This window comes from Pinus tabuliformis, chromosome 2_2, assembly GCF_031772625.1.
Source record: "Pinus tabuliformis cultivar Carrire ecotype Pingquan chromosome 2_2, CPIR1, whole genome shotgun sequence".
Taxonomy (NCBI): domain Eukaryota; kingdom Viridiplantae; phylum Streptophyta; class Pinopsida; order Pinales; family Pinaceae; genus Pinus; species Pinus tabuliformis.
In genome coordinates, this window is record NC_142300.1 from 304816968 (window position 1) to 304961146 (window position 144179).

The following is a 144179-nucleotide window of genomic DNA, read 5'->3' on the forward strand; positions in this document are numbered from 1 at the left end:
AAACTCACATCATAAGATTAAGCAAGGAAACTAGCTACATCAAAAAACAAAACTTTGCATCAAGCTAGTCTAAATTATGATCTAGGAAAGTAAATGCTGAAAAATGCTACATGGAAAGAAAGCATGGAAGGAAATTTATTGCAAAGAAAAAAATGAGCATGGTGAAATAGATCTACAGCAAAGCATTAACCTTCTAACAAACTGCAACACTAGAAATCCTATGGAAAAGGCAAATCTGTGTTTTTTTTGGAAGCAAGAGGGTCTTGGCCTCAGTTCATGGTCCCAAGGGAGGAAAGAAGGCCAAGGTTCTATTGATGGCCTTTCTGTATCTTTTTCCTATCACTGTTCAACCTGCTATAGAAAGCTTAAATGGAAACAACTTCTAAATCACCAAAAGAAACCTATTCTTAACCAAGAAAGAAATTTATCTAACAACAACTAATTCATAAACTGAAACAAAGAATATAAATACAAACAAGAGGAACTTGGCTACTTGGATTGGGCCCTAACCCAAGAGCTTCAGCCCTCTGAGGTAACTCAGTGCTAGCTCGAACAAGATCTCATCTTCATTATCAAAATAATAATATGATTACATGAAACTGTCAACAAAAGTAAGCTCGAAGTTGAGTAGAGCAAAGCTGCAACAAAAATTTGAAAATTTGACTAACTTCCAACAACCTAATGAGGCCCTAGGCCTCTCTACTTATACAACTAAAGCTCCCAATAGCTTCCTTAAAATCAGGGAGGCTTGGCTCCCAAAACTTGAGATAAACAGAAGTTATCCTCCACTTGCTCGGCTGCCTCTTTGGTGCATTGATGTGGTTGTTTGTGCTCTGAGCTGCATGATGGAGAATTTGAAGTGGGGAGTCATAAATGAGGGGGATACCTTCCTATAAATCCTCTCCCTTGTCTACTTCGAATTATTGCTACCAATTGTCCATTAAATCTTTGACTTTATCTCCAAAATTGACCAAAAATTTGCATTAAACACACATTAGACTCCATGGCATAATGACCAACCCAACTCACTCTATTAGCATAAATATAATAAAAAAACATGCAATAAACTAATGAGAATGGTGGATTAAGCTAAATTAGGAGGCAAATTGAGCCGATATAATTACCCATTTATGGGGCTCATCAATAATATCATCCAGGGTTCCTTCTAGCTTTATTACGTACCTGTCTTCTTACTCCAGCATTGTTGGGGTTGTTTTTAATGTGTTTATTCCATGGACGGAACATTTTTCAAGTGTTATTATATTTATAGAAGCTCCTAATTCAACTAAACTATTTGGAAAGTTGGGACCGTGAATTTGAACGGTGACCACGAGATTTCCAGAATCATCATACTTGATGGGTATCTTCCTTCCTAAAATAAGGTTAGAAATTTTTCCAAATACATGGATTGTAGGAGGGTCTTTTGCTTTTATTCTATGTTTATTGACAAAAATATCTTTGATAGTTTTAGAATAAATAGGTATGTATATGATATCTTGGAGAAGAGGAATTTTAATACACAAGTTTTGTATTTCCCCTATGAGATCAAATTCAGGATATGTGGATGGTCTTACTGTGGCCAATCTTTCTGGAAATGGAGGAGCAACATATGTAATTTTACTAGGTTCTTTATTCTTAGTCAATTTACTAGGTGATTTTGTTTCAATGATATTCACAGTAGAAGAATATTTTCTAAATGATGTTACTCTTTAGCAGAATTTTCCTCCACCGGTGGATCGCTGGCCCCCGGACCCCCCAGCCGAGGGGGATTAGTCCCCCCGGACCCCCACGGGGGGAAAATTCCCTCCCCCCCTTCACCCCCCCACGTGGAGGGGTGTACAATCTTCCTGGGGTATACATCCGGCTGAAACAAAGACCTCTAAATAATCATGCTCAACACCCAACAATCTCCCACTTGGAGAATGATTGTAGCAACTCCACCACTGCTTCATTTGCTGGACAATGACTCCTCTTTGGACCTGGCTGTTTTTCATCTTCATCCTCATCCTTGAAGACCAATTGAAACTGAGCATATTCTCAGTTTCTCGCTAGTTACAACTTTTATTAGCATATCTGTAGGATTCTGGCTAGTGTGTATCTTTTCTAGCTTCAACTCTCCATCTTCCAACACTGATCGTATGAAATGGTACTTGAGCTATATGTGTTTAGTCCTGGAATGAAATGTTGAGTTCTTTGCAAGATGAATGGCACTTTGGCTATCACTGTATAACGTGCCCATATCATGCTTCTTACCCAATTCATCCATAAACCTTTATAACCAAATCATTTCTTAACTAGCCTCTGTAACAGCAACATACTCTGCTTCTATTATTGAAAGTGAAACAACACTTTGGATTTTTGAAACCCAACTGACAACTGTTCCACCTACAATAAATACATATCCTGTAGTGCTCCTCCTGTTGTATCTATCACCTGCCATATCTACATCAACATATCCTTGTAGAGAGATGTTTGAACCACCAAAGCATAATGCTTGATTTGTGTTACCTCTCAAATATCTGAGAATCTATTTCACTGCCATCCAAGGTTCTTTTCCTGGATTGTTCATGTACTTGCTTACAACTCCCACTGCATGTGCAATATCAGGCCTTGTGTAGACCATTGCATACATTAAGCTTCCAATTGCTGATGCATATGGAACTTTAGACATATAATCCATGTCTTCATGGGTCTTTGGGCACATCTCCTTACTAAGTTTGAAATGGCTAGCAAAAGGTGTACTAACTGGTTTTGCATTGTGCATATTAAATCTTTTCAACACCTTTTGTATGTACTCATTCTTAGACAACGTTAATTTGTGATTTTCCTGTTTCTAGTTATTCTCATACCAAGGATTTGTTTTGTAGCTCCCAAATCCTTCATTGCAAATGAATTTGCCAATTTTCTTTTGAGTACATTTATTTCCTGCATGTTAGGCCCTGCAACAAGCATGTCATTTGCACACAACAATATAATATAGCTACCATCATTTTCCTTTTTCAGATAAACACAATGATGAGAGTGACATCTAGTATAACCTTGTTCAGACATAAATTTGTCAAATTTTAGATACCACTGCCTTGGAGCCTGTTTTAAGCCATACAAGCTCTTCTTCAACCTGCACACTAGTTTCTCCTTCCCTTTTACCTCATATCCTTGTGGTTGCTGCATATATATCTCTTCCTCCAAATCCCCATGGAGAAAGGTTGTCTTTACATCTAACTGCTCAAGATGAAAATCTTCAACTGCTACTAGACTTAAAATAGTTTTGATTGAAGTCATTTTAACAACAGGAGAAAATATTTCATCAAAATCAATACCTTTCTTCTGTGAAAACCCCTTCACCACAAGTCTTGCTTTGTACCTTTGTTTTCCTCCATCTTCTTCCTTCATCCTATAAACCCATTTATTCTGTAATGTAGTTTTACCTATAGGCAACCTGACTAAGTCCCAAGTCTGGTTATGCATTAAGGAGTCCATCTCTTCTTCCATGGATAGCTCCCACTTCTTCCTACTTTCAATCTTCATTGCTTCTTCATAACATTCGGGTTCACTAGAATCAGTCAACAATAAATGATATAATGAAGGACAGTATCATTCAGGGGTTACACTTATCCTGGTAGATCTTCTAACAACAATTTCAGGTGTTTGGGGTGCCTGTTTCTGTTGTGGTGGTTGCTGTTGTTGTGGTTGTTGATTATTATTATTTTCAGACACCTTTACTTTTTTAGTGATCTCATCAAGAACTGTGTATTCCTTGATTTCTTTTTCCTGTTTCTTTTCCTGCAACTGATTCTTATACAAGATCTTTTCATTGAATATTACATCTATGCTCCTAATGATTTTGTGATTTTCATAATCATATAAGCGATAACCAAAATCATTAACACCATATCCAATAAAGGTACATTTCTTTGATTTTGCCTCAAGCTTTGTTCTATTTTCTTTATTAATATGGACAAAGGCCTCACAACCAAAAGGATTTAAAAAAGAGTAGTTTACCTTTTTACCTGTCCATGCTTCCTCTAGAACACCAACATCCAAGGAACTTGAAGGCCCTTTGTTTATTAGATAAACAATAGTATCTATAGCATATGCCCAAAATTGTAAAGGCAATCCTGCATGCAATCTCATGCACCTTGCATGCTCCATGATTGTTCTGTTCATCCTTTCTGACACACCATTTTCTTTTGGTGTTCTTGGAACTGTCTTCTCTTTGTGAATTCCATGCTTTGAACAGTACCTATCAAACTCTTTGCTGCAATATTCACCTCCATTTTCTGATCTGAGACACTTCAATTTCTTTCCTGTCTCAATCTCAACCAAAGCTTTCCATTTCTTGAAAGTATCAAATACATCAGATTTATTCTGAATACAATAAATCCAAGTTTTTATAGTCGCATCATCAATAAAGGTAACATAATAATGAGAGCCACTGAGAGATGATACCTGAGCAGGTCCCCATACATCTGTATGCACAAGCTCTAATTTTTTGCTCTTCTTTTCTTTCCCAACTCTGAGAAATCTGACTCTCCTATGTTTTTCATAAATGCAATTCTCACAGAAGTCTAAATCAACATTCTTCAAACCTGGCAACAAAATAGTATTTCCCTGTAAAGGGCAATAAAATCTCTCTTCCATTGAATAACGCTTATCCCAAGGTATACCTTCCTTGAGTGAAGAATCTTCATCCCCTTCTCACACAACCTTCACCACCTAACTGCCTTTTTGAAATCAGATTTTTCTTCAGATCTGGAACATGCCTTACCTCCTTCAGTAGCCATTAGTTTCCATTCTACTATTTTACAAGAACCTTACCCATTCCAACAATTCTACATGGTTTATCATCACCCAAATAGACTTTTCCAAAATATCCTTTAACATAGTCATGAGAACATTTCTTACCAAGTGTGGCATGGAATGAGGCCCCTTAATCTACCACCCAGGAATTAGTAATATTTTCGAAAGAAAGAATCAAAGAATCTTGTAACACCTCACCTGTCACATTTTCTTCATGATTGTTTTCTTTCTGTGCATCTCCTTCTTTTCCCTTTCGAGATCTACAACCTTTCTTTAGGTGTCATTTCTTTCTGCATTTCCAGCACACTATCCCCGATTTGGACTTGGATCTGCCTTTCCTTGATTTACTGTGATACCCTGAGCTCTTTCTTCTTTCCATTCTTCTTCCTCTAGACTTTGCACTCAAAGCATTACCTGATGTCTCACCAGAGCTTTTCCGTCGCATTTCCTCGCTAAGGATAGCACCGACAACATCATCAAACTTTAAAGTACTAGATATAGAAACAGAGTTACTAATGGCCATTACTAAACCATTCCAACTTTCTAGCAATGAGCACAAGAATAACAGAGCTCTAACTTCATCATCAAAGTTTACCCCTACAGAACTTAACTGACTTGTAATTGTATTAAAATCATTTAAATGGTCTACAACAGATCCACCTTCTGACATCTTCATATTAAATAACTGTTTCATAAGAAATACCTTGTTTGAGGCCGAGGGTTTTTCATATAGTTTCACCAACGCCTGAATCAAACCCTTTGTCATTGTTTCCTTCGAAATGTTGAAGGCGACCGACGCTACGAGGCACAACTATAATATTTCGAGTGCCTTTATATCGAGAATGTTCCATTCTGCATCTGTCATAGCCATCAGCTTCTTTGCTTTTCCGCTTAATGGTAGGTACAAATATTTCTGATACAGATAATCTTCCATCTACATATTCCACAGCGGGAAGTTTTGGCCGTTAAATTTCTCGACCCTAAACTTACCATCTTCCACCATTGCTCCCACTCAAACCAATAACCCTTCTCTCTTGTGAGTTTGTCAGCCAAATAGACCTTCGGCTCTGATACCAATTGTTAGAAAAATTATATATGACAGAGAAATGCAAGACATATAATATGTGGAAAAACACAAACACATAAAACCAGAGAGACACAGATATACGTGGTTCACAGAGTTTGGGCTACGTCAACCCCGAACAGCCAGTGCTTCCATTCTATTATCCATCAAAATGAAGAGACACAACCTACAACAGATCCACTGTAATATCCTCTGTTTTCTCTCACAGTCTCACCTCTCTGTTTCTCGCTCTGAGAATACACATATATTACACAGCCTCAATACAATGCTCTCATACAAAGAGAGGGGTTGCCGTATAGGGAAAAAAAAACCCTAAACTAAACATAAATTCTACCATCAGATCATCCATCTAATGAACGACCTAGATTGACTAGAAATTACTATACTTTTACAAGGCAATTTTACCGCTGGCCCCTGAACCCCCCAGCCGGGGGGGATTAGCCCCCCCAGACCCCCGCAGGGGGAACAAGTCCCCCCGGCACCTCCCTGCATGGAGGGGTGTACAATCTTCCTTGGGTATACATCCAGCTAAAATAAAGACCTCTAAATAATCATGCTCCACACCCAACATTGAATTCCTTTGGTAGGACTTCATGTTTAATAACATCTTTCACCTCCCTAAACACCACATCTTGGCTATACACAACCGTCCTTGTTTCTGGGTTCCAAAGTTTATAACCTTTTAACGCATCCTTATACCCAATAAAGATGCGCCTTTCATATTTACTATCCAACTTGGTTATTTTCTCCTTTGGAACATGCACATATGCATCACAATCAAATACCCTCAGATGTGAAAGAGAGGGTTTCTTATGAGTCCATACCTCAGGTGGAGTCTTATCCTCCAATGTTGATGAAGGTGATCTATTAACTACATAACATGTAGTCTTCACTACCTCTACCCAGAATTCTTGTCCTTACTTGACACCACTGAGCATGCTTCTTGCCTTTTCTAGCAACGTCCTGTTCATTCTTTCTACAACTTTGTTTTGCTGAGGTGTGTATGGAACAGTATTCATCCATGATATACCACACTTATTACAGAACTCTTCAAATTCCTTCTTGCAAAACTCTCCACCATTATCTTTCCTCAACACCTTTATCTTCTTTTCTGTTTGGTTTTCCACTAGAGCCTTAAATTCTTTAAACCTGTCAAATACTTCAGATTTCGTCCTAAGGAAACATATCCATGTATTCCATGAGAAATCATATATAAATTATACATAGTACACAAACTAACCCAATGACGGAACCGACACATGTCCAAAGACATCATTGTGCACAACTATAATATCCCTTTCACCCTCGTCGCACCAGAGGGGAAACTCACTTGATTCTTTCTCCCATATACAGAATGTTCACATAAATCGAAATACAAAGAGAAATTAGACATACCTTCTACCATATTATTACCATCAAGTATTTGAAGTCCCTTCTGTCTAATATGTCCAAGCGTTTGATGTCATAGCATGGCCTTTTCTCCAGAGACCACTAGATTTTATGCTCTACTTTTAGGAACCATAGAACTGTTGCACCCATCAATAAAATTTCTACCCATAAGCTTATACATAGTTCCAATCCAAATGCCTGGCATCAATATGAGTGCTCCCAAAACCATCTTGTAGGCATCTTTCTCGAACATTGTTTTTACACCTGCATCATCCATCTTACTTATATAAATCAGATTTCTAGCTAATGCAGAACTATGCAGAACACCTAGAAGTGTTTTAATCCTTCCACCTTGCAACTTCAGCTTAAATTTTCCACGTCCGATGATTCTATCCTTCCTTTCATCCCCTAAGAATACATCACCACCATCATATTTATCATACTCCTGGAACCACTCCCTATGGGCAGTGAAGTGAAAGGATGCACATGAATCAACCAACCATGCCTCATGATCTACATGTGTACTTGAAGAAGAAGCCAAGTAAAAATCCTCACCTTCATCTAATGTGGTTTTTTCCTCTGTAGAAGGAGAATTATCATATCCCTTTCCTTTCTTAGGAGATTTATATCTATAGCCCTTTTTGAAGTGCTAGCCCTTTCTGCATTTCCAACACACCTTTATAGGTTTTCCTGGAGATTTATATCTCCCTCTAGATTTAGATCTCTCACTTGAGGACTTATTTTTGTTTCTCTTATGGGATCGTCTTCATACATACAAGGCATCTCCATTCTATCCCTCCATATGTTTCGTCTCATCTCATTTGATAGCAAGGATGAGACTATTCCATAAAAAATCAAGGTAGTTGTATTGCTACCAATTGCAACGACCAAACTATCACTCTAATCTGATAGACAACACAACAAATTGATGCACTTATCTTCATATGAAATTTTAATATCAATAGATAACAACTGGCTTACCACATTATTAAATGCGTTTAGATGCTTTGTCACTGATTCTTTGTCCTTCATCCTTAGGTTATATAAATTTTTCTATAGGAACAATTTTTTCACTAGAGACTTATATTGGTACAAAGTCCCTAACTTGTCCCACAAATCCTTCATTGTAGCTTCCCCTGATACATTCAATAATACTGAATTTGGGATACACAACCATATTGTGCTCTTTGCTTTCTGAACCAACTTTGCCTAGTCTTCAGCTAACATTGTCGTTGGTTTAGTACCTGGATCTACTGCGATCCACTAATCTTTATCCACTAACAGATCCTCCATCTTGAGTTTCAACAACCCAAAACTCTAACCATTAAAATTCTCAATCTCTATCTTTCCACTACTCGCCATCTTCTTTCACTGCAAGAATTGATCTCGCAGATCTCCCATTGAACAGGGTCTACCACAGGCCCGAGAAAAACCCCTCAGAAGCAAAGTTGTCTCCTTGAAGCCGAAACAACTCCGATACCAAATGTAGGTTTTAACCCTGTGCAAAAATTATCTGCAAACTAATTCTTAAAACAAAAACAAAAAATATACAATGGTGAGAAACACAAACCAAATATATAGATATTTTCCCCTAGATCCCAAAATCTGGACTACCAGATTGATTTTTTATTATATTCCTTTCAGTGTTACAATACATATATATACATGTCTAAGCATTCATAAACCCCAATCCATTAACCCTGGATTAGAACATAATTGTAGTTCCCTTGATTGGATCTACAAAATACCATGGGCAGAAAACTATCATGCCCAAAACTATGTGCCAAACCCATGCACAAAACTAGTTGTGGAAAGAATATAACACATTCAACATTAGTGCTCCATAATGCATAAGAGAGATTAGGAAAGATACCACAAATTAGTCTCTAATCCCAAGGTCAACACTCCACAATAAGTGTCCAATGAATTTTTCAAAGTGCTCTATGTAATCATCATGTGGGGTTGGACATCCTCTTTGGAGTTCTAGAGAATTTATTGGGTAGTTGGCATTATTCGAAATGTTGGTGGCATCCATTGTGTTGGAATTGATGTCAACCAAGCTAGCATTGATGTCAAGCTTAGGGGGGAGTCCTATGGTTGTTTTAGTTCTTGGTAGAGAACAATCATAGTAGCAAGATGAGGTAATAACCTAAAATATTATACCTATGATGGTTAGGGATTCCCAGGATTTTGAGAAGATTATCCCTCAGGAGATCAACTTAGATGCCACTAGATGTGGCATAGTTGGATAGTGCTTGAAAATACCTTTTCAGTGGTATGCAAAAGTTTTTAAATGGCCTCCTTGAGTGTAAGGTATTTCCAGTCAAAGTCATAACCCTCAAAGTCAAAAGGGTAGAGTTAAAAGTGGTTGGAGGACCCTTTGGAGCAATTTTAAGTTTAGTAGCATTGCCAAATGTGGTAGAATAGTTGGCAGAGGTGACTATTTAAACGACAGGCACGTAGCTAGGTAGATCTTCCACCACGCATTTCCTTTGACGCATTGGGAATATTGTGTCAATCCTAGTCACTTAATGTTAACATGTAGAAAGGGTGTTGCAAAGCAAGTTTTCCACAAATAGCCCAAAAGGGGGACACAAAACCACAAACAATGTTTTCTAACATTCAGGCAGACATGAGCATGATTTCATCTCGGTGGGAGTACCCTGGAAGATTCAAAGGCACACAACATTTGAAGCCATGGATGATGTCAGCATGATGTGGAAATGTTGAAGCCCCGAAAATCGGGTCTACAACAAGGGGGATACCCGCCCGGTCTGGACCTTGGTTGGCAGCTCCTTATCCGTTTGGTATAGCGGGTCCGACTAGGGATATGGGACCAATTTCCCAATCTATGAGTGTGTGTGTGTAGAATTTGATGTTCCTGATCTAACAGTTCCTAATTTAAGATATTCTAATTCTAATTGTAATCTAATGTTATGTTATTGTAATCTAATAAGAAGCAACATCTAAGTCTATACTAACCCGAATGTAATTCTTCTATTATGCGATCTAAAAAGATTTCAAATAACAACTGGTAATAAAAATCATTCAGCTATTATAAGAAAGGAAATTAATAAGGATGAACCACTTTGCATAAAAAGTTAGACGAAACAATTGTGAAAAACATATCGCATAGTGAGCTATTCATACATTAAGCATAAATAAATAGCTATCACCGTACAAAAGTTCCAAATGATAACTCAGGCAATCATGCAATAATACATAAACAACTAAAAACTGTATATCACTTTAACACATAAGCAGAAATGGTCAAGAGATAAAAGTACCATTTATGACTAGTCCTACTCATAAGCTTCAAGTGACAATGATTTATCTCTCCTTGCTCTAACATCCACTAAGAGTACAGAAGTGCAACATCAGTAGCAGACATCAAATGCAAACATCAACAAATCTTGATCCATTCATTCACCAAAACCTTCTCTGAGGGTGCAAAAGTGCAATTTCTGAGGACAAATTTTTGATAAATTTTTGGACACTTCTCTAAATGCATGAGAAGGGTTTAAATACTACTAACTAAATAACTTAATTACACAGATTCAGGATACGGTTTAAATGACCGCCCTTTTTCTAAGCAAAAATAAAACAAAACTATTTCTAAAAATTAAATCTAATATCTAACTATTTCTGCATTTGCTCCTTAATGTTGCAAGCATTCAGTATTTTCCTGGGTAGAGTCGACTGACTGTCTTCCGCTTTTGGTTGAGCTAAGCAAACAGAATTGGTGAGAGTTGGCACCATCTTCTCAGCAAAGTCAATGATATACTCGAGATTCATCCTCTGACTATGTGGATTTATTGCGTATGCCCAGTAATAATCTCAGTTCACTTGGTTAACCCTTTAGATTGCTTCTGCCTTTTCTTTAACTTTCTATTTCCAGTTTTTTTTTTACCATTGCTTTCTTGCACTTCTCGGGCTTACAGGTGACTGAGCAGTTAGAGGCTTTCCTTCTCGAACAATTTTCTCAGCGATGCGCGATTAGCGATCGGAAATTGCCTTCGTTCTTTGATCCAGGCTTCTCTGATGCGTTTTTATCCTTTTGCGCCTCTTCATCTTTATCGGGTATAAAGCTTCAAAATTTGTAAAAATAATGACCTTGTGAGCTCTTGACCCTGAGCATTAAACTGCCTGTTGATATCAACATCCTTCAGTACTCATTTAACCATGGCTGTATATGAAAGGTCTGTAATGGATGGCTCAGCAGCATTCTGTGAATCTGCGACTCTGTTGCATGTGGTATCTGTCTATGAGGGCATCTTTTCTCTGTCTTTGAACATTGGAGCTTTACCCTTTTTCCTCATAGCTTCCTGCACATTGCTTTGTGTAGCTTTTTTTTTTCGTTCCTGCAATTCACAGGTGAGGAGAGAGTAATGATAATGAATAATGACAGGAAAGTTTTAAATGTTACGGATATGAAAAAACACGCCACCTGACGTGAACTAGCTCTTCGAACAACACAAAACCATATTTTATTAACAACTGGCATATAATATATTAATTATCATTAAAGCGCGTAACCAGTTCTTAATTTATGGAAAACTTTTTCTTGAATACTGAGCCAGGAAAATCTGCGATGGAATGTTTCTGCGATCTGCATCACAGTATCGCATTTCGCTGTATCACATTACCGCAATTTCGTCGTGCTATGCTATCGCAAGGTTGCTTGATCGTGCTATCGCAAGATCGTGGATCGTAGTATCGCAAGATCGCATATCGCTTAATCGTTAAATCGTTATGTGTCTTTTATGCAATTTTGTGAGATGCGATATGCGATATCGCATAATCGGCGTTTTTTAAGGTTTTCTAACGTGAGCTTTTCTTAAATGCATGCGATGCGATGGAGTTCGCATCGTGATCTCGCATTTTACCCTTTTGACTCATAAGAAAATACCCTATCATTCTTTGCGCGATGCGATGCTTCTTAAGGAGTAACATATATGAGCACCAATTAATTTTTTTGAATTTTTTGACTAAGGGTCCCCACTTACATAGTCTTATTGCTAATACTAAATAAGGAGGGGGGTTGTTGGTGGCCACAACAATTGGCGATTCACTTGGAAGAACCAGTTATCTCTGTTTTTCTATTGAATTTTCTTAACTTCCAAAATAGAAAAATTTTCAGAAAATTAAACTTTATTATGGAAAGATAAAGTACATTATGCTCTAACCTGTCAATGATATTTTGTTTCAACTATTTTCCACTTTGGTTATTTGCTTCCTTAGGCTAGTCCTTGTATTTACATCAGTCATTACTTGGTCTTGTAAAGATAAAACAAAGTCTTCTCTGTAAACCAGTTTTAAATATGCTCATTTGTCGTAGGTAGAGCCTCTGCTGCTAGCAGACGTTTATAGCCTTGACAGGGTTACCTGTTACCCAGCAATGATCCTGTATCCTACTTACGGCAGCCTACAACTTTCAAAGAAAAATCCATATCCACACTTATTGCTTTGATTTTTCTTTTTCTTTTTTACTCTTAAAGAACAATGTCTTGGTTTGGTAGCCAAATTATGACACAATCATTCACTTGATTTATAACTTTGCTGAACAAGCTGGCTCATGATGAGACACCTTGTATTTTGATTGCAACAATCTTGAGTCATTTCCCTGTTGTGGTGTACAGTATTGGCAAGGTCAACAAGTTATAATATCTATGATTATGATAAGCCAGCTCGTGATGAGACCTCTTATTCTTCAAGCTAAAGTGTATCCTTGGGTTGTTCCTCTGAAAGTTGTGATTTCCTTAGCAGGGAGGAAGTCATTGTTTCCTTAAGATAGCTCTGGACGACAATAATAGAGTTTTTGGAAACAGCTTTTCTACAGAGAATCTTTATTTTGTTATTGATACCTTTCATTGTACTGAGATAAAACAATTTCTTCACTAAAGGTTGTTTTCATCAAACTTTTTTGAAGTTGAAACTAGTATCATATCTAGGCTAGAGTCTTTAACTGCATATATCAATAATAAAGATCAATTTTCCAAAAGATTTGCTATTTATACAAGCGAAAAGTTCAAAATCTGAAAGGGAATTGGTGTCTTTTTCGTAAATGCCTAATGTAACTACTCACAACTGGTTTTATTATGAAAAAGAAAAATAACTACTCTACAAAAATAGAAGAATAATCTTCTATGGAAAATATTTCTTGAGAATTTTTCCGTTAATAGGCAAAGAGTCTCTCTTACCTGCTAAATCCTGTAACACAAATGTTGATGGGCCTATGACTTCTACAATTTGAAAAGGACCAAGCCACATTCTTTGAAATTTTATATGTTTTCCTTTCTCTTCATGAGCCTTGTCCCACTTTAAAACTAAGTCTCCCATCTGAAAATCTTTTCTGGTCATTATGTTTGAATCAAAAGAGGTTTTTACTAGTGCTTGATGATGAGCATGAGTTTTCTTAGCCTGTTCTCGTTGTTCTTCTAATTTGATTATTTCCATTCGTCTTAGTTGTAAGGAGGAAGTGGGTACTTCATCAATGTATTGAACTAGAGACAAAGAGGGAATTGATAAATGAGTCGGAAGAACCACTTCTTTCCCATAAACTAAATTAAAGGGAGAAGTGCCGATAGAAGCTTTTTGCGTTATTCGGTCTTCCCATAAAGCATATATCAAAGTCTTATGCCAATTTTTATGATTTTGGTCAACTGTTCTTTTGATAATCCTGATTAGGTTTTTATTTGTGGACTCAGCTAACCCATTGCCTTGTGGGTAATAATTGGCCGAATATTTAAGTTTGAATCCTCTTTTAAGTGCAAATTCAGTAATTGCATTTCCAAAAAAGTATGATGCATTATCAAACATTAAAGCGGAAGGCAATCCAAACCTATTGATTATAAATTGATCTATGAACTCAATGATATTTTCAGCATTAGCCATCTTGAGTGGAACTGCTTCTACCCACTTAGTAAAATAATCCGTTGCGGTGAGGATGTATCTATGCTGCTTAGAAGAGTGAGGAACGATCTCACCTATTATGTCCAATCTCCACTGACTGAAAGGTTGGTCAATGTTAACCGGCTGTAGTGGCAAGGATGGCTTCTTTTGTCTTTCAGCAGTAGTTTGGCAGACTTGACATTTCCTCACGTAACTGTGCGAGTCTTTAAATAACGTGGGCCAGTAATATCCTGCATGCAAGATATTTTGTGCAGTAGCATCTCTAGCATAGTGTCCGCCTGCTGGCCCATCGTGGATTTCCTACAAAACTTTTTTAGCTTCAGATTTCTCAAGACACCTAAGAGGAACAAAATCATAATTTATTCTAAAAAGAATATCATTTATGAGCTGATATTGTTTGGCTTTCAACCTTAGAGCTCTTTTCTTAGTATGATCGAGGTGTGAAGGAGCATACTTGTTCTTAATATAATAAATGATATTAGCGTATAATGACTCTGCATCGTTTAGGCTTACCTTGCATATTTTTACCTCTGCAGATGGAATTTCAGAAATTTACGATGCTCCAGCCAACATTTTGCAAAAGCCTTGACCTCTTACAATGTTTGTTGTTTTAATCTCAATGTCATATTCCTGTAAGGCAGTAACCCAATTGGCCCTTTTCTCACCCACATCCTTCTATACTAGAAGGTTCCTTACCACTGGAAATGGTACTATAATTTTACTATGGGTTTTGAGTAAGAAAGGTCTAAAGTATTTGACCGCTTTGAAAACAACATAAGCCTGTTTCTCCATGTATGAGTAATTTAATTCAGCACCCTGTAAATTTGAACTGAAAAACGCAATTTGGGCTTCCGCTTTTTCTTGATTTGCTTGAGTGAGTATCGCAATATATGACCTATCTGAGGCAAATGTATATAAAATAAAAGACTCTAAAAAATTCGGAGTTGCTAAAGATGGAGCATTAATAATAGCTTGTTTGATCAGGTTGAATGCTTCATGTTCATCTTGGCCCCATTTAAAATTTGAGTTCTTTTTAATCATGGCTTGCAAAGGAGAGATGATTCGTGAAAAATCTGGAACGAATCTCTTTACAAAGTTGATCTGACCAAGGAAAGATTGCATGGCTTTTTTGTTATGAGGTAAGGATATTTCATAAATCTCTTTGATTCTGTCGAAATCGATGTGAATACCGGATTTTGACACTATGAATCCTAGAAGTTTCCCTTCACTTAATGCGAAAAAATATTTCATTGGATTAAGTGAAATTCCATACCTTAAACATCATTGGAAGATTTGTTTCAAGTCTTTAAGATGGTCGCCTCGTTTCTTTGAATACATTGTTATATCATCCAAATAAATTACTACAGATTTATTGACTAAACCTTTGAATGTGATGTCCATGGCTCTCTGAAATGTGGCACCAGCATTAATCAAACCAAATGGCATCTTTCGATATGCGTATGTGCCCCATTTAATTCTAAATGTGGTTTTCAATTGATCATTAGGATGTACCAACACTTGATTGTATCCTGAAAGTCCATCCAAGAAACACATTAATTCTGAGCCTACCACTGCCTGCAATATATGTTCCATAGGTGGTAAAGGAAAATTATCTTTTTGGCAGGCCTTGTTAAGGTTTTGAAAGTCAATGCAAATCCTAATATCTCTGTTTTTCTTTCTAATAGGTACCATATTGGAGACCCATTTGGAATGTCTAACGGGAAAGATTATTCTGGTTTTCAATAACTTATTAAGCTCAGTTTTTATCTGATTTTCTAATCTCAACTTTTGTTGGATAGGTTTTTCATTATTGATCATGGGAATAGTATGTTGGATGATGGAAGTGTCGTATGTTTTCAGTTCATCATAATTCCAGGCAAAAACATTTTTATATTGTCTCAAAAGGCGAATGTACGCTATTTTTTCTTCAGGGGCTAGGCCGAGACCTAGATTAATGTTTTGTGGTTTGGCATCAGTTCCTAGGTTTACTAATTGGTAGTTCAAGGTTGAACTTTGGAGTTTTGAATTGGTAGACCTTTTAAACCGATCCTTCAAATCGTACAAGTCTTCTAACTTGACTACCGACTTAGGTATAACATTGTTAGTGCTATCTTGTTGCAATTGTCGATCATGTTGGTCTTCGTCAATTATTTGATTGGAGTAGGATCCTTCAGATGTGAGGAAATTTACAATATCAGGATCGTCATTGAATACTCTCCAATTTGTGATGTTATCAGGAATGGATGGTCTAAAGATTAATTCTATTGAGAATCTATCTGGACTAAAATCTTCTGAAGGAATAAGATTAGAAGCTACGTTAGCCAAAAGGTCTGCACTTGCGTTTTGGAGCCTGGGGATTGAAGAGATATTAAACGCTATGAAATGCTCAGTCAGATCTTGAACTAAGGATTGATAATGTTTTAAATGACCTGATAAGCAATGTATAGTGTTACGTACCTGTTTAACCATAATCTCAGAGTCTCCGAAAACTTGAAGATACTTGACATCTAACCTGATTGCTTTGTACAACCCTTGGACCAAAGCCTCATATTCTGTTGTATTGTTGGTGCAATCAAATTTGAGTCTGCATGTGAGCATGATTTTATCTCCTTCTGGACTAATCAGAACGCATCCTGCTCCTGCTCCTTCGTTAGATCTAGAACCATCAAAAAATAATTTCCAAAACAAAGATTTATTTACAGGTTTATCTAAAAAATTGATACATTTCGAACTATCAGTTCGAGAAAAATTTTCGACTTGGGACAAAACAGAGTGTTCTAAATAGGGTGACGCATGAGCATTGAAATTGCCGAGGAAAGAATCTACCGAGTAATTGCCAATAATGCTATTGTTGTATGCTACCGGTTCATTTTCCCCCTCTAGCTCCGTTACTATGTATTTCTGGTGTAGTTCTCGTTCAACTTTTATTTGATTTGGTTTACTGTTGTAGGGTAGCCACATGTACGACCGGTCAGTTGCGAAGTACCCATGAAGTTCTTCTAACCAATCCCTGCTAAGAATTAAGCCATAGAATTCTTGAATATCAGCAACTAGAATGTCAATAACTTGACATACCTTTGGGTTGGATGACAGCCTTATGGTTACTTGATTTAGTTTGCCAATCACTTCAACTTGAGATTGATCTAGCTGAACTATGCGCACAGCGGATTTCTATGGCTGAACGTTTAACTTGGCACATATGGACTTTGGTAAAATATTGGATGAAGCACCATAATCTACCAAACAATTGTGCACATTTTTATTGAAAATTTCATAAGTAAGGAGAAACGGGGGAGTATGAGATCTCGATCTTCCTCCAATTAGAGCGATGTCATTTGGATCAATCTTATTGATCGCGTTAGTTGGAGGTCTTCCCATGTTATGAGAAGCTTGGGAAAGTACAGCGGCAGGCAAAGGTGCAACTGGCACGGCATGTAATTCTTTCATCATTATCTTCTGTTGATGCTTTAACTTGCTTAGTTCGTAAAGGGTGATGTTGGCCCTAGTCTTTTTCATATCTTATATAATATTGTACTCCATTTCATCCGACATGATCAGTGTTTTAGATGGATTTGATTCATTTGTTTGGACTGAGCTGGTTTGAGTCGCTTTTGATATCGTTTTATTTGTTGCGACTTTATCCTTTATTGCAGAGCTTGCGCTCTTTGGCTTAGGGATAGTTTGGGGAGGATCAAGCTGATTTTTGATTCGTGTGCTAACTGGGAATACTTCTTGATCTTATTCTTGTGGGATGATGAAATCCCACATTCCTTGTAATTCCACAACCTCTTCTTCATCAGTTTGCCCTTCGGTGGCAATTTCCTCTTCCTCTTCTTCGGATTCAGCATTTGAAATAGCATTGGGTGGCTTTGAATCCATTGAAGGGCCTCTTTTAAAAGATCTGTTGGGATTTTTTGAAGAAGTTTCTGCTACTTTCTTTTTGATTTCGACCATTTCATTGGACATGGTCTTTAGAACTTTCTACAATCCTTCCAAGTCGAATGGATCTTTTGCTTGTTTCTTCTTGGAATCTTCCTTGAAGGTGACTTTCTTGGATTTACATTCCTCTATCGCGGATTTCTTTTCCAGGGCTATTATACGTTTCTCTACTGCTATTGCTTCTTTCATGTTTTCGGCTAAGGTTGTTTTATTAGCCCTTTCCACGAAGATTCCTATGTTTGATGGTAGAGCGGTGATATACCATTCACTTCGTACTTCTTCGCTGGGCTGGGAAGCAGTAGGAATTTTGTTTAGGATTTTATTGAAACGTAAATTGAAATCTTTGATAGGCTCTCTAGATTCGGCCCTAAGGTTGGATAGGTCGTTGATTAACGTAGCCGTAGACCTGTCATCACCAAACTTGGTCAGGAATTGCTCCTGGAAGATATCCCAACTAGTGATAGATCTAGAGGGTAATGAAAAATACCATGATCCGACTGTTCCTTGCAGAGTATAAGGAAAGAGTCGAACAACAACATCTTCATTAGTAACCCCATTGAGATTAATGGATAGCATAAAGTTGTTTATGTGCTCTTCTACTAGCATGCCTGCCTCGGGATTAAATTTAGGAAGCCATTTCTTAGGATGGGCCGGTATTTGACTCAAGGGTGCAGGCATTAAGATTGCCCCAGGTTATTCCATGGAGACTGGGCCATTTCTGTGCTACTAACAGTAGAAAGTGCAGAAGATGATCCCTGTGGCTGGGAAGATGAGGATACTATGATCGTAGATGATTGAGGAAGAGTTGTGGGGGTTCCAGTGGATGGATGGACAATGATATGAAGTGGTGGAGTGGATGGTTGACTTCGCGATGAAGAAATTGAGATGGATGATGTTGACGAAAGAGTCTCACTGTCAGACTCTTTAGGTGATTTCCTTGCTCTTTTCCTGGTGGGAAGAGGTAATTCGGTTGGCTGAATGCCAAACTTTTCACTCTTTAGCCTGGTCAGGGGATGAGCAGGGTTATAATGCGAAGTCACGCTGCCTTGAGATTTATCAGACCTTTGAGGTGAAATGGAAAATCGCTGAAGTTTGTGAATCAAAGATTCGACTTCAGGAAGTTCAACTGTAGATTCTTCTGAAATGTTAGGGTTTGTAGCAGTGGTTGATACTCGAGCGACTTCTAACTCTAGATTTAAGTGTAATGGAGAAGTGGAGGGAGATGGTGAGGGCGATTTACTCTCAGAATGGTATTCAGATTTAGATTTATTTGCCATTCATAGTTCAGGCCCTCCTTCTAGCGCCAAATATGTTGAAGCCCCGAAAATCGGGTCTACAACAAGGGGGATACCCGCCCAGTCCGGACCTTGGTTGGCAGCTCCTTATCCATTTGGTATAGCGGGTCCGACTGGGGATATGGGACCAGTTTCCCAATCTATGAGTGTGTGTGTGTAGAATTTGATGTTCCTGGTCTAACAGTTCCTAATTTAAGATATTCTAATTCTAATTGTAATCTAATGCTATGTTATTGTAATCTAATAAGCAGCAACATCTATGTCTATACTAACCCGGGATGTAATTCTTCTATTATGCGATCTAAAAATATTTCAAATAACAACTGGTAATAAAGATCATTCAGCTATTATAAGAAAGGAAATTAATAAGGATGAACCACTTCGCATAAAAAGTTAGACAAAACAGTTGTGAAAAACATATCGCATAATGAGCTATTCATACATTAAGCATAAATAAATAGCTATCACCGTACAAAAGTGCCAAATGATAACTCAGGCATTCATGCAATAATACATAAACAACTAAAAACTGTATATCACTTTAACACATAAGCAGAAATGGTCAAGAGATAAAAGTACCATTTATGATTAGTCCTACTCATAAGCTTCAAGCGACAATGATTTATCTCTCCTTGCTCTAACATCCACTAAGAGTACAGAAGTGCAACATCAGTAGCAGACATCAAATGCAAACATCAACAAATCTTGATCCATTCATTCACCAAAACCTCCTCTGAGGGTGCAAAAGTGCATGTTCTGAGGACATTGTTTTGATAAATTTCTGGACCCTTCTCTAAATGCATGAGAAGGGTTTCAATACTACTAACTAAATAACTTAATTACACAGATTCATGATACGGTTTAAATGACCGCCCTTTTTCTAAGAAAAAATAAAACAAAAATATTTCTAAAAATTAAATCTAATATCTAACTATTTCTACATTTGCTCCTTAATGTTGCAAGCATTCAGTATTTGCCTGGGTAGAGTCGGCTGACTGTCTTCCGCTTTTGGTTGAGCTAAGAAAATAGAATTGGTAAGAGTTGGCACCATCTTCTCAACAAAGTCGATGATATACTCGAGAGTCATCCTCTGACTATGTGGATTTACTGCGTATGCCCAGTAATAATCTCAGTTCACTTGGTTAACCTTTTGGATTGCTTCTGCCTTTTCTTTAACTTTCTATGTCCAGTTTGTTTCTTACCATTACTTTCTTGCACTTCTCGGGCTTACAGGTGACTGAGCAGTTAGAGGCTTTCCTTCTCGAACAATTTTCTCAGTGATGCGCGATTAGCGCTAGGCGCTAATCGCGCATCAGAAATTGCCTCCATTCTTTGATCTAGGCTTCTCTGATGCGTTTTTCTCCTTTTGCACCTCTTCATCTTTATCGGGTATAAAGCTTCAAAATTTGTAAAAATAATGACCTTGTGAGCTCTTGACCCTGAGCATTAAACTGCCTGTTGATATCAACATCCTTCAGTACTCATTTAACCATGGCTGTATATGAAAGGTCTGTAATGGATGGCTCATCAGCATTCTGTGAATCTGCGGCTCTGTTGCATGCGGTATCTGTTTATGAGGGCGTCTTTTCTCTGTCTTTGAATGTTGGAGCTTTACCCTTTTTCCTCATAGCTTCCTGCACATTGCTTTGTGTAGCTTTTGTTTTTCGTTCCTGCAGTTCACAAGTGAGGAGAGAGTAATGATAATAAATAATGACAGGAAAGTTTTAAATGTTACGGATATGCAAAAACATGCCACCTGACATGAACTAGCTCTTCGAACAACACAAAACCATATTTTATTAACAACTGGCATATAATATATTAATTATCATTAAAGCGCATAACCAGTTCTTAATTTATGGAAAACTTTTTCTTGAATACTGAGCTAGGAAAATCTGCGATGGAATGTTTCTGCGATCTGCATCGCAGTATCGCATTTCGTTGTATCGCATTGCCGCAATTTTGTCATTTTGTGCTATCGCAAGGTTGCCTGATCATGCTATCACAAGATCGTGGATCGCAGTATCGCAAGATCGTAGATCGCTTAATCGTTAAATCGTTATGTGTCTTTTATGCAATTTTGTGAGATGCGATATGCGATATCGCATAATCGGCATTTTTTAAGGTTTTCTAACGTGAGCTTTTCTTAAATGCATGCGATGCGATGGAGTTTGCATCACGATCTCGCATTTTACCCTTTTGACTCATAAGAAAATACCCTATCATTCTTTGCGTGATGTGATGCTTCTTAAGGAGTAACATATATGAGCATTAATTAATTTTTTTGAATTTTTTGACTAAGGGTCCCCACTTACATAGTCTTATTGCTAATACTAAATAAGGAGGGGGGTTGTTGGTGGCCACAATAGGAAGTACGGAGTAAAAATCACATGCAGTTTCAACATTTTTGGGTACCCAAGTGGCCCAAAAATGTGTGACACTTGGACCAATCTTGTGGTGCCATGTGGCAATAGTGACATAAGCATGATGTCATCCCTAAGGCCTTGCCCTGAAGGAAATCAAAGGGCACAGAAATGGAGTTGTAGGCTAACTGGGCACCACGACATGTCGAGCCAATTACGGCAGAGCACAGGACCAATGAAAAAGGTGTTTGACGGTCCCACAAAACACACCATCCATTAGGCTTAACTTAGGAGGAAATAAAATTGGGAAAGGGAAAAAGTAGCAAGATGATGGTGTTGGTCAGGTAAATCCCCTCTGCGGACAGAGGCGATCCCACTAGCCTATAACAGAACTAGCCACAAACAAACCACGCTGCTACGCAAGTTCCTAGTTATGCATCAAAGGTGAATCAAGAAGACTAACCTGGAGTCCAACGCTATGATTGAAGCAGAGTTGATATCCTCGCTCCCTTGCTCTAACAGATCACAAACGAACACCTGCACATGCAAAGGAAGAGACAGATACCAACATAAAAACTACCAAGGCACAACTATATTTCAGTCAGAAAGGAAATAAATCAACACATCACCATGATAGATAATGAGATTGGAACTATAATAGCAGTCACTCATCAATTAATAAACAGGAAAAGTTACAACCATTGTTCTGACGTCGACCCTTCTCCTGGCTGGGCGAATAACTATATGTGTCTTGCCATGCATCTCCTCTCTGGCAGCATAACCTCTCTAGCACTCACTAGCATTCCTCCAAGAACTCAAGAACTCAACAACTAACACTCCATGACCAATAATCATCACTACTATCACTCAATCACTGAATCACTAGCACTTAACACTAACACTAGCTTGTCCAATGCATAATGACAAGCTTATATAGATGAAGAAAGGAGGAGGATACAATGAACTAGGACACCTTTCGCGGATTAGCAAAAGCCATAAAGATGGATAAAGCTCGACAAAAGACTTTTTTATCCTCAGAAAAGCTCCATGTAATGAAGGAAACAACAGTCGGACATGCGTTAAGGCAAAAAGCACGACTAAATTTGGTTGGCGCGACTGTTGCTCTAAGACAGAGCGCCAATGGTCGCGCCCTCTTTTGAGGATCTCCATCATTGGCGTGGGTAGGATACTGTGGACTTTCGCCAATGGAAAAAGACCACGTTTTAGGGATAATCTGCAGAACATGTCTTCAGGGAACATGGAGTACATACTCAGGGGAACATAATGCAAGTGTTTTTAGACTTTGTCACTTCTTATAACTCTCGGGATGGGTCCTCCAAGGTACGACAAGAGGAGTAACAGGGATGGTGACAAATTACTGTGTAACAGATGCCCCCTAAAGCATGAAGTCCGAGAGGTGGAGAGGGGTGAAATGCTTTACAAGAACACACATAAGAACACATAAGAGCACATATAGTTATTATCGCTGAGGAGCTGTATTAAGAGACATGACTGATAGTTCAATTACATGATGTACGTGGTATGGTCGCAGCCATCCATAAGAGAGCACATAAATAATCTGGATCCATAGTATGGATGCAGCCATCTGGTTAGGATCAATGAACTGACTCAGGTATGGTCGTAGCCATCCAGCGAATGAGTCAAGTACCAAGAATCACGCCTAGATTACAACAGACACAATCCAGGGTCTTGCGCTCCATCTCGACCCGAACAAGAGTACAAGTCCAAGCATGCGAATATATGAGTTGAAGTCGAACATGCATGAACATCGTCTGATTACCAGTCAATAATGGAAACTGTTAACAGACGCGAGAGGTACCACCAATAATGACAATGGCCCTCAAGGTACTATAGGTACAATCTACGGCATGTGAATCAATGTTCTGAAGTCGAACACCCGTAGAATCATTCGATCGGAGGCCAATGATGAAAACCTCACGTCGAACACGAAGAACCTGCCATTGAGGCATGCAGGCTCCAAGGCACCGGAAAGGAGTCTCTAGATCAATTCCCTGGATAATGAGTTGAAGTCGACAGGGAGTGACCTTGATCAAAGGTGGGCCATAATTTTTCCCACATCATCGACACGAGACAGAGAGATGAAGTTGTGAATCAAGATTGTGCGAACTATCAGAGGGAGGTTGTTTTACAGAGGTCAACTTCTCTTGAACATATCGGCGGCACATTAACGGAATTGGCAGTATTTGACATCAATGTATCAAAGGTCATGATGACGAGGCAATGAGTGAATGAGAGGTCAAATAGGGTACCGAAGTCCATGGAAGCAAGTGAAAGATATGAGATGAAATATCCCCACCTCGGACACGAAAGCAAAAAGTGCCATGTTCAAGAGCGACATACTGCCGTTACGGTAATAATTATGGTTCAAAAATTTTCTTTTCCCCCCCACCATTTCTGGCGAGTACCCCAGTTATTTTTAACAAGCTTGATGGGGATAGCATATGCTTGTGTTGTGACAAAATCCGATGTCATTAAGTTTTAACGAGTCTGACAAAGGAAGAACTCGGCGTCTTTTCATGTTTAGAGAGTTTGAAAAGACAGCAGAAAAGGAAACTCCAGGGATGTCCTTTTTCATAAAGTTGTGTCTCTCGGGCCCGAAAAAGTATAAAATAATACCCGAAAGAACCGCCCGATCATTACGATCGAGGAGTACTTTTCATGATTAGTGACTTCGACCTGAAAAAGTAAAAAAGCGGTCAAAACCACGTCGTTTCGTAACCACTAACGAGTTTGAAACGACAAAAACCCGGTAATCTTTTTATGTTTTAACGGTCGACAAAAAGAACTTAAAACGACCGCCCCTTATCACCATTTAACGAGTCAAGAGGAGCGACTCAGCAATCTTTTCCTCTTTAAATGGTCAGAAAAGAGCTGAAAGCGGACCTCCATTTTTATTTTCTTTAACGAGTCAAAAAGGGAAAAATACTTGGCAATCTTTTCATATTTTACGAGTCAGAAAAGAGCGTAAAGGCGACTCGTCCTGAAGGAACGAGTGGTATAAGGGATAGCAACTGGTTCCGGTAATGGTGGAACTCACTTGAAACACGTAAAGGTTAAGAGGCTGGCTAACAAAACCACTCATCATTGCGGTTCCTCAGGAAAGGAGAAACAACCAAGTGAAAGCATATGATCGGCCAAAAAGATGATGGCGATGGAATGAAACAACCAAGGCTCATCTAGCAAGATTTAGCAGATAAAAGGCAATCACGGGATGTAAATGGGTTCATTTTTACACAAGCTTGAACCATGGAGAACTTTGCTTGTTAAAATTTTTTGTTGCATGCCCCCAACATGATCATACAAATTGAGGTACATGCCCCCCAAGCTTCATGGCATTCACGGAGTGGATGGAATGAAGGTTTACTTGGAAAGACTCGATTTTGAAGGAGGATGCATGCCCCCCCGGGCTTCAGTCACGCGCCCGGGTGAGCTGCCGTCATCAGAATGACGGGGTGGGTGCTGGGGCATTTCCTGTGGAAATAAGACCATTTAGGAATGGCAGATGACTATATGTGAAGTGTGAACTGGGGAATGAAAGTTGGTCTACTACTTTGATCGTTCTTCCTTCATGCGGAAAACACATCACTCTGAAGAGTGAGGACACAATAGCACGTATGCGATAAATATAGTCTCGTCCAAGGAGTAAATTGTAATCTAACGGACCTTGGACTACCATGAGACCCATTTGGATAGTCTTTCCTTCTAACGTGATAGGTACATTGGGAAGAATTCCTAAAGGTCGAGTGATTTCTCGATGGAAACCTATAAGGTTTCTCATCTCAGACAGAAGCAGTGGGGAACCAAGTGCTTCCCAAGCTGTTGAAGAAAGGATACTCACAGGAGATCCCTCATCAATAATTGTACCAGCCATAACCATGCGGTAGACTTGGACTATAATTCGAAATGGTATGGAGGCTGGTAACCGAGGATTAACTAGTTGATCCCAATTGAAGGAAACAACTAGGTTGCTTGGAGGTGGGACTGGATAGACAGCCGGACATGATTCTAATGGACTTTCTTCCTGGTGTGAAGGAATGAGAGGGACGCTCACCTGATCATTAACGTCTATGTCAATGAATAGAATTTGGACGGTGGGTTCTTCATTCTTGGTAGTGATAACATCATCTGAGGAGGTTACTTCTGAAGGCGAAACCGGGTCACTTGTAATCCGGACCGTTTGACTGTTGTCTGGTTTGGATTCAGATGTAGGATCATCTAGGGTTGGAAATTCTGAAAGAAAAAACAGGTCACTTGTAAGCCGGACCTTTTGACTTTTGTCTGGTTTGGATTCAGGTGTAAGAGCATCTAAGGATGGAACTTCTGTAGGCAAAACCGGGTCACTTGTAAGCTGGACCTTTTGAAAGACCGGGTCACTTGTAAGCTGGAACTGTGGACTTTCGTTTGGTTTGGACTCAGATAGTTCATCTTTGATGATCAAGTGGTGCGTAGATGATGAACATAAATCACTCGTTCCGACCAGGGACTGGTCTGGAGCAGGCAGAGCATAGGTAGGTTCAGGAAGAGAAAGCTGGACCAAAGAGGAATCATGTTTGATCACTTGGTTAGTGGAGAGACGCTCTGCAGTTGTAAAAAGACGCTAATATCCAATGGGTAGTTGGGGTAAGGGATCCGACAGACTTGCCAAAAGACGGGAAGCTTCATCCATAAGTGGACAAAGGCGAAGGAGATGATTACCTTCACAAAGTCGACAAGGGAAACGAACCTTCCCTTTTCTGTTACCAACTAGTAAGATATCGTCGATTTGCGACAGTAAGGGGTGAGTCGGGTCACGGGACCATATGTCTAGGATCTTGGGAATGCCAGGACAATCAGAAAGAAAATGGTCCCCTTTGCATAATCGACAAGGAGACCGAAGCTTCCGCGGAGGAGCAGAAGGTGGTTCCACTTCTGATAGCTTCGTGGTAGATACGACCTTTCCCTTAGGAGACTTCTTCTTTTTGGTCTTCTTCTTCTTCTTCTTAGCCACCTGGTTAGTGAAATCCAAGGTTTCACCAGGCGAAGTAGAAGATGAGGACGCAGCAATAGGCGAAGAAGGGAAGGGGTCCACCTTAGAATCAACATGGTGTTGTTCGGGTGGAGGAGGTGGTGGTGGGACAGGAGTCATCACACTTGAGACCACCGAGTTTGAAAACAACCATACGGGTAAACCAATGGTCAACCCAGGCAAAGACAATGTTGCGATATACTGAACACCAACATTTCCAACAGAAGGAAATGGGCGAGGGTTCCCATCAGGAGGAACACCTTGGCCGGTGGGCATCGGAAAGGCTGCCATTGAACGAGAAATAACCCTACTCAAGCTAACGCAAACAAAATCTAATCGGGTAATGTTATCGTGGCCAATAATTTTTAAGACACTGAACTTAACCTTTTCATTTTTTAAGAGTCGAGAAAAGGATAAAAGATGACTCTAGTCTCCTTCGAATATTTAATGAGCACGAAGTGACAAGATGCTCACAGGCACCTTTTCGTTTAGGGAGTCCGAAAAGGATCAAAAGTGACTGCTCTGGAATTCTAGGTAGAGGGTGTGCCAAACTTTTCGCAAAACCACAGAGTACTTTTTAGGGTACGGGTGGTCGATCTTCGTGAATGCTGTGTTCACTGCATTGCGAATCGTAGGGCGGCTGACACGGCTTCCTATGGATAAAGGCTTTATTCCTATAGGGGTCTCCCAATATATACTCGACGGTACGTGGGAGCACAGTCCGTATTGGCAGCTATCGTTTCACCGTGGAGGAATCACCCAACCACTCGACGATAAACTACCAGGTTTAAAGATGCCGGAACACGTCTCTAACCTAGACCTCTAGAGTGTTTGCGTTATGTTCCAATGCGTTGTTATGTTCATTGAGTTCATTTTAAAGTTTATCTTTGATTATGTTTCAGTTTTTTGGTCCTACCGTATGTGATGTCTCGAAAACTTCTTACATGCAAACTATATGCCAAAATTAAATCATTTGATTCGATGAATTCTATCTACAAGAGGGTTGAGATCTTTTTCACAAACGAAACGATCATTTCAACAAACAACAAAGATCCTAATGCAGCTAATAACAAGAAACGAAATTTTGTCTTTTTCTTTTTAATAGCAACAAATAACAATAAATGCTAACTACTATGATGCAAGAGATTTTTCGTTTTTCTTTCCTTTAAGATGGCATGATGCATGTAAACAAATTCTAAGAGATATACACAATCCAAGTTCAGTCAATGAAATAGAACCAATTCTGAAACACTAAAATGAACCATGCAAGCAAGGAAAAACACAAAGACTAGTGAACTCCAACGAGACTAGAAGTGAAGTATTCAGAGTATAGAAGATCAAGCTTTAACAAAGCACTGGATAGGTGCAGAACACAACCAACAAGTTGACTGGATAATCAAGAGATCGAAACTTCCCACAGAAAGCTAGACATGCAAAGTCACTAGATATCCTAGGGCTGAGACGAAAATCAATAGAAATGAGCAAACAGCTGAGGGATACAGGCTAAGACCAGTCAAGCAGAGGTTCAACACAGTTCCAGAGGCTGAAAGAGATATATAAAAAGACTGAATGAGCTTTCCACCCACACACAGGAAAAATTTACAGAGCTGGTGCGACTGTCAGCCTGCAACTTGCGCTACCACAGGATTGGCGCGAGTTGCTTTTGAGCAACATGCGCCAACTGGCGTGACTGTCAGAGAAATAACCGCGCCAATTAAGCTTGCCAACTAGAAAAATAAATGATACGACCTCAGGTCGGGTTGACAGTGCTCAGATGGGTCAAACAGTAAAGGATAAACTCAAAACTGACTCAGGAAGCTCATTCATTCAAGCAAGCAGAAGAAAATTAACATGCAAGACAAAAATCAAATAGTCCTTCTCCCCAGCGGAGTCGCCAATTTGTTGGTCAGGTAAATCCCCTCTGCGGACAGAGGCGATCCCACTAGCCTATAACAGAACTAGCCACAAACAAACCACGCTGCTACGCAAGTTCCTAGTTATGCATCAAAGGTGAATCAAGAAGACTAACCTGGAGTCCAACGCTATGATTGAAGCAGAGTTGATATCCTCGCTCCCTTGCTCTAACAGATAACAAACGAACACCTGCACATGCAAAGGAAGAGACAGATACCAACATAAAAACTACCAAGGCACAACTATATTTCAGTCAGAAAGGAAATAAATCAACACATCACCATGATAGATAATGAGATTGGAACTATAATAGCAGTCGCTCATCAATTAATAAATAGGAAAAGTTACAACCATTGTTCTGACGTCGACCCTTCTCCTGGCTGGGCGAATAACTATATGTGTCTTGCCATGCATATCCTCTCCGGCAGCATAACCTCTCTAGCACTCACTAGCATTCCTCCAAGAACTCAAGAACTCAACATCTAACACTCCATGACCAATAATCATCACTACTATCACTCAATCACTAAATCACTAGCACTTAACACTAACACTAGCTTGTCCAATGCATAATGACAAGCTTATATAGATGAAGAAGGGAGGAGGATACAATGAACCGGGACACCTTTCGCGGATTAGCAAAAGCCATAAAGATGGATAAAGCTCGACAAAAGACTTTTTTATCCTCAGAAAAGCTCCATGTAATGAAGGAAACAACAGTCGGACGTGCGTTAAGGCAAAAAGCACGACTAAATTTGGTTGGCGCGACTGTTGCTCTAAGACAGAGCGCCAATGGTCGCGCCCTCTTTTGAGGATCTCCATCATTGGCGCGGGTAGGATACTGTGGACTTGCGCCAATGGAAAAAGAGCACTTTTTAGGGATAATCTGCAGAAGATGTCTTCAGGGAACATGGAGTACATACTCAGGGGAACATAATGCAAGTGTTTTTAGACTTTGTCACTTCTTATAACTCCTGGGATGGGTCCTCCAAGGTACGACAAGAGGAGTAACAGGGATGGTGACAAATTACTGTGTAACAATGGTATTGGGACACATCAACACATACGGGTGGAACCACATTCCAATTAGAGAAGAGAAAGGGTGGACCCGTGGCACATGTCATCCTTTAGGGTTAATCTTGGAGGAAATTAAAGGGGGCAAGGGACAAAGCAACGAGATTCCAAGATTGGGACACATTGGCATGTACAGGTAGAACCATAGGCCGATAAGAGAAGAGAAAGGGGAGATCCACTAGAAACGTCATCCCTTAGGCTTAAAGGGGGCAAGTGAGAAAGTGACATGATAACAGGGTCGGGACACATTGGTATGTATAGATGGAGCAAGAGACTAATGAGATAAGGCACAAGGTGGCCCCACGAGACACGTAATCTTGTAGGGTAGAGCCCAAGAAGGTCTTAAAGTGGGCATTAGAGGAGCATCAAGGTAAAATTCCCCAAGGGCCAATGTTTAGCGCAAAAATGTGGTTTCACATGAGCTTGGTGACCATGGGCACATATGGTTCAATGCTAGTGTATAATCCCTCGAGGTTATAGAGAAGAAAGGTTCCCAAGAGCTATTATGTAGTGGTTTTGCTACACATTTACATGTTTCTATTACCAAGGGTTTTCAAGCTAAATATAGTAAAAAAAATTGGGAGCTAAAACACTTGTGGGCATATGTTTAACGACATTGAACGGGTCGAAAATTATTTTTCACGCACAGTTTGAATGCACAGGTTGGGCTAATGAACTCAACGATAAAAACAAAGTTTATTGGGTCAAGGAAACAAGCACCATGACTTTCATAGCTAATTTAATGGACTTGGTTCAAATGAAACAAACTATCCATAGTCTTCCTAACATGACATGAAGAATTAAATGAAAGGAATGCTCAGGTGCTCATTCCTTAATTTAATAGAGTTCTAGTGGATGATAAGTTGTATAGAGAGGAGTGATAAGACTTCCCATACACATTTTTACTGAGATTTAATTCTCAGTATAGAATAACACTCTAAAGGTCAATCACACAATTAATTCATATGTAGAGGCTAAGTATTCAGATGTGTTAGCAGAATGGAGACCATACATGTGCCATAGGTTGAGTAAACCAGTTCCATACGCAGGGTTCTAATTGAAGATAAATGTTCCATAGTGTTATAGACATTTTTGGGCACTGAACCCCAATCAAACATGTCCATAAACCAAGGGCTCCTAAGTCCCTAAAAGTGTTGTTTCATACCCTAAAGGAACAAGGTCAGCTGATTACATCATCTCCCAGAAGTTCTCCACAGGAAACTGCTCAGAACTGGTCAAAACTAGATCATACAGATTGCTCAGTGCTAAGGGTGCGATGCATCCCACCTGCCCAGTGAAAAGGGTGTGATGCATACTGAAAAGCCCTTCTGTAGGGTGCGATGGGCAAGAGTGGACAAATGGCAGAGACAGTTTGCGAGGTGGATGATCATGGAATCTTCCAGAAACTTCTCCTGTGACACTTGACTCTCTGAATTCGCCCAGGGATGAGTAAGAGATCATCAATCTCCAAGTGGAATCAAGAACTATCAGAGAGATGACACTAATCAAAATCCCAGAAGCTGACTCACCCCCCTGCAATCATCTATATATGGATCCCTCATCCTAGAGATCCAGAGGTTGGAATTTTGTATCTTGTAAGGAAGTGCTATTGGTTTCTTGTTGGAATATCATAGTGATGGGTGATCTAAGCTTTTCATGAGGTGAAAGAAGGGTTTTCATGCTAGAGGATGACACTGGGTCAGAACAATTAGTTGTAATCCTCTTTGCTATTCTTGATATTAATAAAGTTATTCAAGTTTTCCTCCACATTCTTGTATGTTTGATGATATATGCATTTGTGTGGTCAATATACATCTGGTCCTATATTGTTTATGATTGTAGATCCCTGTTCTTCGATAGTATTATGCTGCTTTGATTTCACAGGTGCTCTTTGAAGCTGGGTAGACGAAGGAGAAGCAGCAAGGATCTGTCAGAAGGGAGAGGAATCGAGCAAGGAACCAAGCGCAAGATTGAGGTTGGTGTCCTTCATTCCACTCTTATCTACTTCTCATAAAGGAAAACGAAAGTAGTTTTAGTTTGTTTGTTTCTAAGATAGCTACCAGTCTTAGTGGGACTAGTAGCTCTGAGTGGACACTAGATTTCCCAATAAAAAAATGGCGACTCCGCTGGGGAGCGAATATATTGTTTGTTTGTCTATATTTTTTTGTTTTATAAACTTACAGACAGAGCCTGAAGTCAAGCCAGCTAGCCTTTGAACTGCATTTTCTATGCAAGTGAAAAGTAGATCAAAGCTACTTCAGTCTATCTCCGGGTTTTGTTTATAAACTGAACAATCGATTGGCAAACTTTCTAATTGCCCTAGTGGTGGCTCTAGTAACCTCATTAGATCAGCCCCTGTGATTTCTATTTACTGTACATCACTTGTCTGGCCTAAATCCTTGAACTGAGCTGCAAACTGTGACCCGGAACCCAGTTGAAGTCTCATCCCTAGACCATCGCACCTTTTACTCTTGGGAATCTGGATGTATCGCACTTCCCGTGTGCAGTAGGTGTGCTGCATTGCACTTTCCCTGTGTTACAAGTGCGCTGATCAGACAAGACCTCTTCTACTCTCAGATTTTGGTCTCTGTGTTCACTCTCTTCAGCTCTATTCAGGAGTTTTGATGTCTGTGATCAGTATACCACTATCGAAACCCCCTTCCTTTCCATCCTTCCACCTCCATTGTGCAAATAACTGTGGATGTTTTGATCTATTTTTTTCCATTTTCAATTCTCTTTTACAAAGTAGTAGCATAGTCGAACTGTCGTCTTTTGATTTGAAAGTGTCGCAAGTGTCGTTTTCAGTCAAAGAAAAGAATTCTATTGTTCTTGATGGTCGATTATACAGTTACTCTTGTATTTGATTTGAATTAGTAGTTTTCCAAGTGTTGAAAGCAGTTTTCAATTCAAAATAGTAAAGTGTCGTCATTATCTTCCTTTCGTTTTTGAAGAGAAATTTGTTAGTACTGTCCCTTTGAGATAATTCAGATTTGTACTTAGCATTCTTCTTATCATTCACACATTAAGAAAGTTGAAAACAAATACATGCATGTGCATTTGCATTTAGACTGCTTGTTGGTTTCATTTAGGACAATGCATCTAGTGTATGCTCTCTGCTCTATGTTGAAAGAATATCATCTCTCTTTCTTTAGTAGCTAGGATTTTCATTGCAAAAAGAAGATTAAACGATTGTTTATCATCTTAGATTGCATTTTAGGAATTGTACATCTACATCACGCGGTGAACCTGAAAGGAAAATTTCTTAAGAAAGATCAACTGTAAAATAAATTTAATGAACCTAAAAATGCTTTGGAACCTAATGCACAACATCTAGAAGTCTAGGCTAGAGACGTATTCCGGCGTCGTAAATCCTGGTAACTTTCGTTTTCACTATTGGTTGGGTGATTCCTCCTCTTTGAGACGACAAGTGCCAATAAGGACTTGTGCTCCCATGTACTGTTGAGCATATATTGGGAGACCACAATAGGCTATATCCTTTATCCATAGGAAGCCATGTCTGCCGCCCTATCGATCGCAATGCACTAAACACAGCATTCGGGAAGATTGACTGTCGTACCGTAAAAAGTATTCTGTAGTTTTGCGATTGGTTTGGTAATCCCTCTGTCTAGATTTCCAGAGTAGTCTCTTTCATTCCTTTTTAGACTCCTTAAAGGAAAAGGTCCATCTGAGCACTTGTCACTTCAGGCTCATTAAAAATTGAAGGCGACTAGAGTCATCTTTTGTTTTTTCTCGACTCTTAAAAATTGAAAAAACAAGTTGTGTCAAAGTGTCTAAAATTCATTTAATTTGAAAACATTTTCCCCTTTATTTTTAGTTGATCGAGTAATCTGCAATCGTGGAAGAAAGTCAATTGAAACCCCGTCGTTCGCGGAGACATACGAGTCAACCGTCTTTGTCCCTAGAATCAAAACTATTCTGGACAAAGTGAACTCATTTAACCGGCTCAAAGTCCCCTGGTCTCGTTGGAACAAGTGTTCCGACACCCTCGGAGACTCCGGTTACTCCAAACATTTCTGGTACCCTTGCCTTTACAGAAGAAGTTCCGTAGCCACGAGAGGATAGTAGAACTGATCCTAGTGTGAGGGTAAACACTTCTATACCTGAACCGGCTCCATCCATAGCTAATTCGGAAGGTGTTCCTCCCCAAACATCAATCGCTATAGAATCTATACCTTCTTCGGCACCGGAAATACTTTACGGACCTAACGGTCTACCTATTCCACCCAGTTTGATTGCTATAGAAGAGATTGTGGAGGATCCACCATCTAGTACTCCATCGCAATTTGGAGTAGGGGTCACTCTATATCCTTCTTCGTTAGAAATTAATCTACCGTTATTAGAAGTTCCTGTAGAATCGCTAGGAAACCTTTTGGATAGACTAGATATGTCTGAACAACCGTCGACATCTAGGACTATGTCATCTGACACAGCAGCGGCAGAACTTCCTACTGCTACTCCGACAATGTTCACCGACATACCATCTGTCGCAACTAGCTCTCAATCACTGGATGGGATCCATCTAGGGGCTGTTTCGACGGTATGGTCTATTCCTGTTTGTTCATCCGGAATAATATCTGGAATCTGTTATGTTGAGTCTCAACAAATTGATCCTTTGCAATGTCAATTTGGGCAGTCCGGTCCTCAAAGGAAAATCATTCCCTTAAGCATCGGATTACCACCGTATGGAGGGCAATATTCCCTTTCATTATCGCCTCCGGGAGGTCAAACATACGAGAGTTGACAAAAGAATTCAGGTTATGCTGGAATTACATCCAGTGGTTGGATACCAATACTACCTCAACAACCAAGAGTTGTATACTCAATGCAACAAAGTATGCCTATGTCAAATATCCCCACTACACCAGCTATTGTGACGGTGTCGCAAGTACAAGTGTTACCTGTTGTATGCCAACCTCAAGTCTCTCAGGTCGCAATCCAACAGCCCCTTGTCCCTTCGGTGCCACCACAATCATTGGTTAATGGCTCCTTAACGGGAGTGACCCAGGCTCAAACGGGTACCATTACCCCTCATCTCGGTCAAACAACCAATATTGGGCAACAACACATGGTCTCACAACCATGGCTGGTGCAATATCAACAACCACAATTCCAACAAGTTTACCAAGGATCTGAGCACCAAGTCTTTGCAAGTAATGGGCAGCTGTATATTCAAAATGGACAACATCAACCATTTCATAATGGTTATGCCCATCAACCTTATCAAAGTTATCAACATCAAATGCACTATGCTGGTATGCAAAGACCCACTGCTCAGGCAATCCCATCTTATCCTGGGTACGCTTCACCGAACCTGAATCAACAGTTGCCCTTCGTGGCAACTTTATAGCTACCAGATCTAAACCAGCTAACAAACAATCCAATCGCTTATGCCCCTTGGTGGCCAGTGATTCCTCATAAACTTCCGTAAGATATTCCTAAATTTAATGGAAATCCAGGTGAAGACCTGTTGAATCATGTGATGACCTTTCACCTGTGGTGTTCATCTAACACTCTAAATGATGATTTGATCAGGCTTCTCCTTTTTCAACAAACGTTAACTGGTCCGGTAGCAAAATGGTAGATCAAATTTCCTAGAGCTTCGTTTGATAACTTCAGTACCCTAGCCACAACCTTTTTAACCCATTTTCAGTTACCCGTAAGGTACGAAATGGGAACAGAGCTTCTTACCAATTTCAAGCAAACGACGGCCACTCACATATCCAATCATATTCATGAGTGGCGATGTCATTATAGAATAGTAAAAACATATGTTCCTGATCAGCTGTTGGCTGAATGGTTTATTAAGTCGTTGTTACCTTCTATTACAGAAGATGTGGCAAAGGGAGGAGTCGTCACTGAAGAGCAAGTAATTGCTCATGCGCAATATTTAGACTTAATCTATACTCAGTCTGGCACGCTCTACAATAAAATCCCTGATGCTCCTAGACCGGAATTTTCCATTCCTCCATCTCCTAAATCAAACAAAGACTCTCATGCCAGGGACGGCGTGATAGGAACGACCAGCACGAAAACCGTAAAGGCTAAGTCGAAGAAATCCCGTACGGTTTCAGGTCAAAATGCAAATGAAGAACTTCTCACCTAGGAAGTAAATGCCGTATCGACTTACAAAGGAAAAGAAACCAAGAAACCAGGAGGCAAGAAGAAAAAGAAAGGGAAGAAGAAGAAATAGAAAGAGTCGTCCCCTGAAAAATATTTTGCAAACCCTTCTGGAGATAGGAAACCAAATCGTCCATGCCTAATATGTGATGAGGATCATTGGACGAGAGAGTGTCCGTATAAAGAGCTTAGAAAATTCTTCAAGAATTCAAAAACCTTGGCAGTATTAACTGATCCATTTCCAAATCCAGGAACAAATCTGGTTGTTAGTGACAATGCTTCCCAATCCCAAGTGCTAATTTTGTCGGTTTCAAAGCAGCAAAATGATGCTTTGATATCAACAAGGAATAAAGATTACGGGAATCCACAGCTATCGGACAACAAGGCCAATGATCAACCCAGTAGTTCGACAAAAACTTCGACCGAAGTTGTGCCACCCATCATTCCTGAACTAATGATAAAGCCGCCAAAGGGAGTAGTACACAAATCGACATTTAATCCTTGTGCCAGAGCAGCAAAACATTATAATATAGTGGAGGATCTAGCCCAATCGCCATCCTCTATGTCGACACTTGAGGTACTGCAAAATTTCCCCTCTCAAAAGCAGGCTTTACTATCAGCGATAGGTGGGATTGACCCAACGGATTCCAATCTTGTGTCCTTTAATCACAAAGGATATGACCCTCAGTTACCAGCTCAACTAGCTTTCCTTATTCAAGTGAAAGCCCTCAACAAAACTGTTCATCGAACAATTATTGATGAGGGGGCATCTACATGTATTATGTCGATGAGTTGCTAGAAAACTTTAGGATCTCCACCCTTGTTGCAATCTTCGACAACATTAAAAGCATTTGATGGACGAACATACACCCCATACGGGATTTTAAGTAACTTTCAAGTTGAACTGGGGGGCAAAACAATAGAATAGATGTTGAAGTAATTGACGGAAACCTCAATTACAACATCCTACTGGGAAGGCCCTGGATATATGCTATGGCAGCCGTTGTGTCGACCTACTTCAAGAAGATTGCATTTCCCTTTCAAGGAGGAATTACAATTGTCGACCAACAAACATTTCTCCCCAACAGTTCACAAGTTACGGGAAGCATTCCGATGATCCACGGAAGCCCTCACTCGCTTCAAAATATCGGAGTAGGCCTACTAAAAGACCCTATATTAATGGGGACTTTTTCCCTACTGCATCCAATCAATCTGGCAGAAGTGGCAATGGTGGGAACCTGCAATATGATATCTTCTATTCAAAAGATCTCTAAAAACAATATTAAAATGGATCATCTGTAGGTATTGCCTCCAAGCCCAATAGAAATCTTGTAGCAATCAATGTTTTCGGCATGGGAGGCAAACCCAAATCAATGCTCATCAAGCGTTTGGATAGATAGGTCTAAGGAATATGGTACCCCTTCAGATCCTTGGTCGCAAGTACATTATACAGACGAAGGAATTTTTTAGTCAATGATGATTGACGGGGCACCATGGGAAGATTACCACCATCATTCCCATCTTCTGGATTACAAAGAAGATACTCCTAATGACCTTCATCATCCCTCAGTTTTTGATTTTCTATCAAATACTGTAAACACGGTGGATTCTGAGCGAAACTTGTCCAATATTGAAGAGACTATCGCCATAAATATCTCGACCAAAACAGATGTTGTAGAGAATATTCATGTCGGCAAATCTTGTTCTCCTTCAAAACTGGAAATATATAACGCTCTTTTTCGCGAATTCAGAGATGTCTTTGCTTGGTTGTATGATGAAATGCCAGGCATTGACTTGAGCATAGTTGAACATGAAATTAAGATGTATCCAGATGTCAAACCGGTATGACAACGGCTACGGCAGGTGCACCCCAAGAAAGCCGCTACCATCAAGGCAGAAGTTGAACTTCTCCATGCTGGTTTTATTTACCCGGTTCCTCTAACCGATTGGGTATCGAATATTATTCCTGTAATGAAAAAACAAGGAATGATTAGAGTGTGCATCGGTTATAGGGATATAAATCAGGCTTGTCCGAAAGACAACTACCCTACACCCTTCATTGACTAGATAATTGATGAATGCGCCGGATGTGAAATCTTCTCATTTATGGATGGATTTTCTGGGTATAATCAAATAAATATCCGCCCACAGGACCAGTCAAAGACTGCATTTATTTGTCCGTGGGGCACATTTTCATATCGCAAGCTACCCTTTGGTTTAAAGAACGTAGGGGAAACATTTCAGAGGGCAATGAATTATGCCTTCCATGACATCAAAAACATCGTTCAACCATATCTCAACGATCTTCCGGCTCATTCGCGAAAGCGGACCAATCATCCGCAGCATTTGAGAGCGATATTTCTACGTTGCCGACACTACAAGATACGACTCAATCCACACAAATGTGTATTCTGTGTCAGTTCTGGTCGTTTACTTGGCTTTGTGGTCTCAAAGGATGGGATTCATCTCGACCCATGTAAGGTTCAGGCAATCATTAATTTGCCTCCACCTTCAAATTTGCTTTAGATTCAGAAACTCCAAGGGAAAGCAAACTTTCTGAGGAGGTTCATTCCAAATTACGCCGAACTTGCTAAAGGTTATACTTGTCTATTGAAAAAATAAGTACCCTTCATCTGGGATCAGGTCGCGCAAGATTCCTTTGATGCTTTAAAAGAATCCCTAATAAAAGCATCATTAATGTACGCTCCTGATTATCAAAAAGACTTTAACCTGTATCTAGCTGCAGCAGATACAACCATCGAAATGGTTTTAGTTCAAGAAGACAATGGAATTGAACATGCTATATATTATTTAAGTAGAAACTTAAATGATATAGAAAGAAAGTACTCCTATGTTGAAAAGCTAGCTCTCGCAGCTGTTCAAGCGATACAGAGATTTTGACACTATATCCTCTTTCGAAAAACTACCATTCTGTCAGATTGCAACCCCATGACTTATATATTGTTGTGACAGTTGCTGGGGGTAAAATATTCAAAATGGATAGCAATTCTACAAGAGTTTGATCTGGAATCTATAAAATCCAAATCGAAGAAATCCCTGGTTTTCGTGGAGTTACTATGCGATCTCCCATCATCGTCCAACGATGTAACATCAGAAGAAGAAATCGTGGACGAATCTTTGTTTCTGATATCTTCAAGCAATCCGTGGTATGGAGACATAGTAATCTATCTCCAAACCCAAACATATAGGTCTAATACCTCCCGCTCATAACAACGACGCATTCAATACCAAGCAAAAGACTACATGATCGTCGGTGATACACTTTATCGTCGTGGTGTCGATACAGTTCTGAGGAGGTGCCTCACCCACGAGGAGGCCGAAAAATTCCTGAATGATTGCCATTCAGGTGCGTGTGGGGGGCATCAATCTGGCTACGTTACGGCGGAAAAGATTTTACGAGCAGGATACTTCTGGCCAACAATGTTTAAAGATTGCATAACCACAGTCAGAAGTTGCCATGCATGTCAAATCTTTGATCAAAAAACCAGAATACCACCTGCACCTCTGCAACCAGTAGTTGTTGTTGGGCCATTTTCCAAATAGGGCATAGATTTCATGAGATGTAACCCCACCTCGGCCGGGGGGCATGGGTATATCATAGTCGCAGTAGGCTATTTTACCAAATGGGCCAAGGCGATGCCTACATTAAACAACAGTGGCGAAATGGCTGCCCTCTTCTTTTTCAATCATGTAGTCTCTAGATTCGGCGTTCCATGGGCCATAGTCACAGATCATGGATTGAATTTTCGCAATCACATGATGGTTGAGTTGGCTACCAAGTTAGGGCTGTCCCACGACAGCTCTACTCCGTATTATCTGCAGGCTAACGGAAAAGTTGAGGCAATCAACAAGGTCCTGAAGCGGATGCTGCAAAGGATGATTGGAATCCACAAAAGGAGTTGGCACCTAATCCTGTACTCAGCCTTGTGGGCATACCGGACATCGGTGGGGAATGCAACCGAGTTTACACCCTTTCAATTGGTGTCTGGCCTGGAAGCAATCTTACTGGTTCAGTGTGAAATCTCGTCCATCAAACTCGCAGTCGACCTTCTCCCTGGAACTTCAGAAGAAGAGGCTCGTTTCTTGGAACTAATCCAATTGGATGAAACCCATCATGATGCTGCTTTGGCTAACGAAGCCCATAAGAAACGAGTCAAGGCACAATTCTACAAGAATGTCAAACCTCGTGTCTTCTTAGAAGGTGACCTGGTCTTACTTTACGACCAGGAATCCGACAAATTGGGAGCAGGTAAGTTCAAATCCTTATGGATGGGCCCCTATATTATTAAACGTGTATTAGCAAAAGGAGCCTACGAGTTAGTATATTATGATGGGATTCCATTGGCACAACCTCGCAACGGGTTGTACCTTAAGCATTACTATGCTTGACTCAAGATAGTAACCCCTATGCTTTTGTTACATTTTTGTTTTTGATAAGGGTAATTGTTTTGGTTAAGTGATCCACTTTTACATTTGTTATAGATGTTAGACCTATTGGAATCATTTGTTGGATATGCCGACAGAGCGATTCGTAGTTCGCGGAACCTATCTTCTATAGCTTGGGCCATCTTCAATCTAAGCGGTGAGTTAGTGAGTTTCAGAGGGGTATGTATTGGTCGGTCAACAAACAATATTGCTGAATACAGCGCATTGATAGAGCTCCTCTCTGATGCCATTACGTGTGGCATACGCCAACTAGTCGTCAGGCTAGACTCACAACTTGTCATCCTACAGCTCACTGGTATCTACTCCGTACGGAATCCAGCTATCTATCGCATGTTCCTAAGGGTCAAGATTTTGGAAAGGCAGTTTGATTCTATTCAATATCAGCATATTTCCAGAAACTTAAACACATTAACAGACTCATTGGCAAATTATGTGTTAGATAGACATTTGCAACATTTATAAAAGAAGAATTTCATCAAATATTTGCATTAAGATCACGTAACTCAACCAAAATAAATCTCCAAAAATCAAAAATATATATATATAACTGTTTATGGTTCATACATAATGTTCAATAACCAGGACAAAATCGGTCAAATGACCCAAAACTCAAAATGCTAGGGAGCACCCTAGTCTAATGATGCTGGTGATAACAAGTCACCGCCTGTGCAATCATGCATAAAAGCCTAGTCCATCGACTCGGCATGCCAGTAGTATGTCGCTGCAACCTCAGGGGAAACTTATCGGTCCTCACATCCAAAATACCAAGAGTGAGGCCCTCAACCTGATCCTGCAATGCTGAAAGAGTCTTGGCCACATCAAGGTCGCGAAGGATAGCCCTCCCCACAGCCTCTCCTGTTGGAGCGGCAGTTGGTACTCTCAGACGTACTATTGGCCGAACTGGTCCAATATCTGCATGAGCACATGATTTTGATTAGTCCTAATAGAAGAAAGCACAAGAACACTATAAAAAGAAACGATGAACAGAGATATGGTCAGAGAATTTACCGATAGCACCCCACTGCTCACCAGCCAGCAACACCAAATCCGAGTCACGCTGGAAATCCATACCAGCATATGGATACTCGGAAAAAACCATCCCCTGACTATTGAACCACTCGAAAAAGGTATCAGAAAAGGAAAACTGGGACTAACCAGTATGTCAGGCCATAAGGTCGACCCATCTCTGCATCCGTGGCTCAATCAGTGGAGGTAAGCGAAGTGAGATGTAATGTGGCTGCATCAGTGGGATCTTTTCCAAGGTGAAAGCAGTCAAAATAGAACCATAGCCAAAGTTCTTCAATTTTCCATTTTTTACCTTGGTCAGTTGTTCTTTCATCACAGGGAGTATTGCGTCACACCAGTTGAACACCTTTGGTTCAAGGCATTCCAAGGCGTATTGCATATAGGACCTGTTAGCCACATGAGGAGCCGCACTACCAGCTAGTCTAGAAAAAGTGAACAGAATGGTCCTCAAGGACTGGTCATCAACATCTCGGATGTTGATCTTGCCACCCCTACTCGGCTGAGATCCCTCTCTGCAATACCGACGAATATAATCTCTCACGGATTCGCCCCCACGGGCAGAACTTGATAATGAAAGAGGGGCACCATGCCTCAATAAACTGGTCAAAAAATAGATGTCCATGATAGTCAAGGGGATAAATTTGCCTCTGATATGAAACACCTATTTGGTAGGATCCCATGCATCGAGAAGATATTGCAACAAGTTGATTTTTTGCCTCATGCTAGAGATGCGGAAGAACTTGAACAGGCCACAGTTCCACAGTGCAGTTACCGTAACCGGATCATGTAAAGAAAGCATGTCCTCTTCTTCATGCTCGCATTCTCGCCATGTAACAACCATTTTTCTCCGATAAATCTCTGCAAAACAAGCAGGAGAAGAGTCAGGATCTTGATTTGGCAAAAAACAGGCAAAAATCCCATGAGAAAACATTGCAAAAATTTCCCTTTTCGGGCACATCACACCCCTGGCAGTGTATTGGGTGGGATGCATACTAACTGGCCAATGGCCAAGCCAGTATGCATCGCACCTTTCGATATAGGAAGGGTGCGATGGAGCCAGGGCGAATTTTTCAAACCCCAGAGGCTCAGAAAAACAAGGAAACATGCACATAATTCAAAAAGGAAGGAATGCAACTGAAGATCTTAGGTCTAGCTCCTACGTGGTCCAGACAGCGCCGAGAATCGTCCACAGAATCTCCTAAAATCAGCTGGTGAAAATCAAGAGGGAAAAGCACCTCCAGAGCTCCAACAAACTAAAGTTCAAATGAAATGGTAAAATGAGGGGTAAAAAAACCACTTTTAAATTTCTTTTCACGTAATTCGAGTAAAATATTAGTGTTTTAACTCATTTTGAAACATATATTGTTCATTTCTAATCGGTTTGATGAAGCAATTGAACAGGTGGTACAACATTTGAAGGAACAAAGTGATTAACGGTGAAATTAAATCGATGACCATTATCACAAGTCGTTTTTATGTGGAGTTCAAGCTCGTTAAAAATTAAACATAAGCAATGAGCAAACGTTCCCCTAGAGTTTAAGCTCATTAAAAAATGAACCAATTTCCGGTAAATAACCATTGTGAATGCATTATCATCAACTTTTGAGCCTTGGTCGTGTTCTCATCATCACCTCCACTCTGTTTTAGCCGATCATTCACCTCCATTTGATTGTTTACCCCTTTTGAGGAACAACTGTGAAGAGTGATCCTGTTAGCCATCCTTGTGACACTGTCGTGACTGGAAAATTCCAAACGTTACCTAGAGTCAGCTGCTACCCGAAATTATCACTCATTCCTCAAAAGCGAGTCTCCTTTAAGCTCTTTTCACCTGACTCATAAAATATGAAAATATTGCCGAGTGATTGGCCTCTCTAGCTCGTTAAAGCGACTGGAAGTGCTATCCCTCCTCTAGATTTTAATCTTTTTGGACCTGAGGGATTATTACACAAAAAGATCGAGCACTTGTCTTGTTCGGCTCGTTAAAATTGTCGAAAATTCATCCCTTTCGTATTATTTTATACATTTTCGGACTTAAGGGATTATATGACGAAAAAGGATTATTGGAGTTTCCTTTACGTCCCTTTCAGACTCTCTAATTGAAAAGGACCGATTTATCTTTGTCGTTAAACTCGTTAAAACCGAAGAGTGACAAACTTGTCCATACAGACAAGAACGAGTTTCACTATCGCTAGGTTCGTTAAAATATAATGACGGGTTTTCCCGAAGGGAAAATTATAGAAAAATCATATGTTATCCTCCTCAAGCTTGACAAAAATAAAGAGGTACTGGTCAGCAATGACTGGGGAAAAAATGGGAAGAAAACTTGAAGAAACTTTATTGGTAGCAAGTCGCTCTTGAACATGACACTTTCACTCCGCATCCGAGTCGAGTTGGGTTGTTCCTTTCACTAGTCATATCACCACTGGTCCATCACACCATCCATATTTGGGGTTAACGCTACCAATCCATGTCAGTGTCGCCGGTATGTTCAAGAGAAGTCGCTCAGAGAATTCACCCGTGTCTCATCTGCTGCAATACATTCACGCTCCATTCTTTCATGACCGCCACCCTGAACCCTGTATCATCAGATCGTTTTCACCTCCAAAATCATTTACTCCGTTCCGTGTCGTAGATGTGGGATTCATTAAGGCCCTCCTATGGCGGGTCGCTTCTTGTCAACATTGGCTCATTATCCAAGAAGTCGACTCAAGAACAACCCTTTCAGTACTTTGAAGCTTGCATGCCTCAATGGCAAGTTTCTCACTTCTGGTGACAGGTTTACATCAATGGCCTTCGACCGAAAGATTTTGCGCGGTGTTCGACGCCAAGTCCCTTATTCACACCATGCGAATTGTACTGTAGTACCTTGAGGGTCATCATCATTATCAGTGATTCCTCTCGCGCCTGTTAACGGCTTACATCATTGGCTGGTAATCAGGCAATGTCTTTCCATGTTCGACTCCAAAACATCTTTCACATGGATCGACTTGTACTCCGAGTGAATATTGAACAAGTTTGAAGACCCCAGATCTAGTTTCATCCATCCGAGCTGCGATATATTCAGGAAAATAAAGACATCAAATGTACATTGTTTCTGCACAGATGATCATCTGAATCAAAGGATGATGACTCTATTAGAATCATCAGTCTCCCGCACAGACGGTTGTCTTTCTTATGTACATGAAAATGAGTTTATAAAGCTGAGCATGGGAATGCCCGCCTCAGCTAGATCATGAAACATATTATGAAGATAATGTATTGTATTGTATCTTATTATAGGTCGCCTTCCAGCTCGAAAAAACTTCGGATCCTCATGATAAAGCATTTCACCCGACATCAAAAGATTAACGACCTCATGCTTTAGGGGGCAACTGTTATAGACATTTTTGGGCACTGCAACCCCAATCAAACATGTCCATAAACCAAGGGCTCCTAAGTCCCTAAAAGTGTTGTTTCATACCCTAAAGGAACAAGGTTAGCTGATTACATCATCTCCCAGAAGTTCTCCACAGGAAACTGCTTAGAACTGGTCAAAACTGGACCATACAGGTTGCTCAGTGCTAAGGGTGCGATGCATCCCACCTGCCCAGTGAAAAGGGTGTGATGCATACTGAAAAGCCCTTCTGTAGGGTGCGATGGGCAAGAGTGGACAAATGGCAGAGATAGTTTGCAAGGTGGATGATCATGGAATCTTCCAGAAACTTCTCCTGTGACACTTGCCTCTCTGAATTTGCCCAGGGATGAGTAAGAGATCATCAATCTCCAAGTGGAATCAAGAACTATCAGAGAGAGGACACTAATCAAAATCCCAAAAGCTGACTCACCCCCTTGCAATCATCTATATATGGATCCCTCATCCTAGAGATCCAGAGGCTGGAATTTTGTATCTTGTAAGGAAGTGTTGTTGGTTTCTTGTTGGAATATCATAGTGTTGGGTGATCTAAGCTTTTCATGAGGTGAAAGAAGGGCTTTCATGCTAGAGGATGACGCTGGGTCAGAACAATTGGTTGTAATCCTCTTTGCTATTCTTGATATTAATAAAGCTATTCAAGTTTTCCTCCACATTCTTGTATGTTTGATGATATATGCATTTGTGTGGTCAATATACATCTGGTCCTATATTGTTTATGATTGTAGATCCCTATTCTTTGATAGTATTATGCTGCTTTGATTTCACAGGCGCTCTTTGAAGCTAGGTAGACGAAGGAGAAGCAGCAAGGATCTGTCAGAAGGGAGAGGAATCGAGCAAGGAACCAAGCGCAAGATTGAGGTTGGTGTCCTTCATTCCACTCTTATCTACTTCTCATAAAGGAAAACGAAAGTAGTTATAGTTTGTTTGTTTCTAAGATAGCTACCAGTCTTAGTGGGACTAGCAGCTCCGAGTGGACACTAGATTTCCCGATAACACATAGTATGCATTGAATTGGGTGATTGATGAGCTAACAGGGAGTGTTGTGCACTATTTTTGGTGAAAAAAAGGCTCATAAATCATTGAGTCTATTGGTGAAGCAGTGTTGTGTGCAGAGTGAAGAATGTGAGGGGATGAAGTAACCAAGAGTGAGAAGAAGGGTGATTTTGGCCAAGAGTTGATAGTTATGCAAAGAAATTAAGGGCAAAGACTATATTTTATTGAGTAGTGAAGTGTGTACTACAAAGAAGCCATGTAGAGAAGAAAGGAAGGTGTTGTGTGGAATAACTAACCAAGTTTCATATTTATGTGCATTTTCCTAGGCCTTTGTTTTCACATACTAGAAATTGTATGAAAAGTAGAACAGTTTGCTAGAGCAGATGGTGGTCTACATTCACAAGAGGTTGGTGCCTCTTGGAAAGTAGTGGCTTCATATCTTAATGGAGGTTGGGGCCTCCTATGAGTGGGTTCTCACAAACAACTTGATATAAATAAGTAGGAGCTTAAACTACATCATAATAACAAACAGATTGGTGGTTTTATCCCTTTAGGTTTCCACATAAAAATACATGTTTCAATATGTGCATGAAGCTCAATTGATGGAAAGTGTATTCATGTGAATGGTTTACATTGTTGCCTATGTATTGTATTAATAATTCTCACATAAGTAATTGCCAAGAGTGAAAGGAAATTAAGAATTGAGCCTAAAATTATAAAACCTCACTAATTATTGATTCACCCCCTCTCCCCTCTTAGTAATTCCTTATTCCAACAATTGGTATCAGAGCCATGTTCCTTCTAAATTATAGTATGCTTGAGAACTAAGACTCTCAAAAGACAAGAAGAGTTGAAAACATAAGACTAAGAAAACCATGGAGTGTGGAATTTCTCGGTCTGCACATGGTCAATAAAATGTAGGGTATGTGGCTAGTGTTTGTTCCATGCACATGACTAGGGATAAGAGTAAATTCTTTCCTCTGAAGAAAAAGCAGAGAGGGAACAATGTCACTTTTGGAAAAAATGCTCCCGCTAGGGTTAAGGGAAAGGGCACAATCAGTCATGATGAAAAGTCCAAGGCTCAAAATATTTTGTATGTGAAAGGACTCGAGCACAATTTTCTTAGTGTGATAATGGAAACAATGTGACCTTTCGATCTAAAGACTATGAGATTTGAAAAGAAGAAAATGGTAAGCTAGTGGGAAAAGCAGTAAGGACTCACAATAATGTATACATGTTTGATTACTCCAAAGTGAGTTGCTACCTGAGTAAAGCAAGTCAAACATGGTTGTGGCATAGAAGGCGTAGTCATGTAAATTTTGACAGTCTGATAAAAATCAGCAAGTCAAAATTTGTAAGAGGATTGCCAAAACTGTCAAATCCCAATGACCCGATCTGTAGCTCCTGTCAGTTTGGCAAGCATATAAGGATGTAGTTCAAGACAAAGGAGTTCTCAACCTTGAAGCCTCTAGATATGATTCACACTAATATCTATGGCCCAACAAGGAAAAATATCCCAAGAGGAGAAAGGTACTTTATTCTATTCATTAATGATTTTACTAGAGCCACTTGGATAATGTTGTTAAAGGAAAAATAAGAAGCTCTGTAAAATTTCAAGATATTCAAATCTTGGGTATAAAATGAGAAATATCTAAATATCAAATTCTTAATATTAGACATAGGTGGATAATTCACTTTGAGAGAGTTTGAAGAGTATTGTGAAGAGCATGGAATAAGGAGGCAATATTCAGTGGCCAAAACCCCAGAATGAAATGGAGTAGTAAAGAGAAAGAAAAAAACAATTCAAGAGATGGACAGAGATATGATGGAAGAGGTAGATGTATCACCCACCTTCTGTGGAGAAGCAACATAAGAAGTGGTGTATTTATCAAATCGAACAATACTCAGGCCTAACAATGATAAACACAACTCAAGCCTAACAGTCATAACATTTCCTATGAGTTATGGAAAGGGAGACCTACATTAGTGAAACACTACAAGGTGTTTGGGTGTAGATGCTTCATTAAAAGAAATGATAAAAATCTTGGAAATTTTGATCCTCGTGTTGATGAAGGTATATTCCTCGGATGCCTAGTCAAAATTAAAAGCTACAAATGCTTCAATAAGAGAAAAAAATTAGTTGAAGGTTGCATTGACATTGTAGAGGATGAAATAATACCACAATCTGATACCTAGTCAAAAGTAAAAGCTACAAATGCTTCAATAAGAGAACAAAAATAGTTTAAGGTTGGATTGACATTGTAGTGGATGAAATACTACCACAGTTTGAGCAATTCAAAGAAAATTTGAACTCAGATGGAGAAGAAAGTTAAACCACCAGATTCTCAAACCAAGAAAAAATAGATGCAAAAGATGAAGAAAGAAGTACAATACAAAGGCCCAAAACTCCTTCAAGGTTTGTACAAAAACAACATCTTGAAAGTCAGATTATTGGTGATCAAATACTTGGTGTTCAAACTAGAGGAGATTCTTCGGTAGTCCAAGCTACACAAACCTTGCAATTGAAGATAATATTAATTAGTCAAGTGAAGACAAGCCTTGGGTGAAGGAAATAAATGAAGAATTGGATCAAATTGAGAAGAATGAAACATGGGAACTTGTTCCAAGACCCAAAGAGAAAAAAATTATAGGCACCAAATGGGTCTTCAAAAATAAGCTAAATGAGCAAGGCCAAGTAATAAGGAACAAGGCTCGACTAGTCTACAAAGGGTATGCTCAAATAGAAGGGATAAATTTTGAAGAAACCTTTGCACATGTAACCAAATTAGAATCCATAAAAATGTTTCTTTCCTTTTTGAGTCACAAGAACATCAAGGTATACCAGATCGATGTGAAACCAAATTTTCTCAATGGTGATCTAGAAGGTTTCATGCTCTCAGAGAATGAAGATGATGTCTGCAAACTAAAGAAGGATTTGTATGGGATCAATCAAGCTCCTAAAGCTTTGCATGACAAGTTGGATAAATATCTCCAACAATAAGGATTCAAGAGAGGCACTGCAGATAGAAATTTGTATATAAAATTTAAATATGATCACCTATTGATTGTGGTGGTTTATGTTGGGTAAAATACTAAGGCGGGTAGGGGATTGAATCAATATTTTCAAATCATTAAACTCTTAAATTTCATATCCATATTTTTGTAAGTGACTTTATTGAAGGAAACTCACGTATGTATGCGACTGTTATTCAGACAACTAGCTTACATCCAGTAAACTTACTTTTTCAATTAATTCATCTTCTATTTATATTAAGCTAGTTCATCAATATTTCATTAAACATTAAACAAATAGTAATCATGTGCAGTAAGATAAAAAAAACCATCACACATAAGAAACACACATGAACACCAGGATTTAAGGTGGAAACCCAATGTGGGAAAACAACCACCACTGTTGTCATCTTTGTCTTATTTTTAATATGAAGAAAAAATTCATACAATCTTGTACTAGCACAAACTTAAACCATCATGCAGGCACCCACCTGTAGAAGGCTACAAGCTTTGCTCATTCTCCAAATCCTACTGAAAGAGAGCTCCAACCCCCTGATCTCATTTACCGGCACCCACTGGAAGGGAGATCGAACCCCCTGGTCTGATTTACCAACTACAGCTGGAAGGAAGCTTCAACTCCCTCACTGAAGGCTCCAACCCTTAACTCCTCTAGGGACCACGTTTCATATATTTTCATACTAGATCCACCTGTGACAAAACATCACAACTTGTAGGCCATGTTTCATCAAATTTTTAGACTAGACCCACTACCAACATTTAATCCCAAAACCAAATATCAAAGTTGAAACTGATTACAGAAAAAACCACTCAATCATTATTTGAAACCAATATCTAAATCAACTGAATCAACCAAAAATCAACCAACCAACTGAAACCTAAATCAATCAACTTAAAAAATAGAATAATTAGTCCAATGTAACCAGAATACTAATCAACATACTGCACATCACAGAAACTAGACTCTATTACTACAAACCCTGATCAACCATATATCAAAATACATATGCTAATTTATAGTATAAAACCCGCGTGTGTACACTCTTGCCATAAAACATACCCACGTACAGATCTTGAACCACCGAATCCTAAAAGTGAATCATTGTCATCCTGAACTAAACATTGTGTCATACACAAAACCACTGTATCATTCTGAAACAATCACAGAACCTTCAGTGAACGTCAATCACAAACAACAAGTATATTCATTATTCCTCAATCAGCCAAGTCATATTTTAAACATTATTGTTAAGCCTGGATCATCAAGAAGAATTCATTGACAAATAGTAGAAAACACATCAACACTGATTAAACTCATCAGACATCATTTTCATCAAAAACCCTGGTTTCTATATGTGCTTTCCTCAAAGCATATCCCCGTGTATATGTACTTTTCAGGAAAAAAACCCATATATAGATTAGAATATATACGCGACTTACCAATATCATACCCGCGTGTGTACACGCATTTCAAGTTATAAAACCTGCGTATAGGTCTACATTTACTGGCACAAAAACTTCGCTGCATCAGAGAACTTCAAACATACCTAGATCTTGGCATACACAAAAAAATCATGTTTCAAGACATAACCAAGATAGATCAAATCACCTCATAATCAAGATTGTCATCTCATATCTATTGGATCTAATCAATCATCAAATTCCCAGGTGCATACTTAGTTTTAGATCAAGAAAAAAATTAACAACCCATTACATGCATATTTACTTTAGATCTAACTATTCATAGAATATTCATCACTTGCACACAACTACCACTTTGATCTTCATCTCATTATATAGCCTAGCCCTTATCAAATACCACAATTCAAACCATACTCCAACTGATGGTTTTCTTAGACACGTTCAAAACATCCGTTGTTGGGCTTAATACCACAGGGAAATACCATGGTAAGGGCCCTTAGTATTTAGAATATCATGGTGTGGAAACTGTACACGCTTTTTCTTCTTCATACCCACGTGTGTACGCAGTTTTTCTTAATAGAACCCGTGTATACTTCTTGGAATTTCATCTTTGTCATTGCTCTGCCTCTAAATTGCTATCCCTTTCTCCAAACTTTCTGTCACATCTATAGACACATCATGTTGACCTCTTCATCAAGTAGGTTTCCATCAAGGACAACACATTATTCATAATGCTAACAATCTCCCCCTTTGGACTTGATGGCAACTACTTTGGTGTTTGGTCACCATCACCTATAGACACCTCTAAAACATATCAAGTTAAGCACCAAGCTTTTCAAACACCAAGTTACTCTCCTCCTTTGACATTGAGGGAAAAGGGCTGACCAATGTTGAATGAAGGCTTCTCTCTTGAGCATTGTAGATTTGAGCTACTGAGTATTGAATACTAACCATGCTCCCCCTAAGCACAAGCTGAAATTTCTAACTGATGTACAATGAAGTACATGACTCTATGACTCAACTGAATATGAATTTTCCTATCACCAAGGACTCAAACTTACATAAATTACCCAATCAAAGTTGGTTTACATATTTGACTTCATTATTACATCAACCTCCAAATCACAATGGGATTACAAATTACATCACATCCCCAAAAAGGCTTGACCACAACAGTCCATACATGACTGAATTTTACAAATGATTACATCATGACCTTTACATCAAATGGCATATATGAAATTCATAACCAATACCAGAAACCTCAATAATACCATGATAGTCATCAAGAACTATCATATTCCTTATATGATCTACACCATAAGTATCTGTCAGCAGCACCAAGAACAACAACATCTCCATTTCCATCATCAATTTGCAAGATAAGACAATATAGTTTTAATATCATCAACCTGTGACCAAATATGTAACATAAAATTTTCATAGAGGTTTGTTATCAACTCATCCCCTTGACCTCATCAACGCAAACTTTCTCTTTCCCTTACTAGAAAAATCCTTAATACATGTTCATCAAAGCATAGCTTTTCATGCATCAACCAAGCATATGCCATGTCTCCAAGTATCATCGAGAAGATATAGTAGTAATAATCATATCTTCACAAAACCACTCGCATCATATCATGTACATGTGTAAGCACCATAGTCATCATCCATGACAACAACATCATCACCAAATAATCATAGAAAGAACTACATGCTCTTTCCACAACAACCTCCAACATATTATACATGTATCATCACTAAGGAGTTTTCAACAAGCATATCATCACAAAGTAAGATGGGGAGAAGTATCATCATTCCTTAACATCATCAATATGTGACTAAGTATGCCATGTCTGTAGTAACACCATTCTCTTGGTCCATTTTCTTAATGCAAGAAGAATTATCATACCAACATCACTTCATCAACATGCAACTTAAGTAATCATCCATAAGATCCTTATTTGTAATTCATCTATCACAGATATAGCAGTATGTATCTAGATTCTCATCAATGAGAAAAGAAAACCATGAGCTCACCAACATTTGTCAAATTTTGTTAGTAACTCATCTCCTTGATATCATCAAAAGCAACAATCCTCAAACAATATACCATGTGAGAGCCAAACACTATAGGAATCCTCATCCATAACTTCACCATATGCAATTTATGCATCTTTGAAGGCATAATGACAACATCATAAAAGTAATGAGTGACACTTATCGTCATCAAATAATGAAGTTGTATACTCAATATTTGTTTATCTCCTTGAACTCGTGACATATGTACTATATGCATCATCAAAGGAATCTTCCATAAATCAAGGCATTCTAAAGCAAACATAATTCCAACAATGCATTATTAGAAGCATATAAACTGCTCCCCCTGAACCTATGCCAATTGTTCATTGTTATATTTGATCACATAAACTCATCCATCAGTTAGGAACATCAAAGTATTTTCATCAATCAGTTATCCATCAAGGCATCAACAACTTATAAAAGCCAAAATAACTTTCAAATAGCATCAACAGACTGTAACCATCAACCATCAAAATAATGAAAACCAAATAATAATTGGATGAAGTCTATCAGAGCCTTTTCCTAAGGTTGTCCCACAGTTTCCTCATTAAAGAAAAATATACACGACTATTCAAATCAGAACTCGCATATACATGTGACTTGTATTCATAGGATCCATGTACATAAAGTAAAATACTGAAGTTTCACACCTTCATCTCCTCCTGAGCCTGTATTGTCTATACATGTTCATCATTACTACACTAGATTATCTGTTAGTAATATAAGCAACATGAATATCAAAACAATCATGGGAATCATCATCAAGACATTACGTGTATTACTCCCCCTGATATTACACATCACTTATCCCGAGGACCTGATAATCATTTTTTGTTATTATGAGTTCAAGTACCTCACACCACTTCTCCAGTCACTATTAGAAGTATTCTTTTAAAAATAATGGACTACAATGGAGTCAATCTTCCCTACGTTTTTGACTGATGTTCCTTCTTCCTCCAAATCTATTTTCACTTTCTACCCATGTGCTGGGACTTATCTCCTTACCTGGTTCTATTCTACATACTATACTTGCAATCAGTGACCTTATGCCCAAATGAGTTACAAGAAAAGAAATATCCATAAAACCATCATTTATGTCTAGGAGTTGATCTTGTTGTGAAGTGGCTATTTTCTTGAGATTGAAACAATATACTTCTACCATTGGTTTCAACATGTACAAAGTTATGACAGATAAAACATTCAAAATTATTGTTACTTCTATAGTTAGGAGAAAATCGTTTCCTTTGAATATTTTCTTTCTTTGGTTGTTCGATTGATTGACTCTTCACTTCTTTATTTTGCTTTTCAGAATTTGTTTTGATAGCTTTATGATTTCTTGCACAAGCTTGTGATCTAGATTCTACCTTTTCATTTTCAACAAATCCAATACCATATTTGATGGAGGGAGACCTTTGATTTCTTAGGATACTTTCCAATATTTTTGAGATATCTTGAAATATCAATTTCTTATCCTTTTCTACTAACCTACCTTCTATAATACTTACCTCAACCTGTTTTTCACCTCTAGTCTTTTCCAATTGAGTTCTTAACTCAATGATTTCCTTCTTAACCCCATTTTCTTGTTATTCGAATACTTGAAGTGTCTCCTCATATCTTTTGTTTGACTTTTCAAGGCCAAATTTGAGAGAAATGTTTTATGCTTCAATTCCTTCACGGTAATTGGTTCTTTCTTTAAGTTCCTTGGTTCTTGTATCATTTTCATTCACTTGATCTCTTAATGATTTTACTTCATCTTGGAGCCTTTGAAATTGATCTTCCTTTTCCTTGTACTGCTTCCTTATTTGGTTTCCCTCTTGCAACTAAGTATTTAACCTGGTAATCTCTTATTTTTAGGTATGTTCCCTTTTATCAAATAGATTTTGCTGATCTCTAATTTTATTTGTGAGCCTTTTAACCTCTACTTCTAGGGCCATTAGATTTCTTTCACTTTTACCCATAAAAGAAAATTCAGTTGATTAACTCTCATATTCACTATCTTCAATATTACATGAACAATGAAATGGATCACAAGCAGAACAAAAATCCAATACTTGATAATTATTTCACTTCATCATCGTCATTCTTGATCAATATAAAGTGGGGTGCTTTTGAATCTGAATATTTTCTTCCATCTATTAGTCCACATAACATAAAATCGTCACTTTCATATTTTCCTTGAGTTGTCTCCTTCCTTTGGTTTGCTTTCTTCTTTTGCTTCTTTCCCATTTTCATGACAGATCTCCTTCAAGAAATCAAGCTTCTGCCAAAGGACCTGCTCTGATACCAATTATTGGGAAAAATACTTGTGGGAGGGGGGGGGGGTGTTGAATCAGTATTTTCAAATCATTAAACTTTTCAATTTCATATCTAGATTTATGTACGCGACTTTATTGAAGGAAACTCACATATGTACGTGACTATTATTTAGACAACTTGCGTACATCCAGTAAACTTACTTTTTCAACTAATTCATCTTCTGTTTATCTTAAGCCAGTGCATCAGTACTTCATTAAACATTAAATGGATAGTAACCATGTGTAGTAAGAGAAAAACAAACCATGACACAGAAGCAACACACATGAACACCAATATTTAAGGTGGAAACCCAATGTTGGAAAAAAAACCACCACTGTTGTCGTCTTTCTCTTCTTTTTAATATAAATAAAAAATTCTTACAATCTTGTACTAGCACGGACTCATACTAGCACGCAGGCACCCACCTGCAAAAGGCTACAATTTTGCTCATTCTCTAACTCCTACTGGAAGGGAGCTCCAAATCCATGATCTCGTTTACCAGCACCCACCGAAAGGGAGATCCAACCCCCTAATCTGATTTACCAAATACCACTGGAAGGAAGCTTCAAATCCCTCACTGAAGGCTCCAACCCTCAACTCCTCCAGGGACCATGTTTCATAAATTTTCATACTGGATCCACCTGCTATAAACATCACAACTTGTAGGCCATGTTTCATCAAATTTTCAGACTGAACCCATTACCAACATCTAAGCCCAAGGCCAAATATCAAAGTTGAAATCTATTACCACAACAAACCACTTAATAATTATCTAAAACAACCAATCTCTAAATCAACTGAATCAACCATAACTCAACCAATCAACTGAAACCCAAATCAATCAACTTAAACAACCAAAATACCAATAAACATACAACACATCATATAAACCATATTTTGTTACTGCACACCCTGGTCAACCATATATCGAAATATATACACTACTTTACAGTAGAAAACCCATGTGTGTATGTGCTTTCCATGAAGCATACTCATGTACAGATCTTGAACCACTATATCCTGAAAGTGAACCATTGCCATCCTAAACTAAACATATGTCATACAGAAAACCATTGCATCATTTTGAAATAATCACAGAACCTTCATTGAACTTCAATCACAAGCAACAAGTATCTTCATCATTATTCAATCAGTCAATTCACATTTTAAACATTACTGTTAAGCCCAAATCATCAAGAAGACTTCATTGACAGACAACAAGAAACAAAAAAGACTGATTAAACTGATCAGACATCATTTTCATCAAAAACTCTAGTTTTTGTACACGCTTTCCTCAAAGCATATTCGCGGGTATATGTGCTTTTTAGGAAACAAACCCATGTATAGATTAGAATATATGTGAATTACCAATATCAAACCTACGTTTATATGCACCTTTCAAGTTATAAAACCTGTGTGCATATCTACATTTACTGGCACAAAAACTTCATTGCATCACAAAACTTCATACATACCCAGATCTCGACATACACAGAAAAATCGTGTGTCAAGACATTACCAACACAAATCAAATCACCTCATATTCAATATTGTCATCTCATATCTATTATATCTGATCCATCATCAAATTCTCGGGTGCATACTTGGTTTTAGATCAAGAAAAACATTAGCAGTGCATTACATGCATATTTTCTTCAGATCTAATTATTCATAAAATAGTCATCACTTGCACACAACTACCATTTTGGTTTTCATCTCCTTATATATCTTAGCCCTTATCAAATACCACATGTCAAAACCATACTCCAAATAATGGTTTTATTTGATGGGATCAAAACATTCGTTGTTGGGCTTAATACCACAGGGCAATACCATGGCAAATACCCCTGGTATTTAGAATACCATGTTGTGGAAACTATACGTGCCATTACTTCTTCATACTAATGTGTGTATGCGACTTAATAGAACCCTGTTATTGTGTAGTAGGTAAATCCTCTCTGCGGACAGAGATGATCCCTCAAGCCCAAGAGTGGGTCTAGCCGCAAACAAGAAAATCTAATGTAAGCTTCCTTATATTAGAATCGAATAAGAGGGCCTACCTCTTATAGCACTAATCCACTTGATGATGATCTTGCTTCCTTGCTCCAGCTTCCTTTTGTTCTTTTCGCTCAAGTACCTGAAACAAACGTGCAAGAGACAACAACAAACTTGACAACATAAAATCAAATTCAATCTACTTAAAAGGTTAAGGAGTTTTAAGCTATCAAATGCAATATAACACACAATATAGGAAATAAACCATTAGTTGTACTAATATGAACTTCAAAGAGAAATACAACCATAGCCTTGACATTGCAGGTTCCCTTTGGCATGTCCGGGTTCTAGCACCACTGTGAGCATCTCATGATTCACCCTCAAAACAATGGAAGTTCAAGGCCTCTTCCCTTTTACTCCAAACCAAACACTATAAGCTAATTATCCCTTCACACACAAACTAGAAGGCTAAGGTTCTCAAGATGGCTATCAAGATTTGCAGATAATTCCATCCCTTTCATTAGCTAGCTGAGGGTGTGAAATGAGGAGTTTATATAGCTTTGATGGAGGGGAAATGGATCCTCTTATGATGGGAGAGGCCTTATCTCTTTAGTTTGTTCCATTTCAATAGGGGAAAGGAGCCCAAACAGACTCTCTCAACTCTATATTTCCCAACCATTTACCATACTTCCATTCACGAAGCTTCTAAACATGCAAGCTTTGACTCCATTTTTAAAAACTTTCCAAAAGAGGATTGGAACGAGGGATTGATAGCTCACTTGTGTCGTTCGACGCTAGTCCTAGTTTTAAACTCTGCAAATCGGCGCAGGGAAGGAATTAAGCACTAGTGTCAGTCTTGAAAACTGAGCTTGAAGGAAGATTCTTGGGAAATGATGTAAGAGGGAAATATTCTGCAGATGAAGAGGGATGTAGGGACATGTTCTGCATGGCAAGGAAATATATGAGGGTCATTGTGTAGGTCCTCCACGATCGAGGAATGGGGAGTACAGGGACAATGAAAAAATGTTGTGTAACAGATGCCCCCTAAAGCATGAAGGTCGAATAAGAGTGAGGGGTGAAATTATTTATAAGTAGATGCATAGAACGAGAGACCGCCGCCGGAAAACCTGCAAGCAAGCATAGATACATATACATCACTAAAACTCTGATACATGAATTGTGGTATGGACACAATCATCCAGAGAATATCATGTAAATGGATCCAAGGTATGGGCACAACCGTCCAGTAAGAAGGATCATATCAAACCAAAGGTATGGTCACAACCATCCAATAATGAAAAGGATCACATATAACAGACTCATGGTATGGTCGCAGTCATCCATATGAAAGAGACATGTATGTAAGCATGATCATGTCACATTGCTCTGCAACCTAGACTTACGTAATCTGAGCCTAGAGTCTTGCGCTCCAACACAACCTGATCAAAGTACAAATTATAGCATGTGAATAGATGTGTTGACATCGAACATGCTAGAAAATCACTTGATTACCAGTGAATGATGTAAATTGTTAAAAAGCACGAGAAAAACCACCAATAATGATAATGGATTTCAAGGTACCAGCAACACAATTCACAGAGTGTGAATAAGGAACTGAAGTTGAACACCCATGAGGTCACTCGATTAAAAGCTAGTGATGAGGACTTGTCATCAAGTATGAAGAATTTGCCATTAGGGCATGCAAGCTCTAAGGTACTGGAAGGGAGTCTCTCGACCAACTTCCCGGATAATGAGCTGAAGTAAACAGGAAGTGACCTCGTCGAAGGAGGGCCATGATGTATCCCACATCATCAACACAAGACAAGGGATGCAATGATTATGAGATGATACAGAGAATCAGGAATGAGTGTAAATTGCAGAAGGATTAAGTCTTGAACTTATCAACGACACGACTCCAGAGTTTGGTAGCTTTTGGATCCATAGCATTGAAGATCATGATGACATGGCAAAGATTGAATGGAGAGGCAAAAACAATGGCAACCCAAACCCAGGAAGGTCAATGATGAAGTGGGGATATCCCAACCTGACACGAAGTAGAAGATTGTCATGTTCAAGAGTGACAAGTTACCGACACGACTCGTAAAAGTTTCCCATTTTCCCCCACCATTTCTGGAAGGTACCCCAATTATTGTTTATTGCAAGCTTGAAGGGGATAGCATATGCTTGCAGTGTAAGTCCATCCTTCGGATGAATCTGACCTAGTAAGATTAATGAGCCCTAGGAAAGAGAAGCTCATGTTAATCATGGTGACGAAATCGATGTCATCTGAAGTTTAACGAGTTCGAAAAAAGGAAAACTCGGTATCTTTTTCATGTTTAGAGAGTTTGAAAAAGACACAGAAAAGAAAACTCTGAAAGGTTCCTTTTTGTAAAGTTGTCTCTCGAGACCGAAAAGGTAGAAAACAATACTCGAAAGAACCTCTTAAACATGTCAGTCAAGGAGTACCTTTTTCATAAATAATTCATCCCAGCCCGAAAAAGGGGTAAATGTATACTGGGTAAACGATGTTTCGAAACCATTTTACGAGGTCAAAACGACAAGAGCTCGGCAATATTTTCATGTTTCAAGAGTCAGAAAAGAGCTTAAAGCAGACTCCCATTTTATTTTCTTTAACGAGTCAAAAAGGGAAAAATACTTAGTGAACTTTCATTTGAAATTTTTACGAGTTGAGAAAAGAGCTTAAAGATGACTCTAGTTTTGTATCATCACCGTTAATCCATCACCTGTCACTGCACAAGAAGCAAATGTATTATCTGTTTCTAAGGTAAAAATGGTGAAAAATGCTTTTAAAATCCTAAAACACGATGAAAAGTTTATAAAAAGGGAAAAAGTAAATCATTTTTTACCATTTACCTCGTTTACCTCATTTGGAGTAATTTTTACTCATTTGTACCCTAAATCTTCAGGAGCGGATTCTAGAAGATCCAGGAGGCCGATCGACGAACTGTATGTTGCAGGTAAGAGCTGAGGTCCTAAGCTTTGTTTTCATACCTGTTTTTGTATGTATTTAACCGTTTTTTCAAGTTTTTAGGGATTTTTTTCAAAAAAAAGTCGCCCTCAGTCGGTGTGAGATCCAGGCACGGGATTGCACTAATCGAGGGTTTATAATTCGGGAACTTGCATCATCTGCGCTAATGTTTTTAAAATAGTTTTGTCAGCACCGAGAGATGAATTTTTCCACTTTTCCACCCAATTTGATTGCTCTTAATCTAAATTTCCTCTTGCAAAAAATTGATGTTTGGGTAAATGCATGGTCTTTCCAGGAAAATTATGGCAAGAAAGATGGTGATCGAATGGAATGAACATGATAATGAAGGAATTGATGCATTGGCATTGGAAGATCAAAATTTCCTAGATGCATTGAGAAAATGCGGGCTTCTCAAGTTCTTTCTTACACTGGGCCTTCGGGCTGAACCTGAGATGCTACGATACTTGATCTGTCTGTAGGACATTGGACGGGAAGTATTTGTGATCCATGATCAAGAGCTAGAGCTAGAGACTTCAAACATCTACTTCATTACCGCACTGTCCTACAGAGGGAAACTAGTCCAATTGTATAGAGCTAGGCCCATTGGGGTGAGTGTGAACACTCTCCTTGAAGAACATTGTCCAGAAGCTCTGAAATCTAAAAGCGGAAAGTTTGAAATCATGACCATAGATGACCTTTTACTAAAGGTGTTGCTCTTGACCATAAACAGAGTTGATGGGGCTCAAGCATTACATGAGTCCAACAAGTCTAGGTTCTAGTATTCCATAGACTACACAGCGCCCACTGTCTTCAACTGGGCGGAAGCCATGAAGGTGAACATGAAACGCCAATTATCCAAATGCAAGGTAGGAAACCTGAGGCAATTTGGATATGGTTCTATTCTGGTGACTTTCTTCTTGGAACGGATCCCATTGTTCCACTATCAGCTGGTAGAGGTAAATCCCCCAATTCCACGAGATCCACAGATGGTCCGATGGCGTGAATTGATGCCCAGGAATGGAGGGGGCCAACATATGTCATATAAACCTACTTTCTTTGCATGGTTGAGGTGTTAGCTAATTGTTTTGGAGGATTGGCCATATAGCGGGATTGACTTCTGCGGTGATCCTGACATGCCGCACCCAGAGGGGGAGGATTTTGATGATGGTGGTGAGCAAAACTGTTTTTTGTTTTTGATTTTTTATTGTTTTTGAAATATATGCATTCATGAAATTTTGATTTTGTAGTTGAAAATGTGGGACCAAAGCGATCAGCCGGGATGTCCTCGATCGCTAGATGCGTTGCTCGACAGTTTGAGATCGCTCCTAATCAAGAAGAAGTCGAAAATGAGGAGGATATTGAGTAGAATCTTAATAACCTGACTAGAGGCATCCCAGAGTATGCCTAGATGGAGGAAATTCCATGCTGTTATCAGCGGCACACAATGGGAGTGTCAGATCGAATCCGCCAATTACTTACCTGCATAGTACGAGCAGTGGTGTGCTATGATGAGCATAATGTCGAGCAGTCCATAGTCTTAGCATTTACAATTTTGAGGCCTGCGAGCCACGGATGTACTTGGAACACATATATTATTTTTGGGTTTTGGTGTATGACACTCAAACATTATCGACATATAGATATATATATATATATATATATATATATATATATATATATATATATATGCTACATTTCCTATTTACTATGATACAATGTTTTGTTTTTTGCATATTATGTAAATGTTTGTCTAGCACATAATTATCCAATGCATATGTTAATGTATTCACGTGCCTAGGAATGCGAAGATAGGTGATATAATCAAAATTTCTTTCCAATAGATGAATACGCAAATACATTCTCAACAACTGAGGATTTCTGACAGAATATTGCCCATTGAGCTGAAGAACAACAAGTTGTGAATCAAGGTTAACAACCATTTCTCGAATGTCAAGAGCAATGGCTTCTAACAAGAGTTCGATAACTACACTATATTCAACAATGTTATTAGTTGTTTTGACCTAAACAAATCCCTTGAAGATCAATCAATTCACCATGAGGGTCATAAATAGCCCATGCCACGGATGATAGATTCCGGGTACTATGGCAAGCACCATCAGCGAAACTGATTTAAGGAGTCAAAAACATCTACAAAGCATGTGAAGACATAATAAGAAAGAAAGATGCTTGAAAAGCACACCAAACCAAACTGGAAAAAAAATGAATAACACACTTATGTACAAAAGTAACCACATGATATGACTCAGGCATCGTACTTTTTGAGGTACAACCCATTATGGGGCTTTTCCAAGGGGTTTCCCTCATAATCAATCAGCTCATACGCCCCTTTTTGTAACACACACTTGACAATATAGGGCCCATGCCACGTGGGTTCGAATTTTCATACCCCCATCTTATCATTAGCTTGGTCATATAGCAAGACCAGATCACCCTCATAAAAAGCACAACAAGAGACTGACTAATTGAAATGGGACTTAACTTGCTTTTTCTGTGCTTCAATGACTAAAGCAGCAAGACGGTGGGTTTCATCCAGCCATTCCAAATATAACAGACGCTCTTCTTTAGGTGAGGTTGCGGGGAGTAATCCAACAACCAACTTGAGTGAGGGAATTTCACATTCAATCGGTAAGGTAGCCTCCAGACCGTAGCCTAGTTGGAAAGGGGTGAATCCCGTTGCGTCTTTAGTTGAGGTTTGGTAGGATCATAGAGCTTAAAAAAGCATGAGATGCCAATTGGATTTGTGCATCCCAATGTTGTGTTGAACCATGGTGACTAACACTTTTTTTACAGCTTCAACTTGGTCATTGGCCTGAGGGTAGTATGGAGTTGAGCCGTCATGACGCAAGCCCAATGTAGAACTCAACTCAGCCATCACGTAATCGCGAAAATGGGTGCCATGGTTGGTGACAATGGCTTGAGGCACTCTAAACCTAGAAATCACATGAATAGAAATTACATCGCCGTTTTACAGTTAGTTGAATATGTAGGCATTTCTTTGGCCCATTTGGTGAAGTAATCCATGACAACGATAATATAACCATGCCCCCTGGTCGAACGAGGGTTACATGTCATAAAATCAATGCCCCATTTGGAAAAGGGACCAACGTTAATAACAGGGTGAAGGAGAGTGGGCGGGGTGCACATTTTTCGCTAATAAATTGGCACTCGTGGCATTTTCAAACAACAAGAATGAAATCCTTAAAGATAGAGGGCCAGAAGTAGCCAGCGTGGAGTATCTTTTGAGTAGCGGTGTAGCTAGACATATGACCACCACATGTGCTAGAATGGCAATCATTCAAGACTCTTTTAGCCTCATCGAGAGTTAAACATCGATGAAGAATTAAATCAACACCAACATGGTATAAAGTATCCCCAATGATGCGGTAAGGTTAGGATTGATTCAAAATGCATCCGCGATCATCCTTGGACAATGCAAACCGAAAGGTGGAAGTTTGGATATACACGATGATATCACCGTACCAAGGATCAAGAGTGATAATTAGAAAGAGTCTCATTGGGGAGCTACTCATCAACACCAGTAAGAAGAGGAGCAGAGGGAAGAGAGAAAATCAACTGAGAAAATACAAGTAATTTCTTGGATTTAGCAGTAGTGAACACCAAATCAAATTCCTAGAGGATGAGAATCCACTTAGAATACTTTCCCCCAAGTAACTGGAGAGTCAGAATGTAAGTCATGGGGTTACACTCTGAAATCATAGTTGTAGTGCAGAGGAGAATATAATGTCGAAAGCACTGAATGACTTGAATAGTAGCTAAAGCCAACTTCTCGACATGATCATGACGGGTCTCAATATCGAGTAGGTTGCGGCTGAGGTAATAGATGACATGTTCATGACCTTTGTCATCATCTTGCACTAGCACCATTGTAATAGTGCTAGAAGCTACAGCTAGATATAGGAAATAATTGCGATGATAGTTCGGAGGATGCAACAAAGGAGCATTAATGAGGACAACTTTCAAGTCATCAAAAGACTTTTGGGCAGCCTCATCCCAAATGAATGGAGTTCTTTGCTTAAGCAATCGAGTGAACCTTGAAGCTAGCTAAGGATAATTAGGCGCAAAGCGACGAAGGAAATTTTCTCTCCCTTGTAGACTCTATAACTGATTCAACGAAGAGGGAGGGGGTAGATTAACAATATCCTCGACTTTGAGAGGATCAAGATGAATTCCACATTTTGAAACAATAAAATCAAGGAGTCATCTAGATTCGACATAGAAGGCACACTTGTGAGAATTCAGCCGAATGTTATAGTGTCTACAATGAAGAAATATTTGTCGAAGATGCTCGGGATGGTCATGACGCTTACATGAATCAGTAGGAAGATCATCTAGATAAGGCTGAATGATGTTTTTAATGTCATGGAAAGCATAGGACATTTCTCTTTGAAAAGTATCGCCAACATTCTTAAGGCCAAAAGGGAGATTTTTATATGCAAAAGTACCCCACGGACAGATAAAGGTAGTCTTATCTTGATCAGTCGACGCAATTTTTATCTATTTATAACCAGAAAAACCATCCATAAAGTAAAACATCTCACTCCTAGCACATTCATTGATGATTTGGTTTATAAAAGGAGTGGGATAATTATCCTTTGGAAATGAATGATTAAGGCCACAATAATCAACACAGACATGAATGGTGCCTTGTATCTTAGTCACCGGTACGATATTGGACACCTAATCTGTCAGAGGGATATGATAAATAAATCTAGCTTTAAGAAGCTTTTCAACTTCCCCTTTAATGACGACTGCTTTTCTAGGGTGCACTGGACGAAGTCGTTGGTGAACATGCTTCACACTAGGATAAGTTGAAATTTCATGCACGACTATACTTGGGTCAATGCTAACCATTTCTCCATACGACCATGCAAAAACATCTCGAAACTCTTGAAAACGACGAGTATAAAGATTGATCTCATCAGGAGAACAAGTCACCCCAATATGAACATTTTCAATGATACACGGTTTACTAAAATGTCAATAGGCATCATTTGTGTAATATTACCCATGTTCCCTTCTGAGTAAACTTCATGGTTCATGATAGGTGTTTGAAGTGGTTGGGTTGGGAAACGAGAAGAGAAATTCTCAAGACAAGTAGAAATGACCACTGGGCCATGTAAGAATGAGGAATGATGATGAGTATCATTCCACAGCGCTTCCTCTAGAGACATAATTTCCATGATACTTTTGTTAGAAGGAAAAGTCTCAATTAAGGGATCAAGAGAAATCGAAGAACCAAGCCATGGGGATTGAGAATATGTGTCAAGAGAGGTACTTGAAGCAGTATGATCAGTAGGTATCGAAGCTGAAGCCAAAACAATCTTCACATAATTGATCTCGGCAGGGCTTAACAGCATAACATCACCCCATGTATCAACAAGATCAGGAGAGGAAATGACCCAAGGCTTAGACTTAACCAAGATCATGTTGACCGAGGCAACATGTGGAGGTGGGAGAGGAAAAATACCCATTAAAGCGAGATCTCTGAAAATTCCAACCCCCACACTCCCATATGGAGCATCGGTATGCTTCACGTAAGGAACATTGCCATCTGAGGAAGAAGAAGAAAACAAAGACAACTGGTATACCGTGACGATTTTCCCTTGATGAGGAAAATGTGGCACATGGAATAGAGAGGAGGCTACAACATGCATAGCATGGGTCCAACTCAGCTGATGTAGAATATTATAGTTAATATTTGTATCAACAATTTCTACCTTGACATTGACTATCTTGCCTTCCAAGGTAGTGGAAATATTAGGAAGGACATCAAATGGTTGAGAATCACATCCATCAAAGGCTTCCAACGTGTTAGGTGATTGGTTTAGGGTAGGAGAGCCAATTTCCTTCCAACAAGAGATAGACATGATGCAGGTGGAAGCACCTTCATCAAGGACGGTCCTGTGAATGGTCTTCTCATTAATGATCACCTGAATGCGAAAGGAATTCTGATGAGGTAAATGTGGAACATGGGTTTCCAAATCAAAACAAATGAGATTGGAGTCAGATGGATCAATACCTCCAATAGCTAACAACAATGCTTTCTGCTAAGAAGGACAGCTTAGAAGGACCTCGAGAGCAGACATAGCTGATTGTGCTTGAGCCAAATCCTCAAAAATTTTATAATGTTGAGTGGCTCGAGCATTTGGATTACACGAGTACTTTCACAGCACACCCCGAGAGGGTGGTTGAATAATGGAATAAAGATTAGGTCGCTCTATATGGAGAGGGTCAGATGTAGATGGGATAGAGGAGGAAGGGGTACTTTCTTTCTCTTGCCCTGCCATCGGAGAAGGTGTTTGATAATATTTTGATATGGTAGCCACATTTATAGGTGTATTCATCATGAACACTTGGGAACCCGTGGAAGCAGAAGACTGAGGTTGGCCTACCAATTGGGTCTACTGGGACGGAAAGGGATCTTTCAAGATAGTTGGGGTCCCTTTGAGCAAGCAACTAACTTCAGATCGTTAGGGACAATCTTTAGTGTAGTGATCCTCCTCGGAGATGAGGCATGGATACTTGGGCTTTCTTTGAGAAGTATCGCCAGTAGATGACTTAGGAGGGCCCTGTTTTGGGGCATTAGCTTTGGCCTTGCCTTTTCCATTCTTTTTTCCCTTACAAGATTTGTCCCCTATGGTAGACTGGATAGCGTGAGCCTCAGAGGTTTTATCAAGACCAGGTGAATTTTGAGGGGGATCATTCGAACCAGTGTTCGAGACTGATTTCTGCTTGGAAGAAGATTTCATGGGGGTTTGAGACATGGAACCAATCACTCCATCAACAGGTGGGGTAGCCGGAGACTTCGATGCTATTAAATTTGATGTTTGTCTTGGAGCATCAGGTAACATATCATATAATGTGCCAAATTGCAAGTAGACAAGGTCTAAATAATGGGCACAAGCGATGGTTTGCTCCTCAGTAACACACCCACCCATAGCTATGTCCTCAAAAATTTTGCTGATGAATGATTTGGTGAACCATTCTTTCAACAACTGATCAACAATTTCAAGCTTTAGTAGGCGACACCGACGTCTCCATTCATGGATGTGATCGGAGATATGGGTCACAGTGTCTTTCTTAAGTGACATAAGTAGATGGGTGCCAGTTTCATAGTGAACCGGAAGTTGGAAATGAGTGAGCAAAGCCATAGCAAGAGTGTTGAAGTCATTGTAGGTACTTCGAGGCAATTCGATGTACTACTTTGCTCCAACACCTATGAGAGTTTGTTGAAAAAGTCAAAGACGAATGGAATCATCAATGTACAAATTGGAGGAGCACTAGAGGTGATATGTCATCATGTGGGCTTGTGGATCCTCCTTCACTTTTCCCTCAAACTTCGGACAATCTCTCGGAATCTTGGATGGAACTAGAGGCCAGTATGGAAAATGAAGAATGGGATCATTCGTAAGTCTAGAAACATCTGGCAACTCTAATGTGGTAAAGAATGGTAATTGTGTGTTAAAAGGCATATAGGGCCTTTAAGGAGACCCATATTGCGGAGTCCATCCTTGTTGGTGAGGATTTTACCCCCATGGTTGTGGATTCTATCCATATGGATTTTGATTCTGCCCCCATTGGAGGTTACCCTGCCCATAAGGAGGATTTAGTCTGGGGTAGGTTTGATATTATCCTACCATAGGCTACTGATGAGCAACATATGGGTTAAAAGGTTGTTGAGCCTGTTGACCTTGGACATAAGGATTTTGAAACTGCTGACCCTGGACATACGGATTTTGCACCTGCTGCCCCTAGACATAAAGATTTTGACCCTACTACCCATGGACAATAGGGTTTTGCACCTACTGCCCCTGGACATAAGGATTTTGAACCTACTTCCCCTGGACATAAGGCTTTTGAGCCTGCTGCTGCAGGATTTGACCTTGACCTTGCAAAGGCTGACCTTGCTGATATGAATACAAGGGTTACTGTTGCCTGAATTGACCTTGTCGTTGCAAAGGTTTGCTTTGTTACTGTAAAGGTTGTCCCTGTGGCTACCTTGGTTGACCTTGCAAGGAAATAGGATGGGAAGATTGGTGAACAAATTTGCGTCTGTGACTGCAAAGTTTGTTGCGATTGTTGCAAGGGTTGACCCTGTAGTTGTTGCAGTTGTCCTTACTACTGCACTATCTGCCCTTGCTGCTGTAAGGATTTCCCTTGCTATTTCGAAGGTTTCCCTTGCTGCTACAAAGGCTTCCCTTGCTATTGCAAGGGTTGTCCTTGTTTCTGCAAGGGTATCTGGACAGTTCCTGGGGTGACACCTTGAAAATTCGCGAATTGAATCTGGTTGTATCCACAAAGAATGATGGATGGACCAGGCTAAACATAGGGCCCAACTTGAGGGACATAAGGTGGATTTACCATCGCTTGTGAACCATATGGAACTTAAGGAGGTTGCAACAGAACCTGAGTCACATATGACTGTTGGTACTGAACGTTACTTGACCTAGATGGACTAGCAGGGTTCAGAATAATACCATAAGAGGGTTGATTCATTCCAACCATGTGATTTTGTGAGCCGCTCACATTGGTTGAGCCAAAAATCATGGATATATTCAGATCTTGCCCCCCAGGTAGTGGTACAGTTTTTCCACTTACTAGAGGGGTAGAATAATTTACCGAGACTTGAATTGAGACTATCGGTTGAACCGAAAGAGTAGGCTGAAATGCCGAAACAAGTGGAGTCAGAATGGTAGGTTTCATCAAAATTGAAGTGACTGGAGTTTTCACAATCGATCGAGAGGTCAGGTTTTGAACAAATGGACCTGAGGTAGGCACAGTGCCTGAAGACCAGATAGGGTTGTGATATAACGACGAGGAACTGGGAGTGCTCGAAACCAACTGAGCTAGAGACATATAACCATGCGGCAATAAAGGCTCACTATACTCAGGGTAAATGTTGGTTGGAATGATTCCCATGAAAGGGAAACCTTCTAGAGGGAATGGATATCCTTGCTCATCAACTATGTGAGGAGTGTGTGTAGCAGAAACCTCTGATTGACCGGGAGAAGAGACTGGGATCTCGCCTTCTGATTCTATGGGTGGAAAAAAATGATGACAGACAAAGGAAGATGTTCGAGGAGATAATTCCAAAGGAATACTAGGTCGATTGTACGGACTGTATGGACACTGCAGTGATATCAAAATAGGATCGAACAAAGGATTTGGAGGGTAAACAACCAGTCCTTGCTGACCTTCAGGAGTTGGCGGACTCTCAGGAGTCTGGATAGGATTATCTAGAGATTCCGGGCAAAATTCATAAGGTGACCCAATATCTGATGGAGGAGGACGAGATGACAAAGGCTAAATACTCAGAACAATTCCAAGTTCAACACCTTAATCCTTGAGAGACTATGGGAGTTCAAGGAGAGGATCCTCAGAAGATCTCTGAGATGGAGGAGTGGAAGAGGGACTAGGCGAACCTGATGGTTCTGCCATGATGACTTTGTCTGAAAGAATAAGAGAATAGAGATTAACTTTAGGGCTTCTTTAAATTATATTAAAGGTATACTTACAATGTGGTCCAGAATAAGACTATCAGGAATGTGTTGTGATCATGGGAAAATTTAAGACGCTGAAATAGATTGATGCATTTTCATGTTTTAAGAGTCGAGAAAAAGGCAAAGATGACTCTAGTCACTTTCAGTTTGAACGAGATCGAAAGGACAACTGATCAATGATCTTTTAAATTTAAAGAGTCAAAAATACCAAAATGATTGCTCAGGATAATCTAGGCAAAAGGATTACTAGGTAATCGTGAACTACAGAATACCTCTTGGCGAACTGAGAAGTACGAGAAGGAAATCTCCCTGAATGTTGTGTTCGGTGTATCACGTTTACAAGGCATCAGACTCAGCTTCCTACAGATAAATTATTGAAAACCTAGTGGGGTCTCCCTTTATATACGTGAAGATGCGGGGAGCATAAGTCAGTACTAGTGTTGTCTAGTGCCAAAGGGAACGACAGCTGCTAGGTTTAAATACGTCAGAACATGTCTCTAGCCTAGACCTCTAAATGTAAGCGTTTAGTTTCAAATGTGCCTTAGGTTAGTTGAATACATTTTAAAGGTTTATCTTGAAATTAAGTCTCAGTTTTCAGTACCTATCAATGTCACTTGAAAAACTCCTATATGCAGCTATATGAGACAAGACCCTTTCAATTTGATGAATGTTTACACTAATTAAGAGTAGATAAAACAACCAATGCAACAAACAAGCAACTGAAAGCAAGATTACTCTTCACTACTTCGCTTTTCAAAACAAAATAATGAAAATTCTTTCCACTTCCTATCTTTCCTATCAAATGCACTTCAACTAGTCCTTTCAACAATAAAAGAAGCTCATTTCATTTCACATGCTCATGATGATGCAATTCTATCTTTCAATGATGTTAATTAATGCAACATATCAATTTAACAAACTAGAATGATGTATTTTTTCAATGGAATGATAAAATGAATCTTTCACATAAACATTTCAATGAAAAAAATTTGAACAACCAACATCAATCATATACCAAGAAAGATAAAAAGAAACTCCTCTCAAACCAAGTATGGAAAGACTCAATCAAAACAAAACAAGCAATGTAATCTATGCTCGAAAAGAGACATTCAATCAAGAGAAGAGAAAACGAAACTTGTACTTGTTCAATTGAAAACAAAGCAATACAAGGACTAAAACATGAAACGCATGGGGAAGCTAACCAACAACTTGACTTGATGAGAAAACAAACAGCTGAATGGACGATGACCTAGAAGCCATAGGGACACAAACCTTCCAAGAACTCAAAAAATCAAGTAAGGCAAACTCAAACCAATCAAGAAAACAAATCAAGCTAACGATTCTTTCTAGCTAAGGAGAATACAAGAAAACAAGCCAAGAAATGGTACTTATGAAGACAAGACATATTGGCAATGATTTAGGAGAAACGTTGATTTTAACCTACAGGAGTTAGCGCGACTGCCTAACTGACAACAAGCGCCACGATGGGGTACAACGCGACTTTTCAAGAGTAAATCGCACTGGTCGGCATGACTGTCAGAAAATAAACAATGTTGATCAAGGATTTCAAAGAAAAAATAAAAAAATTTAGAAATGAAAACCATACCTGTCACTCTAAATTCAAGAATCTAGGCAGCAAATAGTGTAAAGCACATAAAACCAAAAAGAAAGAGTGATACGACAAAATTCAATGCAAATCATGAAATGAAAACAATCCAAAGAGAATGATGGATCCCCAGTGGAGTTGTCAATTTGGGGAGTAGGTAAATCCTCTCTATGGATAGAGACGATCCCTCTAGCCCAAGAGTGGGTCTAGCCGCAAACAAGATAATATAATGTAAACTTCCTTAGATTAGAATCGAATAAGAGAGCCTACCTCTTATAGCACTAATCCACTTTATGATGATCTTGCTTCCTTGCTCTAGCTTCCTTTTGTTCTTTTTGCTTAAGTACCTGAAAAAAATGTGCAAGAGACAACAACAAACGTGACAGCATAAAATTTAATTCAATCTACTTAAAAGGTCAAGGAATTTTAAGCTATCAAATGCAATATAACACATGATATAGGAAATAAACCATTAGTTGTATTAATATGAACTTCAAAGAGAAATACAACCAAAGCCTTGATGTTGCAGGTTCCCTTTGGCATGTCCCGGTTCCAGCACCACTACGAGAATCTCATGATTCACCCTCAAAACAATGGAAGTTCAAGGCCTCTTCCCTTTTAATCCAAACCAAACAATATAAGCTAATTCTCCCTTCACACACAAACTAGAAGGCTAAGGTTCTCAAGATGGCTATCAAGATTTGCAGATAATTCCAGCCCTTTAATTAGCTGGCTGAGGGTGTGAAATGAGTTTATATAGCTTTGATGGAGGGGAAATGGATCCTCCTATGATGGGAGAGGAATTATCTCTTTGGTTTGTTCCATTTCAATAGGGGAAAGGAGCCCAAAGAGACTCTCTCGACTCTATCTTTCCCATCCATTTACTAGACTTATGTTCACGAAGCTTCTAGACCTGGAAACTTTGACTCCATTTTTAAAAACTTGCCAAAAGAGGATCGGCGCGGGGGATGAATAGTTCACTTGCATCGTTCAGTGCTAGTCCTAGTTTTAAACTCTGTAAATCGGTGCAGGGAAGGAACTGAGCACTAGTGCTGATCTTGAAAACTAAGCTTAAAGGAATATTCTCAGGAAATGATGTAAGAGGGAAATATTCTATAGATGAAGAGGGATGTAGGGACATGTTCTCATGGCAGGGAAACATTTGAGGTTCACTGTAGAGGTCCTCTAGGATCGAGGAACGAGGAGTACAAGGATAGTGACAAAATGTTGTGTAAAAGGTATACTTCTTGAAATTTCATCTTTGTCATTCCTCCGCCTCTAAATTGTTATCCCTTTGTCCAAAATATCTGTCACATCTGTAGACACATCTTGTTAACCTATTCATTAATTAGGTTGTCATCAAAGGACAAATCATCACGTACATTTCCATTAAGCACAACACATTATTCATAATGCCAACATTTTATGTAGATGAAATAATCTTTGCGAACGACTTGGAGCAGTTGGGACACCAATTTGCAAATTGTATGTAGAAAGAATTTTAGATGTCAATGATAGGAGAACTACCCTTCTTCCTAGCACTATGTATTTCATAATCAAAGGATGGTATCTTCATTTCCCAATCCAATAATTTGATTTAAACAGTGAAGAAATTTTTATTGAAAGAATGCAAGCGAGTTGGTGCCCCCATGGTTATTGGTTGTAATTTATCTAAATAAGATGAGACACCTCTAGTAAATCAGGTAGTCTACAAATTAATGATTGGAATCTCATTGTACTTGTTGGGTCACTGATTTGTCATCATTCTCACTTTTCTTTGTCATTCATTACGCCATTACTTCCAACCATCCATTACACGATTTCACTCACTTGCCACCATTTTTACCATAATTCTTCATGATGTGCCTCTATATGTCTAAGTGGTTAATTAACATTGTTTTCATTTCTTTTCAATAGATTAGGGAGAATTATGCATGGTTTTACTAATGATAGTTTGACAATTCAAGTTTCTGTTGTTTAGTCAAGTTTTTGTAGCTATCACGATGGTTGAGGTAGTAGCACCACTCTAGAAGGAAATCCAACACTTGAACTTGGTTTGTAGAAGCTCCAATATGGATTTGTATTGGTCAAATTCCACCTCTCTCGCACATGTGGACCTCTAGAAAAAGATCAAGGGAACTTAACGCAACAATTTTGACCAGTAAACTTCAAACATGTTTTCTAGGCAAATGAAAATGAATTTCAGAAACTGAAAACATGGGTTTTTTCAGCATGGGACCAATTAGGTTCTCAATGTGCATTTTGGTAAGAATTGTTACCATTTGAGAGATTTTTGAGGTTATTTGGATCCCTATTTTGTGGATTGCATGGATAAATGGTTTTCCAATTCATCATTCAATGCACAGTCACCAAAAATATTGGAACGAGTTGTTCTTTAGCAAATTCGTGGCAGGGAGATCATTCTTATCATATCTAGGTAGATCTTTGATCCAAAGATCCATCAAATAAGATTGGATTTTATTTTCAAAACTTATCTCTTGACCAGAACTCAAGCAAGAAAATTATGAGTTTGTTAAATACCTCAAAACTCTATAAATTGTAGTCTCTTTGATGAGAGGAGAGGAGATGTAAATAATGAATATTAACTTATAATTATTGTTGCTATTTGAAGAAGAACTCTGTTTTTTTTTAGTGAATGTAATCTCTAATATGCGCATCTCTTAATGAAATTGGTGATTTGAATCAAGTGATGTGAGTTTATAATTCCTTGCACTCACTAGGAGGGCCCCTTGTGGAGTTGTGAAATATTATAGTTGTCATTTTGATCACATTTGTTTAAGTATTTGCTTCGATTTAGTTTTTAATCTCTTTAGATGTTTGAATTCTCTGTTTTCAATATAGTCTACTTACTTGTTTTTTTACTATCTGTTATAGGTTGAGTGCTCAATATAAACTTAAAAATCCAAAAACACTTTCCTTTAAGTATTTTCCAAGAATTTCTTTCATTTTCATGTTTGTTCTATTCATCATTTTAATAAGACATTGAGGCTTTTTCATTTGAAATGTTGTCAACATATCATTGTTTTTCACTGCTTTCTAAAATAGTTTCTAATTCCAAGTTTTGTAGAATATTTGTTCTTTTAATTTGATAGTTAGATTTCCTTTCATTATTTAATAGAATAGATTTCAATTTCTTTTCCAATTAGAATAGATATCGAAGTTTTGATAGTATAGTTTGCTTTAAAGGTTCACTTAAATTTTGAAGTTTTGAATTTGAATTCATTGCTCCTTTAAGACAAAACAGGTGCATATGCATATCAAAACTTAGTCATAAACAAGTTTAAATCCTCATGCACAATTAGATTAGTTTCTTTGAATTGAAAGTAGATATCCTAGAACATACAGTGCATGTATACTTCGCAAGCTCATGTACCCAGATTGACATATAAAAGCAAGTAATTTAATAGTCAATTAAATTAACCAACATTTTGGCGTCATTACCGAGGAAGTATGCATATGTGTTAGCTTTCAATTTCATCTCACTCTTAGTTACATCAATTTAGTTGCATAAGATTAATCTCATTTTAGTACATGCTAGAAGTAGATTCATTAAAAAAAAATACGTAAATCATCTACCACCCCCACTAAATCACATGGTGTAGTAAGAGCCACATCATCTTTCACATCATGAATTCTTATTTTTGCAGGTAGAAGAAGAGGTGAAAAAGAAAAAAGGTTGAAGAAATGGATGGAGATGATGACAATGAGGAATATCCTTTTGGATTTCCCATTCAATAAATTGATATCAATGTTCATATGAAGAACATCCCTCCATCCATACTTCCCAACTTCAAAGGTATGAGATCAGAAAACCTGGAAACATTTCTTTTCAAATTTGAAATACTTTGTAGATCTTATGGCTACTCATTACACACTCAAAAATTGAATTTGTTTATGGCAACATTGAAGGATAAAGATCTTAGATGGTTCATGACTTTAGGAACAAATTCTATAGAGACATGGGATGATATGAAAAGAGTATTTTTCGAAAAAAATAAAGATTATTGCATACACCATGACCTTAGAAATGAAGTCTATAAGATGAGCCAAAAAGAAGATGAAAGACTAGAAGATTTAGTGGAGAAATTTACTTATAATGTCAAAAGATATAAATTGCATGATTTAGGATTAGACAGATTAAAAAATCTCCTACTAAAGCTATAAGGAATGAATGGATTGGTCTTCTTAACCTCATGGGAAAAGGAGATGTCCCTCAATTGTCCTTTCAAGAAATTTGCGAACTGTGCAAGAACATATCAAGAGGAAAAGAAAAGTATGGAAGTGATCCAAGTGGATATTGGTGGCCACCTACCTATTCCACCTAGAACCCCCAGTCAAATTCATATTTTTCCTTGTTCATTTCCACATTTACTATTTTTAGCAGTTTTTTGGGTCTTGAACTTTAGGAGTTGTTTTGACCCCCTAAACGACATTTTTTTGGGGCCCGCAGTAGGCTCATTGGCTTGGTATTATGGTGAAACTTGTAGAACTCGATGAGACCTTTCCAACAAGGTATCGTACGCACCAAACATAGATAATAAGACCAAGTTATGACCTTGGTAAGTTGGCTTCCCAACTAACCCCAACGGGGCCTACAAACTCTTGGTGTTACATCTCCTGGGGTTAGCGTTTTGGTTGTTTAAGGTTTTCTCAGGTTTTCCAATAATAAATAAGCCCTTGAACCTCATTCTAACATAGTTCAAAGGCATGTAGCCACTACATCTCTTCTCAAAGATAAGATATCATCGCCCAAGTTATCTTATGTCCATTCTGTTTGTAAGCATAGTTCAATATTTTTCTATTAATGAAATGAAGTCTTTTTCGGATGCATCTCTGTGTTTATGATTATATATGTAATTTTTTGTGTTCGTCTTTAAGTTCGGATCAGTGGTATTAGAGTGGTCTTCTCTTTCTTTTTTTCTTTGCATGTCACCAACAAGGTCAGGGTATAAGGAGTTAGGGTTTGATCTGGTTGCACCATTGCAATATCAGCCTCGCAAAACCTGACAACCTCCCATGGCGACAGAAAATAAAGATGAGGGGGCAAGAGATCCTTTCAAAATGTTGCTCAATGAAGCCCTCGAGTGACAGAGGGACACAATGATGGATAACTTTTCTCAGATCCTTTCACGGCTACCCATAGGCAATGCATCTTCATCTAGCAGCCACTATGGAGGCGCCACTCCTTTTAAGATACAGGTCATTCAAGATTGGCCAACACCAAACACTCTAATAGAGATTCGCAACATTTTGGGTCTTGCCAATTTCTACCGTAGCTTCATGTTGGGGTTCTCTCATATCATTGGCCTTTAAGTCAAGTCACCAAGGGTGGAAAGAAAGCAAATTTTTTTGGTTGGAAACCCAACAAAAAGCATTCTCCAAGCTAAAGAATCACCTTTGTTCTACACTAGTGCTCACATTACCAGACCTGCAACAACCATTTGAGATTGAGATAGATGCCTCTGACTATGCTATTGGTGTGGTTCATACTCAGCATGGGCATCCAATGGCTTACCACAATGAGACACTTTCAGACACAGTTCGAAAGTACCCCACTTATGACAAAGAAATGTATTCCATTATGTAATCATGTCGACAATGGAAGAATTACAGCATGGGGAAGGAAATGGTCATCCATGTAGACCACTGACCTCTGCAGTTCATACAGACACAAGGGAAGTTGCAAAATGATCTCCATCAGAAATGGTCCACCTATCTGCAACAGTTCCATTTGAACATTAAGTATAAGAATAGAAGCATGAATATTGTCACTTATTGCCTAAGTTGACTACTAGTCATGGCACTAATCACTGTGCTTGACTCATGTGGCTACGAGACATCGGGGTGGCTTCATATTTATAAGAGTGATCCAAAATTTAACAGCATATACTAGACACTCCTAGAAGGGAAGAAAGTTTCAAATTTTCACCTTCAAGATGCATTGTTATGCCACCTGGGACACATTTGTGTTCCTTTAAGTGAGTGTGCCAAGATTATCTAGGAGGCGCACTACAGTCGGGTTGCTGGACATTTCGGAGTAGAGAAAATAGTGGCGATATTGCAAAAGTATTTTTGTTGATCAAAACTTCGTCAGGATGTTGGGAAGTACATTAGATCATGCACCACCTACACCATTTCCAAACCAACCATCAAGAAGAAAGGCTTGTATACACCTCTACGTACTCCTAGTCATCCTTTGGAATCTATCTCCATGGATTACATGTCAGGCCTTCCTTCTAATAAGCATGACAATGTTTGCGTTTTCGTGGTCGTCAACAGATTCTCTAAGATGTGCACCATGGCGGCCTACAAGAAGAGTATCACAGAGAGGCCACTGTTAAGCTCTTCTTTAAGTGAGTGTGGGTACACTTTGTGATCAAACAATCCATTTTCTCGCATCGGGACAGTAGATTCCTGAGTGCATTTTGGTCAAGTCTCTGGTCAATGCTGGATACAAAACTTACTAAGTCCACAACTTTCCATCCCCAAACTTATGGCTAAGTAGAAAATAGTCAATTAAAATTATAAAACCTAACAATGTACAGCGGCAAAGCTAGGGCATATCCAATTAGTAGCTTAAACAAAATGAAAAATTTAATAATTTATTAAATGAGCATTGGTCGGCTAAACTCCCAAGCTGTCACCCTTCACCATATTTATCGCAAATTCTTTTTCCTCTTCTCTGTATATCATGTCCTGATGATGAGTCTTGCTCTAGACTCGAAACGTCGACAGAAAAAGATGAACACTGTGGATGATCCGAATTCAAACTCTCAAAAACCACTCCACAGAAACCTGCAATCCAAAATAAGTAGAGGTTGTCAACAGGATGATTGTACACATTATGTGCATGTACAAATCGAAGCATCCACACACGTGGGATGAAAGTATCCCAAATTTCCAACACATCTATAACAAATCTCTGCACATCTCAATAGGCCACAACCCCTTTCAGGTAGGGCTAGGATTTTAGCCATTATGCCCCATTGATGTGGCCATACCATTTCCAGCCACTCAGTTATATTTGGCTCACGATCAGTCTGAAGCTGACACGACTAACATCTTCATTGAGTGCATTCAACGCATTCGCCAACAGTTCAATGATACATTGGATAGAGATAATGCTAAGTACAAGCAGCACCATGATCAACATCAACTGTTGCACAAGTTCCAGGTGGGTGACAAATTTTGGCTACTTTTTTAGAATGAGTGCCTTGATGGAACCATTGCAAGCTACGCCTTCTCTGATATGTCCATACACCATCCTCAAGGTCGTTGGTGAAAATTCCATTGAGCTCAGCATCCCAGCATTCCTTGGTCTACACCTGGTGTTCAATGTAGATCACCTTCGACCATACTTTCCACCATTACTGGACACATTTGACATCGCAGAACAACTCACACCAACCCACACTACATGGAATAGGCCACAAGTGATCAGGTCATGGACACACATATCAAGAACACTCACCAATAGAGGATATAGTTCTATCAAGTTGTCAAAGCAGGTCAACTCCTTCACCAGGAAAAGTGGGTCACCAAGGACCAAGTTCAACAGACATTTCCTCACCTCGTGGAGGCTCTGCACATAATGGGACCATTGCTTCCTAAGGGGGGAGGAATGATCCATGTGGATATTGGTGGCCACCAGCCTATTCCACTTAAACCCCCAATACATTTCATCTGTTTCCTTATTCATTTCAGCATTTACTATTTTTAGCAGTTTTTTGGTCCTGAGCTTCCCAAGCAGTTTTGACACCCTAAACAACATTTTTTCCGGGACTACAACAGGCCCGTAGTTATGAGCCTATCGTGAAACCTGTAGTACTCACCGAGACCTTTCCAAAAAGGTATCGTACACACCAAATGGAAATAATATGACCAAGTTATGACCCCAGGAATTTGGCTACCTAACTAACCCCAACGAGGCCCACAAACTCTTAGCGTTACATCTCCTAGGGTTAGGGTTTTGGTTGTTTAGGGTTTTCTCATGTTTTCCAATAATAAATAGGCCCTTGAGCCTCATTGTAACATAGTTCAAAGGCATTTAGCCACCACATCTCTTCTCATATATAAACTATCATCGCTCGAGCTATATTATTTCCATTATGTTTGTAAGCATAGTTCAATATTTTTCTATTAATGAAATGAAGTCATTTTCGGCTACATCTCTCTATTTATGATTATATATGTAAGTTTTTGTGTTCCTATCTACGTTCGGAGCAGTGGTATCAGAGAAGCATGATCTTTCTCTGTTTTTCTTTGCATGTCCCCAAGGAGGTAAAGGAATAAGGATTTAGGGCTTGATCTAGTTGAACCATTACAAGATCAGCCTCACAAAACCCCACGACCTCCCATGGTGCAAGAAAACAAGGATGAGGGGGTAGGAGATCCTTTAAAAATGTTGCTCGAGGAAGCCCTCGAGCGACAGAGGGACACGATGATGGATAACTTTTCCCGGATCCTTTGACGGTTACCCACAGGCGATGCATCTTCATCTAGCACCCACTCTGGAGGTGCCAATCCTTTTAAGATACAATTCATTCAGGATTTTCCAGCCCCAACCACTCTAACAGAGCTCTGTAGCTTTTTGGGTCTTTCCAATTTCCATTGCAGGTTTGTGTTGGGGTTCTCTCATATCACTTGGCCTTTAAGTCAAGTCACCAAGGTCGGAGCGAAAGAAAAGTTTTTTTGGTCAGAAACCCAACAAAATGTGTTCTCCAAGTTGAACAAGTGCCTCCATTTTGCATAAGTTCTCACATTACCAGACATGCAACAACCATTTGATATTGAGACAGATGCCTCCAGCTATGTTATTAGTGTGGTTCTTACTCAGCATGGGCATCAAGTGGCTTACCAAAATGAGACACTTATAGACATGGTCTGAAAGTACCCCACTTATGACAAATAAATGTATTCCATTGTGCAGGCCTGCCTTCAATGGAAGAATTACATTCTAGGGAAGAAAATTGTCATCCACACAGACTACTGACCTATGCAGTTCATATAGAAATAAGGGAAGTTGTAGAACAATCGCTATCGGAAATGGTCCACCTATCTGCAATAGTTCCATTTAAAAATTAAGTATAAGAAGTGCAGCACCAATAACGTCGCTAATTGCATAAGCCGACCACCAATCATGGCACTGATCACTGTGCTCAACTCTTGTGAACACGACACATCGAGAAGGTCTCATCTTTACAAGCACAACCCAAAATTCGGCAACATATACCAGACAATCCTGGAAGGGAAGCAAGTTCCAAATTTTCACCTTTAGGATGAATTTTTATGCCACCTAGGACGCATTTGTGTTTCTTCAAGTGAGTGTGCCAAGATGATTTGGGAGGTGCACTACAATTGGGTCACTAGACATTTTGAAGTAGAGAAAATAGTGTCGGTATTATATAAGTATTCTTATTGGCCAAAACTTCGCCAGGATGTTGGGAAGTACATTACATCTTACACCGCATGCGCAATTGCAAAACCAACCATTGAGAAGAAAGGCCTGTATACCCCTCTACCTACTCCTAGCCAGCTGATAAGCCTCATAAATGGGTAATTATATGGGCTTATTTTACCTCCTAACCTAGTCAAATCAACCATTCTCTTAGCTTATTGTATGATTTTCTGATTATATTTATGCTTATAGCCTTATAGGGTGAGTTGAGTTAGTTATTATGCCATGTGATCTAACATGTATTTAATGCAGATTATTGATGGATTTTGAGGTCAAAGTCAAGGATCTAGTGGCAAAACTACAGCAATAACTCAAAGTATACTTAGAGGAGGGAATCCCCCTCATTTATTGCTCCTCACTTCAATTTCCCCTTCATTCAACTTGGAGTACAAGCAGCCAAATCATTCACTAGAAGGCAGCCGAATAAGTGGAAGATGATTGAGAGTTATCTCGAATTTTGGGAGCCAAACCTCCCTGATTTAAGGAAGTTGTTGGCAACTTTAGATGTATAAGTAGAGAGGCCTAGGGCCTCACTAGGGTCAGATTTTTTTTGCTTGTGTAAACTCTGCTCAAATTTCGAGCTTATTATTTTGTGACAGTTTCATGTAATCTTGCTATTTTTTTGATAATGAAGATGGAATCCTTTTTGAGCTAGCACTGAGTTACCTCAGAGGGCTGAAGCTCTTGGGTTAGGGCCCAATCCAAGCAGCCAAGCTTCTCTTTACTTGTATTTGTATGCTTTACTTCAGTTGGTAGATTAGTTTGTTGTTAGATGTATTTTCCTTATGGTTAAGAATAGGTTGCTTTTGATGATTTAGTAGTTTGCTTCCATTTGTGCTTTCTGTAGCAGGTTAAGCAGTGATCAGAAAATATTCAAAAGGCTAGCAATAGTGCCTTGGCCTCTCTTCCTCCCTCTGGGACCATGATTTGAGGCAAAGACTCTCTTGCTGCCCCAAAAACACAGATTTTCCTCATTCCTAGGACTTCTAGTGTTTGCAACTCTTTAGTAGGTTGATAGTCCAATTTTGCTTTTATTTAGATCTCCTTTATCATGTTCACTTCCCTATTTGCTAAGTCCTCTTTCATGCTTTCCTTTCTTGTAGCATTTCTCAGCATTTCCTTTCATACATCATAGTTTAGACCATTTTTATGCAAAACTCTGTTTTCGTAGGATGCACTCATTCCATTTGTTGCTTGATTTTCTTGGTTGACTCTTAGTTTCTATGTAGAAGATCTCTTCCAATAGTAGGCCAGCTTACTAGCAATCACACCCTCTATTTGTTCCATGCCCTACAGGACTCCCAAACCTCACCTCAATTCTGCCCTAGTTTCCCTTATTTTCCATAGAACTTCTTCCTCTCTCCTTGAGCAAACCCAATCATATTTCTCTCTCCTCATGGTTCATGGTAGACCTTAGGCACCCTAGCACCTCATCCCAGCCTTCATCCACCTTTTCCACCCAATCTCACACCCTAAAAAGAACAAAAATTTCTCTCGCCCTCCTCCTGTAGGCCTCCTGTAGTTTCCCTGTTTTCCTCTTGTAGTTTCCCTGTGTCCTCTTGTAGTTTTTCCTATAGGATTTCTTTTGAAGGCCAAGTGAGGGAAAAGCCTACAGAAGGCCACTTAAGACCTCCTAGGACCCATCCACACCATCCTACATCCTCCCAAGCTCCAAAACCGCCCTCTAACGCCACCTGTTCGCTGCCACACTCACACACAATAAATTAGATGCATGATAAATTCACATAAAAACACATAAAAATCCAGAAATATGTTTTTTGGTTATTTACTTCCAACAATAGCATGGTTATATGTTGTTTACTTCCTTGATTAGGCAATGGCATTTCTTTCATAGTTTTCATAGTGTTTTTGGCAAAATTAGAATTGGCTTGTTAATTAGGCTTTACTAGGTTTTGCTTTACATTCCAGTCTTTCTCCTTTCTACAGTTAGACTAGCATCTCTAGAGTAATATTTCTTTCCTTTCATCAGACATAGAGCTTCTTCTAAAATCTATAGAAGTTGGCTTGAGATCCTAGTGATCTTGTGCCGGCTGACCAAGTGACAACTTGCAGTGAGAACTAGTACTTGTGCACACAGCACCGACGCTTCCAAGTTTGTTACAAACTACCGGGTTGATAAAAGTAAAGTTGGAAGCTTAGGAGTTGCAGCATTCTTGTTGTAATATTGGCACTCACCACTTTTTGGGACCATTTCCAGGGAAGCGTCAGAGTATTCTATGATTACTGCTTTCTTCTATTTCCTATTGCAACATTCTACTAATAGTTTATTTAAGCAAAAGTAGACTAGTCATCTATTTTCTTTTAGTTCAGCATTTCCTTGCTTTCCTTTTCAATTCTGCAAATTTCCATTCAGCTAGTTGCAATTTGTTTTGTTCAATCACAATTTCAGCTTTTGCAGGGACTATCAGCGTGGGGAAAAATAAACAAAAACCAACCAAAAATATTTCCTTTCATGCCTTGTAGGAATAGATATAACTCAGGAAAATTTTTGCACAACATCCCCACTGCTTCACACAGCCAACCTTCTCTCTTCTACAGTGGCTGCAATCAGGAAGAACCCTTGGGTTAATAGCCAAACATATTTGAAGAACCTATAGGGGAAGAAGAAGAAGAAAACATTCCTCTGGAGCTAATGGCTGAAAACATAAATGCTAGGGGAAATGGAGAGAGAATAGAGGGGACCTTCCCCATTCGGGAGACCAATGGGGACACCAAAATGAAGAATATAAGCCCTTTAGCCCTACCTCACTTCCATGGTCTGACTACAGAAGATCCTGACACCTTCATGTTTGAGTTTGTTGTTATCTGTCGAACTTATGACTATGTAGAAGACGAGAAAAAGTTGAAATTGTTCCCTTCTACTCTCAAGGATGCAGCATTGTGCTGGTTCATGGTATTACCTGGCAATAGCATTACAACTTGGGCTCAGATGCAGCATGCCTTTAACAACAATTATCAAGACTATTGTAGGTCAAAAGATACTAAAGAAGAAATCTTTTGAATGACCATGGGAAGTGATGAGTCCCTGGAAGACTATGAAGAGAGGTTCCAGCTCAGTTACAAAAGGGTAGGGTGTACACTTGACCCTGAGTCTCTGAAGCTGGTCCTACTCAAAGAAATTTGGGAAGACCTTTTAGACACCCTCCATCTACTGTCCGGGGGAAACATCTACCAACTATCCTATGAGGACATAAGGACTATTTTTAGAAACCATTCTAGAGCAGTCAGAAAGAAAGGTAGGGGGAGTTAACCCATAGCCAGTACCTCTTCCTCCAATTCATCCATTAAAGGTGAAATTGGAAACATGCTGGATGAATTCAAGAGTGAGATGTTGCAGACTCTTGCCATGCAAATGCATACCTTACATATCAAAAGAAAACAAGAGGAAGTAGAGAGGGCTTTGGCCATCTTTTGTCCTAGATGCACTAGGAGGCATCCTAGGAATGAATGCCCATTAAACTCTATAGAGGTTCATTCAATTTGTGAAGAAAATCATTCTACAGATAAGTTCCCTTCCTTGCCCGGACTTAAAGTTTTATACCGAGGGGTCGAAAGAGTCACTGAATAGATCTATTACATAAACCAAAGGAGGCCACATGGACCTAGACCATCCCAGCAGGGGATGCCAGGGACATCTCAGGCATACTACAACCCCAACCAAGTCCCCTCCATACCTTCTTAGGGACCCCCTGCTCATCCTTCCTGGTCCACACCTCATCCTTGGTCCTTCACATCTCAATATCATGCCCAACCAGCCACCCATTCATTTCAATCATATGCTTAGCTACAACCTTAGTGGAATGCATCTCATTATGGGTGGAGGCCCCAGTACAACTCTCTTCTCGCTCTTTTGCCTCCACCACCTGCCCAACCATAACTGTTGCCTTCTGCTCCACCAAGGCAACCCCAAATTCCTTCCTAGCCAAATCCGAACCCGAACAACAGACATGCTCAACAAGTGTACAGTGCGGAACCATCATTCCCAACTTATGTTGTGGAGATTCAAGAAATTAACTTGCGATCCGAGAAAGTTCTCCCAGATAGCCGGCCTTCACCCAGGGAGGTTGAAGAAGATAAAGAGGAAAGCGAACCTGAAGCAAATCCGCCCTTTCCTGAGAGACTATCCATGACAATCCAGCCTACCCCAAAAGAGATTGAACTCCTGGGAGAATTGAAACACTTATGGGTGAAGACACCACTCCTTCAAGCCATAAAAGATGTACCTATCTACAATAGGTTGATCAAAGAGAAGTGCTTTAAGCATCCAGGGAGGCCCAAGAGAGATGCCCCAACCATCAATGTCATAGGACAACTGTCTGACCTAATGTTGGGGCAGATAATCTATCCAAAATATCTGGATCCTGGAAGCCTAGTAGTTGATGTCCACATCAATGGCACAATGGTCCCACATACCTTGATTGATCTGGGATATACCATTAATGTGATGACAAAAGACACAATGCTCAAACTTAACCTCCAAGGATCCTTGAGGAAGACCACGACAGTGCTGCAGCTAGCAGACTACTCCACAGTGACCCCAGAGGGGATTGTGGAAGATGTGATGGTCTCCATTGATTCTTGGGAGTACCCTGCTGATTTCTTAGTTCTCCAGCCAAAGGCAAAGCTCACTAGGTATCCTCTCATCTTGGGAAGACCCTGGTTGGCTACAACTGATGCCTACATCAGTTGTCGAGCTAGGAACATGGCCATAAAGAACGGGCAGATGTCCAAGCAATTAACCCTATGTCCTACTACCCAACCCTTTCTAGAACATGATCTACCTCTCTAGTTGGAGGAGGAGGATGAGGATGAATTTTATTTAGCACCTGTTTATGCATTAGAAATCACCATGGGGGGAAACTGCAAGATGAGGATGGTATGATTGAAAATTTGATTCAGAATCCACCTCCCAGTGTATCACCATTAGAAGACATAGTAAGAGAAACCCAAAACAACCCCTTAATGGATCTTTGTGTGGCCGACCCTACTTCTCTCCATGTCAGAAATATAGATTTAGGCCCAGAAAGAACATTGAAAATTAATCCATCCCTATCTACTTACCAGGAGAAGGAACTATGCAACCTACTGAGAAAACATCTAGATGCCTTCACCTGGAGTTATAAGAAGATGAAGGGAGTGCACCCTTCAGTATGTACTCATGATATATACATCAAGGGAGATTGCAAACCAGTTAGGCAGCCTCAAAGTAGGATGAATCCAGCACTTAAATATATTGTTAAGGAAGAACTGCAACAATGAATGGGTCTCTCCTTTGGTGCTAGTGCCAAAGAAAAATGGTAAGTGGAGAATCTATGTTGACTATCGGGAATTGAAGAAAGCCACTAAAAAGGACCATTTTCCTTTACCTTTCATAGATCAAGTGTTAGACGGTCTGGCAGGGAAAAAGTTTTTCTCTTTCCTAGATGGGTTTAGTAGGTACAATCAGATTCAAATTAGCCCAAAAGACCAAGATAAGACCACTTTCACTTGTCCTTGGGGTACCTTTGCATACTGGGTCCTTCCTTTTGGTTTGTGCAACACTCTAGCCACTTTCCAAAGAGCGGTATTGAGTATATTTTCTGAACTGGTTCATGATGCAGTAGAAATATACATGGATGATTTTACTCCTTATGGCTCTGACTTTCAGGAAGCTTTATCTAACCTAGGAAAAGTTCTAGATAAGTGTATTGAGATGAACCTATCCCTCAGTCCAAAAAAATGTGAATTTTCGATGACTGAAGGGATCATGCTAGGTCATGCAATATCTCAACAAGGACTGCAGGTGGACCCAAACAAAATTGCCATCATCCAAAGGGTCCCACCTCCTCAAAAGGTGAGAGATGTCAGAAGTTTCCTAGGTTTAGCTGGATATTATAGGAGATTCATTAAAGGCTTCAACAAGATAGCCTCTCCTTTGTTTGGCCTCCTAGGTAAAGATGTTGAGTTCATATGGTCGAAAAACTATCAAGAAGCCCTAGATACCTTGAAGAGCAAGCTAGTGACTGCCCAATTCTCAAAGGCCCAAACTGGGCCCTACCCTTTTACATTCACACATATTCCTTGAAAAAAGTGATAGGAGAAGCCTTAGGACAAATTGATGGAAAGTTACCTTATTCCATATACTTTATAAGCAAAAACTTGTCAAAGGCAGAGCTAAACTATACAGTGACCGAGAAGGAACTCCTAGCTGTCATGCATTTCTTAAACAAATTCAGACATTATATCATAGGCTATCAAACCTTTGTGCACATTGATCATGCTACAATTAGATATTTAATGAACAAACCGGGTGTAAATTCTCGCATTATTAGATGGTTTCTTTTACCATAGCAGTTTGATCTAACCATTATTGATAAGCCTGGTAAAGAAAATGTTGTTGCTGACTTTTTGTATAGAGTAAATTTGCCTGCAGGTGAAGAAGGAATGGTGGATAACCAAATGCAAAATGAAAATCTATTTGCTATATCAGTACTCTCTCCATGGTTTGCTGATATAGCAAACTACTTGGTTTCAGCACAGTTCCCACCACACCTATCCTCAAAAGAGAAGAGCAAGATAGTAAGGAAAAGTGCCCCTTTCACCTAGATTGGAGGCAATCTCTTCAAACTTGGCCCATATCAAATCTTGAGAAGATGTCTCAGGGCGAAGGAAGTCTTTGACATCCTCCTGACCTGTCATGACATGCCTTGTGGAGGTCATTTCGTAGCAAAAGGAACTGCCTTCAAGATATTGCAAGTAGGATACTACTGGCCCACTCTTCATCAGGGTGTGAGGAGATACACGAGCCAGTGTGATCGGTGTTAGAGGATGGGGAAACCCACTCCAAAGGATGAAATGCCCATGCAACCTCAGGTGACCTTTGAGCCATTTAAGAAGTGGGGCGTGGACTTTGTGGGGCTTATCAACCCCCCTTCAAAGCAGAAGCAGTACATCATTGTGTGCACTGACTACCTGACAAAGTGGGCGGAGACCAAAGCAATCAAAGCAGCGACAGAGGAAAAAATAGCTAAGCTTTTGAGGGAAAACATATTCTACAAGTTCAGGTATCTGAGAGAGTTGGTCACAAACCAAGGCAATCAGTTCACTTCCAGCCTGATTGAAGACCTTCTCACACATCATAAGATCAAGCACAGGACTTCCACCCCTTACCATCCACAAGCCAATGGGAAAGTGGAGGTCACTAATAGATAATTGGAAGGGATCCTAACTAAGGTAGTGAGCAGCAGCAGAAAATACTGGGTGGACAAATTAGTTGAGGTCACTTGCGCCTACAACACAACATCGAAGACCACCACCGGATTCACACCCTATGAACTGGTCTATGGGAAGAAGGATTTGCTGTCAATAGAGTTTGAATTCAGTACCCTAAGGATGGCAGCTCAGCTGGACCTAGACCTTAGCCATGCACAGAAGGAGAGATTACTTCAGCTCAATGGATTGGATGAATACATATTGCAAGCCCTTCTCCATACAGAGGTAGTTCAGCTTCAGAGAAAGATATGGCATGACAAAAATATCAGGGAGAAGCAATTCCAAGAGGGAGATTGGGCACTACTCTATGATTCAAGATACAAGGATTTCAAAGGCAAGCTGAGGACAAGATGGCTGGGACCCTACACTGTGGAGAAATGCAATGAAAATGGTTCAGTTCTTATCAGAACCATTGATGATGAAGTCATCCCCATGTTTGTCAATGGACAACGGTTGAAAGTATACAAGAAACCCCTCTCCAAGCAAGATTTTATTGAATATTTGAATAAAATAGTGATGGTAGTGGAGCATGTCCTAGCTCCCACTTCACCCACTCACTGAAGGAAAAAAGAAAAATAAGGACTCAAGTGAAAACCTCCATGAGGCGCTTGAGTCCCACCATTGGGTTGAAAACCTCTCCTGAGGTAGCCAAGTGATGTCAAAAAAAAAAGAGGAAAAGAGAAAAAAAGGGAAATAATAAGATCCCTAGGTGAAAACCTCCCTTGGGGGCACCCAGGGAAGGCAATTAGGGTGAAAAATTCTCTGAGGTGCCCTAGTTGTTTTCAAAAAAAAAAAGGAGAGGAAAAAATGATTTTTTATTGCATTGCAGGTTTGCAGGAGGACTACAGGGACCAGAAGAAGGTGCCAAGGGGATCTTGACATTCACACCAGCATCCATCTCATCTCCTCCATACCTTCCTCCATCATTTTTGGCATCTCTTTCACCCCAATGTACCTTTTCTTTCGAAACTATGTTTTCAACTAAAGGCTTTGTGTTTTCTACAGGAGGCTCCTGTAGGAATTAAAGAGAGCCAAAAGTGTCTACAGGAGGGAGTTTGAGGGACAAGAACAGCTTCATGAGGAACTTATCATCCCTCTTACCACCTTCAAGCCTCCTTGCCATCATTTCCAAGCCTGCATCATACTCCAAGCATCATTATTTTTTTCCCCTTGTAAAAGAAAAAAACATAGAAAAACAATTTTTCAGTTTTGAAAAAAAAACAAAAAAATTAAAGGAGAAGAAGCACCATCAACTTCATCTGAAGCTTATCTACTATCCCTCCATCTTTATCTACACCTTTGGCATCATTCTCAAGCTCCAAACACAGGAAAAATTTGAAGTTTCAAGGGGAGAAACAACTACAGGAGCTCCTATAGGAATTCCTGTAGTAGCTGGTCCCATAGAAGTCCAGCACCAGCAGCAAAAGAGTGCACATCTACAGGTTGAAAAGGCACATGCAGATCAGTTCCAGCAAAAGAAGAACCTGCAAAAACACACAACAACACATCAACAAGAAGAGACAGTGTGCATAAAGGAAAATGAAGGCATGCAGCAGAGAAATCCACAACACCTCACAGCAAATACACTCGGATCACAGGTAATTAACTAAGTCACTCCTCTATTTGCATTTGTGTAATTAGGAGTCATATGAAGGCAATGAGATGGTTGGGTTCGAATGATGGAAAGGTGGCCAGTTAACTTGGCCACCTTCATTTAGTTGACTCCACTTATCCGAGATGTCACCCACACGTGCGCACAGTCAACTCAAGCAAAATATGCCAAGGTCAAGTAGTGGGAGGAAGAGTTAACTCTAATGCAATAATGAGGGATGATTATGAGGATGGGCCATGATGACCAAGAAGGTGGGGAACAATGGTCTGAATATGGGAAATTTACATCTTGCCAGCTCAACACTCATAACCGAAAATATCCATAAAGGGTAATGAGCACTCCTCCCCAAGCATTCTCACCACCTTTTCTTCATTTTCTCCTTGTAACTCATCCACACCGCAGTCTTCTTGTGCCCCCAAAGCCTCAACCACCATCCTCCATCAATTTCCTCCATATTCTTGCTCTCAGCATTTTCTACAGGAGCACCTATAGAAAATCTACAGGAGCACCTACAGGAAATCTACAGGAGAGACAACAGGCTTCTACACGAGGGGCAGTGAGTCATTTTGAAGGGAGAAACCACAATTTTTGGCATGAATTTCAGTCTGAAGAGGTAGGGTTCATGAATTCCCCCTATTGAATATCAATATATGAAGGAAGTGGTATCAATTTGAGGATGAAATAACTCTTTAGGAGGGTAAAAATACATAAAAGGAATTTATGTTTAAAAAGAAAACACAATCTCCTCTATTTCTCTGTTTTTCTCAAAATTCCTTGTCTCCACCTCCATATTTGGTTTTTCAAAAGAAGTACAAGCAGTATGACAGGGGGGTTTATGAGAAAAGAGCCCACTAAGTCCACTAGGCTCCATGCACATCCTCAAGTGGTGGACATATTTACAAGGGAAAACTAGATGAATTTCTTTGAGAAGTTTAGAGGGCTTGATGATGAAATTGCCCAAGAATTTGCTCTCTCTCTAGTCCCTCACACAAGAACTCATGCTACTGTAACCATTAGATGTCTCTCCATTGAAATAACCCCTGAATTCATTAGTAGGGTCACTACCCCTCCTCTTGAGCTGACTTGGAGTAAAGATGAGAAACCAATTGGATAGGCTGCCAAGAAGAAATTTTTCCAAGATAATGAAACCCCTATTGAAGACAAAAATGGAATTAGGAAGGATAGTATACCATATCCTTGGGATGAAGTTAGCTACCAAGTGATCAAATACATTTCTTGTGAGGGGAGGCACAACATTGTCTATGGATATCATTTCAGAATCCTCCATGACTTGAGATATGGCATGGATACCCCAGCACCTCAAAAGCTCAATATCCCTTACTTTCTCCTTCAGTCCCTCATTGACTCCAGCACCAAGGTACAAGCAGGAAATTCACAGCAGCTAGCTCACCATGGCTTAATCAAAATCCTAGTAGAGGAAGCCCTCCATACCTTTACACTCCCTATAGCATGGGAAGTTTTCTGAAATATGATAGCTGAGGATGACATAAAGGCATTAACCTATGATGTCAGTCCTGTTGTCAGTGAGGAGGAAGAACAGCAAGGAGGAGAAGATGAAGCCAGTGGTGACATAGCAGAGAAAGAAAGGAAGGAGGAAAGAAAAGAAATAGAGGAGGGAAAAGTTGAAGAGACAGAAAAAGAGATAGAAGAGGGAGAAAAGGAGGCAGAGAGGGCAGAGCAAGGAGAAGAGTCCCCTAAAACTTTGGAAAGAGAAGCAGTAGCTGCCCTCACTACCCTTAGTACACCAATCAAGCAAAAGTAGAAGAGGAAAAGAAAAACCTCCATGTATTTCAGGGCAAGGAAGAGCACAAGAATTAAAACAGGAAAACCTCAATCCTCATCAAAAGTTCCCATTACCATTGAAGATTCACCATCTGCCAAGGTGAAAGAATCTCCTTCCAAGACACCCATTACCTATGAAAGGGGGACTCCAAGATCTTCTACATGGAAGGGAAAGGCAATACTACAAGACCCAAAACCAGATCTACAGGAAGCTGAAAAAGTCCTACAGGAGACACTGTCCCAACTACAGGAGACCCAAAATCTTGAGAAAATGATAGGGGGACAGCCAAAGATGAAAGAGGAAGCACAAGAGCTACAAGAACCTGACCCCCAACCTAGAATTGCCTCCTACTACAATCTACTTGAGGGAGGCAAGATAATCCCACATAAATTTGCAATTCCATTGTTTTTCGAATTGGAGAAAGAGAGAGTGAGAACACATAGGTGGATGCAGATAGCCAAGTCCAAAGGAGTTGAGGATATTGGCCACATGGAAAACAAACTCAGGGAAATTGGCAGAGAATTGAGTGCTCTCAGAGACAGAGAAGCCATCACAAGAAGCCACCTTGAAAATGAGAATGAATTACTGAGGCAGTTGCAAGAGAAAGAGACTCAGCTGGCATACATGGCCAACTTATCCATGGAAGCATTACAATGCAGAACACCACCCAAATCTTATGGCCTCTATTTGAAGGATCAATGGCTTCAATTCCAAATAAAAACTTTGGCACAAAGAGGCACAATGCATTTCCAAGACTATAGGCAGTTCATAGATTTGTGTGACCAAAGCACCTCAGAGGATAAAGCAAATATGGCAGAGTTCTACCTACACAACATGGCCCTCACAGACATGAATGTGTGGGACCCCAATGCCAAGCTAGGTGATCTACAATTAATGGCCATGGCCTCATGGATGAACCATGAAGAATTGAGGGCAGCAGAAATGAAAAGATTGTTGATAAAAGAGTAGAATGTGCCATTAATGATAAGAGCTGAGCCATCAGATCCTATGCCACTCATCAGCACACACAACCTACTTGCCAATGACCCTCAGACTATCTGTAAATATCTAGCCAATCAGGCACAATCCATTGCACACTTTGAAGATATGCAAAGGCTACTTGGGGATGACTGTGTGCATGCATGCATGAGAAGATGGAGCACCCTACCCCACATCTTGCAGATCAGAGAATACCATTCCCCAATGAGGCTGAGGGAGGCATTGAAAAGAGTGCCAATGTACAAGCACTCCATGCAAATGCTGAAGGTCAATTGGATTGGCCTCAAACTGAGTCCTCCACTCCTATTAGGCATATTGGAAGGTAGAAGAGAAGAATAAGAGGAGCAGTGGAAGGACATAGATAGAACAATAGAATTTTATGGAGAACATGAGTAGACCACATCAGAAGCCTGGAATGCTAGGGAGGCCACGAGGGCCATAAAAGACAAAGAGATTGACTAGGTTGCTCAAAGGATGAGCAACACCTTCAGTTAGGGGGTGATGATGAGCCTCATAAATGGGTAATTATATGGGCTCATTCTACCTCCTAACCTAGTCAAATCAACCATTCTCTTAGCTTATTGTATGATTTTCTAATTATATTTATGCTTATAGGGTGACTTGAGTTAGTTATGCCATGTGGTCTAACATGTATTTAATGCCGATTATTGATGGATTTTGAGGTCAAAGTCAACGATCTAGTGGCCAAACTGCAGCAATAGCTCAAAGTAGACAGAGGATAGGACTTGAAAGAGGGAATCCCCCTCATTTATTGCTCCTCACTTCGAATTCCCCTTCATTCAAAGCGAGGTACAAGCAGCCGAATCATGCACTAGAAGGCAGCTGAGCAAGTGGAAGATGATTGAGAGTTATCTCGAGTTTTGGGAGCCAAGCCTCCTTGATTATAAGGAAGTTGTTGGTAGCTTCAGATGTATAAGTAGAGAGGCCAGGGCCTAAGTAGGGTCGGTTTTTTTTCTTGTGTATACTCTACTCAAGTTTCGAGCTTATTATTTTGTGACAGTTTCATGTAATCTTGCTATTTTTTTGATAATGAAGATGGAATCCTTTTTGAGCTAGCAATGAGTTACCTCAGAGGGCTGAAGCTCTTAGGTTAGGGCCCAATCCAAGTAGCCAAGCTTCTCTTTACTTGTATTTGTATTCTTTACTTCAGTTGGTAGATTAGTTTGTTGTTAGATGTATTTTCCTTATGGTTAAGAATAGGTTGCTTTTGATGATTTAGTAGTTTTCTTCCATTTGTGATTTCTGTAGTAGGTTAAGCAGTGATTAGAAAAGATTCAAAAGTCTAGAAATAGTGCCTTGGCCTCTCTTCCTCCCTCTGGGACCATGATTTGAGGCAAAGACTCTCTTGCTGCCCCAAAAACACAGATTTTCCTCATTCCTAGGACTTCTAGTGTTTGCAGCTCTTTAGTAGGTTGATAGTCCAATTTTTCTTTGCTTTAGATCTCCTTTATCATGTTCACTTCCTGATTTGCAATAGTCCTCTTTCATGCTTTCCTTTCTTGCAGCATTTCTCAACATTTCCTTTCATACATCATAGTTTAGACCATTTTTATGCAAAACTTTGTTTTCCTAGGATGCACTCATTTCATTTGTTGCTTGATTTTCTTGGTTGACTGTCAGTTTCTATGCAACAGATATCTTCCAACAGTAGGCCAGCTTACCAACAATCACACCCTCCATCTGATCCATGCCCTACAGGTCTCCCAAACCTCACCTCAATTCTGCCCTAGTTTCCTTTATTTTCCATAGAACTTCTTCCTCTCTCCTTGAGAAAACCCAATCATCTTTCTCTCTCCTGGTGGTTCATGGTAGACCTTAGGCACCCTAACACCTCATCCAAACCTTCATCCACCTTTTCCATCCACTCTCACACCCTAAAAATAGTTAAAATTTCTCTTTGCCTCCTCCTGTAGGCCCCCTATATTTTTCCTGTTTTCCTACTATAGTTTCCCTGTGTCCTCCTGTAGTTTTTCTTGTAGGCTTTCCTTTGAAAGCTGAGTGTGGGAAAAGCCTGCAGAAGGCCACCTAAGACCTCCTAGGACCCATCCACACCATCCTACATCCTTCCAAGCTCCAAAACCACCCTCTAACACCACATGTTCGTTGCCACATTCGCACACAATAAATTAAATGCATGATAAATTCACATAAAAACACATAAAAATCCAAAAATATGTTTTTTGCCTATTACTTCCAGCAATAGCATGGTTAGATGTTGTTTACTTCCTTGAGTAGGTAATGGCATTTCTTTCATAGTTTTCATAGTGTTTTTGGCAAAAGTAGAATTGGCTTGTTAATTAGGCTTTACTAGGTTTTGCTGTACATTCCAGTGTTTCTCCTTTCTGCAGTTAGATTAGCATCTATAGAGTAATCTTTCTTTCCTTTCAACAGACATAAAGCCTCTTTTGAAATCTATAGAATTTGGCTTGAGCTCCTAGTGATCTTGTGCCGGTTGACCAAGTGACAACCTACAGTGAGAACTAGTACTTGTGCATACAGCACTGACGCTTCCAATTTTGTTACGAACTACCAGGTTGATAAAAGTAAAGTTGGAAGCCCAAGAGTTGCAGCATTCTTGCTAAAATACTGGCACTCACCACTAGCCTTAGGAATATGTGTCCATGGATTACATGTTAGACCTTCCTTCTACTAAGCACGACAAAGATTATGTCTTCGTGGTCATCGACAGATTCTCTAAGATGGCCATCATGGCGGCCTATAAGAAGAGTATCACAGCAAAGTCCATTGCTAAGATCTTCTTTGAGCGAGTGTGGATACACTTTTAGATCATACAGTCCATAGTCTTAGATCCGGATAGAAAATTCTTGAGTGCATTTTGGTCAAGTCTCTAGTTGATGTTGGATAAAAAACTTACTAAGTCCACAACTTTCCATCCCAAAACTTATGGCCAAATAGAGGTTGTTAACACGATGATCGTACACATTATTCACATTTACAACTCAAATAATCCACGCACATGGGATGGAATTATTCCCTATGTGAAACACAGCTACAACAGAGCTCTCCACGTCTCAACAAGCCACAACCCCTTTCAGGTAGCACTGTGATTTCATCCATTATGACCCATTGCTGTGGCCATACCATTTGCAGCCACTCAGGTATATTTGGCTCACATTCATTCCAAAGCTAAAAGGGCTAACAACTTGATTGAGAGCTTTAACACATCCACCAATAGGTCCATGATATATTGGACAAAGCCAATGCTAAGTACAAGCACCACCATGATCATCATCGAGTGACACACAAGTTCCAGGTGGGCGATAAAGTTTGGCTACATTTGCAAAAGGAGCACTTTGTTGGACCCCACCGCAAGCTTCACCCACTCCGATATGGGCCATACACCATCACCAATGTCATTTGTGACAATTCCTTCGAGCTCAGCGTCCCACCATTCCTTGGTCTGCACCCAGTGTTCAATGTAGATTTCCTTTGGCCATCCTTTCCACCATTGTTGGACACATAATACATTGCAGAACAACTCACACCAACAGAACTCAACTCGGTTTGCATGGTGATGAGCCCCAATTTTTGGTACAATTTGGGCTCATTTGGCCTACAAGCTCTGCTCAAACCATTCATTTTTTTATTGCTTATGCATTCATTTCTTGGTTTATTCGTGTTGTTTGTAGGAAGAATGGTAGGCATTCTATCTACGTGATTAACACATGATGATTTCAGGTTTTGGCATTAAAAGGGAGCAAAGACCACGAAAAAGGAGACAATGAGACAATGAGGTGGCACTGTTGGTTTTTAGGAGAGGATGTCCACAGTCTTGGGGACCTTCCTCGTAATTCCCACCATAGCTCCGAGCTCCAATCCATCTCCCCACCGAGCTTAGAGGCAGCCAACTGTTCTACAGGAACAGCAGTTATAACTGTTCTACAGGAACAACAGTTATGACTGTCCTACAGGATCAGCAATTTAAACTTCAGTTGGACAGCCGAGCTCCACAAATCAAGGACACCTATTGGATGATCATTTTGCATAAATACTGAGGCCGTAGCCTTGGATAGAAGCTTTTTGAACTTTTGTATTGCTCTTGCAATTTGGAAGTACGAGCTACAGCTCGGTGTTTGTTCCTTTTGTAAGCCATTTTGGCATGTCATCAGACTTTCGTTTATGAATAAAGGCAGGCAGATTTTGATCTCATTCTGAGTTTCTAAGGGAGCTATAGCTCTCAGGTTAGGGCCCAACCTGAGAGCAATAGATCTCCTCGGTGTTGTAATGTTATTTGCATTTCGTTCCAGCACTTTGAGTTTTTACTTTGACATGCAATTTGAATTTACAGTCTGTTAATTTAGTCTTTTTCATGAGCTGAGATAGGATTAGTTTATGGTGATTTGCTTTCAGTTGCTTAGGTTCGATAGGAGGATAGCTATAAATTATTGGAGCTCCAGCAAAAGGTTGTTAAGGCTCATTGCCATCTCTGTTAGGGATTGGGGTGCAGTCCATAACCAACCACCAAAAAGAAACGCAGTTCTTCTCACTTCCATGCAAGCTGCAACATAGACATTTTCGTTGAAGATCCATCCATGCACTTTTGACACTGAACCATACTTCTACATTTCACTTCCATGCACAAGTTTCATTTCTTGGTTTTCCATTGCTGTTCATAGGTTTCATGGCACAGTTATCATAGGTTAATGAATTCTTGTTTTTGGTGCATAAGTCATTTGTTTCATTTACGCTGCTCCATATCACTCCACTTTCTTCTTCTTCTTCTTGATCTCTCCTCAAGTCACCCATTCAGCCTCTGTCCAGCTCATTTACCCTCCAACTCATCCATTATTCACTTAGCCCCATCTACTTAAACTTTCGTTGATCCCATCCTTCCAACCATCAACCCACTGCATGCACTCTTCCTCCATCTGATTTCTCTGCTCCTGAGCCATCACCAGCTCCATCTCCATCTCACCTATCCTTCCACACCACTCCAACACTTCACCATCTCCCAAAACTTCCACGGCCAACATCCTGTAGAATTGCACAGACTTCCTGTAGAAATCTCTGAGTTTCCTGTAGGATCCCCTGCAGACTTCCTGTAGAAGCCTGCAAACTCGGTTGCTGAGCATCCGAACGTGGTAGACTTCTATGGACTGATGCTAGAGACCCTCTGGGACCTCCCCTATCCATCCTGGCCTTGCCCATGCTTTCCTTCCATTCCAACCGCTCCTGCACAACCAAACCCTAATCAAAAGCATCATCACAATAAATCCAACCACTTAATGAAAAAAATACAAAAACATGTCTTTTCAGATGCAAGTAGCTTAGATGCATGTATTTCAGTTCACTGCAAGTAATGGCATTCTTGGTAGTAGTTTCATTCACAGTTTTGCATTGTAAGGGTCTAGCTAGTCAAATTAGGGTTTACTAGGGTTTTCATGCTTTATTGGCTTTCAGTTTCTTTCTGCAATTAGACTAGTCTCCTTTGAGTTAGCTTTCGTCCATCATTCATAAAACTTCTTCTGTGAGCATATAGAAGTTGGCTTGAGCCCTAGCGGACTTGTGCCAGCTGACCAAGTGACAGCTGCGACAAGAGCTAGTACTTGTGCATACAGCACCGTCGCTTCCAAGTTTGTACGAACTACCGGGTTGATAAAATTAGAGATAGGAAGCTCCAGGAGTTGTAGCATTATTGCTACAATACTGGAGCCCACCATCTTTTTGGCGCCGTTGCCGGGGAAGCATCAGAGTATTAGTAATTGTTGCTTTTCTTCTACTTTCTTACTCTTGCCTTCTGCTAAGTAGTTTACTTCATTTCCATTCTGCAAAAGTAGCATAGCATTTCCTGCTTTCATAGATTAGCATTTCCTGCTTTCATAGATTAACATTTCCTTTCTGCAAGCGTAGACTAGCATTTCCATTCTTGCAATTTCATTTGAGCAAAGTAGATTAGTTCTTTCCTGCTTTCAGTTTAATTTTGCATCTTTCATAGTTAGTTGTAGATCAATCTGTCTCAGTTTTGCAGGTACCAAAAGAAAAGCAAAGCAAAAGCAATCAAAAGAAAAAGAAAGTCTTTTCCATTTCATGCCTCGTAGGAACCGAGATAGATCAGGCAAATTCCTACCAAACACCCCCACCACATCACTAAGTCACCATTCTCTCTTCTTTGGTGACAGTGACCCAGAAGAACCTATAGGTGAACATCCTGAGATATCCAAAGACCCTATAGTAGAAGAAGAGTTAGAGACCACTCCATCTGAAGCTATGGCTGACAATAGAAGAGAAGATGAGAGAATAGAAGGTGCCTTCCCCATCCGAGAGACCAATGGAGAGATGAAAATGAAGAACATTAGCCCCTCCGCCTTACCTCACTTCCATGGGCTGACCACTGAAGATCCGGATACCTTCCTGTTTGAGTTTGTTGTCCTTTGTAGAACTTATGACTATACTGAAGATGAGCAAAAGCTGAAACTTTTCCCTTCCACTCTTAAGGATGCAGCACTACGCTGGTTCATGGGCTTACCTGGGAATAGTATCACCACTTGGGCTCAGATGCAGCAAGCTTTCAATACCAAGTACCAGGATTACTGTAGGTCCAAGGAAACAAAGGGGGAAATCTTTCGGATGTCCATGGGAAATGATGAGTCCTTAGAGGATTATGAGGAGAGGTTCCAACTAAGCTATAAGCGGGCCAGGTGCACACTTGACCCTGAATCCCTCAAGTTGGTCCTGCTCCGAGGAGTCCCTGAAGACCTCTTAGATACCCTTCACATGTTAGCTGGGGGGGACATTTACCAACTGCCTTATGAGGACATCAAGACTGTATTTAGAAACCACTCCAGGGCAGCTCGGAAATGAGGTAGAGGAAACCACCTCTCATCTAGTGTCCCTTTCTCCAAACATGAGCTTACAAATCAATTAGAAGATCTTAAGAGCGAGGTGAGACAGACCATTGCCATGCAACTTGACACATTCAGGATTCAGCAAAAGAAAGAAGAAGCTGAGAGAGCCTTGGCTGTCTTCTGCCCTAGGTGCACAAGGAGACACCCTAAGAACGAATGTCCATTGCATTTGGTTGAAGTGTGTTTCGTTTGTGAGGAGGACCATCCCACAAATCAGTGTCCAACCTTACCTGGGTTTAAAGCCATGTACCAAGGGGTAGAATCTCCCACTGAACCTCTCTATTACCTCAACCAAAGGAGGCCACAGGGATCTAGACCTTATCAGCAGGGGATGCAAGGGGCATCTCAAGCTTATTACAGCCCCAACCAATCGACTCCTATGCCTTCCTGGGGTCCCCCTGCTCATCCTTCATGGTCCATGCCTCCTCCATGGTCTTATCCACCTCAGTACCCCACTCAACCTACTTCTCATTCATATCACTCACATGCCCAGCCACAGCCTCAATGGAATGCACCTCAGTCGGGGTGGAGGCCCCAATACAACACTCCTCCTGCCATCTTGCCTCCACCACCGGTTCAACCTCAGCCATTACCTCCTGCTCCTCCAAGGCAACCTCAAATGCCTGCTCAACCGAACCCGAACCCCAACAATAGACAGGCCCAGCAGGTATACACTAGGGAAACCTCATGCCCTACCTATGCTGTGGAGATCCAGGAGATCAATCTTCGATCTGGAAAGACTCTACCAGATCGCCAACCTCCTCCCCCAGAGGATGAGGAAGATAAACAGGAAAGTGAACCAAAGGCTATTCCACCCTTTCCTGAGAGACTAACAGCCACCACACAACCCAACCCAGAGGAGGATGAGCTTCTGGGTGAGCTCAAGCAGTTGTGTGTAAAAATACCACTTCTCCAAGCCATCAAGGATGTGCCAATATACAACAAACTGGTTAAGGAGAAGTGTTTCAAACATCCAGGCAGATGGAAGAAAGATGCCTCAACTATCAATGTCATAGGACAACTGTCTGACCTTATGTTAGGACAAGTCATCTGCCCAAAGTACCTAGATCCTGGAAGTCCTGTAGTAGATGTTCACATCAATGGCACCATTATACCTCACACCTTGATTGATCTGGGGGCTGCTATTAATGTGATGACCAGGGATACCATGCTTAAGCTTAATCTTCAGGGTTCCTTGAGAAAGACCTCGACAGTACTGCAATTAGCAGATCGCTCCACCGTGACTCCCGAAGGGATTGTGGAGGATGTCTTGGTCTCTATTGACTCTTGGGAATACCCTGCAGACTTCCTGGTTCTGCAACCAAAGGCCAAGCTCACTGGATATCCTCTCATTTTGGGGAGGCCTTGGTTAGCTACTGCAGATGCTTACATAAGTTGTCGTGCAGGAAACATGACCATCAAAAATGGTCCCATGTCCAAGCAGCTAGTCCTATACCCTCCTGCCCAACCCTCCTTAGAGCATGACTTACCACTCTGGTTGGAAGAAGGAGAGGAAGACGAGGTGTACTCAGCACCTCTGTGCACCTTAGATACCACTAGAAGAGACCCCCCAACCGAGGATGACTTGATCGAGACTTTGATCCAGAATCCACCTTCCAGTGCATTACCCTTAGAGAAATTGGTGGAGGATGCCCAAGCTAGCACCTTAGTGGATCTTTGTACAACCAACCCTGTTACTCCCAGAGTCAAGAATGTGGAGTTCGGCCCTGAGAAAGCATTGAAGATCAGCTCCTCCCTATCTCCTTCCCAGGAAAAGGAGCTGTGTAGTCTGTTGGCCAATCACTTAGATGTTTTTGCTTGGAGCTATAAGGAAATGAAAGGAGTCCATCCTTCGGTCTGTACCCATCATATATACATCAAAGAGGACTTTAAACCAGTTAGGCAACCTCAGAGGAGAATGAATCCAGCCCTTAAGGACATTGTCAAGGAAGAATTGCAAAAACTGTTGGATGCCGGATTCATCTACCCCATCTCAGATAGTGAATGGGTGTCCCCTCTAGTGTTGGTTCCCAAGAAAAATGGGAAATGGAGAATCTGTGTGGACTACCGAGAACTGAACAAAGCTACCAAGAAGGACCATTTCCCTCTACCTTTCATAGATCAAGTGTTGGATGGACTGGCAGGAAAGAAGTTCTTCTCTTTCCTGGATGGGTTTAGCGGGTACAACCAAATCCAAATCAGCCCGGAAGACCAAGATAAGACCACCTTCACTTGTCCTTGGGGTACCTTTGCCTATCGAGTCCTTCCCTTTGGGCTATGCAATGCTCCTGCTACCTTTCAGAGAGCTGTTTTGAGCATCTTCTCGGAGCTGGTCCATGATGTAGTAGAAATCTATATGGATGACTTTACTCCTTATGGGGCCAACTTCCAGGAAGCATTGTCCAACTTGGGAAAAGTCCTAACCAAATGCACCGAGATGAACTTGTCCTTAGTCCTGAAAAATGTGAATTCCTAATGACTGAAGGGACCGTGCTAGGCCATACCATTTCTTGCCAAGGATTGCAGGTGGATCCTAACAAAATTGCTCTCATCAAGAGGGTTCCACCTCCTCAAAAGGTAAGGGATGTCCGAAGCTTCTTGGGATTAGCAGGATACTACCGGAGATTCATTAAAGATTTCAGCAAGCTAGCCTCGCCATTGTTTGGCCTGTTGGCAAAAGATGTGGAGTTTAGTTGGACTGACGATTGTCAGAGGGCTTTAAATGAATTAAAGGACAAGTTGGTGTCAGCCCCAATCCTGAGAGGTCCAAACTGGGCCCTACCTTTCCACATCCACACTGATGCCTTGAACAAAGCCATAGGTGCAGCTTTAGGACAAGTTGAGCAAAAACTTCCATATGCCATTTACTTTGTTAGCAAAAACTTGTCCAAAGCTGAGCCGAATTACACTGTAACCGAGAAAGAATTCTTGGCTGTGGTCCATGCATTGAACAAGTTCCGACATTATATTAATGGTTACCAGACCTTTGTACATACTGACCATGCTGCTATTAGATATTTAATGAATAAACCAGATTTGAATGCTCGTATTATTAGATGGTTACTTTTATTGCAGCAGTTTGATTTGACCATTGTTGACAAACCAGGTAGAGAAAATGTTGTTGCTGACTTTTTATCTAGATTGGATTTGTCTGCAGATGAGGATGGAATAGTGGATGACCAGATGCCTGATGAACATCTGTTTTCTATTTCAGTACTCTCTCCATGGTTTGCTGATATAGCAAACTATCTTGTTTCAGCACAGTTCCCTCCACACCTATCTTCCAGAGAGAAGAGCAGAATCATCAGAAAAAGTGCCTCATTTACTTAGATCGGGGGCAATCTGTTCAAGCTTGGCCCCGATCAGATCTTAAGGCGTTGTGTAAGGGAGGAGGAAGTCTTTGATATCCTCCTCACTTGTCATGATGGACCTTGTGGAGGACATTTTGCAGCAAAGAGAACTGCCTTCAAAATCCTGCAGGCAGGCTACTATTGGCCCACACTTCATCAAGATGTCAGAAGATATGTCAGTCAGTGTGACCAATGCCAAAGAATGGGGAAACCGACCCAAAGGGATGAGATGCCTCTCCAACCTCAAGTGACTCTTGAGCCATTTGAGAAGTGGGGCATGGACTTTGTGGGCCCAATCAACCCCTCTTCGAGGCAAAGGACTTACATCATTGTGTGTACTGACTATTTGACAAAGTGGGCAGAGACCAAAGCAATCAAAGCAGCAACAGAAGAAAAGGTGGCCGAGTTCCTAAGACAAAACATCTTCTACAAGTTTGGCTATCCAAGAGAGCTGGTCACCGATCAAGGGAGCCAGTTCACCTCCAACCTGGTTGAAGATCTCCTAGCTCATCACAAGATCAAGCATAGGACTTCCACCCCTTATCACCCTCAAGCAAATGGGCAGGTGGAAGTCACCAATAGAGCATTAGAAGGGATCTTGACTAAGGTGGTGAGCAGCAGCAGAAAGGACTGGGCAGATCGCCTGGTTGAAGCCACATGGGCTTACAACACCACTTGGAAGACCACCACCGGCTTCACACCGTATGAGCTGGTCTATGGGAAGAAAGCTTTGCTGTCCATTGAGTTTGAGTACAACACATTGAGGATGGCAGCTTAGCTGGATCTAGATCTCAGCCATGCACAACAAGAAAGGCTACTGCAGCTGAATGGCCTGGATGAGCACAGAATGCAGGCCCTCCTTCACTCAGAGGTGGTTCAACTTCAGAGAAAGGTGTCGCATGACCAACATCTCCATGACAAGCAATTTCAGCCGGGAGATTGGGCTTTGTTGTATGACTCCAGATACAAATACTTCAAGGGGAAGCTGAGAACCAGATGGCTAGGACCATATGCAGTGGAGAAATGCCATGACAATGGATCTGTCCTCATTCGAACCATTGATGAGGAAGCCATTCCCATGCTTGTCAATGGGCATCGATTGAAGATCTACAGAAGACCTCTCTCAAGACAAGAGTTCATCAAAACTATGGAGAAATCTGTATTGGTCATAGAGAAGGGTTCTGCCTCTGCTTTTGGCATACCCTGAGGGATATGAAAAAAAAAAAAAAAAAAAAAAAAAAAAAAAAAAAATAATAATAATAATAAAGATCCTTGGGTGAAAACCTCTCTGAGGCGCCCAAGGCAGGTGGTAGGGGTGAAAACCTCATTAAGGCGCCCCTATTGTCTTTCAAAAAAAAAAAAGAGAAAAGGTTTGAAAAGATCCTTGAGTGAAAACCTCTCTGAGGCGCTCAGGGCAGATGGCACGGGTGAAAACCTCTTTGAGGCGCCCCTGTTATCTTTCAAAAAAAAAAAAAAAAAAAGAAGAAAAAAAAAAGAAAAAAAACAATAAGCAAAATATGGTAAAATTGCATGCAGGTTGCAGATGTTCTATGGAGGAGAGGAAGCCTTCAACTCAAAGCCAAGGGTCCTTATCATGCTGTCAAGGAACCTCACCAGCACCTCCTCCAAGGGTACCCATGTTTTTTCAAGGTATGTGCAATCTTATCATGGTTTGAATCTTCTACAGGAAGATGTTGTCTTTCTACAGGAAGATGCAGTCTTTCTACAGGAAGGCGCGGATTTTCTACAGGAAAGTACAGACTTTCTACAGGAAGGCCGAACTTTCTACAGGAAGCTCTGTGTTCTACAGGAAAATTCCTGTAGGAGTTTTGGATGGCCCAGAATTCATCTTAAAAGGAGATTTAGTGACTATGGATTGGTTTGGATGCATGCAAGCCTCTGTTGGCACCCTTGCACATTGCTGTCACCTTGCTCCACCATCCTTGTCGACATGCGACCAAGTCCCCTGCACCAACAAAGAAGATCGATGAGTTCTTGCGGGAAAAGCCATTTTCAAAGTTAAACAAATGCTGGGATCTCATACCTCAGGCATCAAGAGCTCCGGGAACGTGATTGAAAGGCCAGAGCCTCTGTCGTGCAGCATGCACCCAAGGAGAAAGGACTGTTACGAGACACCTCGCGGGAATCCTGTAACAGTTCAACCTGCTCGAGTGGATACCATTCACAGCACCGCCATCTGAAATGAAACGCGGGCGCATGCAAGAAAAACATCCACTCCATCGTTGGCAGCCTGTAACCACGAGCCTCTGGGTCTGTGTAAGTCGCATGCAGCAGGTAGATCCACTCACCATCGCCCAAGAACTGGAAAAATCGTGTGCAGCCACGCAGGTAAGTGTCTCAACCCTTCCTTCCATCAAATCGCATGAATTTTACTTTGAAATTGTTTGCATAGCGTAAAATTGAATGGTTGAGCGGCCGTATGGCCCGTCGACTGGCCACGTCGGCTAGTTAAAGTGTAATTGGATGTTTGGGTGGCGGCCACGACAAAGAGAATGAACGGCACGCACGTGAGAACACTCTCGTCAAAAGCATGAGTTTAACAGGAAAAGGCGGCGGCAAATCTGTGGGAATGGATGCGGCAGCAAGTGAATACGCAGGCGGATGATGGATGACGTCGCCCAACGGTCCGGCGGGGACAGCTCATCCCCCGCGCCACGGATTGCGCCGATTCAAAATCTAATTGGCTAGATCATGCACATGCATTTATCAACCACCACTTCAAACTCGGGTGGCTATTCTGATCTCCTCTGCACTTTGATACACCGAGCTGTTGGCTACCAGAACGCCGGTGAATCACACCTCGAGCGCGGGCCAACTACAGTCCTCCCCGAGAATTGCGCACAGCTTCTACAGGAACGCAGTTCTACAGGAACGCAGTCTAGGAACGCAGTTCTACAGGAACACAGTCATCTACAGGGAAGCGGGTGCCTCACGAAAAAAGGTGGCCAATTAAAGAGGTAACCCTGAACTCTTCATGCAACTGGTTAGTAAGAGTGGCAAGACCATCGTCCACAGTCTGGTCATAAAGATATTGGTGGAATTGTTGTTTGTCGTGCCTATGCTGTCGTTCTACAGGATGTCAGTATAAGTAGACTGTGTTGAATTTTGTGGATTATATGCATGCTCTGTCTTAATAGACCAAATCTCTTTTGCATTTGCCACCTTTAATTAAAACAACCGTGTCCATCATGCCGGGTGGGTTTATAAGACGGGAACCCACTGATTCAACCAAATTAAGGGAAAACCCGGCAGTGGTAGAGCTCTTCACCAGAGCACAATGGATGCCTTTTTATGATAACATGCAGGGCTACGATGATGAAGTGGCCGAAGAATTCTTGTAGGCTCTGAAGCCTAAATCCCAGGCACTGGCCACAGTGAACTTCAGAGGTCTAAGCCTCAAGCTCACCCCAGAACATATCAGTCGGATCACAAAACTTCCTATGGGTCTGCCGTGGGATAAAGAGGAGAGAAAGCTGAGTCAGCAGGCAAAGAAAAAATTCTTTCCACCTGAGGAAGAATTCTCGGAGGACAAAAATGGGGTGCGAAGAACGAGCCTGTTGCCACCTTGGAATGAAGTCAGTTTGCAAATCATGAAATATATTACTTGTGAAGGTCGTTTCAGCATCGTGTATGCATATCACTTTCGGCTGCTCACTGAGTTGAGGCACCGAATTGACCTTCCTGTAGAACAAAAACTGAGCATCCCTTATTACCTCCTGCAGTCTCTAATGGAGTGTGCTACAAAGCTGAAAGAGGGAATACCAGATCAGATAGCCCACCATGGGTTGATCAAGCTTCTTGTGGAGGATGCATTGCATTCATATAAGGTTCCCCTCTCATGGGAATCCTTCCGAAATTTGACAAAAGATGGGGACATTAAGATGTTGATCGAAGAAACGAATTCCTCCATCAGTGAGGAACAAGAAGCAGTGGCCGAGGGACAGAGAGAAGAAGGCCAAGAGACCTCGAAAACAGTACAGAAGAAAGAACAAAGGAAGAAGCATGAGGGAAAGGAGGACAAAGAAAAAGGTGGCACACCAATCCTGTCAACAAGGGAAGAGAGGATGAAGAGCAGAATGGACAAAGCTGAGGTGGTCCACGTCAGCCCAAGTACCTCAACAGCACCTGCAACCAAAGCAAAAAGTAAAACTCAGGCAGGCAAGCAAGCGGAGGTGGAGACACCTGTGTCTACAAGAAAGCAGAAACAGGCTTCTACAGGAAGCCCGAAGATCAGTGAGAAACAGGCTTCTACAGGAAGCCCGAAAACAAAAACAAAGGCTTCTACAAGAAGCCCGAAGATCGTTGAGAAGCAGGCTTCTACAGGAAGCCCAAAAGCAAAGACCAAGGCTTCTACAGGAAGCCCAAAAATCATTGAGAAACAAGCTTCTACAGGAAGCCCGAAAACAGAGACAAAGGCTTCTACAGGAAGCCCGAAATTGCAGAAAAAGGCTTCTACAGGAAGCCCCGAAAAGGTGAAACCCAAGAAGAAAAGGGTGGATATTCTGGCACGGGAGGCAGCAGCTGTATTAGCTGGCCTCAGCAGACCACCTAAGCCAAAAGGAAAGAGGAAGAGGGAGACCCCTCTGTACTTTAAGGCTCGAAGAAGTGTTAGAATAAAGACGGGCAAGCCACAGGCCCAATTCAGCAGCCCGATCGTCATCAAAGATACACCTGCTTCTCCCAAAGAAAAGTCACCCTCCAGGATCACAGTCACCTACAAGAAGGGGAGTCCAAAGAAAAATACGTGGCAAGAAAGGTTAGACCTGTTGACCGAAAAGACCCGGCTACAGGAAGCTGAAAATGTTCTGCAGGATACTCTGGCCCGGCTACAGGAAACGGAAAAGAAGGAAGGAGAAGGACTCTCATCACCACCAAGGGAGGGTGAGGTAGAACCGCCTGAAGAGATAGAAAGAGAACATATACCAGAACCTAGCCCTTCACCTAATCTGAATTCATACTACACCTTTTTAGAGGCGGGCAAAATCATACCGCAGAAATTTACTGTGCCTCTATTTTTTGAACTAGAGAAAGAAAGAGTCCGTTCCCACACATGGATGCAGATCGCCAAATCAAAGGGTGTGGCGGACATAGGCCCTTTACAAGAGCAACTCAAGGAGGTCAGGAGTGAATTCACCATGGCTAAACATGTGGCTAATTGCCAACGTGTGCTTCTACAGGAAGAAAATCAGAAGCTAAGATTGCAGCTACAGGAACTAAGGGCAGGAGCAGGAACATCCTCCAAGGACATCACAAATGAACAACAAAGCAAAAAGGAGCTGACCACCAGTCTTGAAGAGCCAATGACACTTCTACAGGAAGCAGAGTAGCAAACAAAAATTGAAGTGCAAGCCCTACAAGAACAGCTGCAACAAAAGGAAGCACAATTGGCCTACATGGCCAGTTGGGCCATGGAGGAAATTCAGTGCAGACCACCTGCAAAATCCTATGGATTATTCTTAAAATATCAATGGCTGCAGTTCCAAATAAACACCTTGGCACAAAGAGGTATTTCACATATCCAAAACCCACAACAATTTTCTGAATTGTGCAGTACTAGTTCGTCTGAGGACAAAGCCAAATTAGCAGAGTTTTACCTCCACAATTTGGCTTTGCCTAATGAAGTCTCCTGGGATCCCAATGTTGCCTTGGGTGATATGCAATTGATGGCGTTCACCTCATGGTTAAACCATGAGGATCAGAGAGCAGCTGAAACAAAATCGGTCATGAACCGAGAAGTGAGCAAGCCACTGTTCATTCGACCAGAACTAGAGGATCCGGTGGCACTCATCTCAGCCCACCAACAGTTGGCTATGGATCCCACAGCTTCCTTGAGATTTATGGACAAACAGGCCCAAGCCATAGGCCACTTTGAAGACATGGAAAGGTTGTTGGAAGAAAGTGCTGCCCAAGCATGTGCACGAAGATGGAATACCTTGGCACACAGCTTGAAAATCAGAGAGTACCATACCCCCATTCGGATGAGGGAAGCTTTGGCAAGAGTTGAACTTTACAAGAAATCCATGCAAAGCCTCTAGGCCAGCTGGATAGGCCTTCAACTCAGCCCACCACTACTGCTAGGACTGACTGAAGGAAATACAGAGGAAGATGACAGTCAACAATGGGAAGAGGTGAACAGGAAAGCAGGGTTTCATATCCACAGAGAAGACACCACCACAGAGCCTTGGATGCAAGGGAAGCAGTGAAAGCAATGAAGGATGAAGATTTGGACTAAGTTGCTCAAGGATGAGCAAATAGTTTAGCTGGGGGGTGATGATGAGCCCCAATTTTTGGTACAATTTGGGCTCATTTGGCCTACTTGCTCTGCTCAAACCATTCATTTTTTTATTGCTTATGCATTCATTTCTTGGTTTATTCATGTTGTTTGTAGGAAGAAGGGTAGGCATTCTATCTACGTGATTAACACATGATGATTTCAGGTTTTGGCACTAAAAGGGAGCAAAGACCACGAAAAAGGAGACAAGGAGACAATGAGGTGGCACTGTTGGTTTTTAGGAGAGGATATCCACGGTCTTGGGGACCTTCCTTGTAATTCCCACCATAGCTCCGAGCTCCAATCCATCTCCCCACCGAGCTTAGAGGCAGCCAACTGTTCTACAGGAACAACAGTTATAACTGTTCTACAGGAACATCAGTTATGACTGTCCTACAGGATCAGCAGTTTAAACTTCAGTTGGACAGTCGAGCTCCACAAATCAAGGACACCTGTTGGATGATCATTTTGCATAAATACTGAGGCCGTAGCCTTGGATAGAAGATTTTTGAACTTTTGTATTTCTCTTGCAATTTGGAAGTACGAGCTACAACTCGGTGTTTGTTCCTTTTGTAAGCCATTTTGGCATGTCATCAGACTTTCGTTTATGAATAAAGGCAGGCAGATTTTGATCTCATTCTGAGTTTCTAAGGGAGCTATAGCTCTCAGGTTAGGGCCCAACCTGAGAGCAATAGATCTCCTCGGTGTTGTAATTCCAGCACTTTGAGTTTTTACTTTGACATGCAATTTGAATTTACAGTCTGTTAATTTAGTCTTTTTCATGAGCTGAGATAGGATTAGTTTATGGTGATTTGCTTTTAGTTGCTTAGGTTCGATAGGAGGATAGTTATAAATTATTGGAGCTCCAGCAAAAGGTTGTTAAGGCTCATTGCCATCTCTGTTAGGGATTGGGGTGCAGTCCATAACCAACCACCGAAAAGAAACGCAGTTCTTCTCACTTCCATGCAAGCTGCAACATAGACATTTTCGTTGAAGATCCATCCATGCACTTTTGACACTGAACCATACTTCTACATTTCACTTCCATGCACGAGTTTCATTTCTTGGTTTTCCATTGCTGTTCATAGGTTTCATGGCACAGTTATCATAGGTTAATGAATTCTTGTTTTTGGTGCATAAGTCATTTGTTTCATTTACGCTGCTCCATATCATTCCACTTTCTTCTTCTTCTTCTTGATCTCTCCTCAAGTCACCCATTCGGCCTCTGTCCAGCTCATTTACCCTCCAACTCATCCATTATTCACTTAGCCCCATCTACTTAAACTTTCGTTGATCCCATCCTTCCAACCATCAACCCACTGCATGCACTCTTCCTCCATCTGATTTCTCTGCTCCTGAGCCATCACCAGCTCCATCTCCATCTCACCTATCCTTCCACACCACTCCAACACTTCACCATCTCCCAAAACCTTCCACGGCCAACATCCTGTAGAATTGCACAGACTTCCTGTAGAAATCTCTGAGTTTCCTGTAGGATCCCCTGCAGACTTCCTGTAGAAGCCTGCAAACTCGGTTGCTGAGCATCCGAACGTGGTAGACTTCTATGGACTGATGCTAGAGACCCTCTGGGACCTCCCCTAGCCATCCTGACCTTGCCCATGCTTTCCTTCCATTCCAACCGCTCCTGCACAACCAAACCCTAATCAAAAGCATCATCACAATAAATCCAACCACTTAATGAAAAAAATACAAAAACATGTCTTTTCAGATGCAAGTAGCTTAGATGCATGTATTTCAGTTCACTGCAAGTAATGGCATTCTTGGTAGTAGTTTCATTCACAGTTTTGCATTGTAAGGGTCTAGCTAGTCAAATTAGGGTTTACTAGGGTTTTCATGCTTTATTGGCTTTCAGTTTCTTTCTGCGATTAGACTAGTCTCCTTTGAGTTAGCTTTCGTCCATCATTCATAAAACTTCTTCTGTGAGCATATAGAAGTTGGCTTGAGCCCTAGCGGACTTGTGCCAGCTGACCAAGTGACAGCTGCGACAAGAGCTAGTACTTGTGCATACAGCACCGTCGCTTCCAAGTTTGTACGAACTACCGAGTTGATAAAATTAGAGATAGGAAGCTCCAGGAGTTGTAGCATTATTGCTACAATACTGGAGCCCACCACATGGAACAGGCCTCAATTAGTTAGATCATGGACACACAGATCAATAACACTCATCAACAAAGGATACAATTATATCGAGTTGTCAAAGGAGGCTAACTCCTTCACCAAGGCAAGTGGTTTACTTATGACTAGGTTCAACAGAAATTTCCTCACCTCATGGAGACTCTGCACGCAATGGGGACCATCTCATCCTTAGGGGGGAGGAATGATCCAGGTGGATATTGCTAGCCACCCACCTATTCCACCTAGATGCCCAAGTTAGTTTCATATGTTTCGTTGTTCATTTCAACCTTTACTATTTTTAGCAGTTTTTTGGGTCCTCAACTTCCAGAGCAATTTTGACCCCCTAAACGGAGTTTTTTTGGGGTCCGCAGTAAGAGAATAGGCATGTCCCTTCAGAAAAACCTGTAGTACTCGGTGATACCTTTCCAACAAGGTATCGTACATGCCAAAAAAGAGATAATATGACAAAGTTACGACCCTAGGAAGTTGGTTGCCCAACTAACCCCAACGGGGCCCGCAAACTCTTGGTGTTACATCTCTTGGGGTTATGGTTTTTGTTGGTTAGGTTTTTATCATGTTTTCTAATAATAAATAGGCCCTTGAGCTTCATTGTAACATAGTTCAGAAGCATTTAGCGCCACATCACTTCTCAGAGATAAGCTACCATTGCCCAAGCTATCTTATTTCCATTCTGTTTATAAGCATAGTTCAGTATTTTTTTATTAATGAAATGAAGTATTTTTCAGCTGCATCTCTATGTTTATTATTATATCTGTAAGTTTCTGCGTTACTGTCTAAGTTTGAATTAGTTGTATCATAGTGGTCTTCTCTTTCTTTGTTTTTCTTTGCATGTCCCCAATGAGATCACAGTATAAGGAGTTAGGGCTTGATTTGGTTGAACCATTGCAAGATTAGCCTCACAAAACACGATGACTTCCCATGGCTAAAGAAAAGAAAGATAAGGGGGTAGGAGATCCTTCAAAATGTTGCTCAAGGAATCCCTCAGCGACAAAAGGGACACGCTGATGGATAACTTTGCCTAGATCCTTCGACGGCTACCGATAGACAATGCATCTTCACCGAGCAGCCACTCTGGAGGCACCACTCCTTTTAAGATACAAGTCATTTAGGATTCTCTAGCCCCAACCACCTTAACTGAGCTCCACAGCTTTTTAGGTCTTGCCAATTTCTAACGTAGGTTCATGTTGGGGTACTCTCATATCACTTGGCCTTTAAGTCAAGTCACCAAGGGCAGAGCAAAAGCAAAGTTTTTTGGTCGAAAACCCAACAAAAAGCGTTCTCCAAGTTGAAGAATCACCTATGTTCTACACCAGTGCTCAAATTACCAGACCTGCAACAACCATTTGAGATTGAGATAGATGCCTCTGACTATACTATTAGTGTAGTTCTTACTCAGCATGGGCATCCACTAGCTTACCACAGTGAGACACTTTCAAACAAAGTATGAAAGTACCCCACTTATCACAAAGAAATGTATTCCATTGTGCAGGCCTACTGTCAATGGAAGCATTACATTCTAGAGAAGGAAACAGTCATCCACACCGACCAGTAACATCTACAGTTCATACAGGCACAAGGGAAGTTTCAGAATGATCCCCATCAGAAATGGTCCACCTATCTACAACAGTTCCATTTGAACATTAAGTATAAGAAGGGAAGCACCAATAACGTCACTGGTTGCCTTAGGTGACCACCATTCATGCCATTGGTCAATATGCTCGACTCATGTGGGCACGAGACATTGGGGTGGCCTCATCTTTACAAGAGCGGTCCAGAATTCAGAAGCATATACCAGACACTACTGGAAGGGAAGAAAGTTCCAAATTTTCAACTTCAGGATGCACTGTTATTCCACCAGGGACACATCCATGTTCCTTCAAGTGAGCGTGCCAAGATGATTTGGGAGGCGCACTACAGTCGGGTAGCTAAACATTGTGGAGTGGAGAAAAAATGGCAGTATTGCCGAAGTATTTTGTTAATTTTAGGTATGTTCTATGCTAGAGAAATTTATTTCAATTTCTTTTCCACATTAGCAATCACATCAGCATAAAGTAAACTACAGATAGAACATAAATATAAATCGCAGAAGACAAGCCAAGACAATAGGACACAAGATGTGGCGCTAGCCAGGGACAAACCCCACAATGTGGGGAAACCCTTGATCAATTCTTCTTTTATGTTCTTCAAAGTTTAGTATAGAAAGTGAGAGAGATAGTACATTTACAATAGAATTCAATCACTTTGACTTTTGATATCGTCATGAGATCAGTTGAAGACATATTGCTTCAATTGATTCTCTAAGGTGACTTGTTCACCTATCATAGTGTTGCATCTCATCTATTTGTTGCACATTACCATGTGACACCTTGTTGTACTGTCACATTTGTTGAACCTTGATGATTAAGCTGCTCTCATCTTCATGCTGCTCATCATGCTGCATCTTCCATGGTCTTATTCATCATCAAGCTGCCCATGCTCATGATCTCATTCATAATTATGTTGCCCATGCTCATATCATCATGCATCATTATGCTACCCATGCTCATATCATCATGCTACTTATTATGCTACCCATGATCTCAAACATCATGTTGCCTTCCTTCAAAGACAGATGCTCCAGTTGTTTTGGCAGTTCTCGGTAGTTTCGGCTTTTCCGATAGTTCCGGCTTTTCTAGTAGTTCCGACAGTTCCGAATTTTCTAGTAGTTCCGACAGTTCCGGCATTTCCAGCTTTTCTGACTTTTCCGACTTTTCTGGCTTTTCTGGTATTTCTAGCTTTTCCGGCGTTTCCGGCTTTTCCGGCAGTTCTGGCTTTTCTAACAATTCCAGCTTTTCCGATAGTTTTGGCTTTTCCAATAGTTCTGACTTTTCCAGTAGTTCCGGCGTTTCCAGAAGTTCTAGCTTTTCCAACTTTTCCGATAGTTCTAGCCTTTTTAGCTTTTCTGGCAGTTCCGTCTTTTCTGGCAATTCTAGCTTTTTCGGTAGCTCCATCTTTTCTGGCATTTCCGTCATTTCCAGATTTTTTGGTAGTTCCGACTTTTTCGGCAGTTCTGGCTTTTCCAGTAGTTCTGGCATTTCTGGCTTTTCGAGTAACTTAGAGCTTATTCTCCCATGACTGCATTTAGATCTAGGGCATGTTATCTAGGGCAACGTATACCCTAGGGCACTCCCTCTTAGCTCTCATCTTCATCAAACCCAAAACAGGATGAAGTGAGATCACAAGAGTGAGTGTGTGTGTGACAAATGACTTCAAGTCCTCTTCAATTTATACTAAAACGTAGAGGTTGAATAGACATGACTGTTGGGCTTACATAAGATGCTGGCCGACTGGACAATATGTCTTATAATACAAATAAATTCATAACTCCATGAATCCTTATTAGAATCGGATGATCTTTGGATCAATCCTACACTCTCGATGAGAGGGATCCAATAAAAATATCAGCTGCCATAATAAGATGACCCACATGTAGTTTGGCCCTAGTTTCCAATTTTAACATATTTTTATTGGTCAAAACTTCGTCGGGATGTTGGGAAGTACATTAGATCATGCACCACATGTGCCATTGCTAAACCAACCATCAAGAAGAAAGGTCTGTATACTCATCTACCTACTCCTAGCTAGCCTTGGGTATCTGTCTCCATGGATTACATGTCAGGCCTTCCTTCTACTAAGCATAGGAAGGATTGTGTTTTCGTGGTCATCGACAGATTCTCTAAGATGACCATCATGGGAGCCTGCAAGAAAAGTATCACAGTAGAGGCCACTGCTATGATCTTCTTTGAGCGAGTGTGGGTACAATTTGGGATCCCACAGTCCATCGTCTTAGATCGCAACAACATATTCCTAAGTGCATTTTGGTCAAGTCTCTGGTCAATGCTGGATACAAAACTTACTAAGTCCACGACTTTCCATTCCCAAAAATATGGTCAAATAGAGGTTGTTAATACGATGATCATACACATTCTACGCATGTAAAAATCAAAGAATCCATGCATGTGGGATGAAAGACTCCCCTATGTCCAACAAGGCTACAACAGAGCTCTCCACAGCTCAACAAGCCACAACCCCTTTCAGGTAGGGCTATGAATTTAACCATTATGCCCCATTGATGTGGCCATACCATTTGTAGCCACTCAGGTACATTCAAATCATGTTTAGTCTAAAGCTAAAAGGGCTAACAACTTCATTGAGTGCATTCAACACATCTTCCAACAATTCCATGATATATTGGACAAAGCCAATGCTAAGTACAAGCAGCACCATGAACAACATCGAGTGTTGCACAAGTTCCAAATGGGTGAGAAAGTTTGGCTACATTTGTAGAAGGAGCCCCTTGTTGGACCACACCACAAGTTCTACCCACTTAGATATGGGCCATACACCATAACCAAGGCCATCAGTGACAATGCCTTTGAGCTCAGCATCCAACCGTTCCTTTGTCTACACCTAGTGTTCGATGTAGATCACCTTCAGCCATACTTTCCACCATTAATGGACACATCTGACATTTTAGAACAGCTCACACCAATAGAGATCAACCCGGACTACATGGAACATGCACAACTAATTATTGACACACATACCAAGAACACTCACCAATAGAGGATACAGTTATATTATGTTGTCAAAGTAGGCCAACTCCTTCACCAAGGCAAGTGGTTCACTAGGGACCAGGTTCAATAGAAATTTCCTCACCTCATTGAGGCTCTGCATGCAATGGGGACCATTACTTCTTAAGGGGGAGGAATGATTCAAGTGGATATTGGTGGAAAATCACCTATTCCACCTAGACCCCCAGTGAGTTTGATCTGTTTCCTTTTTCATTTCAGCGTTTACTATTTTTAGCAGTTTTTCGGGTCCTCAACTTCCAGAGTAGTTTTGACCCCCCAAACGACATTTTTTTGGGGTCCGCAATAGGCCTATAGCCATTGAGTTGTATCAAAACCTTTAGTACTCAATGAGACCTTTCCAACAGGGTATCGTATGCACCAAACAGAGATAATATGACCAAGTTACGACCCCAGAAATTTGCTTGCCCAACTAACCCCAATGGGGCCCACAAACCCTTATGTTACATCTCCTAGGGTTAGGGTTTTGGTTGTTTAGTGTTTTCTCATGTTTTCTAATAATAAATAGGCCCTTGAGCCTCATTGTAACACAACTTAGAGGCATGTAGTTGCCACATCTCTTATATGAGATAAGCTACCTTCATCAGAGCATAGTTCAATATTTTTCTATTAATGAAATGAAGTTATTTTTGGTTGCATCTCTATGTTTATGATTATATCTGTAAGTTGTTACATTCTTGTCTAAGTTCATATCAGTGGTATTAAATTGGTCTTCTCTTTCTTTGTTTTTCTTTTCATGTCCCCAACGAGGTCAGGGTATAAGGAGTTAGGGCTTGAATTGGTTGAACCATTGCAAGTTCAGCCTCAAAAAACCCAACAACCTCCCATGGTGGAACAAAAGAAAGATGAGGGGGCAGGAGATCCTTTCAAAATGTTGCTCAAGGAAGCCCTCGAATGACATAGGACACAATTATGGATAACTTTTCCCAGATCCTTCGACGGCTACCCACAGGTGATGCATCTTCATCCATCAGCCACTCTAGAGGCACCACTCCTTTTAAGATACAAGTCATTCAAGATTGGCTAGCCCCAACCACTCTAACAGAGCTTCAGAACTTTTTGGGTCTTGCCAGTTTTTACCATAGGTTCCTATTGGGGTTCTCTCATAACACTTAGCATTTAAGTCAAGTCACTAAGGGTAGAGCGAAAGAATTTTTTTTTGGTCAGAAACCCAAAAAAAAAAGTTCTCCAAGTTGAAGAAACGCCTATGTTCTGCACCAATACTCACATTACCAGACATACAACAACCATTTGAGATTGAGACAAATGCCTCTGACTATGCTATTGGTGTCATTCTTACTCAACATGGGCATCTAGTGGCTTACCAAAGTGAGACACTTTCAGACATAGTCTAAACGTACCCCACATATGACAAAGAAATGTATTCCATTGTCCAGGCCTATCGTCAATGGAATCATTACATTCTTAAGAAGGAAATGGTCATCCACATAGACCACCGACCAATACAGTTCATACAGACACAAGGGAAGTTGCAGAATGATCGCTATCAGAAATGGTCCACCTATTTGCAACAATTCCATTTTAACATTAAGTATAGGAAGGGTAGCACCAATAATGTCGATGATTGCCTCAGCCAACCACCATTCATGGCACTAATCACTATGCTAAACTCCTGTGGCCATGAGACATCGGGGTGGCCTTGTCTTTACAAGAGCGATCCAGAATTCGGCAGCATATACCAGACACTTATAGAAGGGAAGCAAGTTCAAAATTTTCACCTTCATGATGCACTGTTATGCCACCTGGCACACATCTGTGTTCCTTCAAGTCAGTGTGCCAAGATGATTTTGGAGGTACATTACAGTCAGTTCGCTGGACATTTCAGAGTAGAGAAAATAGTGGTGGTGTTGTAGAAGTATTTTTATTGGCCAAAAGTTCATCGAGATGTTTGGAAGTACATTAGATCCTGCGCCACCTACACCATTGCCAAACCAACCATCAATAAGCAAGGCATGTATACTCTTGTACCTACTCCTAGCCGGCCTTGGGAATCTGTCTCCATGTATTACATGTCAAGCCTTCCTTCTACTAAGCATGGAAACGATTGTGTTTTCATGGTCATCGAGAGATTCTCTAAGATGGCCATCATGGCAGCCTGCTAGAAGAGTATCACAACAGAGGCCACTGCTAAGCTCCTCTTTGAGCGAGTGTGGGTACACTTTGGGATCCCATAGTCCATTGTCTTAGATCAGGATAGCAGATTCTTGAGTTCTTTTTGGTAAAGTCTTTTGTCGAAGCTGGAAACAAAACTTACTAAGTCCACGGCTTTCCATCCCCAAACTGATGGCCAAATAGAGGTAGTCAATAGGATGATCGTACACATTCTTCACACGTACAACTCAAAGCATCCACGCACGTGGGATGAAAGTCTCCCCTATGTCCAACATAGCTACAATAGATATCTCCACATCTCAACATGCCACGGCCCCTTTCAGGTAGGTGGGATTTCAACCATTATGCCCCATTAATGTGGCCATACCATTTGCATCCACTCAGGTTGATTCAGCTCACGTTCAGTCTGAAGTTGAAAGGGCTAATAACTTCATTGAGCGCATTCAACACATCCACCAACAGGTCCATGATATATTGGACAAATCCAATGCTAAGCACAAGCATCACCATGATCAACATCGAGTGCCACACAAGTTTCAGGTGGACGATGAAGTTTGGCTACTATTGGGCGCGGGATCTCCCAAGGGTAGTTTTGGGGCTAAAAGCCCATATTTTGGTCAAATTTTGTAATCCAAGAGTAAAGACTCTGCATTTTGTGGTCGTAGAGCACATAGGTGTTAAAGAGTCATAGGGTTTTCCGCCCTTATTTTGGAAATGTAATGTCAGTTGTAAAATATCTACCCATGGTCCGTGGACCATGGGATTGTATAAGCTCTAAGTATTTTGACATCAAGAATAGAAGATAGACACACGAAGATATGATGTATGAGATACAGCTCTGACATAGAAGTCTAATTTTGGGTCGTAGCATAGGTAGACGCTCTTCAGCTGAGTGCGCAGAGGCCTAGGGAAGAAGTCTGCAGCTCAGTGCGTGGGCACCTGCAACTAAGTTTGCTTGGCGGGTCGAGTCTGTAATCGTCTGGAATTATCAGTAAAGAGAAGTATTCTACAATTTCTACGTCTTTATTTCTTGTTTATGCATCTTGTTTATCTAGGCAGATGTCTCTTTATTCTATGGAATAATTTTGTAGCTCTACAGTTGAAATCTTTCCAGGGAGAACATTGAACATAAACAATAACTTGGAAAAAATACAACAAGAAAAGCTAACCAAAACATTACAAAAATATTCTTCTGCATATGCATGGGAATACACTGACATGAAAGGAATTAGTCCTAAGACTTGTGTACATCAGATCTTCATTGAGGAAAATTATAAACCTATCAGACCACCTGAAAGAAGGATGAATCCAAATCTTAAGGAAATTGTGAAAGAGGAGTTGCAAAAATTGTTCAACGTAAACTTCATTTACCCAATTTCAGATAGCCAATGGGTTTCTCATCTATTGATTGTGCCTAAAAAGAATTTTAAATGGATGGTATGTATTGATTATCAAGAATTGAATAAAGCTACCCTAAAAGATCATTTTCCTTTGCCCTTTATAGATCAAGTGTTAGATACATTAGCAGGTAAGAAGTATTTCTCATTTTTTGATGGTTTTAGTGGTTACAATCAAATTCAAGTAGCACCTGAATATCAAGATAAAACCACATTCAACTATCCATAGGGAACTTATGCCTACCGAGTACTTCCTTTTGTATTGTGCAATGCACTTGCAACATTCCAAAGAGCAGTACTAGGAATTTTTTCTAATCTAATACATGATTGTGTAGAGGTGTATATGGATGACTTTACAATTTATGGGAATACATTTGAAAAATCTTTAGAAAATTTGGAAAAAGTTCTTAAAAGATGTAAGGAAGCGAACCTTTCACTAAGCCATGAAAAATGTTCTATGATGTTTACAGAAGGGATTGTTTTAGGACATCACATTTCAGGAGATGGAATTAAAGTTGATAAGTCTAAAGTTGAAGTCATCTTTAAGCTATTAATTAGAAGTTGTCAAAAGTATGTTAGAAGTTTTCTAGGATTCACAGGATACTATAAAAGGTTTATAGAAAATTTCACTAAACTAGCATCCCCACTCTTCAAATTACTCACCAAAGATTGTGAATTCAATTGGAATCCTAATTTCCAATTGGCATTTGAGACTTTAAAAGAAAAAATTTCTGAAGCACCCATCTTAAGAGGTCCAAATTGAAAACTACCATTTCACATTTCAACAGATGTTTTAGATACAGCTCTAGGAGCTATATTAGGACAAAAGGATTTGATCCCCTATGCCATCTATTACACAAGCAAGAATTTGAATCCCACTAAGTTAAATTACGCTATAACTGAAAAGGAATTCTTAGCTGTTGTTCATGCTATCAACAAGTTCAGGCATTACATAATAGGCTATGAAACCTTTGTTCATATAGATCACTCTGCAATTAGGTACTTAATGAATAAACCTATTAGTAATGGCAGAGTTACAATATGGTTATTACTCCTGCAAGAATTCAACATCACTATTCTAGATAGACCTGGAAAACAAAACACAATTGCTAATTTATTGTCTAGAATTCAAAATATCAAAGATAACACTCCAGTTGAAGATAAATTTCTTGATGAATATCTTTTTGCAGTAACTACTCAGACCCCTTGGTTTGCAAATATTGCCAATTACTTAGTCATAGGAAAATTACCTACACATTTGTTTCCTAAGGAGAAAAGAAAAATCATTCAAACAGGTGCAAGTTACTCATGGATTACTAATGAATTGTATAAAACAGGTCCAGATCTCATGATCAGAAGATGTGTTCAAGAAGATGAAATGCCTGAAATTCTTAAAGCATGTCGTGATGAACCTTGTGGTGGACAATTTGCTGACAAGACGATAGCCAATAAAATACTTCATTTAGGATATTATTGGCCCTCCATATTCAGAGATTCCAAATAATATGTTAAAAGGTGTGATTGTTGCCAAAGAGTAGGAAAACCTGCTCCTTTAGATGAAATACCACTACAAACTCAGGTACTCATTGAACCTTTTGAAAAATGGGCCTTGGATTTTATTGGGCCAATTAATCCTCCATCTAAACAAAAGAAGTATATTTTGGTATGCACTGATTATTTCACTAAATGGGTAGAGGCTAAAGCATTACCTTTTGCTAATGAAAAATATGTAGTTAGTTTTCTTTTTGAGGACGTCTTCACTCGTTTTGGTGTTCCAAGAGAAATTGTGATAGATCAGGGATCTCAATTTACATCTAAAATGGTGGAAAGGCTTGTGGAAGATTACAAGATCAAACACAGAAAGTATACTCCTTATTATCCACAAGCAAATGGTCAAGTTGAATCTACCGATAAGATGATTGAAGGAATTCTCACTAAGACTGTACATCTACATAGAAGAGATTGGCTAGAAAGGCTTCCTGAAGCCTTATGGGCCTACAGAACTACATGGAGGAACACAACATGACATACTCCCTATGAGCTTGTTTATGGGAAGCAAGTCCTGTTCCCTATAGAGTTTCAAATCAGAACCTTCAAGATGGCAGTCTAATTGGGACTGGATTTATCAGAAGCACATAAACATATATTGGTGCAACTCAATGAGCTTCATGAAATCAGGCAAAATGCAGTTCAAAGAACCAGTATATTCCAGAAGCAAAGGGCTAAATGTCATGATAAATATATCAAGGAGAATAAGTTTCAAGAAGGGGATTGGGAACTTTTATTCGATTCAAAATTCAAAGATTTTCAAGGAAATTTTTAGACTCATTAGCTTGGGCCATATGAGATTGAAGAAGTCTTTAATAATGGAGTAGTGAGAATAAGGACAATAGATGAAAGAAAGGTACCTCTTATTGTGAATGGTCATCGGTTGAAGATATATCATAAGCCAATTTCAAGAGAGGATTTTATCAAGATTTTCCAAGATAACATTAAAATGAAGTTGGTGAAGAATAATTCTTATTCTCCACTAACTTAGCTTTTATTTTTCCTGTATATATATATATATATATATATATAATATAAAAATCATAAAATAATAATAAAATGTACAAGTATGAAAACCAATCATTAATTGGCATACTTATACAAAAAATACAGGGTGAAAATCAGAGATTTCTGACATCCTGTATTTTTAATTTCCTTTATGTAATAAGTAGTGACATAAAGCTACATTCATTTGCAATCCATAATCTACAAATTCATTTCATTTTACAGTCTCATTCCATCTCACCCCATTTTCATTTTATTTTATAGTTTCATTCCATCTCACTCCACTTTCATTCCATTTCACCGTCATATTGCATTTCCATTTCATTTCATGTTCATGTTCCATAGACATACTTCATTTCTTATCATGTTTCGTAGTTGATTCCATTCTGCAGCCATATCTCATTCATCAGCTCTGGCATAATTATACAACTTACAAACAAATGATTATTGCAGGAAATTGAAGAATCTGGTTTTGAAGACCAATATGCTAAAAGGGTACCTATGGATCAACACCAAAGAAAACAACAAATGAAAAGGTTAAGTTCTAAGAGGTAAAGTGCAAAAATTTATTTTAAATAGCAAGGTTAAAACATAAAGCATATATAATATGGATATTCATATGTTTCCTTAACGAATCATCATTTGATTTGATTGCAATCTCCATCATACTACATATCTGCCACATCCTCCATATTTTGCCACATCACGGTCCATAATTAACTCCCTCGTTAATTATTAATGGTCATGACTATGACATGACATACTTGTCTATGTTTCTCAAAAACCCGTATCATCTATTTATTTCATACAAACCTGCAGTTCCTTTCACCATATTCGCAACCAATTCATTTCATAAAATCGGGAAGCATAATTCTAAAGGTTAAGAACTCTGCGTACTAGAAGGCATGAGGCTAATTATCAGATCAGAACTGGTAGGAGAAAAGTACATGGAAGGATACCCACAGCTCAAAGAAATGTTACAGAAAGCTGGATTGCTTAAATTCATCGAGAAATTTGATGGTTTTCATAAGGAGATTACAAAATTCTTTTTTCTATATTTTGATGGCACAGAGGTAGAAATTGGAGATATCAAGTTTGCAGTGACTGAGTCATTCATGACCGAGGGTATCTAACTTCCAAGGCATGGTTAAATATGGTTCAAGAACAAGGAGTTCCTCAATGAATCATGGAAAGTAATACTCAAAAACCTAGGTATGGATGTCTCTGTTTTTAGAAAAGGTATTCCCATTTCAACCCTTAAAAGTAAGTGGAGGAACATGCTCTTGGTTCTACATAAATTTATCACTTGAGAGGGGAGGTTTGGTTGCATGTATGTCTACCATATCCGTTTACTGATGAATTTCTTAGAAAATGGAGAATTGATCTTCCTTTCTTCTTGCTAAATGGTTTAAGAAGGATGGCATCAAATGTGCAAAAGAGAATACAGTTCATAGATACAACCATGTATCATCATGGGTTGATAAAGATATTTATTGAGTTTCATTTAAAAAGAATAGGAGATGCCTAGGAGAATTTCCTTATTAGAAACCATGTCCAAGAAGCACCAGAGTCACCTAGAAAAGATAATATCAGAAGAAGAAGAAGGAAGAAGACTGGTATAACTATTGAAAACAGACCTGTGTCTTCATTGCAGAAAGATGACGAAAATTTAATCTCTAAAGAACTAACATAAGTAAGGAAGCAAATCAAAGCGAAAGGGAAGATAAGAAAGGAGAAAAAGGTCACAAATGAGGAGAATGTAAGTCCTCCACAACTTACAAGGAGCTGTAGACTCCGAGGTTTGGTAAAGAAAACATCATCAAAAGGGACAAAGTTTATAAATGTAGATGAGGAAACCCCCAGAACCATCTCTTGTTAACATCTCTTCTACACACAATCCTAAAAATTCTCTTGTTCATCATTTTGAAGGTAGCCCGAGCAGAAGATCTCTAGATAGACCCAATGCAACAACAAATATATGACTATATAGAATCACTAGAGAAGAGAAGTGCCTGAATGAACCCAGAACCTTCTGTCAATCCACAAGAACCTCTAATTGATGCTCTCAAATAGGAAATTTATGAATTAGAGATATTGAACAGACATATCAAACAAGAGAATGAGACCTTGAAGGAACAAAATAAATTGGACAAGGCAATTCACGATAATACCATTCTGCATCTAGGACTGTTGTATAAGAAAAATAGGAAATTGAAAAGAAAGAATAAGATTTTGAACAGAGTAGTCATTAATCTTAAGTACAAGCTTCTTATGAGAAAGCCCAAAATGATAGTCGCTTCAAAGAAGAACAAAAGAAGGAAATTGGATGTACTAGTAGAGGTGTCTAAGCAAATGCAGCAGAGAGGAAGAACTCACATTTTTGGAAAATTGCATGAGGACATGCAATGATTTTGCAGTGGGGGTATGTTGAACCTTAGAATTACCCTCTCCTTGACTTTTTTTCTCACCTTTTCCCCTCACTTTCTCATAAGATTACAGACCCAATCAATGATAAATGCTAGGTTTTGTCTTAAGGAAAGCATTAAAATGATCGCCATATTATATTTTCATCTTCTTGCTATTTGAATAGATTTTGGCAAGCTAGCTACAGAACGCAACATATTCTACAACTAATTGTGGATTTCATAGGTACTCTCATGGTTTGGCAGGTTCCAAGTGTCAAATGAAGAATTGGGCCACATGGGAATTTCTAGAATCATATCCACATGGAATATATCCTATTCACTCGGTCTATATCGACGGAAAAGCAAGCCTAAGGTCATGGTCAAAGATGGATTCAAAGTACGTTATTTGAAAGCAGTAGGACTCTTGATTTTCTCTTTTGTAGCTAATCAAAAGTCTAACAGTTCTGTTGCAAATCTAATTTGAATTAGCCACCTTTAGCAAGTTTATCTCATAAATATTCATGTTAAATTTAATTCAAATTAGACACCTGTGGCATGTTTATCTCCTAAACAGTTATGTTATTTTCCTTTAAATATCGGTTGAATGGAACCAAGTTAGAAGTTAGAAGTTAGAAGGAATTATGTGTTAAGTTCAGGCTTTTTGCTGACACTCTGCATTCAGAATTCATTTTTTCATAATACAAATTTTGTGTTGCAATTGATTGTTTAAAGTGCATCCTTAACTAGCTAGCATTCTAGCCACGTCAGTTGCAGAAGGCCCCTGCATTGAAGGAGGTTTTTCATTTGTTGTTTTTAGTTCAAATTCCATTACTCTGTTCTCAGCAAATCTGTTTTCTAAATTAGGATGATATTTCATTTCAGTTTTTAATCAATAGCATAATGATAAATCACAATTGTTCAGCCTTGTTCTTCTAACATATCTTGTGGAGAAAAACGACTATATTTCCAAATTGAATTAAGATTGAAGTAATAAGAATACACAGTTTCTTAGTTTTCTTACTGTTTTTCCATTCATTTTCTTAGAACAGAATGTTCAATTAACTGTGTTAATGGATGTTTTCAAAAGCCATTTCAAGATGATGATTATCCTAAATTAAATGGTTAAATGTCTAATTCATACAGTGATTGAATTTACTCAGTACATTGTTATTTTCCTAGGAACTTAGGAACTAAGGTATAATTGATTTCTTGCACAGCACTTCAAGAGGGTAATGCTTCACATTTGAATGTTGGAGAAAGTCAAAAATACATTAGTTGTTTACAGTTAGTTTTACATGCTTTTACCTTTTTTCTTTCAGATCCTCACTTAGTTGCATCACTAATATTCCCAATAATCATTTCAAGGAGATTGATTTAATCATATTCCAAAATTGAATGGTTGAATGTTTAAGGACTGTAATCACTGAGTTACCTTCTGCATCAATTTCATTCCTGGTTTTAAGAATTAGATCCATGGATTAGGACTAATGATAAGATAAAATAGATGCTATATCTTTTTTATTAGGTTCTAACTAGCCAACAGTTCTTGGTCCATTTTTAGGAAATTAAATTAACTTAGGAACATTTCCTTTCCTTTAAAATTCATTAGATTCACTCAAATTTTCTCATAGTTTCAGGTTGTACATTCTTAGACATCAAAGAACAGAAACCCCTGAAAAACAACATAAAATACAAAACAACGAAGTAAGAAAAAGGTTAACTAAGCACATATAGTGCACCACACTTCATCAGCTTACAAACCTTGGTTGATAATTTATGCAAGCAATTTAGGACACTCAATTGACTAAACATTGTTGTGTTGTTTCCAGGGAAGTGTAATTAGGTAACCTCATCTCTTACATCTAAAAAATCATATGCGTAGAGAAAGAGACTCTAGGGGTAGATTCATAGCTAGAGGGAGGAGTTTAATTCCTACAACACCACTTACTCCACCAAGACTAAGAAGCGATACACCTCCATCTCAAACTCATATTCTACATTTCACTAGCCATAGAATTCTTGAAGTTCTAAGTTCATAAATCCAACTAAGCGGATCTCCTGCTTCATCTACTAAGGTAGTCCTAGAGGAAGAAAATCTTGGATCTCCAACAGAAGGAGTAGCCTTTTTCACCTCTAAAGGGGAACATATTTTAGCTTAAGAATTAGAAATTCCTAGTAGAAAAGGAGAAGTAGAACCTTTCTTCCACATACCATTGATAGAGGAAGCAAAGGAAGAGCAATTAACCTTGCAGGTTGAAACTTATATTAACCCTGGAGAATCTATAATGGCAAGAAGAGAAGAAGAAGGAGAGGGAGTTCTGAATGGATAATTTGCACTATTTGGAAGAGGAAGAGGTAGAGGAAATGATGGAGAAGGTAGAGGAAATAGGGAAGTTGATAATTCTTTTGGATTCCCTATAGTTGATGAAGAAACAAATGCCACAATGAAAAATATCTCACCTTCTGTCCTCCCAAATTTTCATGGACTAGAAAGTGAAGATCCTGAAACCTTTTTATTTGAATTTGAATTCTTGTGCAAAACTTATGATTATTTACAAGACTCTCAAAAACATAAATTGTTTCCTTCAACATTGAAAGGAGCTGCTTTAAAATGGTTCATGGGATTGAGCACTCAGTCTATTAGAACATGGAATGACATGAAGAGAGCATTTTTGGATAGGTATTTGAATTATTGCATGCCTATCTGTCACAAATATGAAGTGTTTAAAATGATGCAAAAAGAGGATGAAAATTTGGAGGATTTAATTGAAAGATTCAACTATAACTTAAAAAGAGCAAAAATGGATAACTTAGATCAAGATACTTTAAAAGCTCTTTTATTAAAAGCAATTAGAGATGAGTGGATAAACATCCTTAACATGATGGGGAAGGGAGATATCTCTCAACTCCCATTAAATGACATTGGAGAATTATGTGTTCATCTCTCAAGAGGAAAATCCAAAACTGGGAAAGGTCCAAGAGATCCTTCTCTTGCTAGAGTGAATAAATCTACAACTGGATCAGTGAGTAGGGCAGAAATTGGAAACATGCTTGATGAATTTAAAACAGATATTCTAGGGAGCCTTAGTGAACAAATAGACACCCTTAAGTTACAAAACAAGTAGAAAGCCAAGACTGATGCTTTAGCTATTTTCTGTCCCAAATGCAGAAAGAAGCATGCTTTAAGAGAATGCCCTTTGGATGCAAAAATCATAGAGACTTGTTTGATTTGTTTAGAAAACCACGAGACCAAGAATTTTCCTTCAATTCCTGGTCTTAAGGCTGTTTTCAAGAGGAAACAATTTCAAATCCAACAGAATATCTTTGCTTTGTCTCTAGAAGACCTTGGCAAGGGCCAAAAAATTAGGGCTTTAACAACTAAATGTATATTGAGCCCCCACCAAATTGGAATTCTTGGCAGCAACCTTGGCCCCAATCTCAATCTCAATCTCAACCTTGGTTTCAAGGAATGAAAAATCCCTATGGAATATTCTCTTAATACTATCAATATCCTCCATCATATCCAAACTATCCTCCCCATCAAATTCCTCAACAAAATCAACAACCCCAACTTCAAAACCAAAATCCTCAACTTTCACTGCCATTCCCACAGAGACCAAATTAGTTACCTACCCAACCATTACCAAACACCAACAATAAAAATCCTCAGAATACCTATATCGTGGAAGGACATCAATTTCCAACTTATATGATCACTCCTCTAGATCTCAATGATGTCCAACTAAGATCTGGTAGGATATTAGAAAAGAAAAGGCCTTTGTAGTTATTCAAGAACAAGACAATTCTAAGGAAGATTCTCTATAGCCAAATAATAGTTTCGAAAAAACATCTCTTCAAAACCAGAATACTGAAAATGAAAAAAAGAAAGAACCAATAAACTCAACTCCTATAATAGAGCAACCGCTAGTATCTACTTCTACACCTCCTTTTCCTGAAATATTACAAGTTGATAGAGGGGTAGAAAAGCATATTATGTTGCCTAATTATGATTTTCTAGATGAATTGAAAAATGTCTGTATCAAAATCCCATGGTTACAAGCCATTAAGGAGATTCCAATTCTAGCTAAAACAATAAAGGAGTTGAGCATGAAGAAACCAGGAAGAAAAACAAAAGAAATAAAAAGAATTTAGCTAGCAGGAAAAATAGCAGACATAATGATGGGAAAATTTGCCATACAAAAATATGTAGATCCAGGAAGTCTAGTTGTAAAAACACATATCAATGGAGTTGAAATTCTGAATACATTGATTGGTTTAGGAGCAACAATAAACATCATGAGCAAACAAACCATGGAACAACTCAAGCTTCGTAATCTTCTTTATACACCTACATTACTATAATTGGCAGATAGATTTGTAATCAAACCAAATGGTGTGTTAGAATATATTTCAGTGTCCTTAGGCTCTTGGGATTACCCTATTGATTTTATGATCTTGACCCCTAAGAACAATCTAGGAGGACATCCACTTATATTAGGAAGACCTTGGCTGGCTATAGTTGATGCTTTCATTAACTGTAGATCTGGTGATATGTATATCTTTGATGCTAACTCAACTAAGAAATTCACTCTATATCCTCCAGCAAGAACAGTCATAGAGATAGATGAAAAAGAATGGATTGATGAGGAAAATGATATTCAACCTCTCTTTACTATTTCAACCATTGGTGAAGATAGTCAAATCTTAAATATAATGGAAAATTTTGAATCATCTCCAGAATATGAACATGATCAATTTCAAGAAAAATCCAATATTGAATATTTGTCATCTAGGTAGATGTCTCCTTATTCTATGGAAGAATTTGGTAGCTCTACAGTTGAAATATTTCCAGGAAAAACATTGAACATAAACAATAACTTGGAAAAATTACAACAGGAAAAGCTAACCAAATCATTACAACAATATTCTTTTGCATATGCATGGAAATACACGGACATGAAAGGAATTAGTCCTAAGACTTGTATACATCACATCGACATTGAGGAAAATTGTAAACCTGTCAGACAACCTCAAAGAACGATGAATCCAAATCTTAGGGAAATTGTGAAAGAGGAGTTGCAAAAATTGCTAAATTTAAACATCATTTACCTAATTTCAGACAGCCAGTGGGTTTCTCCTCTAGTGATTGTGCCTAAAAGGAATGGTAAATGGAGGGTATGTATTGATTATCAAGAATTGAATAAAGCTACCCTAAAAGATCATTTTCCTTTGCCCTTTATAGATCAAGTGTTAGATACATTAGCAAGTAAGAAGTATTTCTCATTTTTGGATGGTTTTAGTGGTTACTATCAAATTCAGGTAGCACATGAAGATATAGATAAAACCACATTCACCTATCCATGGGGAACTTATGCCTACCGAGTACTTCCTTTTGGATTGTGCAATGCACCTGCAACATTCCAAAGAGCAGTACTAGGAATTTTTTCTGATCTAATACATGATTGTGTAGAGGTGTATATGGATGACTTTACAGTTTATGGGAATACATTTGAAGAAGCTTTAGAAAATTTGGAAAAAGTTCTTAAAATATGTAAGGAAGCAAACCTTTCACTAAGCCATGAAAAATGTTTTATGATGTTTACAAAAGGGATTGTTTTAGGACATCACATTTTAGGAGATGGAATTAAAGTTGATAAATCTAAAGTTGAAGTCATCTCTAAACTATCAATTCCAAGTTGTCAAAAGGATGTTAGAAGTTTTCTAGGATTCAGAGGATACTAGAGAAGGTTTATAGAAAATTTCACTAAACTAGCATCCCTACTCTTCAAATTACTCACCAAAGATTGTGAATTCAATTGGAATCCTGATTGCCAGTTGGCATTTGAGACTTTAAAAGAAAAAAATTCTGAAGCACCCATCTTAAGAGGTCCAAATTGGAAACTACCTTTTCACATTTCAACAGATGCTTTAGATAGAACTCTAGGAGCTGTATTAGGATAAAAAGATTTGATCCCCTATGCCATCTATTACACAAGCAAGAATTTGACTCCCACTAAGTTAAATTACACTGTAAATGAAAATGAATTCTTAGTTTTTGTTCATGCTATCAACAAGTTCAAACATTACATAACAGGCTATGAAACCTTTGTTCATACAGATCACTTTGAAATTAGGTAATTAATGAATAAACCTATTACTAATGGTAGAGTTACAAGATGATTATTACTCCTGCAAGAATTCAACATCACTGTTCTAGATAGACCTCGAAAACAAAACACAGCTACTGATTTCTTGTCTAGAATTCAAAATATCAAATATGACACTCCAGTTGAAGATAAATTTCCTGATGAATATCTTTTTACAGTAACTACTCATACCCCTTGGTTTACAAATATTGCCAATTACTTAGTCACAGGAAAATTACCTTCACATTTGTTTCCTAAGGAGAAAAGAAAAATCATTCAAACAAGTGCAAGTTACTCATGGATTACTAATGAATTGTATAAAACATGTCCAGATCTAATGATCAGAAGATGTGTTGGAGAAGATGAAATGCCTGAAATTCTTAAGGCATTTCATGATGAACCTTGTGGTGGACACTTTGCTGACAAGAGGAAAGCCTATAAAATCCTTCATTTAGGATATTATTGGCCCTCCATCTTCAGAGATGCCAAAGAATATGTCAAAAGCTGTGATCGCTGCCAAAGGGTAGGAAAACCTGCTCCTTCAGATGAAATGCCACTACAAACTTAGGTACTCATTGAACCTTTTGAAAAATGGGCCTTGGATTTTATTGGACCAATTAATCCTCCACCTAAACAAAAGAAATATATTTTGGTATGCACCGATTATGTCACTAAATGGGTAGAGGCTAAAGCAATACCTTTTTCTAATGAAAAAATATGTGATTAATTTTCTCTTTTAGGACATGTTCACTCGTTTTGGTGTTCCAAAAGAAATTGTGATAGATCAGGGATCTCGATTTACATCTAAAATGGTGGAAAGGCTTGTGGAATATTACAGGATCAAACACAGAAATTCTACTCCTTATCATCCACAAGCAAATGGTCAAGTTGAATCTACCAATAAGGTGATTGAAGGAATTCTCACTAAGACTGTACATCTACATAGAAGAGATTGGGTAGAAAGGCTTCCTGAAGCCTTATGAGCCTATAGAACTACATGGAGGAACACAACAGAGCATACTCCCTATGATCTTGTTTATGGGAAGCAAGTCTTGTTCCCTATAGAGTTTTAAATTAGAACCTTCAAGATGGAAGTTCAATTGGGACTGGATTTATTAGAAGCACAGAAACATAGATTGGAGCAACTCAATGAGCTTGATGAAATCAGGCAATATGTAGTTCAAAGAACCAGTATAGTCTAGTAGAAAAGGGCTAAATGGCATGATAAGTATATCAAGGAGAAGAAGTTTCAAGCAGGGGAATGGGCACTTTTGTTCGATTCAAAATTTAAAGATTTTCAAGGAAAGTTTCAGACTCATTGGCTTGGGCTATATGCGATTGAAGAAGTCTTTAATAATGGAGAAGTGAGAATAAGGACAATAGATGAAAGAAAGGTACCTCTTCTTGTGAATGGTCATCAGTAGAAGATATATGATAAGCCAATTTCAAAAGAGGATTTTATCAAGATTTTCCAAGATAACACTAAAATGAAGTTGGTGAAAAAGAATTATTTTTCTCCACTAACTTAGATTTTATTTTTCATGTGTGTATATCTATATATATATATATATATATATATATATATATATATATATATATATATATATATCATTAAAAAAAAACATAAAAAATAATAAAATGTATAAGTATGAAAACCAATCATTAATTGGCATACTTATACAGAAAATACAGGGTGAAAATCAGAGATTTCTGACATCCTATATTTTCCATTTCCTTTTTGTAATAAGTAGAAACGTAACGCTACATTCATTTGTAGTCCATAATCTGCAAATTCATTTCATTTTACAGTCTCATTCCATATCAACCCATTTTCATTTTATTTTACCGTTTCATTCCAACTCACTCCATTTCACTGTCATATTCCATTTCCATTTCATTTCACATTCATGTTCCATAGCCATACTTCATTTCTTATCATGTTTTGCAGTTGATTCCATTGTGCAGCTAATTTGATTCTGCAGCCATATCTCATTCAGCAGCTCTGGCATAACTATACAGCTTACAAACAAATGATGATTGCAAGAAATTGAAGAATCTTGTTTTGAAGACCAATATGCTAAAAGGGTACCTATGGATCAACACCAAAGAAAATAGCAAACGAAAATGTTAAGTTCTAAAAGGTAAAGTGCAAACATTTATTTTAAATAGCACGGTTAAAACATAAAGCATATATAATATGGATATTCATATGTTTCCTTTATGAATCATCATTTGATTTGATTGCAATCTCCATCATACTACATATCCGCCACATCCTCCATATTTTGTCACATAACGGTCCATAATTAACTCCCTCGTTGATTATTAACGGTCATGACTACGACATGACATACTTGTCTACATTTCTCCAAAACCCCTACCATCTATTTATTTCATACAAACCCACAGTTCCTTTCACCATATTCGCAGCCAATTCATTTCATAAAACTAGGAAGGGTAATTCTGAAGGTTGAGAACTCTGCGTAGTAGAAGGCATGGGGCTAATTGTCAGATCAGAACCAGTAGGAGAAAAGTACATGGAAGGATACCCACAGCTCAAAGAAATGTTGCAGAAAGCTAGATGGCTTAAATTCATCGAGAAATTTGATGGTTTTCATAAGGAGATTACAAAATCCTTTGCTCAATCTTTTGATGGTGCAAAGGTAGAAAGTGGAGATATCAAGTTTGTAGTGACTGAGTCATTCATGACCAAGGCTACAGAACTTCCAAGGCATGGTGAAAGATGGTTCAAGAGCAAGGAGTTCCACACTGAATCATGGAACGTAATACTCAAAACCCAGGTATGGATGTTTCTATTTTTAGAAAATTTATTCCCATTTCAGCTATTAAAAGTAAGTGGAGGAACATGCTATTGGTTTTTCAAAAAATTATCACTTGAGAGGGGAGGTTTGGTTGCATATATTTCTACCATATTTGTTTACTGATGAATTTCTTAAAAAATGGAGAAATCAATCTTCCTTTCTTCTTGCTATTTAGTTTAAGAAGGATGGCCTCAAATGTGCAAAAGACAATACTGTTCATAGATACAACCATGTATCATCATGTGTTGATAAATATATTGATTGAGTTTCATTTTAAAAGCATAGGAGATACCTGGGAGAATTTCCTTATTAGAAACCATTTCCAAGAAGCACCAGAGTCACCTAAAGAAGATAAAGTCAGAAGAAGAAGAAGGAAGAAGACTGGTATAACTATTGAAACCAGACCTGAGTCTTCATTGCAGAAATATAATGAAAAGTTAATATCTGAAGAAATTACATAAATAATGAAGCAAATCAAAGCAAGAAGGCAGATAAGAAAGGAGAAAAAGGTCACAAATGAGGAGAATGTAAGTCCTCTAGAACTTAGAAGGAGCTCTAGACTCCGAGGTTTGGTAAAGAAAACATCATCAAAAGGGACAAAGTTTATAAATTTAGATGAGGAAACCTTAGAACAATCTCCTATTAACATCCCTTCTGCACACAGTCCTCAAAATTCTCATGTTCATCATTTTGAATGTAGCCCAAGCAGAAGATCTCCAGGCATAGACCCAGTGCAGCAACAAATATATGACTATATAAAATCACTGGAGAAGAGAAGTGCCTAAATGAACCCAGAACCTTATGTCAATCCGCAAGAACCTATAATTGATGCTCTCAAATAGGAAATTTATGAATTAGAGATATTGAATAGACATATCAAATAGGAGAATGAGACCTTGAAGGAACAAAATAAATTGGATAAGGAAATTCACGATAATACCATTCTGCATCTAGGATTGTGGTATAAGAAAAACAAGAAATTGAAAAGAAAGAATAAGATTTTGAACAAAGCAGACATTAACCTTAACTACAAGCTTCTTATGAGAAAGCCCAGAATGACAGTCACTTCAAAGAAGAACAAAAGAAGGAAATTGGATGTACTAACAGAGGTGTCTTAGCAAATGTAGTAGGGAGGAAGAACTCACATTTTTGGCAAATTTCATGAAGACATGAAATGATTTTGCAGTGGGGGTATGTTGAACCTCAGAATTACCCTCTCTTTGACATTTTTTTCTCACCTTTTTCCATCACCTTCTCATAAGATTACATACCCAACCAATGATAAATGTTAGGTTTTGTCTTAAGGAAAGCATTAAAATGATCACCATAATATAATTTCATGTTCTTGCTATTTCAATAGATCTTTGAAAATTAGCTATAGAACACAGCCTATTCTGTAGCTAACTGTGGATTCCATAGCTACTCTCATGGTTTGGCAGGTTCCAGGTGTCAAATGAAGAATTGGGTCACATGGGCATTTCTAGAATCATCTCCACATGGATTCTATCCTATTACCTCGGTCCACATCGATGGAAAAGAAAGTCTAAGGTCATGGTCAAAGATGGAGTCAAGGTATGTTATCCGAAAGTAGTAGGACTCTTGATTTTCTCTTTCATAGCTAATCAAGAGTCTAATAGTTTTGTTGCAAATCTAATTCGAATTAGCCACCTATAACAAGTTTATCTCATAAACAGTCATGTTAAATTTAATTCTAATTAGCCACCTGTAGCAAGTTTATCTCATAAACAGTCATGTTAAATTTAATTTGAATTAGCCACCTGTAGCAAGTTTATCTCATAAATAGTTTGTTACTTTCCTTTAAATATCGGTTGCATGGAACCGAGTTAGAAGTTATAGTTAGAAGGAATTACGTGTTAAGTTCAGACTTTTTGCTGAGACTCTATATTCAGACTTTGTTTTTTTCATAATCCAAATTTCGTGTTGCCAATGATCATTTAAAGTGAATTCTTAACTAGCTAGCATTCCGGCCACGTCAGTTGTAGAGGGCCCCTGCACTGAAAGAGGTTTTTCATTTGTTGTTTTTAGTTCAATTTCCATTACTCTATTTTCAACAAATCTGTTTTCTAAATTAGGATGATATTTCATTTCATTTTTTAATCAATAGCATAATGATAAATCACAACTGTGCAACCTTGTTCTTCTAAGATATCTTGTGGAGAAAAATGACTCTGTTTCCAAACTGAATTAAGATTGAAGTAATAAGAATACACAGTTGCTTAGTTTTCTTACTATTTTTCCATTCATTTTCTTAGAACATAATTGTCAATTAACTATGTTAATGGATGTTTTCAAAAGCCATTTCAAGATGATGATGACCCTAAACTAAATGGTTAAATGTCTAATTCATTTCTTGCACAACACTTCAAGAGGGTAATGCTTCACATTTGGATGTTGGAGAATTTCAAAAATACATTAGTTGTTTACAGTTAGTTTTACATGCTTTTACCTTTTTTCTTTCAGATCCTCACTTAGTTGCATCACTGATATTCCCAATAATCATTTCAAGGAGATTGATTTAATCATATTCCAAAATTGAATGGTTGAATGTTTAATGAGTGCAATTACTGAGTTACCTTCTGCATCAATTTCATTCTTGGTTTTAAGAATTAGATCCATGGATTAGGACTAATGATAAGATAAGATAGATTCTCTGCTTTTTTTTATTAGGTTCTAACTAACCAACAATTCTTGGTCCATTTTTAGGAAATTATATTAACTTAGGAACATTTCCTTTCCTTTAAAATTCATTAGATTCACTTAAATTTTCTCATAGTTTCAGGTTGTACATTCTTAGACATCAAAGAACGGAAACCTCCCAAAAACAACATAAAATACAAAACAACGAATTAATAAAAAGGTTAACTAAGCACATATAGTGCACCACACTTCATCAGCTTACAAACCTCGGTTGATAATTTATGCAAGCAATTTAGGACAATGAATTGACCAAACACCACCTCCACCTCCACCGTGGTTAAGAATGGAAAATACAATGAAGTTGTGTTTGTTCAAAGGTTTGGGAAATGAGGACCCAAAACAATTCTGGTTCATTGTGAGGGTCGTATGGGAATCTCAAGGTGTTACAGATGATCACATAAAGAAGGCGACACTATTTAGTGCTCTGCAAAATCACGCGCTAACATGGTATATTAAGTACTCTAACGATAACTCAAATGTTGGAGTAGTAGACATCCAGGAAGCACTAAATAGGTAATTTAGCAGGCCTAAATATATGAGGCACATTTGATTGTGGGATTCAAAGAGATTGTGATGTGACTAGACAAGACACCTCAGGAACTAGATCATAGGTTGAAATGTACAATCCGTGAAGCCAACATGAATTCGACAGATGGATAGCATCGCGAGTGGTTTGTGGCTTCACTACTACCACTCTTAACGAGTGCGTTGTCGCAGCAGAAGATAACAACTCAGGTAGAGGCCTTGGAGATTTCCATGAGACTAAAGTAGACTCTGATGTAAGATCCTAATCTAGGAGTTCAAAAGATCGATGCACAGCTGAAGGATCTATGCCTTGACATGCAAGGTCTGAAGCAAGACAGGACGGTTCGACCAGAGGTACGTGAGGAAGTATGGTGCTTGAAATGCAAGAGTCAGGGTCATGACAAAGACCATTGCCTGGTATTTGCGAATTACCTTGTAGGGGGAGGACCGATGCCTTTAAGGCTGGAAGCTCAAGCAGAACCTAGCATGGGGCCTGCATTATGGTGCACTATCTGTCAGGTAGCTAGAAAACATGCCACAGATAACTGTCACTTGCTACAGAAGTATATACAAGCACCGCAATAGTTGTTTTGCAACTTTTTTAGCTTGGTAGGACATGATGAGAATACTTGCAGGAGATATGAATTAATGATGGATAGAACTCCCTCTTACAAGGTTCAGGCTAAAACATGGCTCCTCGACTAGAATGCAGGAATGACGCGGATGGGATTTTAGGGGCGCCGACGAGGCCGAGGCAGAGGAGGACCTGGCAGAGGTCGAGGACAGTTGATTTGCTACAATTGCGGAGGACCAAGACACTATGCCCTCGATTGCAAAAATCCAATGCATCCATCATGCAAGTATTGTACGTTGTTTAATCATGAAACAAAAGGTTGTCCAACACTGATAGCTAGGATACGCGACAAAGGGGTGCTACCACCTCCACCGACTCAGAACCTGCTGATGATGAGGTTTGAGCCGCGCGAGGAGGATCTGAACGTAGACATAGTGCTCAGGAGTGGGATCGCGATAGGGGATGACAAGGGGAAACAGCCAGAAGATAGTACATGGATTCACAAAGCCCCAGCAAAAGAGTCCAAATTCGACTTGAAGCATGCTCGTGAAGCCTTCATGGAAGATAAGAAGAGTTTCGCTGAGGCCTCCACCTCAGGAAGCAAGGATAAGCCTGAGCTGGAGATGGACCCTTCTATGCTCACAACTTTCCTGGAACCCTGTATGAAGTTACTGCATGAAAGTAAGGTTGTGAAAAGGTTACAAGAACTCATCAATAGATGTGTTGGGACCACGCCAGGTGAGTCGCGCATAGTACAAAAAATTGGCAAGCATAAAACGAATACGGGATGAGAGATGAGACTGACCGCACAAATAGGAGAGTATGAAATGGATCAGGTCATTTTGGACCTAGGGTCACATGAAAATGTCCTACCAAAGCAGACATGGGAGAGAATGGGGATACTTGCACTACAATCGTCTCTGATTTAGCTAAGGATGGTGAACCAGTAGAAAATCATCCCCATGGGGCAGCTGCAGTGGGTGACCATGGACATTGAGGGAGTGAGTGTGCTAACGGATTTTGAAGTAATAGAGGTAGTGGATGATATCAATCCCTACCCTGCGCTCCTGGGAATTGATTGGGCTACTGATATGAATGGGGTAATCAATTTGAAGAAGCAAAATATGATCTTTGAGAAGAAATCACTGCGCGTAATAATACCCCTGGATCCTGTTGAAGGATTACGCTATATGGATCCAGTCTGTGATTATGAGAGTGATGATGACCTGGACTGCATCTATAAGATAACAGTGAGAGACCAAGACTAGGTGAATCCCATCGCAGATGAATGGATTACATAGGATCGCGAGAGTTCCTACACTTCGGATTCCAAACAAAGAAATAGAACGCTGGCAGAATCAATTACATGAAGTAACTATGTTGAATTGCAACATGATGACCCAGTCACTGCGCTGTGTGTCGTCAGAGGCAAGAAATCTGCCTATTTATGATGGTCTAAATGAGGTAGATATATTTTTAGATGCATTTGAAAGGGAGATACTAGAAAAGAAGTGCTTCCAGGCCTTGGACTGGGAACTGCGTGCTATGCCTGCAAGATGGTGGGACACGCACAAGGGAAGCTTTGATTTTTAGCGCGAATGTAGGAGGATAAAGAGAACACGATTTGGGAAGCCTAATATGTGACTGATAGACAAGTACTATGGGCAGAATGATCTGTGTGCGTATCTGGCCAAATGGATGCAGCCTTATGGTTAAAAGCCCCAACTTGAGTGGGTGCACCTGTTCTGTCATACCCTGGATGTTATCCCAATGAATTGGTATATAGAAATAGAGCTCCACCATGGGACAAGTGACTGGGATATCCTACGCGAAGGATTCATGATGACATTTAGTTTTGAGGACGGGTTTGACAGTATTGATGAGGTGCTACAAGAGATGAAAGCAACTATCTTCAGGATACCGCAAGATCCTTTAAACCTAATTTAGCCTAAATGGGCTACTCAGATGAGTCACGCACTCGAATGTTATAATGTAACTACTGAAGATGAGGATGAGGATCCACAGAAGATTAACATTTCGAACATAGAAGGCCACCACAAGGCCCAAGGACCTCAGATTGAGAACCTTGATATAATTGCGCCAGTGAAAACAAAACAAGTGAACATTCGTATGGAGGTAGAACCTGTTATCACTCAGGTTGTCCCTTGGCTCCTTAAGGGATACGGCCGAGGTAACCACAAACTAATCTTTGGACTGTAGGTCCTAGCCTACCTGCAACCAGAGAGGGTTCTCTCTTTCTGTTTTAACTTTTTTTTGGGTTGATTTTAGGCTAGTTATATGCTTCTTTGGGTTTTTGTTTTAATTTTTGGTGGGATGATTGATGTTTTCAAGTAGGGAGGCATGCATAGTGTGTGAGGTTCAAACCATTGGGCATGGAGTCATGGAATTGGGTTGCTGGTGCATTTTCTTGGTCACAAGAGGAATATAGAGCAGGATAGCTACACATGAAACAATCTTTCAAGTTAAAAGGATGAAATGAAGACTACGGAATGAAAGGCAACTAAGAATCTCTCATTCAGCTTAGCAGAGGGAAGGCGAGTGAACTATATCTAGGAGCAGTCAAGAATTCCTAAATAACATTCATACATGAATGAAACAGAACAAATACGAGCCATGAGGAATTCATATTTATGCCTGAATCAGAAGAAAACATATAGAAGTCACAGAAACTGAGCATAGAGTGCAGCCACGCAAATTCTAAGCTAATCTTTCTTTCTGTAACTTAGATGGTGATATATGTATGATATAAACATATATGAATTGAAAATAGAGGTAAGAAACACTTATTGGGCCATGTAGCAGCGCAAGAATTCTATATTTCACTCTTCAGCCATTAATAACACAACAGACAGTCCATCCTCCAAGCTTTTCAGCAGTCTTTGATTATAGAAATTCTCAAACATACAGTGCGAGTCCCGAATCAGGATTATCCACCAACTCCCCCCCTTTAAACAATGAATTAGGGGGTTTATATAGGGAAAATATCTAAAATATCTATTACAGCAGATCTTAAACAGATCTGAGGGAAATGAGTTCTTTAATCTAATCTTGTCCTGAAATTAATGCAAGAAGATGTCTATTTGAGCTGTGCTGGAGGTAGCTGCATCAAAATGAGTTAATATCTGTCCTTATGGCTCGATGTAGTGTTTATGTAATAAATGTGCTTTGGGCTTCGATTCCCTGCTCTTGAGTGGCTTTGATGTGTATTAACTGTGATCTGAGAGCCTTAAATGGCTTCACCTCTTTCTTTGACTTTGCTTGGGGGCCTTTAATGTTCACCTGCTTTGATCTGATACTCTTTGCCACTTCACTGAAACTCTTCAATTTAATCGAGGCTTCAACTTTCCTCTGATACTCTTTTACAGTTGAATCGGGCCACTTTCTCTCCCTTGACGTGTTTGAAACTGTCAAATCGCCCCTTTACTGCCCTTTCAAGGCAAAAATGGCTGCTGCAAATGATTTTCGTGGCCTCTGAAATGCTATCGGCGCTGGCTGATTTCAATAGGAATCATAAATGAATAATTTCTATCAAACTACGAGTTTTCGGGCCCGCTGATAGCCGAGTAACAGGCGGCCTTCCATTTTGATCATTTTTTCTTAAGCGCTAATCACGCATCGAAAACTGCCTCAGTTTCTCATTCTGGGCATCCTTTTTCTACGATTTGCACCCTTCGCGCCTTCTTTCAGTGATGACATCAGCATGACGTTAGTATGACGCCAGCAGTGGGTCCCAGTACGGCAGTGACGTGGCAGGGTGATGTGGCAGGGTGACGTGGCAGTACGGCAGGGATTAAATCGGCGATCGGCAATCGGCGGGGACAGGGGGTGATGGCTTTTATATGTGCGAGGCGATGGGAGCGATCGCCGATATCGGACAAAGAGATAAGGCATGTGGCTGTGCAAAAATGGGCAATATTGCCGAAATGAGTGGATCGCAATGCGATATGCTTTCTAGTGCGATAGAAATATCGCGTCAGCGAATGAGAGGGGGGATATATATACAGGTACAGAAACATTGCGACTGCCGATCGCAAAATCGCATCGGCGAATTGATATCGGGGAGTTATAAAAGGGGGGCCGATGAATGAATGTTGCGACCTCCGACAGCGATATCGCGTCGGAGGGGAGGAAAACTCATCGGAGGAGGAAACACTCAATCGGAAGAGGGTTAATGCGATCAGAAAATGATTTATGTGATCGGAAAAGGCTTTTTAAAGCTTTGGAAGGGTTCTTGAGGCCTCGGAAGGGGGCCGATAACCAAAGAAGAGGGATTTCATGCCTTGGAAGGAGTCCAAAGACACTTTGAGGGAGTTTTTAAGAAGCAAAACTGAGGGTTCTTACTAAGTTTCAGGCAATCTTAGTAATTCCCAAGCATATTTATGGTTATATTTCAACCAGAGGAGGGGATATATTAAATAAGGGAGCTATTTAGTGCTTGTTAATAAGGGGAAGGGGAAATAGATAGGAATTTACATAATATTGTCAGGAGTTAATATGGATTTTTGTGAAGAAAGCGCTAAGGATAAAAATCCTAGGCTTTAAAGGGGAAACAGGACCTGTATAAAAATATAAGCATCCTTTAAGCAAAGCAGATCTTTACTTAGGCAAATGCTGTGGAATATGATGAATTTTTAAAGATATTAAGGAAATCTTAACATCTTTCGGGGAAGTTAATGAATGATTTGGGAGAAAGGAAGAAAGGGAAGTTAATCATGCCTCGCTTGAGCTGCTCCAAGGAAAAATTGTCTTGTACTTGTGATCTGAAGTAAAATAACACTTTGAAATACAAAATTGATCACACTTATTGATTCTGCAACCTCAAACTACTTACCCAGCCTACTTTCCTAACATTTTTTCTTCTATTTGGTTTGGGTGCACTTAGACTTGCAGACCCTAATTATCTTCTTTTCTTTTGACTGCCCTCCTATCTAAATGTACCCTTATCTCTTCCGGGGCTCAGATTAAATATTTGAGCGCCCTTGTTTCTCTGTCTATCTACTCATCTGCCAAGATTAAGCTTTTTGGACAGATATTCATTCTCTATCTTCTAAAACAAGCAATTTAAACCTAGGGGAGCCAAGATTAAGCTGTTTGGCTTTCCCTTATCTGTAAAACTCTTCAAAAAATGTTATGATTCTTCAAAATGGAACTTCTTGGAAATATGGAACCTTGCAGCATGAAAAGATGACATATTTGGCATGTAAAACAGTCAATCATGAAATATGAAACCTATTGCAATAGGAGGCTAATAGTGGCTCCACTTGGGGATGGTTTTTTAAGATAAAAAGCCAAGAACAACAGGTCAGAATGCCTTGATCTTCTATTGTTTTTGTAAACTGGAATTCTCCTTCTTGTCAATACCTTTGACTGAATTTTCATAAGCTGATATGCGGTATCCTTTTGAGCTGAATTGTTGGAATTATGCCTCTGCTTCTTGCCCTTTGGGTGCTTGTAATCATATTGAAATCCGCTTGAGCACTTATTTGTAATTATTTCAAAAACAAAGATCTAAAATAGAGCTTTCTTTGATCTTTTCTTCAAAATTTGTTGCGTTGTTCCCTCTTATTGACCTGCTATAAGAAAAGTGCTGGAAATACTAATATTTAAGTACAGATAGTATATAGAACTGTGCTGCCTTCAACAAATGGGATCATGATAGTGCTTTATCATTCACCCATTGACAGGGCCTTCTTCAGCTATGATGCCATCCAAACTCTTTAGAAAATATGTGTTGTTACCTTGAACAGTAGAAATAATAAAGGGGCCTTTCCACAAAAAATCAAACTTGCCGTGCTTTCCTTTGTCTTCTCTTCTTGAATCCCATTTTAAGACTTTGCCGCCTATGCAAAAATCTTCAGCCTTGGTTCTTTTGTCAAAACATTTTCTTGAGCTTCTCTTGTAAGATCTGAGCTCTATCGTACACTTGCTCTCTTGTTTGTTGCAAATGGATAGTTTGGTTTATTCTTCTTTGGATATCATTTGGTTCTGCCTGAATCTCTTGCAGCAATTTGATAACAGGGATTCCCAAAGAAGAGGGGAACTTGGCCTCCATGCCATAGACTAACTCATATGGGCTCATTCCTATGGACCTCTTGGTTGACAATCTGTCTGCCCATAGGGAATTTACAAGTTTTTTGTGCCAGTTCTTCTTGTTCTCCTCCAAGACTTTCTTAATGATGTTAATTAGACTTTTGTTGGAGAATTCGGCCAAGCCATTACCTTGAGGGTAATAGGTTGTGGAGTGACCCAAGGTAATGTGGAATTTGTGGCAAAAACTGATCATTTTCTTGGATTTGAAGGCAGCAGCGTTGTCTGTAATGATCTTCTCAGGACAGCCAAATCTGGACAAAATATTGGTTTCAAGGAATTGGATAATGGTGGAGTCATTGGCTTGCCTACATGGGATGGCTTCAATCCACTTGGTAAAGTAATCTGTGGCTGTTAGAATCCACTTATGCTGGCCAGAAGAGGATGGATGGATTTCTCCAATGAAGTCAAGACCCCATTGTTGAAATGGTTTCTCGGTTGAAATAGGCTTAAGGGGCAAGGGCAGAAGCTTTCTTTTGCCTTCAAAGATTTGGCATTTGTGGCATGAAACAACAAACTTTCTCACATCAGCAAACAAAGAGGGCCAATAGAAACCAGCCCTGAGTATCTTGTCAGCAGTGGACTTCCAGTATAAGTGCCCTCCACAGTCCCCTGCATGGAATTCTTTCATGACATTGTCAATTTGATTCATAGTTAGACAATTCAGCAATATTCCTTCATGATTTTTCCAAAACAGGGCACTATCTAAGACACAAAACTTTGATGCTTTCATCTTTAAAAATCTCTTTTTGGTTCTGGACAACCCTGGAGGAGCACACATGTTTAACAATATAAAACATATATCAGCATACCATGGGGATTGCAAAAAAGCTTGACTGATCTGTGGAGTCGCCAGCTCCTGTTCATTGTCCAGTTGATTAATGTCTAAGGCTTGAAAATTGGTTTCAGACATCAGTTTGGCTAATCCTTGTCCCTTTATCAGCTTGGTGGGTTTTATCTCAATGTCATACTCAAGGATATTGGCAATCCATTTGCCTCTTTTACCTTCTATGCCTTCTTGGGTTAATATGTCTTTTACAACTGTGTTTAGCACATAAGCAATCACATGTGAATATAAAATGTAAATTCTGAAATCTTTGATTGCCTTAATAAGGGCATATGCTTGCTTCTCCATGCTTTGTTACTTCAAGGGTGCATCTCTAAGGGCTCGGTTGAAAAATGCAATTGGATTTTCATTTCCATGATCATCTTTCTGCAAAAGGACAGCAGCAATGGTGTGTTCAGATGCAAATGAAAAAACGATGAAATCTTTATCAAATTGAGGACTTGTGAGGACTGGGGCTTGGGTTAAGGTAGACTTTATGCCCTCAAAGGCTTGCTTGGCCTCTAAAGTCCATTTTACCTTGGAATCCTTCTTTAACATTTTATTTAGCATTAGTATCAGCTCGGCCAAGTTTGGGATAAATCTTCGTAGGAAATTGATCTTTCCTAGGAATGCTTGCAATTCTTTGATGTTTCTTGGATAAGGGATTTGAAGGATG